Below are 116,637 nucleotides of genomic sequence, written 5' to 3'. Positions count from 1 at the left end.
TACAGAAGAATGCATGTTAAAGTACTCTGTGACTTACCCCAACCCTCTTTAATATATAATTGCAAGATGGAGGGGGAAAGAATACCTGAGGGGCTAATGCACATGGGGGATGCACTTGGAGACTGGAGGGACCTTTTGTAGCTAGAGGGGAACCCCATGATGATGTCATGGTGACCTCACTGGGGTTCCTATATTTCTTTTTACACGTTATTATTCTTAGTCTCCTTATATACAATACCTGGGGGGGGGGTCTATATGCATGAATACGCTTGATACAGAATGGCACAGGATAAAACAATAACAAATGGGAGGGAAAAAGTATGAAAATAGAAATATTACCATAATATGCTTGAAGAATTAAAATCCGTTAAAGTAAAAATAACTAGAATGCTGTGATAAAGTGCCAGCGCTCACATGGCTTGAATTAACCAATCAATGATGACTAGAGAGCTTTCTGAGAGCACCAAAAACTCTATTATCACCCAATTTAAGAATTCTAAAGGGCACAAAACCATCTGCTATGACATCAGCATCCCAGTTTCAACAGTTCACAATATTAGTTTGCTTTTCACGGAACTGTCTAGAACGGTCTAGAACCTCCTGGGACGTGGTGCCAAGAAGAAAATGGAACAGAGAAGTCTTCGAAGGTTGGTGTGAACTGTGGAGAAAACACCGGGTGAGACATCCACACAGCTTAATGCTGACCGGGAGCGATGGTTTCAACCTGTACCGTACACCACACACTAAACCAAGAGGGGCTTTACGGGCAGAGGACCCCACTGCTGAAAACAAAACGTAAAGGCATCACTGATCTCTGCCGAGACCTACCCAGTGAAACCACAATAAGATATTCTAGATCAACCTCAAAAGAGCTCTTTGGCAATGTAGACCAAAAATATGTTAATACGTGATGAAGCTGGGCATTCTCATTTACTTTTATAAAATACATGGGAGGTTATATTGACAAATGATTGGGATGCCAATTCTGAATAGTGTTCTTATCACCATAGCAACCAATTAAATCTCCCTGCTGGTTGGACCATTCCATTGTTTTTTTTGCTTTATTTCACCACAAGCATTTTCAATCTAAAATGCCCCGTATGTATGATATCTACATCTATAGAGAAAAGGTCACTAACCCCGTTAGCTCAATGGATAGTCAGAAATCGGACCGTGCTCGGAACACTCGCCATCTATTGAGCTTCTTCTTGTCACGTATGCTAACACCAAAAGGCACTCACCACAGGAGATCTTCAGAACAGGAACCTTCAGGTAACTCAGGATGATCCCAACTGTGAAGAAGCCGCAGTGATAGGAGAGAAAGGTAGATACTGAGCTGAAGCAACGAGGTGCAGCAAGCAGCAGATGATAGGAACAGCCAGGGGTCAGGTACACGATGCAGGTAGTCAGACGAGCCAAGGATCAGGTACACGATGCAGGTAGTCAGACGAGCCAGGGGTCAGGTACACTAAGCGGGTAGTCAGACGAGCCAGGGATCAGGTACACGAAGCGGGTAGTCAAACGAGCCAGGGGTCAGGTACACTAAGTGGGTAGTCGGACGAGCCAGGGGTCGGTAACAAGAGTCTCAGGCAGAGGTACAAAATCAGCAGGCAAGAGGGTAGTCAGGAAAGCCAATGGTCAACCAAAAAGTAACAGAATAAACTCAAACGCAGACTCAGGAAATAGACCACAACAGGGTGACTGTGAGGAGTACTGCAGGGTTTTTAAAACTGGCGCCACCTAAAGCCACGCCCCAAACAGTGCGTCAGGGGCGTGCCCTAAGACGTCCTTCTGACTCACGGCTCCAGCCGTGAGAATTAGCTGCGCCCCCAGTGGAGACCGGCGAAACGGTAAGTAAACCTCTCTGGGGATTCCTAATTTTATTCTGATCGCTGCCGAATCCCCAGACCTGTCATCCTGCTTCCTGCACCGGCGATCGGGTTCCCGATTGCCAGTGCAGGGAGATTGGGGACGCCCGCCCGCTGGAGACGGAGCCCAAGCTCTCTTGCTCGGGTCTCCGTGACCCGCGAGCGGATCGCCGTACACGAGATCCCGGGACCGCGACCAGACCCAGGACCGCGACATTACCCCCTCCTTGAGGGCCGGCCAACGGCTGCAACGTCCCAGGCTTGGTGGGATATTTGAGGTGAAAGGACCGAAGTAACGCAGGAGCATGTACATCTTTGGACTGCACCCAAGACCTTTCCTCCGGACCGTAACCCTTCCAGTGAACCAAATAAAATACAGAGTTTCTGACTTTCTTGGAATCCAAGATGGATTGAACCTCATACTCAACATGGGAATCAATTATAACCGAGCGAGGGCGAGGAATAAATCTGGTGAAACGGTTGCAGGTGAGAGGCTTAAGTAGGGAAACATGAAAGACGCGGGGCATTCTGAGGGAGGAGGGAAGGTTAAGTTCATAGGCTACTGGATTAATTTTACGCAGAATTCGAAAAGGACCAATGTAACGAGGGGCAAGTTTCATGGAGGGAACTTTAAGTTTAATATTTTTCGTGGATAACCACACACGATCGTTAGGCATGTAGGACGGACCCAAACGACGACGACGATCAGAATGCCGTTTGTATCTGAGGGTCACTGCGGACAAGGCGTCACGGACTATGTTCCATACGGATGGTAATTGTTTAACATAAGAATCTACCGCTGGGACCTGGGAGTCATTAAATGAATCAGGCAGAGAGGAGGGATGATAACCATAATTACAAAACAAGGAGTAAATAATGATGATTCATGAATGGTGTTATTTCTAGTGAATTCTGCCCAGGGCAAAAGCTGGGTCCAATTGTCTTGATATTCATTTATGAATAAACGTAAAAACTGTTCTAAAGTCTGATTTGTTCTTTCTGAAATGCTATTGGTCTGGGGGTGATATGCTGAGGAATAGGCCAAGGATATCCCTAATGAGGAACAAAAGGTTTTCCAGAATAACGCCGTAAATTGCACCCCCCTATCTGAAACTATTTGCATAGGAATACCATGTAGACGTATCACGTTATCAACAAATATAGGAACCAAATCAGGAGCCGAAGGCAGTTTAGGGAGCGGAACAAAGTGCGCCATTTTAGAAAAACGATCAACCACAACCCATATAACCGTATTACCTTCAGAGGGAGGGAGGTCAACGATAAAATCCATTGCTAAATGAGTCCAAGGACGAAAGGGAACAGGTAAAGGTAAAAGCAACCCAGAAGGCTTAGAATGAGACGCTTTAGCTGTGGCACAGGGGTGACAAGAAGAAACATAATCGACACAATCCGCCTTTATCTCAGGCCACCAAAACTGTCTGCCTAAAATCTCCAGAGTACGCCGAGCACTAGGGTGACCTGCCGGAAGGGCCGAATGAGCCCAGGATAGAACCCTAAGCCGTTCTGAAGCCGGAACAAACAGAGTACCTATAGGCCATTTACTATGGATGAGTACCTTGCTTTGGGCTTTAAGAATATGTGTATACATCGGCGAATACACATGAGTAGAAACTGACGCAATAATCTGAGATGGGGAGATAATAGGTTCAGGTTCAGACGTATTGTCAGTATCGGATGCTAACTGTCTAGACAAGGCATCGGCCTTAATATTCTTAGACCCGGGACGGTAAGAGATGAGAAAATTGAATCTAGAGAGGAACAAGGACCATCTAGCCTGTCTGGCATTAAGCCTCTTGGCGTGACTGAGGTATTCTAGATTTTTATGATCAGTCAAAATAGTGACGGTATTCCTTGCCCCTTCTAAAAGATGTCTCCATTCTTGGAGTGCTAACACGATACCCAAGAGTTCACGGTTGCCCACATCATAGTTCATTTCAGCAGGAGAAATAAGCACACGGATGAAGTTTCGCATTAAAGTCTTTCCTTTGAGAAAGCACAGCCCCCACCCCAATCTCTGAGGCATCCACTTCAACGACAAAAGGCTTAGTGACATCAGGATGTCGTAACACTGGAGCAGATGCGAAAGCTTTTTTAAGGAGGGTAAATGCCCGAAGGGATCCATCCGACCAGTTTTTACAGTCGGCCCCCTTCTTCATCATGGCGGTAAGGGGGTGTACGATTTTAGAGAAATCTTTAATGAACTTCCTATAGTAGTTAGCAAACCTTAAAAATCTTTGCAGGGGACGTAAAGCTTGAGGTTGAGGCCAATCGGAGATGGCCGACAACTTGGTGGGATCCATCTCAAATCCTGCCGCAGAAATTATGAATCCCAGAAACGGAACACAGGAAGCTTCAAACAAACATTTTTCAAGTTTAGCATACAGTCTGTTATGACGAAGGCGCTGTAGAACAACCCGGACATGGGTTCGGTGTGATTGAAGATCCGGCGAGTGAATCAGGATGTCGTCAAGGTACACAATGACAAATTGAAGAGAAATATCGCGAAATATATCATTGATGAATTCTTGAAACACAGCCGGAGCGTTACACAGTCCGAAGTGTCCCATTCTAGTATTGAAGGCAGTCTTCCACTCATCACCTTCCCAAATATGTATCAAGTTATATGCCCCACGAAGGTCCAATTTCGTAGAAACAGTGGAGCCACGTAAGCGGTCAAAAAGCTCAGGAATGAGGGGACCTCTATAGTCAATGCATGGCCGTAATCCCCCATCTTTCTTAGTAATGAAAAAAAAACCTGCTCCGGCAGGGGAGGTAGATTTACGTATGAATCCCCTATTCAAATTGTCCTTAATATATTCTTCTAACGCCTGCGACTCAGGTAAAGACAAGGCATAGATACGTCCCCGTGGAGGCATAGTGCCCGGAAGCAATTCAACAGGACAATCGTACAGTCTATGAGGAGGCAACACTTCGGCCTGTTTTTTATCAAATACATCCTGGTATTCCTGATAAAACCAAGGCACCGCTGTAGACGATATAGATTGAATGGAGGTCTTCCTAGAAACAACTCTGGAAAGACATGGAGTTGAACATTTCTGGTCCCATCCAAGAATATCCCCGGAACGCCAGTTGAATGAAGGATTGTGAAGCCGAAGCCAAGGAAGGCCTAAAATAACCGGACATGCAGGAGACGAAATTATGTGGAACGATATGGTTTCTTGATGAAATAATCCCACGGAGAGCAGTATGGTAGAAGTTTGTTGTGTAATGAACGAAGGTTGCAACGGTCGACCATCGATGGCAGAAATGGCGATGGGAGGAAATACATTGACGAGCGGAATCTTATGAAGGAGAGCAAAATTATTATCAAAAAAGGAGCCAGCAGCTCCAGAGTCTATCATCGCTGATGAAGAAATCTTCGTCCCACCCCATTCCAGGGAAACGGGAACATGAAAGCAATCTTTAAATTTAGGGGCTGAAGCATGCTCACCCAGACAAGGCCCCTTTACTTGGACTGGGCAAGGTAGTTTCCTGGCTTGTTGGGGCACCGCGACACTTCTGGCTTCCATGCATTGTTGCAAGTTAAGCCTCACATTGATTTTGAAGCCAGTTGGAGTGGTGAGTTCTCTCTGTGAGAAGAGTTAAATTGGCCCTTTTATGCTCTAGGTGGATATGATAGAACTTTAAATGAACATAGAAGGATTCATCGTAATCCCCAGTATGTATCTGCAATAGTACCCCTCCTTGGGTTGAAGGCGTTCATCCGAACACCGTCTGTACCAGTGCGCTCCCACAGTATACTCATCGGCAGCCAGCTCTGGCGCTTGGCTATGCGAGGTTTCAAGGGGCGTAACGAGACGCTCCCATTGGTCCCGTCGGTAACTGACAGCAGCCAAAACTTGGGCAGAGTTGGGGGCAGAAAATAAGTTCTTCATTATAATTACTTTTTTCTCAAAAGTATAAAATGTATAATAAAGCACTTATTACTTTAATAATGCATTCTTTGATGGTGGGACTACTCCATAAGACATTATACTGGCCTTTAAGAATAGGTTTTGAATATCCCATGAACTTTTCTGTACAAACATTTTTTATGAATTACCGAATTAAATTTTTTTCCATTCATGTGAGGTAAATGTTTTAGTAAGTTTTTTTTGTATAAAACTTTAAAACTACCTACAAGTTTTCACAGGTGATTTTTAACAATAATACTATTATATTTTCCCATATTTTGTGACAACCCCTCTCCTGCCAGGGACATAGCTTTCCAAAAAAATATCCTCAGGATACAAGTGCTAGATAACTCCTTCTTTTACAAAACCTTAATCTAAGATCCAGACATAAGGAGCTGGGACATTTTATATTAGGTCCAAAGACATTAAACTGTCTTTAACGGTGTAGGAAACTATCCACTGACCATGAACTTAAGCATAATAAATACAGAATATGCTTTTTCATATAAAAATTGGCAAGAATATTTTCTCTCTGTGTACCGTTTTTGTGTTCTGAGTTTCCCTACGTCTTAGAAGAGAAGGGATCTAACTCAGGTATGAAACATTTAATTTTTTTGGTCTGATTTTTGGCTATTAATATAATGTTAATTTGCCATCAGGCATTACTTTAGTTTATGAATAGATCAACGAAACTCTATGTATATTTTTTTCCCAATAGTACACCAGATTTTAACATAATTTAAAGGGAGAGTCCAGCCATCATTTGGATAATGCGTATGATAGCTGCGTCGTCCCTTTAAATTTTCATAGAGTCCCATGGCAGGGATCCCTCCATACGCAATGGCCCCTTTTCCCCACCCCCCAGCTATTTTCCATGAAAGAGATGTGGATCAGATCCACGAGAAGACGTTCTGTTCATTTATCATACATTGCTAAGTGCTGGGATCTGGAGACCCTCAACAACATACAGTATTAAATATGTAAAAAAATGGTATTTCACCAAAGAAAGAAATAGTCAAAAATGGTTTATGAGCCAAATTATGAATTGTTACTAAATCAGGTGGACAAACTTTTAGCATAATAAGAAAAAAACTAAGAAAAAAAACTCAACACAACATTAAATGGGAAATTTTGAATCATGGTGGGTTAAGCCAAACCTCTTGAGAATATTGCTCAGGAAGTTTTGGGCGATTCTCCGGCGCATGCGTTCATACATCTTCACTTATAAAATGGCCGCTCTATCTACCAGCTAGATTGCTAAAATAGTTCTATGTTTTTCCTGGTCTGTTGTGCTCTGGGGATATATATATATATATATATATATATATATATATATATACACAGTATATACCAAATATAGTAAGCAGGTATAAGTGGATAGGAGATGGAGATACTCCCAATAGGAGAATACGCTCAGATTTATTTTTCTGTAGGGTTTAAAGTATCAGATTTTAAGGGCCAGATGTTACATATTTAGCACATATGCTTAATGAATAACACTAGAACAGGAGATGATTCTCTCACTGCAAGCTATATTAAGATCCATACTTAAAACCTAACCTTAAAGCTATTAAGGTACCTGCCGTCCAAACATATATGAATGCATTCAAGCAAACTGCAGCTTTGATCTATACTTTGTACTATACAAATTGCTATTAAATGTATGTATCAAATAATATTTTGCTAGATTTTTTTTAATGTCCTCTTTAAAGCATGATTGACAATGGGTGCCTTGGGCAAATGCCATACTGCACACATGGTCAAATAGACCTGGATTAAAGATGCTGTTCCACCTACTCTAATAATTTCCTAGCACACTCGAATGCCTAAGCCCTTACTAGAAATAGTTATTATGTTTTACCACATTCATTATTTTTGTCCCCAAAATCTTATCACGTGACACTAAAGCTAAGGCTCATAGGCTGTTGCCACATAAGCTAAAAAAAAAAAATGGAACAGCAGCTTTAACTTTAATTTCCTTTGAGAACTTTCTTTTTAAAGGGGTTATGGAAAATGTGCTGCTGTCCTGCCGGATACATTCGTGGTGACTCACCACTTAAAGGGGGCATGTGGTCACCCTGCTATATTTGACACCGCCGGGACAACGTATCAAGATATGTCAACGTTAAGTAGGGAAACATATTTCTAACATGCGGCGTAATGCGATGTGTATTATCTCCCACTTACCTCCGCACCGAGCCATTATTCCATTTTAAAATAGATCGTTGCCAAAGGGATCAGTAGGACATGCCGTTTAGGGTGAACGGGAGGTCAGAGTTTTTAGGTCTATTAAAAACAGCCCTTTTTAACTGAAATTTGTAAATAACAGATAAGGGTTTTTTTTAAGTAAAATTCCTAGGTGTCTGCTCTTTGAAAAGCTCTTCTTTTTGTCAGTGACCCTGGAGGATAGAATTTAGGAGCCTCCCATGCAAATGCAGATGTCTTGTTTACATTTACGGTCTTACATCCAAGCGTACAGTTGATTCCAATGTTTACCTTAAACCGTGTGATAGGGATCTGTCCAAACACCCCTGGCTTGGAATCGGGGTTTGATGGCTCTGCTCCCTGTTGGAATGCAGGTAAATATACGTAGACGTGGCTTGTTTGTTGCAATTAGAAATCTACATGAAAAACCAGGCTATTCGCAAATAGTTTGTTGTCGACTAAGATATGGGGAATAATGAGATCGAGTCCTAGTCCAACCTGAAAAGGCTGAAGAAAGAAAAACCCCATCAACATCGCCACCCCATGCATAGTCAACCTTTGGCTAGATGTGGAAGTCATCTGGATTACAATGATGAGAGTAAACTGTCTGGAGTTGTACCCTGTTAGCCCTTGATAGAAAAAAGGCAAATAGGGTAAAGATGATACCTTTGTTGGCTAACTTAAATGTAAAGGATTGCAAGCTTTCAAGACTATCTAGGTCTCTTCTTTAGGATAGTATGCCTAAAGAAGAGACCTAGATAGTCTCGAGAGCTTGCAATCTATTATAATTCAGTAAGCCAATAAATGTGTCATCTTTACCAACGATGAGGGTTGATGTCCAAGAAGAAATAGAGGGCCATGGGTTGCAGATGCTTCCTTAAGGCCAGGGAAAGAGGGAAATTGCCTACTTTACATACCTACATATATGCGATGGAGAGACCGCACATGGGGCATGAGTCTTTTACATGTTAAAGGTGCAAACAGCCTTCAATGAAATATTAATCACCCTCTGTAAAGAAATAAATATGAATAAATATTTATTTCGTGGAAGGGTTTTGGGGAGTCCACAGTGCTAGGAGATGATGGCTGTGATAGATGGAATGATATATAAGTTTTTCTACTATAGATATACATGACCAGCACATATAAAATGGTACCCTGGGGCATGTGGGATGTATAACAGAATGTATATTGGAAAGTAATGCTATGTATAAAAAAAGTGATATTTAAGTGAATATATATATATATATAAATAATTTTTTTGTCCACTATAAATATAAAATCCTGTGGATGACTTCGGAACCATTGGAATGGTTTCCCCGCTATTATTACGCAATGCGAATATCCCTAGTATTAAGACGAGTATGTTTTGTCCTGTGGCAGGTAATGCATACTGGGAATAAGCTCATCCCAAAGCTTATCCCTGGGAAAGATAAACGCGTGTCTTGCTATCCTTTTCATTCTCATGGCTGCTGGTATCAAGAGCCCGCTTGACTCACCCTGGAATCCCGAGCGGGGAAGGAAATTGGATTGTCAGATAAACATTCCGTGCTGTGATCTTCTGCAAGCTGAGTCAATATCACAGAAAAGACACACACCTTGCAGTTTATTTGCCTTGGGATAGAATTTCAGGAGAATCCATTCAATTGCCACTGATTACTTTACCAGGGTGGCTTTAGGACATCTCCTTACTAAATGCAGCTCAATGGGTATTGAAAGCCTGAGATCCGTCTATCCAAAGACAAAACCACTGTCTTATACATGTAGAGTGTTAGGACAATAAAAATGCTTGGTGTTTGTGCAAGATAAACAACTCTATTTGCATACTAAACCTGAATAAAATAATTGGAAGGTGATTGTGAAACAGAAACAAAGTGTCAAAAAATAAAACAATTCTGATAGGAGTGTCTTTTTGCATCTGTTCTTACAAGGAAGCAAAGGGTCGCCAGATGGTTTGGCCCAACTCAATGGCATTGGAGAGGTGAGTCTTGCTCTTCCAGCAGTAGGTCCTCACAGTGTTGTTGGGGACAGGCCGGGGCTGGCCATCGGGCACACCAGGCAAATGCCAAGTGGGCCACTGGCGGACAGTACTCCATACACACTCAATATGACGCTCCTGTGTAACGTAACACACGGCTTCTCATATCCAGCCGTCGGCTGCACTTATGTTACTCGGCGGCCGCTGGCAATTAAGTGTCAGGGCCGTCTCACCAGCCCCAATCTTGCCCTTCTTGGGTACGTGTGCAGGGCAGGTACCACTGTGCACCCCAATGAGTGAGTGCATGTATGGGGAGCGCACAGGGGCCCCGTCTACTGCCCCACAGTAAAAACGTCACCCGACAGCTAGTAAAAATAATCTATACTCCTGCGAAGCATTTCGTGACACCGTTTCTAGGTATTCCTTTATTTATTTATTTCCTTATTTTTCTTGCTTGAATAGAAGTAGTTTCTGTTCCATCAGCAAATCTTTGCCCAGGTAAAGCTCCCTATTTTCTTTCCCTCTTATCCCTATTAAGCCCGTCACAGAGACCGGCACATTAAAAGAACGGCTTGATTGATGGGCTCGACCTCATTCATGGATACAAATGAAAGCAAGATCTCTGCTAATTCCCAAAGAAACCAAAACAGCCATTTGTTTGCTTTGGGGAAAGAGGACATTTACTGGAAGCAGCATTCCCCTAGTCGCCAAATAAACATTTTAGATGAGTGGCCTGGTATGGGTACATTTTCCCTCATTAGGGTGAAATCATGAAATTCCAGTCACATGTCCGTCAATAGAACGGTTAAGAAAATATAGAAATATTATAATTATTTAAAAATAATGGTAATAATAATAATTATTATTATTATTAATATGTAGAAAAAATACATTGGCTTGTTGCAAGCTTATCTAATGGTCATAGTCTGTGTCAGGTAAGTGATTTTAGGGGTTACTTGCGGAATATTTTAATATGCAATATTCTAAGTATGGGTGTCAAGGACATTATGCTGTCCCTTTAAGTATATGTCTTGAATTTATCAGCATTAAATTACGGTTGGCACACCCGTCCCAATTCATCGAAATCATTTGTACTTCCCACTTCAGATCTTTGGGTTTTTACTCAACATAATAAAGCGAGTTTCTCTTGCAGGAATGGCCGGGTTTGCTTTTAAAACGCACACAGTTAACGCCATTGATTGGCTAATTACAATTCAATTGAACTTCCTTCCCCGCCAATTTATCCTGTTCAACCTTTAATCCTTGGATGTAAAGTGGATCAGTCATTTTTTTTTTTAAATCCTGCATTGTACAGATCACGACACTAAACACATCTACATAATGATTTTATAGAATAAAATACCAGGAAAAATAAATCTATATGTATCAGGAACCCACCTTTTTCGTATTCCACGAGAAGAGCCAGCTTCCTATTATCTAGTATCTTATTGTTGAATGGCTTGGTACGAAAAGCCATCATTACCTACAAACTATGGGTAATCTTCATAAGTTCATTTATCTATATTCATGGCCGGGCTAGTGATGATGGGGTGTCCCCGGCACTTTAAGGCTGGTGGCCGCCTGATAACATAAGCTCGGCCGAAGGCTGGCCTTGCCCAGCCGCCCTGCATCTTAATCCTCATGTAGCGACTGAAGAAATGCTCCTCAGTGAATCAGGCCCGTAGGTTCTAACTTAGGACTTGCAGACTTGTTTCGGTCCTTAAACCAACAGCTCTTCTGTTGGGTAATGTGAGAGTTAAGGAAGACGGAGAGACTGATAATATGGCGCAGCCCATGTTTCCCTTTTTACAATAAAGTACAACACACATTGGTTTCTAGAAAAGTCTCACTTTATCAAAACTCAGCACATCTTTAAGGTAATAGTCTGCACTTTTGTGTTTAGATTTACATTTTTGTGGTTCCCAGCTATAGTTTGAATAAATGTTACTAAGAACCCTTAAATAAATAACTTGAGAATTCTGGGAAAGTCTGCATTCCAGGGAGATATGATCCGCAAAGCACAAGTTTCCAGATATAGGTGCTTTGTAGTTAAGCTCGTTTGAGCAGGGCCCTCCTCACCTGTTGTCTCTGTAAGTCAAATTGTTATGTTACATACTACTTGTTATGTCCTGTCCACCCATTGTACAGCGCTACGGAATTTGATGGCGCTAAATAAAACAATAAGTAATAATATAAGTCATTTTGAGTTTATACGTGTAGTGCTAGATCACTCACATGGTGAAATTATCCCATCTCAATCGGGAAAAGGCACTCTCTACAGCTGCCTCTAGGTCTTGTAGATTGTCATGGGTTTGTATGGCTCATTGCAATGTGAGTGTGTACCTACAACCCAATGTAACAATACCCACTCTGTAACCGACTCATTTAAAGGCCTCAGTCTGAGGATAGAGCCGAGAGACTTATAGTGACCCCAAATGATCCCAAACGCAGCAATGCTTCAAAACGAGAGCGATGCCAGGTGCAACGATGCATCAAACCGGGAGTGAGACCTTGTTAGGTCTCACGTGGGTCATAGCCGGGCAGAGTAGTAGTAATTACAGGAGCGAAGTCAGAATGATCAGGAAACAAGCCGGGATCAAAGGACTGGATTATAGCAGGACGGTCTGCCAACAACCAGAATTCAGGAACACCACAAGGCAAATCCTAAAATACAAGGCAGCTAGCAAAATGGACGGGGTTTATATGAGCCAGGGCTTCGTAAAGCAATAACCAGCACCCGAGGGGGGAGAGAGAGTGAGGGAGTCATCATTTTCTAAGGCGTTATAAGCCCTAGGTCTTCAACAAAGAAGGGATGATGCTAGATGTTTATTTCAAAAAAAGTGCAGAAACATGTTTTACAAGCACAAGTCTAATACTTTATGTAAATTTTGGATGTATGTTGCAATATATGCCTCCTTACACACCTAGAAAATAGCCACCACCTATACGCACGCCTCTCACAACAACAACGGAAACATCATCGCCCACCAAACATGACCCAGCCATTTGTAGAGTCCTGCCACATGAAGGACATGAAACTTCCATTTCCACTGGTTTGTTCACTATGACCCACAAGAACTTCGCTTGTGTCAAATAGACTTTTACTATATGAATAAATATGTTTTTTTGTTTACTTGTTTGCATTTCTATATATGATATTAGTGTCCGTTCTGCTATCTTCTCACTCGTTCCAGTTAGCAAGAATGTTTGATGAACTTCATGACTCCATACAATAATAGGTTTATGTAAAAATAAAGTGCAGGGTGAGGAGGGAGCACTTATTTTTTCCGTGATTTTATCTCTTCTCTCTTAAGCTGCTGATTGTAGAGGATTGGTTCAGGTAGCCTTTGTAAGGGATATTTAGGAAAAAAAGAGTTAACAAACATCTTAACTTAAAGTAGTCCTGGCTTAGCTGTAGCCACCAAACTGGGTCAAGTGGCTGCCTAGGGTACTTAGCTGGATGGTGAGGCCACCTTCAGAATTCCCTTCTATATTAATGAGGACGGGCACACTGGAAGGGAAAACCAGAGAAATGGTCTGCCCAAGTAAATGCAGGTCTTTTGGCAGCTATTTATCTTTTAAAACATCTAGGCTCGGTTGTGAGTGTATAATATATCAAAATTCCCTACCACGTTCCATCAGACTTTCTCCCTCTTCTTCTAACTTCAAACGCTCATTAAAAACCGACCTATTCTGAGAAGCATACAACCTTCCCTCCTAATACCGACCAGCATGCCAAAGAAACCATCTGCCATGTCCACCTGGAAGATCACCAAAGTTCTCCATATTGGCCTCACTATAATCAACTCATCCTCACTCAATGAGTTGTCTCCTATTGCCTCTCTTCCCTCTCAACGACCCTCTTCTCCTTCTGTACACATATGTTTATCATCTGTTAATGATATTTTTATCATATTATCTTTGACTGTACCCTATTATAACAGTGCTATATAAATAATTGTAACATTTATATATATATATATATATATATATATATATTATATGTTATTTGTATAAATATGATTTCAAAGGAAATAAAACATAGTTGTACAAGCATAAAAAAAGTTTTGGTCTTTGGGATAAAAAAATACCCTTGGCCAAGAAAGGGTTACTAATAGGATCACCGACAACCAAGGTGTATATTCCAACAAGAGATGCAAACCACAAGTGTAAAATATTATTGTTTCCACGGGCTTATCACTCCCGGAGCTTTATTCGCAGACAATAGTAATGATCTGGAATAGTTACAGCCATTTGTCGGTGCCCGTGGCACGACGCCATAGAAAACAGGAAGCAGAACGAAACTCTACAGGATCACAGGTCCATAACCAGACAGGTTCACGCTTGTCAACAGGTCCATGAAAGCTCATAATAATCCCCCGGGAAACCAAGGCGCCACTCTCTTTCATTATCCTCAGATGCCATTTGTTTTATTGCACAGTTAGAACACTAGCGTATAGGGACATTACTGCGGGTCAACATCCTGAACGGAATAAAATGTATTTATTCCCCGTGAATACCCCCCCCCCCCCGATTTATTGTATCTACACTTTCGCTTTCACGTAGTTTGTTTATGAGATAAAATCCGTTCTGTAATTTTTGCTTTCTATTTCATTTCTACGTCGTGAGGAGCTGTAGTTATTAATCAAAATGCCATAGCCAGGCAACAGAATGACAAAACACCTCTGTTGTTGGGTCACCAATAAATATTTAGTTATACATTTGCGGCATTTGGACTAACGGGACACACTGACATGTTCACGTAAGATCGTGTTGTTTTGTTGAGTTACTCATCCTACGTTCGGCAAGTGTTGGTGTTACGTGCGCATGAACGTATATAAATCACTTAACCAGATAGGGGGCATGAGAAGAAGACATCTAAAGGGCACATGGGCAACCAATGGAATCAAGCATTATCTGCACCAAATACCTAGAAAGGTGTCGATGGCAGATTAGAACCATTCATGCCACCCCATTGAATATGAGGCCGCTATATAACTAAAAAAAAGAATAGCAAACTAGTGTGATTGTTTTTTTCTTTGCTATAAAAATGTAAAACCTTTATTCACATAAGTTTCTGAGACCTGAAAAAAAATCATTACCTTACTTCATTTACCAGTTTTGGGCTATAACTAATTCGGAAACACTCCTACTATCTTAATTACGGGGTAAAACGAACCAAATAAGAAATCTCTCCAGAGAGCGGGCTATCTCGCTGTAAGCTGCCTTAATTGGATGTTTTTCGTTGGGATAGGTCACAGTTATCTTATAATCTATGGGCCCTGAAGGCACAGTTACTGTCTACCTACCATTTGAAAGGGCTAGTCATTCACTCATTTGGCCACCCATGCTGATGAGACTATTCACTGTAACTTACTCTGTTATTTTCTTTAAGCAGACCGGCAATTCAGCGCAGGAGAACCTTGCCTTGGGCAGAAGGGACATGAATAAAGAGCCACGCATCAGGGCACAATAAGGAAGAGAAATACACGTAAGAAACAATTCTGCGGCATTATTTCACAAGTTATGGCTTCTTTGTGCAAATAAACTTCGCATTATCCAGGCCGGTGATTCAAAGGGCAATATACAGGTTTGTTATTTGTTAGGCTAGAGTGATTCAAAGTAGAAAATGAAAGTTTGATACTTTGTCTTGGCTGGAATTATTTATTTTTAATTTGTTCGGAAAGCTTGGGCTTGATTCAGTGAACCGACTAATCTTTAATTAGTTTCAACTCAATACGTGGTCAGAGATTAAAGGACTACGCAGTTCTAAATTCTAGTCTGCATTTTTTTTGGGGTGTGCAAAAAAAGCTAAATTAAACCAAATTAAAAAAAAACATGAACTTCAACGTAGTGACATATCCTGGCCTAGGCTGACTAGGTCTATGGCGGTAGTCCAACTACTGCCAAACCGGGGGAGAGATTGCCCTCTTGGGCACTCAGTCCTGACGGTATCCCACCACTCAATGGGCCAGTTACACGGGAGGATTTTGATCTCCCCAATCCGGCCCAAATGTGCTGAGTCGGCACAGCCTCCATAGACTACATTAGAAGGTTTTGTGCACCCTTAAAGACACAGAGGGCTGGGATATGATGTAATATCCCAGCACTTCGTGTCATTTCCCAGCACTCCATATCTTAAAGACACAGCGCACCTTTTAATGTGGTGCAGATGCCAACGAGACATAAATATGTCGCTGGTGCAGAGTATTCGCAAATCCACAATAGATACATTTTACCTGTACATTCTAGACCAGACGATTTTAGCAAAGGTGTTTGAATTGATCCCCTTGTGTAGCTCTGCTATTTAACTTTAGCTATATTATAATATACTTTCTATTGATCTGACCAATTAATGCTTCTACATTCAAGAACAAGCTTTCTCCGTGGAATCTGAATTTACATGAACAGATGTTGTGCTGATAAATACTATAATCTACCCAGAAAAATGTTATTCCATGGAAACTGACTATTTAAACATTTAATGTTACAATGTTAAATGATAGGTTTTTTTATTGTTAACAAAACAAATAACTAAATACGTATACCCCCACCCTGAAAGAAGAAACACTGGGATCTATGCATTTGTTCACCAATGTTTCTCTATGGAATGTGAAGGACCATCCATATCCCAGTTCTAGATGATTCACTTTGAAGGACCACCGAAGCCGTAACCTGCACATTATGTTCCAATGACGAGCTCTGGTGTTGATAGTAATATTTATTAATGTGTATTTGTCATCTTGCAGAACCCTTTGCCTGTGGACATCAACCATGAATGGATTTGGATGAGTATTTTTTTTAATGCAGAGATCACAGGGAACATAACTAATGGATGGCTTTGTGGACAAAAATAGAAAGGTTCTCCAAAAAGACGGTCTTTACAATATTTACTAGTCAAGTGGTGCATGCCGATACTGGTAGAGCTAGTAATAAACACATTTGCAGTTCAGATGCCTCACAAAGTGCTCAAGATTTCCTTAATAATAGGCTACGTCTGGTTCTCCAGCTGCTTTGGAGCCGCGAGGCAGTTCTGAATGCAGAGTTACATGAGCAGTTGGAGCAGCGACTTCTCCGTTGTGATTTTACAAATAAGAAAAATAATCCTTTTTTTATTTTATTTTTTGGAAAAATATTTCCATAATTTATAAGTGGATTTTTGCGTTTCTACATGAATCCTGCAGGGAATCTTCTTGCCACCAGAACTTATAAAAATATGTATAAAAAAAAAATACGGTTTGGTGCGGCACATCATTCTTTGTGAATCTCAGCAAAGCTAAATCACTTGTTATGATGAAACATGAAACACAGTTTTACATAAAAGTTCTCACATCAGGGTCCCAATGCGAGTTATGGCCTCAAAAGGCTCCAGCACCAAAACAATGGTACAGCACATTAATGTGGCGTTTCAATGGGTCCACAATTAAATACGCAAATGTCTGCTCGTGACGCCTGACTGATGGATAGTACATTCCGTTTTCATCCTAAGAAGAAAAAAAAAGGAAATTAATATTACGTTTTTTGTTGTTTGTGCAACTTCATAGCCCGATAACTTTAAAGCCTCCTAACTAAGTGCATCAACACCTTTCCTAATTTGCTGCCCCAGACACATCCCCCCCACTGAATGCAGGAGTTGGAAGGGGCAGAGGGAGGTGAAAGGAGGCAGGGCTAGCTGACTGTGGGTGGGGTTACCATTAATGAGGGTGGGGTTTTCAGAACAGGACGTGCCACCCCACCCACCTACAAATAGAGTCTCAAAAATCAGCAGCGCTCACCCGGCAAACTCCGGGTCAAACCCGGAGAGTTCCCAGGTATGATCATACACCTTAAATATTTGTATTGTATGAAGTGCTGAGTAAATTATTGGCGCTATATAAATAAAAGATAATAATAATAATATTAATAATAACACACATCCATCATACATTCTGGTTTACTGGAGAAAAGACTGGGGAAGGTGGCGAGTAAGCCATTAGCCCATATTTAAAGGGAAACTATAATAAAAAAAACTAAATCTAAATTTTATATATATGTATATCATAGATGACCTTAAAAATATATAATTTCCGTCAGTTTGATAAACTATATGGATTTTGATGAGGCTAGGCAATGGATACTGTCTAAGACTGCACTTTATGACATCCCATCTCTCTATTGCTAGACAGCTTCTCAAAAATATAAAGCTCAGTCAGTATTCAGTGACTTTCCATCTGTCGCTATAAGAAAAGATTGTCCATTTTTAGCAGCTAGCGTGATATCACCCAACTGCGCTACACCTTTAAGGAGGAGCCCCCACCTGCGTTCTTACACGCGCCGCCAGACAGAACGTACTCAAACACGACACGATATATCTCATTTGACATCACAATACAACAAAGTTACGGAAGCGTTCTAATAAGTTGCGTAATTAGGGTTTATTCATAGAATTCACACAACCAAATAAAAAAAATCAGAACAGCGTTAAAGCCAAGTTCCCATAACCCAGGAGGGTATTTATACTTACATAGGCAGTCACTTTGAAGACAGTAGATATAATATTGATCTTTTTGCTCTCAGGATCTTTTTGAACACTAAAAAAAACCACATGAAATAATATAACTCAGTGTGGAAAAGCAATCGATGAATAAAAACGATATTTAAAAGAGTAGTGGACGTGTGTCTCCTCCTCCCCTCGCTGGTAGGTATTTGGTCTGCGCATGCACACATACAGGGCATCATTCCCTCATACTACAGAAGTGTGGCAGAGGGTATCATCCGTGTTACAGAACAATGGCACCACACGGTAATATAGACTCAAGCTAAGGAGGGCCCTGATCAAACCAGCTTACTTTAAGGAAAAGACATGAAAAACCCAGATTTTGGCTACTTCAAATTGGTTGTTTCCAGGGATAGATGAAGTGTCCGTGGCAAGGTTTGTGAAGGCCCATCATTAAATGTCCACCACGAGCCATATAGGTGCCTACACCTGGTTGAGTCGCTGTACGGTGGTTTGTCTGGGTGACATACATTGACTACTTTTTCCCCAAATTACACAAACATTTTCCATGTTACTGATCAGTAATGCCCTGCAGTATGTGGGGGGAATAAATAGCTTAAAAATAATATATATCTATATTTATACTGTATAAATATATATATATAAATGCGTGTGTGTTTGTGTCCTGGAAAAATTGGGCGTTGTAATTTCCATATCGTTGGCAAATATTGATGGTGTCACCGAAAACACGTTTTTAATAGTATGCAAGCAAAATGATTAGAGCGACGGCAGCGGGTTCAAATCCCATCCCAACCGGCTAGTGAATGGGAGGTAGCGATGAAGGACGGTTGTGTGGGAAATAACCAGTTAACACTTCATAAAAATAAGATTAAGGTTTACAGCCGGCCACGTATAGGAACAGAAGGTGCTTTTAAGCGGAGCTGTTCTTCCAGGCCGACACGCAGAGCAGATCCATGTCTGTTCTTAATCTATTAAATGAGGTCAGTATGGATGCACATGTGTTAGAAAGCACCTGGATCGCCGAGGGAAATCATATCCGAAAACAAGAGCCGCTTTAATAGCCTGGAAAGAACATTTTTAGACTTTTTTTTTGGTCTGTCTCCATTATTTCTGTTGTACAAAGAATGGAATCTTTCGATATGTGTTATCCTAAGGTGACCTGACGCGTGTTACGATGGGCATTACACACACAGAAAGCACATTGTCTGCAACATGGATGTCTGTAAGTACACGGAAAGTGAGACTACACCCCAGCAGCAAGGTCTCAGCCGGGCCAAACTTAAATGGTGGGGGTGGAATCACGGACAGCATGGGGTATTTGCTTGGCTTTTGGACAAACTGGAAGCAAGAATACACTTCTCGAGCAACACGTGGACAGATACCGTAAACCACTGCTTGAATAACCCTAGAAGCAGGACCGGACTGGCAATGATGGGGCGGCCCTGGCACAATATGGCCAGCGGCCACCTGAGGACGTAAGTGTGGCCAACAGCTGTATGTGTGCGGTTGCACGCTAGGCTTTCATGCTCACGTAGCCTAGGGTTGGGCATATCCAGCCTCTGGCGGCACGCTGGTGCAGCAGATCGGATGAGTGTGCAGCCCTGTTGGCCAGCATGTTGTCAGATGGCCAGTGCGGACTTGCCCAATTAGTTAAGAACCTTACGTACGTTACATCTGAATATGAAACCTGTCATATATCTTGACCTAAATTTTTTGAAATTGTAGACATTCAGTGAATTAAATAGTATGTTAAAGGGTGGGCTAGTCAACCACCATTAAAGCGTATTTTTCTAGATCGCATAATTATTGTCTTCGTTGTTGGCCATAGATCTTTAGCTAGTTACGGAGACCTACTCTCTAAAAACAAGAAACCATTGAAAGCATCAAAAAACACCTGGGCGATAATAAATGCACTCCTCCCATAAAATAGTGCCGGTGTGTTTAATTGTCCATATAAAAGAGTCGGACCCCACAATGACATCTCTAGAAAACCTGCAAACTTCGGCAGCAGATCCACTCCAGTTACTACTTTTGAACTCGATGTTCAGGTTTACAAAGTGCAAAATCCCATCCAAGCTTCTTCCGCTCTGTTCTTAATACGATTTTTTACAACACAATTACAATACTAGAATGAGGAGATGGATACCTACAAAGATGACTCCTACCAAATCCACCTGGGGCAGGCAAAAGGTCAGTTTTTAATGTAAATATCTTCTTAAAGATGCTTAAAAACATTAAAAGCAAGAGTGCTAGTATCCTTCCCAAAAAAGAATACGAAAAAGTACATAAAGGTACATCTTGTTCCAAAGAACTTTCTTTATCTGCAGAACTTGAGCCAGCCATCTTTGTCAGTCATGTGACAAGTTGGTTGACTTCCTCTGCTCAATCACCACACTGAGCTGATTCTTTATGGCAGCGCTAATGAAGTCCTTTGCTCCATAGACTTTCAGTAAACTGGGGATGGTTACTTAAGACTGAGGCATTCTATTGTTTGCCCCAGGCAGTATGATAAGGACTCAGGGTGTTTGTCTAGTAGACTGGGCTAAAACAAAACAGGGTTAGAACATGCACACATGAATATTTTTGAAAATGAATTTGTGATAAAAATCCCCTTTAATCACGTAAATCATTTAATCATTGATAAAATTAATAAAAGTATATTTTTTGCAGTGAACTGCGGAGTGCAGTTTTGTCGAAGTAGCACAGCACCTTTAATTCTTTAGAGCAGATATGGAAATGGATATGTATAAAAGGAATTAAATAATATGAAAGATGCAATTTTCTGTAAAAGGAGGTGTAGCTGGACAAATATCTAATTGCGTGAACAGAGCCCTACTATGATTCAACAAATTATATATCAATAAAGATGGTTTTACTGGGTTTCAGGTGATAAATCAGGAAAGTTAAAGCGTAATTCCTGAGAGCCACAGTGATCAACATCCCAGGATAAATAAATGATGTCACAAACAAGAAAACTGGTGACTGGTTCCGAGAATGTGACATCACCCTGATTGTGTTTCAACGGAATGTGGACCAACTAAGGGCTTTATTCACTAAAGCAGCTTATTCACTTCTCACCTCCGTGGCAAGAAGGGCTGAGCGGGCCCTACATAAGGCATAGTTCATCTAGCGAGATGGCCACATTGGAGATGGAATGGAGGTCTGTGCTGATCTCCATTCATTTTACAGCTTCCTGGGCCAGTCAGGGCCGATGAGAGGATCTCCCAAACTTACCTATGATCTCCCACTGCCTGCAAAACCAGGACAGGGAGTGCCCCAAAATCACTGGTCTCTAGCGAAGAACCAGGACTGTTGGGAGGTATGAGACAGAGAAGGCCAGTACACAACCTCCAAAGTTCCTACAATGTTTCCAGGGGAAGGAAGAAACAAGAGATATCTGGACCAAAAGGGCTGCAAGTTTTCTTGACAGATTTTTGTTGCCATCCCTCTTTATTGCATTAAATGTGTCTATAAGGGAATAATCAGCACGGCCGAACCCTGAAACCGGCAGATATTTTCAGAGCCTGGTATGAGCCGCACAAAAAGAGGCTTTTTACACAAATATGAAATTGTCTCCCCAGATCCAAAACGCGGAGAACAAGCCATGCTTTGTGTCTTTTGCTGAGCGGATCTCGTGTAATGGGAATATCCTGTGTTATGCGGGTTATAAAAAAGGCATTTCAAGCCACAACTGGGATACGAGAAGCCTGAAAAACATAATAAAGCAAGACAGGCGGACAAAGTAAAGGAACGGCATATCCCGCTGCACATTACGGGAGAAGAAATTAACCATTCGGAGCTCAGGGAGGGTGTTGGGAGGGCCGGGCCGTTTATTTTAGGATTTTTTTCGGTGGTGTTATATACAGCCTACATGTACATTGTATATAAACGTATAGGTAGTGAGTTCGTATAAAACGGTGTTCCTGTAATTCTGCAGAACCCCCCTCCTGCATGCATTTGCCTCTCCGTTCCATTGAATATAATGGGATCGCTCCCCTGCTGCTCCCGTCTGGAGCTGCAGCTTCTCCTAAAGTTTAATGCTTTATTTAATTTGTCCCATACCGATAGAGGAAACCATCTTAATTCGTGGGCCTACATGGGGGTGTATCCCTAATTTTATCGGTATGAAATAAATCAGAGTCTAGTCCCTAAACTTCTATTTGAATGCATCCTGGGAGTCGTTGAAATTCATTTTACTGCAGGAAAATTTGTCCACAAATTAATGTTTTTTTTGTTAGAAAATTAGACGTTTGCCTTAATAAACTCTTCACTGGCTGCTTCTACTGAAACCAGGAAGAAAGAAGCAGCCAATCACGTGCCTGCTACCAAAACGTTGGCGTTCAGTTTGCATGCATGTGATTGGCTGAGCATGTGCGAGAAATGTATAGCGTTAAATGAGAGGGAAGTCTTATTTTGTAACTTTAATAAATAAAAAGTTCATACCATAAAATACCTCTTTGGAGCCCATTCAGAAAGGACTCCGATACGCGTTTAATACAAAAACACGGCTGAGCTGCACCTATGAATGCATTCATCTTTAAATTAAATATTCCTAGGCAGCCGGTATTATCTACTTTATTAAATAATTCCCAGTATTATGTATTTTAACATTTAATTACCCTGTAATTAACCCAACGGCGAGGCAAGGCCTTTTTCTGCTCTTGAAAGAGGAAAAACAAATGAATGGTGGCTTTGGCTGAGGGTGTGTGAGTGTTATCAAACGGGAAAGAGAATTAAAAGCGAGGCCCCGGCCCGGTTTCTTGCTGGGTGAGCCAAACCAGTACTTTCCACACACCCAAGACACACGCAGCAGGGTATCACCACGCCATCCGGGCGTATAAATAACCGCCTGACCGGACCACACACCTCTCCGTGTGCATCATAAATCGGTTATACACCACAAGCATGGCGTCAGCATATACCTGGTAGGCCAGACAGCCCATGGCTGGGGTAGAAACACGAAGATTAGGACAGCTTTTCACATTTTTATTAGATTATTCAAATATATAGGAGGGAGGAATGTTCTACCCGAGTCTGCGGGTGTGTGTGGGTGTGCAGTATGCACATAATAGACCTAGTGGCACATGTTACGAGAGAAGTTTCTGCGCATACGGAAGGGGGTCTCGTAAGGTCACCCTGGATATGTTACGCAAACCAGCATGGAAGGTAACTGGCTGAGGGCCAGGGGTCCTGCTCCGGTGTTACTTATACATTTGCCTTCAGCTAAGGGCTGACCAATGCTTGGTGTGCTGGGTATCGTAGGAGCCTAGAAAGGGGACCGCTTGGTGCACGAGATCCAACATGCACCATAGGGTCTATTGCTGGAGTATGATTGGTAATGGTAGCTTCCTACTTCCTGCCACGTGACAGAATCAGCCAATAAAGAAGCTCCTTACGTAGTCACATGCTGTATTCAGTAAGAATTGCATGGTTCCCTGCTTGAAAGGAAAAGCCGAGGCTCAGAGTTACTGAGTTACTGGATTACGGGCTTCGCAGCCGCAGGAGCAGAGATATCCAACCCCAGGCTCGTGTGCGTGTAAAAAAATAATAAAACTTCCAGAATGGTAGAAAGAGAACATGGCTGTCTTGCTGAGCAGCCCGTTTGTTGGTTTTGCACACGGGATCTTCACCCTCCCCCGCTCTCAGCGACATCGTTCTATATTTAGATGTAATATAAAGAAGTAAAATGTCTTTACATTAAACTGAAACCTCTGGCCCACTAGTTTTCTGGTACTCAGCTATATAGCTGGCACATCCAACCTTTACTTTAACTCTCTGAGTACCATCATATGAACACCTTGCACACCGCTTACAGTCTGGGGAAATCCATATAGTGTGTTTTCAAGACAAATGAAGCTAATTATAGATATCAATCCGTAAAAATACAAACGTACACAAAATAATAATCCTAAAATCCCTCGCCCCCTTAGGAAATTTATCCAAATACATCTGCCGGCAAGTATGCCAACCTCTATGTGCCCCTGGCGCTTTTGTTGTCCTGAATGCCAGAGCCGCCATGTTGCTGCTGCTTAAATATAAGTGATAGTTTGTTTGCAGCCTTGGATTCAATGACAGTTGCCTGTAATAATTATATATATTTTTAATAACTTTTTATTGATTACATATATATATATATATATATATTTAAAGGGTCAGTCTAGTCCCCTCATTTTTGGACTCCATGGCTTTTTACTGCATGCAAATTGGTAAGTGAATGTTTTAGTTATTGAAGTCACTGCGTCACTTAATTCCTCCCCTGGCCGGCTTGACTCAAAGCAGAAAATGTAAGCAAAAAGAATACTTAAGTACACTTCCTGCACACACTCACTCCATTGAAATCAGTGGGAGCAGAAGCAGCCAATCATATGTACGAGTCGGACATCAATGCTCAGCAAGCATCCATACAATTGGCTGCCGCTACTCAACCGAGAAGAGAATGTACAGGAAGCATACTTAAGTATGCTTTCTGCTTTCAGCGCAGAGGATGAAGGAGAAGCTGAATTCTTTTCTAATTCCGATAAATAGATAATACATGCACCTGTTTGCATGCAGTAAATTGCATTTGGCATGAAAATAGAGCTAGCAGTCCTTACACATTTATTATTTAGCATGTTTATTTCTTAGAACGTATAATCCTTCTTGATTAGGCGAGTACGGGGCTATGCTACATTAATGCAAATTGAGGAAAGGCATGTCATCAATGACCTGCAAACACAGAGCAATTGTCCTGCGGTTTACTTTGCTTGATGTGTTTTCAATTTGCAGCAGACTACACGGGTCCGGGTGCGTATCGGCCAACTGAGAGCTGTTTCAGGAGGCTTATGGAGTGCAGATGCCCTGCGAGTCTGGGAAAAATTCTAGCTGAAAGGAGGCTATTATGCGTAAGACTGCGTGTGAATGTGCACAGGGCCGACGCGGGATAATAGACAGCATACAAAACCTGCATTGATTGTTTCCTTTTCCTCTTTTAATAAAGTTACGGGGGAAAAAAAATTATTTCTCTTTCAGGGAATTTATTATTTAAAAAAATAAAATGGATTTAAGGGTCTTAAATGAGCCTTTTGGAGTAAAAATAAACATAAAAAAATATATGTTTTATTTTTTTTGTGCAGCTATAACTTGTAGCACGGATTGCCACAGAGGAGATCTTAGGGATATAATGACAAGGTGTCAGCCGCCAGGAACTCGCTTGCCTGGCTTTGCAGGACGTATTAAGTTACACGGTAATGAAGGTTAATTTAGGCTGTAAAGTGACGCATGTCAATCATGTTTAACCCTGCGATTGGTGCAGAAGTGTCACAAAGTGTCAGGGTCATACACAAGGCAACCAAGCCTAGGGCCCCGAGGAGCTTGTGGGGACCCGGCCATGTAAACAGTAATTGCCCACTATGTAAGGGTAATGGGAAGGGCCACACACTGGTACCTTAGGACCCCATAGAGTGTTTCTCTGGCTCTGATGGTATACTGTAAGGGTGGGGAATCCGATTACATCGATCCCACCGCGACACTGATAACACAATACATACAGAATACAAAAGCCCCCCGCCGTACAAACATCGCTACACTCCGCACTCAACATACAGCGTCATGTGATCTTCAGTCCAAAATACCCTTAACATCACTCCAGCAGTTTTCCATTCTGTTCTGTATCTGGGTATCCTACACTCCCACTCTCAGGCTCCCATCTTCCCGATTTGCACTGGACAGTCCTGATTTTGTCTCTCTATTCCAATGTCCCACGGAGCTGTATCTCTGGCCCGCTTTTTGGGGACAGAGGTAGAGCTCGACAGGACAGTGGGATTTAGTGACCGATTTCATTCTCTGGTGTCTGGGAGAAGAGTTGTGACACTTTTATGGATTTCCTATAAAATTGCCTTTTGTTGAGTCTTTTGGACAGGATTGGGTTGTACACATTAACCCCTTAAGGACCAAGGCTATTTTACACTACAAGAGCAGAGCAATTTTTGTGGTTTTTCTATTTCCTTCTTTCTCCCTCGCTGCCTTTGTCATCTGACTGTATCCACGCATGTGATTGGCTGTAGAAGTGATCACGTGGGGTCACCTGCAGACTAGGAGTGGCTCCCCCTGAGATCTCGGCATAGAGGGAGGGCTTTTAACCGATGGCATACCAGGTACATCATGGGTCCTGTTTGGAGATCTTTTCGTGAAGTCATTGGTCGTGAAGGGGTTAAGCATGTTTTTTTTGACAAATATCTTTTGGGCTGCGTTATTACCCGGAGCATTTGGATGGATTCCCCTCCTATCATTCAATGATCACTACAGCTTTTATGCTGACACGGTAATATATATCATCTTATACCATCATCAGTACCAGAAGAATGTTTCTATACACTGTTGGAGCTTTTTTTGGGCTGTTGCAGGTTTTTGAGTAAAGTAAAATATTTAAGTCTCACCTCAGAAGGTCTTTATAAATACATTTTGTTGTTTCTAGGTAAGGTTCAATCATATCTTCAAACTGGCACAGCGCTCCTCCGAGGCACAGATGCTTAAAAAGCAGGAAAAGGAACTCTCCTCGATCCGATCGGCTAAAAATGTCATATTTATCAAAGTCTTCCAGCAAAAGGACCTTAAAGAGACAAAAAAACCCACCAATGGGTATAAAAACTAACGCGTGCTAAAAACGTTCCATATAACTGTGGACTGACAACAAACATGACAATTCCACGGATCCATTGGAAATATGAGCCGACATACAAAATGATGAAATGTATTAAGAGTCTGATTCATGTATTAATTATGAATGAGGTCACGGCACATATAGTACGCATCACGTAATCCATGTTAACTACCTGCTTAACACATCATTCACATCATTGGGATAGTTTTACACAATTATAAAGTAGATGATGCGCTTACTTTTCCAAAATGTAATTTTTTATTTTGATGCTTTTTTTTTTTAACAAAGCCATTTAATAGGCCCCATTTCCAGAAATTCATGTCTTCCTGGTCCTACTATGATCTGCAACTCATCATGCTAATGTGCCATTATGCCGGACAGGTGACTGCTGGGTCCATTTCCGTAAGTGACACCCCAGTTTACTTTAAATATGTATTCTGCTTAAGTGGGGCTGTCCCATTAACTCTAAAGGTCTTATATATATATATATATATATATATATATATATATATTAAATAGGCTGATTACCTTTCTTAGCTCATCAGATATAGTAAAGTCATCAACGAATTCATCAAGGCATTTCGAAATGTGCCCGCTTTCTCTTACGGTTCCTTCCGCGTACAGAGGATCGAATAACGCCATCGAGAGCTGGTGGCAAGGAATTTCTTCGGCTTCAACTTTCTTCACTTCTGCGTCTAAAAATTTTAAAATAAGATTAGAACCGAGGTCTAGTTTGATGAAGTCTCCATTTTTTAAATATACTCTTAAAATCGAAGCCACAATTTCTCGCCTATTGTTTTTCAGGCTAATGACGGGGTGGTCATTGAGCCACAGAAACACCTTCTACATCCACCACCCAACTTGGCTTGGACGCCACTTTACATACAATAACAATATACCGTACTAAATCCATAACTATCAGTAAAATCCTGAAAAAAGAATGATTTAAGAATAGAAATGATGACTGCAGCAGAACATAATAGAACGACTTTAGCAGTTACTTCTAACTAAAGCCTACAAGATCTGATAACCAGAGGCGGCGGGATTATCATTTTATAGATCCCTTCATAACCCAAAACGGCCTGCTTATTCTAGAATCTAACATGCACGGAACGATATTCAAAGCCTGAAATGCTCTCAAATAAGAAAAACATGGTAAATGCCAATTAAAACATTGGAGAAAAATATATGTTTCCCAGAGGCCTTTTGAAAGCATTTTTGCCCAGACTTTGGCAGATGGAATATTCAGATTGTTGGCTAAAACTTAAAAAAGAAATAAAAAAAAGTAAGAGGCTGTTATAATGAGCTCTAAACTATTTGTTTAAAGTTTTTGAATCAACTGACAATGATTCAAAAATAAAATAAGTTGGTGTTTTTTTCCAAATAACAAACAGGTCCGCTCTTCTCTCTGCCACGAGTTATAGCCAAGTGACAACAGGTTTCCCAGCCCCAATATGGAGAGAAAAACATATATATATATATATATATACACACACACGCTTAAGTGCATTAAGTATACCAACACAATATTAAAAAAATATATTAATATTTTATGAAAAAATATTCTGCATGCTTCCTTTATTTCTCATGGCTTTAAACCAAAAATGCATATATTTATATGTATGTATGTATATATATATATATATATTTACTCACAGAGTCCATTGCACACCATTCCAAATATTCCAAGCCCGGTGCTAGTAACCAGCAGTTTCCATATAAAACACTTTCAAAAAGATGGTCAGCACTCTAGGTCTTTAAATTGACAATTTCATTTTATTCAAAGTCAAGTCGACGTTTCAGTCATTACTGACTTTCATCATGTCCTGATGAAAGTCAGTAATGACTGAAACGTCGACTTGACTTTGAATAAAATGAAATTGTCAATTTAAAGACCTAGAGTGCTGACCATCTTTTTGAAAGTGTTTTTTATATATATATATATATATATATATATATATATATAATTACCCATATGTTGCATAGACACTAACAAATGTATCTTTACAGAAAAACCCCATGAAGTTAAAGTTCATGAATTAAAATCACCTTTAGCTTCTGATTTTTTAATTCAGAAGAATCCGTTTTGGAAATATTTCATTTCCATGGTAACTTAATGGAAGCTGAGATCTGTTACCTTATGTTCTCTCCCTTCTCCTTCCCCAACCCTTCCAAAGGCTGTCTGAACCAATCAACACCGACGAGCAATGTATTTCGCAATATGTATCGCTTGGAGGAAAGAAGAGAGAGGGGAGATGTGACCGAGGAAGAGAAATGTTAGAATAAGGGTCCGTAATCTGAAACAGAGGCTTTGATGAAATCTAAGTAAGTTTTACTTTACTGAATGGAACAGGCGTCCAGCAGAAGTATTAGAGTGACTGAATTTAATCTTGCACAGGATAGGCACGTGGTTATCCTAAATCTAAGAGGAAACAAATGACAGACTAAGGTCAGAGTCTTTAAAGAAAAAACAAAAACAGGCAGACTAGATGGGCAGAATGGGTGTTCGTATGAGCAATAAGAGCCATTCTAACGCAAAGTGATAAATGTGGTACAGTTGTCACAGCAACCAATGGAGCATTCCCACCGATTACTCATCTTTTATCACTTTGTTGCCCCGTTACTCATACATACCCCTCAGGGTATTTTTTAGGACACATCGATTTTGAAAGCATGTGAGCAATGTATCTCAAAATGAAAGAATATTGGGTGAACCCTTCTAATACCGGTAACATGTACCGGTAACATGTACATGGTGCTAACAGAACAACCAGAAGGTGGCACTTTGTTGAACTTTGCAGAAGCATCTGTAGGACATCAGAGAAGCTCGCTGGGGTATTTCCCATGGCAATTGATTTCCTTAGTGAATAGAGTGACTCAGTGGACCCAGACACTGCGTTTGAAAAAACTTCCCAATGCAATAAATGAAACTGATCCAAAGAGCGCACATGCGGCGCGGCAAACGTTCTGACAGTCTAATAAGACAGACGAGTTCACATAAATACACGTGGAAGCACACCTGGCAAAATGACAGCATGAGACCTTGAGAAAGTTTACTTGTAAAGAGGCGACAATTTAATGATAGACAGAAACTTGGCTGATAATCCTTATCTATTGTCTCAGATGGGAGGGTATGGCCTTAGGGTTCCTAGCACTCGAGAGCACAATTGCGACATCAGGGTGGAGATCTTGTCAACGTGAGTCATCAATCACTTAGGAGGCAGGAGACCAAAAGGTGTGGAGCTCAGCTGATTTATAAGCAGGGAACTGAAGTCACAGGGTACCCCAAAATATGAAGCGGGTTACATTGTCATGAATCATGGGAAATAGATGAAGGAATCGATGAATGCCCAGAACAGTATTAGAACGAGGTCATAGTCTAAAACTAGACGCTCAGAGGTTTAGATGTTATGTAAGGAAGTTAACTATGATGAGACCAAGGACTGAGTAACGTACGAGTCTTTACATCAGGAAGAAAGGCCAGACTAGATGGGCCGAAAGCTTTCTTTAATCGTGTAATACTATGTAGTGGAGTGTGATGGCACGCAGACTGCTATTGGCCAATGCATAGCAAGTAGGACCTTTTTTACTCCATATGACCGAATGCCCTGTGATTGAAGATAGTAACCCAGAGCCCCGGGTAAGCAGTACTTCATCCAGAGACCTCGGGTAAAGCTGGGGAAGTTCCCAGGTATGATAATAAGAATTAGATGCCAATGAATGGGGTAATGCGTGGCATCTGTACATTCTGCTACGGACTTCTGCTATTGATGAAACGCTATGTTGCCCAAGAGATTTCACGACTGATCTTTATGCTGTCCGTTCCTGATATAACAAGAGAGTTAAATCCATAGATACAGCTGCTGGAAGAGTTGTGTGCCCCCACTGTCCTCTTCATGTGGTCCCACAACACTATGCACAACATCATGTGAAAGAATGAACAGTATTAAAGAGAACACCAACCAATGGCAAGAACTGTCATTTTTATTAATGCATAGGCTACGATTTATTCTCAAACAATGCAAACTTTATGGATCTAGCTCCTGGGAATGAAGGCCTCAGCTCATCATATTAAGCAGTATTATTACATGACATTTTTAAGTGACCCCATTATTTATGATCTCGGACCGTTTGTGCTGATTATGCAAAATATATTAAAAAAAGAACATACTTAAGTGTCCAGAGAAGAAAAAAAAAAAAGTGTTGCGGAATTAATACAACACGCATTCGCTACAAGCGCCAACAGATATTTACCCAACGTCCTCCATTGTCCTGAGGAGTCTGAGATTAACTTCAGCTGGGAAACTACATTTGGATCTTGGAAGAAGGCCTGCAAGTAAAAACATAAATGAGCAGGAAAATGTAATATTAAATAATCAGTATACTGAAGAGCTGGCACTCATTTAGGGGTTAGAAGGGGAAAGAAGCATCCAGTTTTGTTTAGTTCCTACCCAACGCAACAAAACGCTGGCTTCCAGCCTAAAGTCTAGTTAGGTTTTCTACACCAGAACACCACTTACCCCTAGACTACATTAATATCCTTAATTCTTATAAAGCAGTGTATCGCCTTCAAAATCCTACTGCTCACTTATAAGGCTTTCCAGGTCTCATCCTCATCCAACATGTCATATCTACCATCCGCCATATTCCATGCCCCATACATATCACACATCTCTCTCCTTTGCCCCTCCATGTCTCCGGAACTCCGTAACACTGGGCACTACCAAGCTTCAACTCGCCAGGACTTCAAAGGCAAACTAAAGGAACACTTTATAGTTGTAGCATTACAGCAACGTACAAATCCAAAATGAACATACATCTCTCTGAGCAATCCCTATTACTAGGGTCTACAAAAGGACCTCTTTTCCCCCAACGTATTGCACTACTTACATGATGACCCAAGAGTGGTACTAAAGCTACAGATAGGGTGGGTTACTTTCACGTGTGCAGCTGGATGAGCCGACACGGGCTTCAGCCCAAATGCTCGTCTCCAAAAGGCGTAATCTTTGTTCCATACAATGTGCTAGCCTATGAAATCACAATCTCTCAAATAGGAATTATATTGCACTGTTCACTGAAAGGCTGGTCCAGACAGTGCCACATTGCATATCCGGAAAAGGTATTAACATACGTAATGTCTGCTGGACGCAAACTGCTTTTCACTGGCATTGGATAAATGGATTGGCATCCAATTTCAGGTTTACAAGTAGTAAGCGTGCCACTAATGGCATCGGCAGGTTTCACTGCAAAAAATTAAATTTAAAAAAAATCAAGCAATCATTTAAGTGCCAGGTTTTGGGTTTTTTTCTTAGAATTTTTATCTTATGTTCATACCCGAGTTCTGTGTCTTTTAAAGACTTTGGGTCTTTCCAGAATATACGTGCTTAAAGATAGTACTTTTTCAATGTGAATGTGGGTTTTACAAACAGAAAGTTTAACAGCGGGCTGATGTTTCTGTTACTAGCACTTTGGGCCAAATCCACATCCGGAGCGCTTTGCCCCAGAGATGTCACGTCTGGTTCTTAAAGGACATAATATCATTCCAGTTTTGGGATTTCTTTGACAGCTATATAATTAGCTTCTAAAGCGCATTTGAATTATGCTAATTCACAAAATTATTATGCTGAAAATAGAGCCCCTCCACCCAGAGATCGCAATGCAAGCCACTAAGATATATATATATATATATATATATATATATATATATATATATGAAATAAAACATCAGTAGCAAAACAAAGAAAAGCGGGAGTGTATGGATATTTAAAGAACACGTGTGTACAGAACTTACCAGAAGAAAATCATCTTTTTGATAGGGCTGGAAATACTGGTCATATCGGAAGGCTTGGGCTAATAGTCTACCGTTCATGGACCTAATAGAACAAAATGATACCAACGTGATACAAAGTAAACTGTTTCCCCCAAGATGATCCATTTCACAAAACTAGAGGTTTCATTAAATCAATAATTCCATCTCCATAATGCCAATTCTCATTGGAATATCAGATCACACTCGCTGGTCAACATAGTCATATAGCCAGAAAGCTACATCCATATGACTTTTAATTGAACAATTGAAGATGGTTTTCAGATTTTTTCTGATCCAATTTTGGCATTTTTTGCAATTACACAAAATAATATCAGCGCAAGTGAACTTCAGCGGTTTGCGTTGTGGTAGAAATTCTTCCTTCTACCCAAGACAGTATAATAATGACATATTAGTTACCAATGTAAAAAAATCTAAAAATATTAATTAAATTAATAAAAACATTTTATTAATGTGTGTGGGTTTTATTTTTTTACCTTATTATCTGGATGACCAGAAATTCTGGTCTATGAAAAAAAACGGGTTCATGGAGAAGGAAAAGGCGAACATGCAATTGTGGACTACATTTCCCATAACACTAGCTGGCTGAGCATTACTTTATTTGCAATTCTTCCCCCTAAATTCAGTAGGAATTGCCTGGGAAGTCTCAGGGTCTCAGTGTGAAGGGGCAGATTCTTGGGGTGACAGTCCGGAGCGGACTCCTTCTTCTACCCCGCTGTCATCATATATAAGACTCCCAATTGGTGATTTTGCTACCGGTATTTTATGGTTGGTATCCCTGCTTGAATGCAGGTGACTCAAATACATGTATCTTTAAATAATGGCAAGTCAAGCAATTGATATTTTCCATGTTTATGAGCCTCTGCGGATGAATCGGAAAGTTCGTTGTCCCTAAATCATTTGTTCCCGGTAGATTATCCTGATTTTTATCGCATTAATCATACCGGGTTTTTAGTATAAACATTTACAGCTCTGCGCATTCTTACCATAGCGAACCATAACGCAAGCTTTAACATATCATATACAGATAATCAAGCGGAAATCTAACATAAATGTACCTGCGGCCTTTCGAAACGACCTGACCACGAGACTTTTAATATATTAACCCTTTGATCAGTCATGCAGACCCTATGTAGTGACTCATCGAGTGTCTTAACCGAAATGACTCATGGAAACCTTGACTTTTTTTAAAGGTATACTTTATTGAGTCACCTGCATTCAAGCAGGGATATCAAGCATAACATACTGGTCGCAAAAGCACCAACTGCGTATCTTATATATGATCTCAGCCAGGAGAGTAGGAAGGACTCTGCTCCAGTCTGCGCGACCCTGAGAATCTGCCCCTTCGCCCTGAGATTGGGGCAAAAACCCTGAGACTTCCCAGGTGTGAACATAAACATAACACTAAAGAGTGTGGCTGGGCAGTATCGAAGGCCCATGTGTTACATGATAAAGTTTCCCCCACACCGCAGTTATTTACCATTTGAGCAGCAGCTCCCGGGTGTCTCTGTTCTCCAGTGAATTAAATGTCCTGTTTGGCAGGTGACTAAATGTGAATTTAGGTGCCCCGGTCTCCGAATTCCCCAGCGACATCCTGATCAGTTACACAGTCAATGTCTCCCTGTTGTAGAAGCGTCGTCCGTTTCCTAGGTAACGAGTGAGCTTTCTAAAAGCTTCCTGACTCATCTAAGGAGGGCGGTGACCCCCAGAAAGGTTCCGTCTGTAAAACTTGTTTCTGTCCCAGAGCTTACATGCTTTTTATGGTAAATAATGAAAACACGTGAAATTGTGATCAAGGAGTAAATTAATGTAACTAACATGTTTTTAACAACTAGCTATAGTAAAATCATCCAGCATCTGGCTTGGCTGAGCATTCTGAGTATTGTAGTCCACATCTGCCTCACTACTACACATTGCCTGTTGATGTTATGGTCATTGTCACCCTGTGAGGATTTGCTTATGTTTCCATAGTTACTAATAGTTGTTATTACTATGTCCTTACAAAAGAGGGTTACACTTCTTTGATTTATTTTCTATACAGTCCCCACAGACACACAACTCATTCAAATACAGACACAAATAGGCAAGAACACAACTCAAAGACACACACAACTTACAGGCATCACTCACAGGCATCACACAGACACACAACTCCGAGATCTAACAGTAATCTAATAACTCACACAATTCGCACATACAGCTCACTGCACTCGCAGACACAGAACTCAGATTTAACAGTAATCTAATCACTCACACAACTCACAGACACACAACTCTGAGATCTAACAGTAATCTAATCACTCACACAACTCACAGACACACAACTCTGAGATCTAACAGTAATCTAATCACTCACAGGCATCACACAGACACACAACTCAGATTTAACAGTAATCTAATCACTCACACAACTCGCAGACACATGTATCACTCACTGCACTCACAGACACACAACTCACAACACTCAGAGCCAGGCATGCAGACAGGGCTCAGACACTAACCCAACAGCAGCACAAACACAGCACCCTCAGTGACGCACACACTCCACACACACACACACACACACACTACACTCATAAAAAACACACACCATCATATAATCAAGTTTTCTAGGATGTAGGATACTGCCACTCTCACATCTTATCCCATGGCGCTGTTATAAAAAGTGGCATCACTCCCAGGCGCCGCCATAACTGAGGTGCTCAGCGGCAATAGAGTGGCAGCTCCCATGCAAGTTGTGTACAAGATAAGCGTGTGTGCGTGTGTGTTAGCGTTTGGTATGAAGCGTGTGTGTTAACGTATGGTGTTAGTGATTTTAGAGTGAGTTTGCATGGTAGTATGTATGTTAGTTATATGGGGCACCAAAGGAATCCTGCAGGCCCTGGCATCACTGCCGCTTTAAGCGATACCTTGCCCGCCACGGCTCTCATGCCTTCATTGGAGATGCCCGAGCACAAACTGAGTGGAATAAAAAAAAAAACAAGTAAAACTAATTTCTATCATTTCTATTAATACTAAACTCTTTAATTTATGATTTAGCATTTCTTAAAGCAAGGATTATTTACTACGAAACATTAGTGACTAAATTAAGTGAGGGAAAAAAAACAATAATTCCTATTTTCATCATAAATAAAGCATAATATAATGTTACACAGTCGCTAATTACAGTGACAGATTTGGAGTGCCATTGCCAAGAAGAATAGGCATATATTGCCATGCCAAGATGTGCCATGCTAATAGACTCCTACCCCAAAAAGACTGATTGCTATAATAAAATCAAAAGGTGCTTCAGCAAAGTACTAGTTTAAGGGTGTGCTCACTTATGCAACCAGGTTATTGTGAGTTTTTTTCCCCCTCAGTTTTTTTTTCCAGTTTGTTTTGCAATTGAATTGTTCACGTTATAGGTCACATTAAAGGTGGGAAAAGTTCTGACATGATTTATCTTTGTCTCATGCTTCAACATCACAAGAACTGGGCATTTCAACAGGGGTGTGTAGACTTTTTATATCCACTGTAGCTATAAAAGTTAAAAAAGAGCGGGAGCGGCGTGCCGCTATGTGACTACCACATGGGGGAAGAGGCAAGTACATATGTAGGAATTTTAAAAGAACCCCCTCCCTGCATTTACACTGGGGACCTACGAAAACTCATAAAATATGCATTAAAGTGGGCTATTTCTTACATTTATTTTACCTTTAGGTTTAAGATGATTAGCCAAAGGGGACAGGAACCTCTTTTGGTCACCCTATCCTACCATGCCGAGGGTGACTCTAAAAAGTGCTCTTCTCGTGGCATTTACTGGTGGAAAAGCCTCGTCAGTGTGGGGTCAAGTGCACCACCCCCCAATCCAGATGGACCCTCTTACTAATCCTTGACAGTATTAGTACGTCATATAAACTCTACACACATCCGGAGTATCAATTCACCTGTATCCCCATTAAATACGCCTACACAAGTTGTCTTTCCAGTAACGCCTGGAGTCACCCTGTGAAAACTTTCCCTTTCAAAAGCTCCCGTGAATGATTTAGATCATTGGGTTGGTTTTAATAACTCACTTATTCTTTAGTCAGCATCCTTTAATGGATGTAGAATGTTTTTTTTAACATAGTAACAACAAGTCAAACAGGAATATCTTGAATATTTCTCAGAGCTTCCTGTACTGGTTTCCTGAGGTGGCCTCGGGGGTTTATTGAAACATATTTATTACACAAAATGTAACAAAAAACAAAGATAACTCCAGCTCACCATTTAGATGTTTTGCAGAGACGCTTCAAATTGCAGGGAGCACGGGATAGAAGGCCGAGCCATATCCTCGGTTAATCCAAATGACAGTTTAGATAGAAGATCCAGCTCCACAAATAAGGGTTAAAAATTCAAAATTTAATTAGACCAGTTAAAACATGATAGACAAAAAAAGAGAAAAAAAGAGAGATGTGCTCAAGTGATTGAGAAAAAATACGCCAACGCGTTTCAAACCTTACGGTTCTTAATCATGATTAAGAACCGTAAGGTTTGAAACGCGTTGGCGTATTTTTTCTCAATCACTTGAGCACATCTCTCTTTTTTTCTCTTTTTTTGTCTATCATGTTTTAACTGGTCTAATTAAATTTTGAATTTTTAACCCTTATTTGTGGAGCTGGATCTTCTATCTATATTTATTACACAGGTGAACAAAGTCAGCGATGGGACAAGTTCAACTTATTATAAGATTTCACGGGACTTTTCATTGAGCCCAATTGCCTTCTTATAATTCAAGGTCTCCCTGCCAGGTGGATACTCTACTGACGTTGGATGCACATTTACTGTACAGCTTAAGGGTACTGCTCTCTGCCACCAAATGACTAAGGATGTTTCCATTGATATATATATATATATATATATATATATATATATATATATATATATGATGTGGTAAGGCTAATCGGTGGTCTAGACAGTATGGTGGTCAAGGGTTATAGTAGATAGGACATAGTCAGAATAGATGGTGTTCAGGATTCAAGATGGGAGGCACGACTGTGGTTGAGGTAGGAGAGATTTGTAGTATTCAGGATAAGTGAGGACAAGCAGATTATAGTCGAGGTAGCCAAAGGTCTAACTAGACTAAAAAGTGGTCAAGATAGCCTACACAAGTTGTCTTTCCAGTAATGCCTGAAGTCACCCTGTGAAAACTTTCCCTTTCAAAACCTCCCATATATGATTTAGGCAGGTAGGAACTGCATCCAAAGCTCAAAATGTACACTATTTTAAATGACCCTTGAAAAACGTTAATGTCTGTTTCGAGATGTTGTCATTGAGCATAAGGACACATATTGTATGTTTGTGGCAGTATCTGCATTGCCCGGAGAGGATGACTGAATTCCTGAAGAGACTCTCCTTGGATAGGCAATAATTCACATGATGTCTCCCATATCTTTCATTGTTTTTGGTAGTGCTCAGTGGTCTTTATCCACGGATGAGTGACGGATGAGTGGAATGCTAACAGATTGATGGATCTTGAATTGGTACACACCTGAAAGAATTACATGCAATTGTGAAATGTCATCATCAACAGAATTACATTAAAGCTGTCTCTAGGTATTGCAGACACATGATACTGACACCGTATTGATTTTGTCTCCCACTTCTCCTTAATAAAATTAGGATAACCCGTGCTTGGTAATATGACCCCAAATGTGGTTTGTTCAAACTTACTGAAACCTAAGCATCCCAGCTTTTTGACTTCCTTCTAGAACCAGGCATTTCAAGCCCTATTTCATATGGGTTAATTCAGATGATTGAAAAATATCTTCATCACAGATAGGACTCTGGACAAATGTCTTCAAGAATCTTTTATGAAGTCTCTTTCTCTGAAAATACATTATGGATGCTTATATATTTGTTATAAGTGATTTCTCGCCTGTCCGCTTTGCTTACCAACCCCGTAATGGGGCTTCTCCTCTGTAGAGCCTTCAACATTGGAATTAAACTTGAGACTTGCTACGGATCTTGCATGTTGAGTCTCCATTGACATAAAGCACAAGTCGTGAGTCTAAATCCTATTCAATTGCTATTTATTTTGTATACAAGAAAACCGCAATCTGTAGTTTCCATAGGACCCATTATCTCTTTATCAGGGCAAAACATGGATATACAGTAGAGAAGTATATGCGATCCTAATACTTGGATGTAGGTTTGAGAAAAAGCTGAAATAATGGAAATAGAGTCTGATGCTTACCTTAAAATTAATGACATAAATAAGGAAATGTTCCTGATCTAATCTGATACCCTGTAAAATGAGGACTTTCTCCAGTTTTACTCCCTCTGATATGGTTAAATAGTGTTTGGCTCTCTGTATTATGTTGGATTATAGAGCAGATCAATGCAGCCAAACCAAATTCTCCATCCAACCCCAAGTTTACTCTCTATGATTTAGCTGATTAGGGCATGAGCTCTGTTTGGAAACTCAAGAAACAATGAAAGTTGTGTCTTTACTTCATAAGTGGCTACAAGTATAATTCTAAGTCAAAATTAACTATTAAATCCTTCAGGAGTGTGGTTACATTAATCTGTTTCATTGGGTTCCAAATGTAAGACTGTCCAGGACCGTTTTGTTGCCAATGAAATGTCGACATAACAAATTGATTAACCTGTTTCATATTTAAAGTTACATAAGAATATCTCCATTTAAGTATTTCCAAAACTAAAGACAAAGCATGAAGAGATAAATTTGATCTTCTTCCATTATTGTTTTCTAGAGAATGAGCTGGAGCTTACTTCTTCTGCTAAGGTAATTATAAGAAAGTTTGTGTCACCATTGCTAATTTCTGGAGAAATGCGTATAAACCCTTTAACGTATCCTGTGGTAACTGAAGAAAATCCTGGAAAACATTGTGCTACCTACGCAAACCTGGATCTAGAGGATTGCATCGGACGAGGGCCTTTTTTTGGGTGTTGCAGGCGGGAGAAGAGATGCTGTGTGCGAACAACGCAAAGGCAGCCTTTGCGGAAGTGCGCGTGAAATCTGCAGGTAAGGGGGGTAGGGTAGTTTGTATGAATGAGTATGTGTGATTGAGGGAATGAATGAGTATCTGAATGATTAGTATCTGTGAATGAGGGAATGAATGAGTATATGAGTGAGTGAATGAATGTTTGTGAATGATGTTTGCGAGAGCAGGCGGGAGTGGAACACACACGTTGCGGGAGCGGGCGGTAATGGTCAGAAAGTCAGTGGGAGCGGGTGGGAGCAGGATTAAGAAAACAGTCCCGTGTCGGGCACAACCTGCAGCTATAACAGCTTCCACTCTTCTGAGAAGGCTTTCCACAAGATTTTGTAGTTTCTGTGGGAATTTTTGCCCATTTATCCAGTAGAGCATTTGTGAGGTCCGGCACTGATGTTGGATGAGAAAGCCTGTTGCAATCTCTGTTCCAGTTCATCCCAAAGGTGTTTGATGGGGTTGAGGTCAGGGCTCTGTGCGGCTGGTCAAGTTCTTCCACACCAAACTCATCCAACCGTGTCTTTATGGACCTCTTGCTTTGATTGCCAGGGCGCAGTCCTGCTGGAATAGAAAAGGGCCTTCCTCAAACTGTTTTCACAAAGCATTGTCCAAAATGTCTCGATATGCTAAAGGTGACATAACCTTCATACCCATACTTTGTGTGAACAATATCAAACAAAAAGAGAGATATATCGACATAGTTGTTCATATAGAAACATTATCCAGAGACATAGTAAACTAATAAAATAAAAATAAAAAAGATGTCCTGTAAAGCCCAAAGGTCAAACTTCTATTCCTTTGTCTTATAGGTCTGCTTCTTGACATTATAATGCAATGCCTTATTATTACAGACCGTTTCTGAAAATTTATAGCAACGAGAAAAATGTGATTGCTTACTGGTCTCATCCACAGTATTAATATTAAAAATAAAAGCCGTACATTTCTGATTTTCAGAATTGTTTTTGTCCTGATACTGTTTGGACCTCATCGTTGGATGACCCATCATTGGATGATGTTAGACACATATAATTGCACGTACTGTCGGAAGATTGCAGCTTGCAACATCAGGCATGTCGTAACTGCAGCCCTCGACCGCCCGTTATTCTGTCTGGAACTAGTTAGAAATGTCATCTGCTGATGCAAACCAAGCGGGATGTTTACAAACTCCTTGTTGGCTCTCATCCATTGGAACAGCTGGCCGCAGCAGGCTTCTCGGATACTGAAGCACTTCCACTGGAACTATAGCTGTACTGTACACTTCTAGAACACCCTGATATTCTTTATTGAAGGGCTTCTCAACCTTCCGCTTGCTACGCTCCCCTATTATGTTCTTATCAACTATTCTAGATGCTCGGAATGTTTGGTACAGATCATGGGAAGGCATGCAGCTTTCATTTCAGGGACAAGCCTAGCCAAATGCCCCAGCAATGAACAACGTCTGAAACACTTTTTCCAGTCAATGTATCTAATAGACACTATTCAGACCTGTCCAACACCAAAAGGTATCTAGTTAGGTATAAATACTGCCGTATTCCTCTGCTACCCTGTACATTCCATGGCATGAAAAAAACAAGCACAAAATCTTAGACATATGGCAAGCACAGGGGGAAATTGCTCGTCCGTCAGCTAGATCCCCTGTCGTATTCTAGTTTTGGTGGACTAAGAAGGTGGCATTGTTTTTCCCTCTGTCCCTCTAGGTTGACCATCCTCTCTGGTGGGTTGCGGCTCAGTGAACCAGTTGGAATCTCCTTTGTAACCAGCAACGTTACACTGCGGACAGTGGATGTGCGTGCTTTTGCTGACAAAAACCTCTATAAAAGGATAATTAAGCAAATATCTATACTGAGCAGGACCTCAAACCACGTTTTGAAGGTTGTGCTTGCACTTCATGTAACATCATAAAAAGGGACGTCTGCTGTGGAGGAATCCTTTAGGAACTTGGACTGGGGGCCGGGAAAACATGTTAAATTAATATAGAGGGTCCTGGGGATTTGACTTCATGACCATTTCCTTTCACGCCGCAACGATTAAAGCACATACACAATTGGTGAAGAAAATGTAAAAAATTATCCGAGAGTAGTCCATGAAGACTAATGATCCTTGCAGGAGAAGAAAGCAATGAGGAAGAAGCCCTTCACAATACAAAGGACAAATTCTACCATATATACAACCAACGGTGATGCAGATGATGGAACTCATGCCACCAACATAAGGCGAGAGACACTCAATTGTAGAAGGGTGATCTACCCAGAACTGGTTAAATTTGTGGACACCTTAACCCCTTAAGGACAATGGGCGGTCCCTAAACCCATTGAAAACAATGCATTTTGAGCCCGTACATGTACGGGCTTTGTTATTAAGGGGTTAAAAAACTGTTTTTTTTAGTATTTACAATTATATCGCAGTTTTTAACATCTGTTATGGTTCCATAAGAAATATTCACATTTAGCATAGGCTTTAAGGTCTTTATTTTGAAGATTTTGCACCCTCAGACCCCGAAATTCATCCATATTTTATATATTGTGTTTTAAAGGACAGGTGAGTGTAGTTGAACGTACCAAGAGGAGGACCTGCGTGACAACACAAGCCCAACTTAAGTTGATGTCAGCTTAAACCTAACTATAACAATTGAAATGAAGTAATGTTATAAAATGGTTTATTTGTTCATCTCTGTGATGTGTATATGAGTCACGGTGAATAATGTACGAGAGATCTGCTGGTTACCACGCTTTTGCAGCAAAGACACTGAAAATAGAATAAACTTTCAATTGGCAAAAGATGATTATGATATCCGAAGCCAAGAATAACATTGAGTCAGTAAAATGACAATTGGTTTATTTGAAACACAAATAAGTTTAGTTTATTTAAGTGTATAATCATGAGTTTACAGATTTTTACCACAATCATAGGGTCTCGCGGTGAATGCGCAGATTCTCAGAGTCGCACACTCCACCGCGGTCTCCTTCTGATTTAATGATATCTGAGCGTCTCAGTTGGTGCTCTGCTCACAGGTATATTACTTCTTAAAATCTCTACTTGAATACAGGTGATAATTTAGAATACCTTTACCTCATGACAAGTAATGGCCTTCATAGGGACTATTATTATAACCAAATATAGATGACTCAATGAGTGTAGTATTGCTGCCTGGGCAGATTGAGGAATTGAGGAGTTATGGTTAGGTTTTTGGGTCCTTATGTCCTGTACAGAAGGATGTGAACTCAGTGGTGGGTGAACCCATGTTCTAAAATGTGGACCCACTGCCACACCTTGTCAGTCCACCTATACATGTAGATAGTCCAGTGGTTGCTCTCGCCTGGGGTCTGGTCAATGTACAAGTCGTCCTCCAATGGCACAGACCTCTCATATGTTGCCCCCTGCTGCCCCCCTCATGTAGAAAGGCAGGGCTATGACATCAAACTTCTGCTCCACAAGTACCTCCTAGCATGGAGAATAGCAAGTGAGCAGAATAGCCATCTGTGCTAAAGGAGCCACAGATCTTCCTGCTGACCAACTAGGTTCCTTCCAACCTCTACGTCATATATAGTTTCTCACTGACAATAATCCTCCAATACAGGATCCTACAACCCTAGGATTAAGTATCCCCAAAAGACAAACAGTCAACAGATTATGACCCCCCCCCCACCGCAAGCTCTTTTTAAATTGTTTTATTAAGGGGTGAAAAAATTTTACCGGCACTTTAACGTCACTGGGCATTGTGTGGGGGGAAAATTACTCTGGAGGAATAAATTGCTGCAGCATAAAAAATGAGGGTAACAATAAACATACATAAAGGCAAAAATATAACGCTTTTATTATTTTATTTTTTAATAACAAAATAATAATATTTTATTTTTTTTTGGTAGATTCACTCAAAAAAAAAGGAACAAGATGAGGTATTTTAAGAAGTAAAAAAATAGAAAAATCTAATAATAAAGTGCATTCCAGTTGTTACAAGGGCCAAATTAAAATTATTATACTTTCACAAAGTTGAAGTAGCTTTTTCATGCGATGATAATATAAATACTATTTAAATATGTAGAGAAATAAACAAAAACAAATGTGAAATAAAAAGTGAAAACCGCACTAGAGGCTCCAGAAAGTCTCCGTTGCAGCTTTAGATGTTTAAACGTCACACTGCCCTCTAGTGGTAAATAGAGTTACTACCGCAGGACTTAAAACAGTGCTAAACACACTTTTATCTAAAAAAAACAAATTACATTAGCTATTTTTTACACAAATGTACATGTACTGATACAGTTATATTAAATGGATACAAAATAACAACAAAGGATTAATATAATACAAACCGGGTATACTTTGCTTGTAATCAATAGTATAAATTGGCTCAAACATGTAAATTATGATAAGGTAAAGTTGCGAAACTGCAGAATGAAAGATTCTGCCGTTATCCGAACTCGGCGCTAAAATGTGTTTCTAAGAAAAAGCCATCAATATTGCACCGTAATCTCAGGACTGGGAGATAAATGATGATGCAGTATTAAAAAAACTGAATAAAAAATGTTTCATTGTGACAAATGCAGAACCCTGAACCAAAGTGTTCAATGACCCCTTTCTGAAAATGAAACTGCGGTCATGAAAATATAACGACGTCCGCTAAATTATTATCTTATGCATGTCTACCTGGAGGCGTTCTATACAAAATTGTACTTATTATCATAATGGCAGATATTAAGGACGGAGATGATTCTGCGGGGTCAGTATCTTCTTGCCAGTCGCGTGCGAGGGTCCGCAGAGAAGCTGCGGAATCGCTGTGACGCTGTCGAGTTCTCTGCAGGCTGTGATGACGTTTGCTGAGTATTCTGCAAGATGTTGAAGGTTAAGCATATGATTATCTGCATCCGGAGAGCTCTCATTTATGATCTTTTTATACTCTGGCTATAGGCTCCTATAGACTACTGTATGCCAACCAAATCAATGTGTAAGCGTGTAACGTAGTCTGTGGGTGGTGTAAGTGTCTTAGGCATGTGTTTGACATTGGGGGTTTATTTACTAAGGGGAGAGTACACAGGAGAGTTGTGATTTCAGCTCGTTGACTTCACATTACATTATGAAAAGCCAATACCAGTGAGCTTCTGCTGCAGGAAGAGCTTGGCTGGCCCCGTATAATGTATATTTAAATTAGTGAGTCTCCTCACTCATTGAATTATGCATTGTTCAGGGCCGCCTCACTAGAGAGACCTGCCAGTGTTGATCCTTCATAATGAAAAGTGAAGTGGCAGAGTTACAGTTCTCACACACACTCTCCTTTTAGTGAATAAATTGGACTATTTCATTTATTTTGCCAGAAAATGCATGAGCAAAAGCATAGAATTTAACAGGGATTCCAAGTGCTTGAAGACCCACATTTTAACATTCTGCATCCTTGTATAAAAGTGCCGGAATGGGTTAATGTGACATTTAACACAGGTCTCAATCATACTGCAGCTTAACTTATTATTTTTGTTCTTACCAGAGGTGAATTCAGTGGAAATCCATATGCAGCGCTTGGGGTTTTCACGCCTTCGTGCACATCTAGAACATTCACACAAGAAACTAAATTCAATTCTTATTTAATGCAGTATCTTTAACGAGTGTCTAGGGTGTCCATGCCAGCCATTTCCCCCAAAGCCACGTATTATTTTCGCCTGCTGCTGGCCAGGAGCTGGGCTGCCCCCTGTGTAGTATGTGTGATGTATAAGTGGATAACCCATCCTCTCCTGTGAGTCTATACATCATACATACTGCAGGGGGCAGCACTTTAACCACAGGGAGATGCCAGGCAAACACAAGCTGGCTTTACATCCTCGAAGATTTGGATGATGAGACTCTCTGCTGAGTGTTCTAGTTCCATCAGACTGAATATTTTCACAGTGGTGATCATCTCTTTTTATAATACATCTCACAAAAGTTATGGCGGTAAAGGTGAAGGAAACCCTTCCACTTAAAATTAACCCCTTCAATCCCAGGGGTTTTTGGTACCTCAAAGCCCAGAGCAATTTTGCCATTTTTGGGGTATGTCGGTGTAGCGATTATTCTCTGTTCCTGTGAATAGTGTACCCATGTAAATTATATATTGTTTTTTTAAGGAGAGATAGAGCTTTCGTTTGATACCACAGTTGGATGATTCGCTGAAAATTTAGAATGAGAAATTTAGTAAAAACTAGGGAAGATTAGAAAATTAAACAAATTTTTTTTTACATTTTCCCTCTGAATCCTCACAAAATTAGGTAAAGTGAAGGAAAATCCCCTCCAAGTTTATCAATTCAGGTGTCCTGATTTCAGAAATACCTAATTTATATAGATTTTCCAGACTTTCCCAGCACCAGGGAGCATACTATAAGGTGTACAATTTTGTATAATTTTTATGCCTATGGCTTAACGGGTTTGGGGGTTGTGAACGGGGGCAGGAGGGTTATACTGGCTAGATGTTATGCTAGGGCAATGGGAAGTAAGGTTTTTAAATAATTTTTTTATTATCTTTTTTTATATATTTTTTTTACATTTTTTTTTTATTTTAATTTTTTTACATTTTTTTTTATTTTTTATATATTATTTTTACACAGAAATGGTTAGAGGTCCTCCTAGGGATCTCCTGAACATGCCAGTGATGTCACAATAACATCACAGCTCACATTATAATTTTTTTTTGTATTATATATATATTATTATTTTAATAATTTATTTAATATTATTTTTTAAATGAATTCACTTTTTTTTTTCTGCTTTTCTCTTTCAGGACGGGAGGGGGGAGTGAGAGAGATGGTTTCTCACTCCCCTCCCCGCGATCCCCCTCCTCACAGACCTGCATAGAGATCGCAGCGTCTCTGTGCCTCATCGGAGGGCAGGATATCCCCGCAGGGGATATTCCGGGTGACCTTCCGGGTTACGTCAGCAGTGACGTAACCCGGAAGGGAATTCCCGATCGAGCAGTTGCAGTTGCAAACCGTAACAGCTTACCGGCTTTCATGCCGGAAGCTGTTACGGGAGATCGGGCAGCAGAAAGCCGGCGATGCCGGCTTCTGCTGCCAGGGGGGATTCCAGGCTGTGTCCCTGAAGCTGCACGAAGGGCTGGACGTACCGGGACGTCCATAGGGGTTTCTTTGTGGGCGTTTTTTGGACGTCCCAGTACGTCTATAGGGGAATGAAGGGTTTAAGGGGGTAGTAGAAGTATTATTAAACACTCATCTACAGACACCAGACACGCCAGAAGGCTTGTCTTTCCCTCAGAAATCTCATGGTGCTGCCACAACCACAAGGGATTCTGGGTAGGCGCATGCAAATAAGGTAACAATTATCACCTTTTGCCTCTATATCCACTTCATACACGGATCCCTTGAAAGTAATTACCTGCTGTACAGGACAGCCTTTAGACAAAACTCGGGTAAGAGGTGCAATAGCCAGATCACCACTCATGCTGAAGCTGGGGGTAGCCAAGAAATACCATTACATGCGTTATGGGGGTAAAGGTGATGGAAAACCCTTCCACTTAAAATTAAGGGGGAAGTAGAAGGATTATTAAACACGCATCTACAGACACCTTATACTTGGATTCTACTGAAAATGTGACAGAACTCCCAAAAACACAGATTTTGTCATAATAAACTACCCTTTCTCTTTTTTCCTCCATTAACATAATTGCTGGCAAAAGGTGGCAAAACTAGCCAATGGGAGAAGCTACTTAATAGTGGAGGGAAAACTCCATGGGAAAGGATGCCGTCTCCATCGCCTGCGACCCCGGCGTCCTTACTCTGCAGTCTTTGATTGAGACGATCCAGCGACTGAAGAAGCCTCTGCTCTTCCAGAGAGAGCGCGCTGGGACTTGGGTTCAGGGATTTGTGCTTGTTGGTTTGGATCGCTTGCATGGCAGTGAGGATCTCTCTATCCGAAGCAGACGTCTCCACCAGATTCTCCGCCAACATAAACTGCACTGTGCTCTCTGAAACTGGAGATACCGAAACATGAACTGTCGTGACCGTTAGCAATCCATCACTTGGAATCATAATGCGGACTCCGTGTTCTGCCTCCCGTGGAGCGCACACGTTAAGGGCCACATCAACCAACAGGGTTCAGTAACACATATAGCAATCTAACAGGGCAGGGGTGTCCAACCTGCGGCCCTCCAGCTGCTGCAGGACTACATCTCCCATAATGCTCTTTCCGCTAAGGGGCTGACATCTGTTCACCTTCCCAGAAACCTTGTCTTTGTCACATGGGTGTGTGATTTTCCTCGCGTGGCCCTGATAATACCGCGGTGACAGGTGTCTTAACAAAACTACAAACAGAACTACAAACAGAACTACAAACTCGTCCAACTGACTGCTGGAAGCCGCAAAGCTCCGGAGTCCGCAAACTCTATCCATATCCCGACAGAATTGTAGGGCAGCGGCGATCGAAGAGCACGCAAAGTGGCGCACTCCGCGCATGTCCGGGTTACACATGTGACGCTGACATATGTCGCTTACCTTCGCTGGCGGCTGGCGCGGAAAGTGTCTGCCCCGGCCCGTGAGCGCTCGGATATGGTCTTATCTGTAGAGTATGCAGGTTCTGTTGGATACAGAGAACACGAAACATGTTAAAACAGATCATCGGCTTTGTGGAGAGATAACGCGTTCGTTCATCCGTCCTGGTAGGTGGGATGAGAATCGATTGAATTGACCAATTCTAGTACTTCTATATAATTCTTCTAGGTGATCAGTAGCGCTACACCGTAAAGTTACTTGGTTTATTCATTAAAATGATATGAGCCATTTTTTTCCCCAGAGCATATACCGTATGCATTCTATGTGTTATTGTACAGCGCTACGGAATATGACGGCGCTATATAAAACAATAAATAATACCCTGAAGTATGTGGAATGTATAAGCTCACGGGAGAGAATCAGGTGCTGAGCTATACATCCCTACTACCGCAGGGGACTGCGCTGGTCACTAACATCTTAAATGTATACCAAAAAAAAGCTGATATGGCAACCATGGTTGTCGATAAGTTGCACTGGGACACATTTGATGTCGCCCTATGAACTATACATTACAAAGGGCCAAGCCTGATAAGCTTCACCTGGATAAGGTCCATGAATACCTCGTATAATGCATATTTAACGTTACCGATGTAACTGGCCACTATGTGGTTAAACCCTCTAGATTGTAAGCTCCTGTGAGCAGGGCCCTCCTCACCTGTTGTCTCTGTAAGTCAGAATGTTATGTTATCTACTACTTGTAGCAACAATGTCTACCCATTGAACAGCGCTACGGAATATGATGGCGCTATATAAAACAATAAATAATAATTATGACTCAAGAGATTTGGGTAAGGATTATGAAATTCGGTGGCATAAAGCAGAAATAACGAGAAATTCTATCATTCTCGTGCGAAATCAGGTAGAACTACAACAGCAAGACACGTTGTGTAACTTCTTTCTTTCAGACATCTGCATAGGAATGAGGTCATTCTGGGCTGAAAAGCGCGTTTTAATCTCTTTATAGCTCGTCTTTTGCCTTATTTACACAACGATGAAAAGGGGGTGATGATGAGCCAAGAGGCTTGTGTTCTGAGTAAACAGGAGTGTGAGCGGGCCGCACCGCAGCTGGATCGAGTTCGCGATGACTTCACTTTCACCCGGTTTATGACATAACACCCCACTCCTCGCCAGCAGTCACTCAGGGGCCAGCCATTCATCTCAGAAACAGACTTCGATGGCAGATAAGACCCATTCGGCCCCCGTCGGGTCTGCTTGTTTTTCCTGCTCTAAAGACGCAATCAGTCCATGGTCTCGTCTTAAGATTTAGGACAGCTTTATACCCATCCCATATACTGTATTAACCTCTACCACTTCTGCTGGGAGGCTGTTGCACTTATCTACCATAATCAGAATCTGGTTAATTAAGTGACTTTCATTTGGTTTATTACACAAATCGCAAATCTCGTTATTTTTTATTGGAATTTCATTTAGGAAATGTGAGGAAATACATAGATAACATGAACAGCAAAATAAAAGAGGTGAACAGGTTCAGTTGAGTTATCATCTTACAGGCATCTCGCTTAGACCAGGGCCGGCCAATGCATACTCAGACCAATGTCGGCCAATGCTCACTCAGACCTGGGTCAGCCAATGCTCACTCAGACCAGGGTCGGCCAATGCTCACTCAGACTAGGGTCGGCCAATGCTCACTCAGACCAGGGTCGGCCAATGCTCACTCAGACCAGGGTCGGCCAATGCTCACTCAGACCTGGGTCGGCCAATGCTCACTCAGACCTGGGTCGGCCAATGCTCACTCAGACCTGGGTCGGCCAATGCTCACTCAGACCTGGGTCGGCCAATGCTCACTCAGACCTGGGTCGGCCAATGCTCACTCAGACCTGGGTCGGCCAATGCTCACTCAGACCTGGGTCGGCCAATGCTCACTCAGACCTGGGTCGGCCAATGCTCACTCAGACCTGGGTCGGCCAATGCTCACTCAGACCAGGGTCGGCCAATGCCCACTCAGACCAGGGTCGCTCAATGCTCTGTTGCGGCGCACGTCTCACTTCCTGCCCGCTTCCCCTCCAACAACGGCTTCTTCCTGCCTGTGGGGCCTCGGTCAGTGGGAATGGGTAGCCGGAGCCAGAAAGTTCCCCTGGGTGTGGGTAGGGGCCACCTTGATCCTTTACCCCAAGTATCAAACCCAGATACTGGTTCTGGAAGACAAGCTATGGGCGGAATGATACAGGACCCCCCGTCCGCGATCTCATACCTGTACGTGCTGGGTTCTGAAGCCCGCGGGGTTTATGTTGCCTCTTCGCTGCTCCAGTAGTCCTCTGCGTTTATTTTCATTGCTGTCCGACATCTGTTTCCTTCTTGCCAGAGTAATATAACCTTTAAAGAGAACGGCACAGAAATAAGGTCTGCTGGAAGACATAACACAAACAAACCTCATGATTTCAGTCTACAATTTGGGGGAAAAAAAGATGTTTTCATGGAACATTTTAAACTTTAGAACCGTGGCGTGCGTGAGATGCAGCGAAGCTCGGGCTTCTAGAATAACATTCAATCTGCTCTCCTTCCTCCATAGAGGAGAGAAATCTTGTAAAGATAGAATGAGGCGGCTGGGACGGGACACCAAGTGGGCCGAGAAGTAGAAGTTTTTTTTGTTTTTTTTATAACTTTCTATTCGGGCTTATTCACCCAATTTTAAGTACACCGTAAAAGCCATTTGATCACCTTTTAAGAGTCATGGGGGGGGGGCATTCAAATATGTAAGAGGATTAATTAAAGTCCAAAGGGAGGCATTTTAATTAAAATTAAAAAAAAGTGCAAGAAGTAGAAGTCTTTATTTAGATTTAGAAAAAATCTACTTTACAGAAAGTGTAGTCGATGGAAACATAGAATCCGATGGCAGGTAAGAACCATTCATCCCATCTAGTCCCTTGTCCTGATGTAAGTCTCTGACGTTAATCAGCCCTTGTTAATCAGTCCATGTTTAAATCTTCTTCTTGTAGTAACATCTACAGCTTCTGCTGGAAGGCTGTTCCCCTTATCTACCACCCTCTTAGTGAACAAAAACCTCCTTGTATTTCCTTTGGAATCAACTATTCTCTTGTACTTGAATGATAGCATGTATTTAAATATTTCTGCCCCCTCTCTCCTTTATCATCCACCTTTCAAAATACTGATCAGTCGCCCAGTGGAGGTGGTACGCCGAATTCTAGAAAGCTTGTGTATAAAGCTAAATGATTACGGTAAATGAGAAAGTGCAGCCAACCGGCTCTATTCTTCACACCTTTTTCTAGGGGTGATAAATTTTACTTTGTTACATTATTTGCAAACCCAGAAGCAGCCATTGTTGTCGGTCATGTGATATTTTGGATGGCTTTCCCAGCACATTCACCACACTGAGCTGATGCTTTATGGCAATGCTAATGAAGTCCTGCCCCTGTACAATGAAGGGTTTTCCTGCACAGACTTTCCTCCATCACAGTGTCAGGATGGTTCTATTGCTAACTAAAGGCAACAAGGTTCTTTAAGGCAATGCTAATGAAGTCTGTTCCTCCATAAACTTACATTAGACAGGCTGTCCAGCTGGGCGATTAAGACTGAGCCATTCTAGTGTTTACCACAAGGCAGTTTGATAAGGAGTCGTGTAGTTGTCTAGTAGATTGGGCTTTTGACCAGGAAGAGTAATTTACCAGAAATGTGTAAGTTCTTACCGCTGTTGGGGGGAGTAAAAACCCCATTTATCCTAGATAGGGGTTTCCAGTTGGTCAGCAGCATCCCTCCATCAATGAGAACTTGGGACAGGTTATTCCGCACAGGCTCAGACGGCAGGTCACCGGGGCGGAAATCCTCTAAAAAAATGCCGTCTCATACGTTATTTCATCGGTTCTGGTAACTGAAACTGCTGCCCTTAGCTGATTTATACATTGTGGACCACTACCCAACATCCAAACGTTTCCCATGTATCCACCAAGGGGCACAAAGACTTTAGTGGCAGCATTTAAATTCCGACTGGATCATTTCTATGCTCCTTTTATTCACTTTCCATGCATTCCCTGTCGGAGAGCGCACACTGAGCCCGTTGACTGACAGATCCGCCCGGGGGCTGCTTTATTTCTGGGTCACTTGGCTAGATACCCTGGGGCTGAATACTGACAGTCCTCCCTTTGGCCTTTAATATCCATTAAAATGATGGAGTAGGAGACTTTAAGGCCTGGAGGAACAGATCATCTCCAAACACGCAGAGAGCCGAAGAGCAGCAGGGGCCACGTGTGTGGACACGCACGGATAAAACATTAAACACAGCTAACATGTTCTGAATGCCTCGTTAACTCGAACGGACGCATGACCGGTCTCACCGCTCGAAAATAAATTCATTATAGAATCTTCCAAATAAATATCTGTCGGATGGTGAGAAGAAGGTGACCCCAGAAATTACCCCCCCCCGTATTCATTATTCTGTACATTCTGACTCTCACCTGTATTTTTGTGAGTTAAGGCACTACGCACTCCTTGCCACAGAAAAGCTATTTCTTCATCGGTCGGAGTGTGGTCCAGCCGCAGCCCGTTCTGTCCGTATATTGGATATCTCTTTCTGGAAGCGAGCGAAGGTTCTTGCGAAGCAATGGACTGCTCGTCGGTTGGCGTCTCGGAGACACTGTAAGGCCGGACGGTCATGACGTTACCTTTGGAGTTGGATGAACTCTGCGTTGATGCGGTGTCTGCCGCGGACATTTGGTTGGATGGCGGTGGGGCATTGCTGGAGTTACTGGGGTAAGCATTAGCCCGGCTCGCAGCCTGAGGCTTGGCATCTGGTTGACCATTAACCGTGTCCAACGCTGGTCTTGGCGGAGGAGGACGCGGCATCATAAGCTTCCCCTGATATTTCAGAACCCTGCTGGCTTCTGTGGCTGACTGGGGTCGGATAATTGCCCCTTTTCTGTTTCTGTGCATAACAGCATACTGACTTTTAGCCGATTTGGGTCTCCTTACTAGTTTTGTCTTTGCTTTAGGTACATTTTGGCTGTTTTGGTTGTGATCTACAGGGCTGGCTTCTACTCCTTTGGAGGTCACCCAAGCTTGCTTAGTGAAATGGTAACCAGTGGAAAACATAGACTTTTGCGCTCCAGCAGAAGGTTCTGATCGGTCGTCTAACAGATTCTGTTCTAAGACATCCCTTGGATGGTCGATCCGCTCAGTGGAAGCCATTTGTACCCCAGTTAAATGGTTGTTTAGAACATCCGTTCCCCCCACTGGCTTGTCCGTCTCATCTAGCCATCTTATTTTTTTACTGCCTGTTCTTTTATTTTCTTTTTGTTTGGCGAGTTCAATGCTGTCCCTGAGACCGGCTGTACCGGTGTCCTCAAAACGCAAGACTTTACTGACCCCGCCACCCCGGATGTATCCATTCTCATACTTGGAGCATTTCTTTAAGATGCTTTTCAGCAACCTGCTTTCTTCCCTTCCACAAACATTATTCCGTGGCCTTCTGCACTGTGCGGAGTATCCGGGATCGGGGTGAGTAAGTGCATTACTCGTAAGGGAATGATTTTGCCTACTTGAAACAAAATCCTTACTGGAAATAATGGACCTTAAAGGTGAATTTTCACGCAACAGCAGCTCCTGGTTATTACCGTCTGGGCAAGTAATACGGCCATTGTTGGACTCATAAAGTTCTCCATTGTGCGTATCCGTCACCGTCTCCATACCAGCTAATGAAAGTGCTGTATTTATATCTTTTTTTGAGCTTACCCCATGATGACAGTTACTGGCAGAAGGTTCCCATTCTATAAACAGACGGACTGGCGGGGCTGCCAGGGGCTGACTCACGGGGTGTTGTATTGTTTCTTTGTTTTCCGGTGGCACCGAGCTCGGCCGGGCTTCTCTCGGGGTTGGGTCAGGTGTGGTCCAGGCTCTGGATGGCTTAGAAGTTGAACTCTCTTTATAACCCGGTTCAGGATGTGCCGCTTTGTTCTCAGCAGTACTTTCTCCCAACGGGACAGGGTCCGGATTTGGGGTAGAGGTCGTCTGCGTATTATCTGAATCGCCTTTGTCCCCGGTAACGCCATTCAGCACCGTTTGTTTTGCCGTATGGCCAAGTGACTGCTCTTGGTCACCGTCACGTGAATGCTTGGCTGTTGGTACCTGAACCGATAAAAACCGATGGGGCGAAAGAGAACTTCGACCATTTTCAGTCTCCTGATAAATGAACGCTGTGTCCGCTTCAGACCTGTTCACGGGATAACCGGATGTTTCCGAAAGGTCTGTGTACGGAGTTCTAGACGCAAATTCTTCCAGTATATCAATATCTTCTTTTTTCTCTAATTCATCTTCCAGACTATCTAAACTTAACACACTTTCTGAATGCGCAAGCTGCTCCACTTTCTGGTGAAAATTCTGAAACACACAATAAGGTAAACATTTTATGCCATAAATCTAACAAAATATCCACCCATAACTATTTTTGCCACTTTATTGCTAAATTCAATCAAATACAGCAAGAGAGTATGTTTTATCAGCATGGATTTAAGGATAAGATTATGACTGAGAATATTAAAGAGCCGTTCAGACATGATCTGTGCTGCTTTGAAATATTTTTGATAAGAAAAACTGTATAGTCTTAGTGGACCCTTTATTGGACCAACACAGAAAAAGATTCTGAGACCTCAGCGGTATCAACTTCAAGGAATATATTTTTGACAACCAATTCACATCTACAGATGAGGTCTTTTTATTTCTGCAAAATGTGAAATGAAAAGTGGGACATCAGCGGCATCTCGTCTCCCGCAGGACCTGCGATCACTTGTATGTGAAACACTCTGCAGAGCTCTTCCTCGTTTGGCTTCACGACTAATTTGCCCGTTTACAGAGCAGCTGCACGGATGGGTGCTGGCAGGGCTCAAACTTGCTGCTAGAGAAGAAAGCCTGAGAAGGTTGGCAGGGGAACGTGAACAGGCAACGTCTGTGAATGAAATGCTATTGTTTTCCTAATAGGCAGGGATCGGTGAGGCTTTGTATCGTTACACCAAGAGATGTGGTCGCTTCTACCAAGAACACATAACAGATCTGTACATGGGTGGGCAGGAAAAAAGGGCACCATAACTAAGTCATCATCATGCACCGACTAAACGATTGCTAGCTTACCTATACACTTTAGCAGTGAAACCGACTTTGTTATATAAACTGGACTTGACGGCTCATAGTAAAGATATAGAAGGCCACGTGGTTTGCTCAGACAGTAATACTGTTAAAGCCTCAGCTTGTTCCACTTTGTCTAGACTTGTAGTGTCACCTGTCACTTGCCTGGGTGCGTTTGCTTTGTAATGGGGAGGAACAAAAGTTTTCTGTGGATTTTAACAATCTGAGGTTTAGAGTCGCAGAGTATTTGTTTGCTAACGGCTAATATAGAAGGAATAAAATAAGAATAGGTAACCGCAGCTCAAAAAAAGGCAAATAATCCGAGCCGGCAAATAGCAGGAGTTTCAACGCCTTGAGATCGAGTGGCCGCTACGGAGATAGAAATCCTAATAGCTTCTGTCAAGGAAACAAGACATTAGCACCCCCTACTGGCAGATCAAGAGACCATTTATAGTGATTGTATGAAGTAAACTATTTAGAGAAATAAAATACCCTGTTCAATTTAACATTTTCACAGCTAAATGAATTATTAGAAACATCACTCCTAGGCCTTCCCAGAAACCATCTTTTAATAATGTGATCTTCAGCTCATTCATCACTTTTGCCAGGAACACTTTATTGTAACAAAAAAAGTTTTGTTTACCGTTTTTTTTTTGTTGTTGTTTTTTTTACATTTTACAGCCTATCAGTTCCTGATTTGGTGTCACATGTTCCGGTCGAATATTTTGTGAATGAGGCACATCATTCTTTCATCGTACGTTTTTGTCTCATTCAGAGTTTTTCAGGGAAAGCTGAATTTCCATGTGACATAAAAGCAGGCAAACCATTGAAGGATCATATGGTTCCTGTAACTATTACTTGAGACTCTGTGGGTGATTAGTATAGGACTCACGATCAACAGAAGATAGCAACAGCATGAAGGAGACAGTATTCACTCAATGTGTGACTTATACCATCATATGTAAGTGGTGAGTATGTACACACCAATATTTTTGGATTAACGTTACCCCCTAATGCCAATGTTCCACACAAATGTATAGGCTACTTTACGTCAGGTTGACCATATACTCCACAGCTGCATTAAAATATGCCCGCATTATATGCTCCAATATATGGATATGAATATATTGGATATGCCGAGTACGGTTTTACCTGCAGGCTGCTGAGGTGCTGCTCTTCTAGACGTCGTTGGGCCTCCTCAAGCTTGTGCTGGAAGTAAAGCTGCTGACTGTCGAACCGATTCTTTGACTCCTGAAATACCCTTTCGTATTCCGACGTCGCTGATGGTTGTTGCTTTTTATTCCAAGTCCCATTTACAGACAAGACGCTTGAGGATGTGCCTGCGCTCCTAAAAAAAAAGAGATCAAATGTTTACAGTATTAGCGTGAAGTTATCCTTCTTATTTCAATAGAGTCCGAATAAAAATTAGAAATATAACTTTTGAACATTAGTTTTTTTTTTGTTAAAAGAGGTACGAGAACACTGCATTTTCTTAATATTTAGTTAAATGTCAGCAAAATGCATATCCGTTGTCCCATTGCCTACCATACGTTTCAAAGTATTCCATGGGATTCCAGATGTTGGCTTTCATTAGACAAAGATTTCTTGGTCAGAGTCCTTGGCTTTATGTCTTGGTGACATCTCGACACATAGGAGTAGTGGGTAGTTTCCCACTATTTTATCGGTTTATACAATTTAGGAACGGCCCATTTGAAGCTCTTGTGCAAAAATGTCCTTAGTCCAGAAGATGGAGGAGTTACTACGGTCCTCTGCCGCGGACCCTCTCTTCAGGACATGGTGCTTGGTTGTCCGCAATATCGAGAAAACGGGGCAACTTTCCCGATATTGTGGACAACCATGCGCCATGTCCAAGTATCTGCTGCTAAAGTGTAAGCCTTCTTCCCTGGCAGATACTTAACCCCTTAAGGACAATGGGCGGTCCCTAAACCCATTGAAAACAATGCATTTTGAGCCTGTACATGTACGGGCTTTGTCATTAAGGGGTTAAAGTGGAGTTAGATACAATGTTTGTCTCTGAGGTGGGTTTAAAAGGACCTGAGATTTACGCTGAACATGTAAATTCACTCATTACACTGTTCTTTATCATCCAAAATGTTTAATAACATCTGAAATTGGAAGTAATAATAATAAATATATAAAAACCATACCTTGTGTTATCGAAGCTTCTGTTATTGGGTAAGTAATAAATCGAGGATGAAACAGTTCCTCGTATTTGGTTAAGCGCATCTTCTAACTTCGGGGTCGGCTTTCTTTGCGCATCATAAGCTGCAACAAACAAATATCCAGAGAATAAAATCGATTTTGCCATGCGGGTCCCCCCCAAAAAACCAGACACCGTTCAGTATTTAGTGATACATTAGACTGGATAATTCAGGAAACCAGGATATCATTATATTAATAACGGTTACTTAGCTTGGGTTACTAGAAAATGCAAATATGGGACATTTAGGCACAGATTACAAAAGAAAGATCGCTAAATGTATGGGTTTCCGGTACATTTCTGACGTGCGACCTGTTGTCTATACCAGCTGACTTACCCCAAGGGAGTGTTGCACTGATGATGTTTCAATGAAATAATAATAATAATAATAATATTATTATCAACACAGAGGCTTCCAAGTGAAACTATAGGAGATACGTCTATATCACATATATATATATTGAACCGGCACGAGGAGACAAGAAGGGGTCTTAGGGGTCGCACCGGACCCCCTAAAAGCACGTAGTGACGCAATGCATGTAGGGCTGAGTTGAACTGGATGCGCTCAAGATGTGATAGTTGTAAGGTAAGGACACATCATTTATTTTCTGGTCCTATAGGGTCCAGTTCTGAGGAAACACTCACCACATTAAAAACAGCACATCCGCAGATGGCCTAAACAACAACGATGGTCATGAAAAGTGTTGAGGGGCAAGTAGGTCACCTCTTTATTTTACATAAATTGAAAAGAAAAATACATTATTTTGATATTATAGCACAAACATTTGTCTTATTGACTGCTTTTTCTTCAGTTTGTCAGCGTGGCATGGTATAGTCCCACAGAATGAAGTGGCTTCCACAACCATCATTCATGAAGATCTGATTGAGGAACCAAACCCACCCATTACTCCTCCGAGGAGCGGAGTGCACACTAACCTTCTCTCCTGCGCTGCGAAGAAGCGAGATGCGCTCGTTGGAACTTTTCGGTTGCTTCCTGAAGCTTTAACTTTCTTTGTTGGAGAACCTCCTCTCTGAATTTCTGCTCCTTTTCCTCCTCTTCTCTCTGTTTTTCCTCTAAAGCTCTATCCAGAAATAAATAAATGTCAATACTAAGACTTGATCTCCATAAAAGCATAAAAACCAAAATATGCTGAAATCCCATGGAATCACAGGAACGGACCATTCAAGCTGTGGAAAAATCACAATCAAACATTAAGAGAATTGAATGGTGAAATAAACGCACGTGACAACGTGTATGTAATGGTTATAGTAGCTTAGGTTGAGAAAAGACTTGCGTCCATCATGCGCAACCCTTTTCCTATTCCTTGTTTACCGCTGTTGATCCAAAAGAAGGCAAAAAAACCCTTATGTCAGCTTTCGATGGGGGAAAAATTCCTTCTTGACTTCAAGTTTCTCCACTAAATAAATATGAATTCCCATTCTATCAAACATAGCCCTCTATGATCTGCTTCATTACAAAAGTATCCAGGCCCCTTTTAAAGGCATCTAATTTATTTAATGGAAAAAAGAAAATACAGCGCTAAAAGTGACCTAGAATATATATAAAAATAACCAACACCACTGTGAAAAAGGTAATAATATATATCAAAATTATTTACCAATCCTATATTCATACACAGAAATAATGAATGAAAGAAACCTATTATAGCAGCTAGTCTTGACAAATATATAATCTCCACCAGGTAGAGAAAACCTATGAAGATAAAAACAAAATAAAAAAAGACAGCGCTCAAATAATTATATAAAAAAAATATACAAATCTTTAATAAATACATAAAACATATATCAAAAAAAACATAAAATACGCAAAATACAAAAAAATAAGAGATGAATATACTATATCTCAGCAAACCCACAATGGGTTAAGGGATGCCAGAAATGAAATATATATAAATAATGGTTACATACATCAAATCAAACAAACCTAAACAACCAAAAAATAAATCTAAGATAAAATAAAACCCATTGTGGGATGGGAAGCCTTTTCTGAGATATAGTATATATTCATCTCTTATTTTTTTGTATTTTGTGTTTTTTATGTTTTTTTTTGATATATGTTTTATGTATTTATTAAAGATTTGTATATTTTTTATAAAATTATTTGAGCGCTGTCTTTTTTGAGTTTGTTCTTATCTAATGTATTTGCTTTGGCCACCTCTTCAGGCAGCGAATTCCGTACTTTTATTGTCCTCGCTGTAAGAAAATCCCCTCCGCTGTCGAAGACTAAATGTCCTTTCTTCAGGTCTTAGCGGGTGGCCTCTTGTCCTCTGTAATGTTCTGTTAATGAACAGGCCCTTCGTATGGGCCCTGCACATATTTATATAACATTATCATATCCCCTCTAAGACGCCATTTCTCTAATGTGTACAAATTTAACTTTTCTAGCCTTTCTTCATAACTTAAACTTCCCATTCCCCTTATTGGTTTTGTGGCCCTCCTCTGAACTTTCAAGTGTTGAAGTCGCATTGCAATACCAAAAAAATTAGAATGGTTTAACAAGTTTTGGGTGGAGAGCAAAATTCGGTGAAAGGCGATATTAAAGGAAGAAAGAAAAAGGAGCGTATCCTATAGAATGAACAGGTGAAAAGCAGTTCATAAAGATCGAACAATATCGCCCACTTTTTCCCACCATCACTATCTCAATAGAATACCGTCCATTATCAGAGGAACTGATTAAAAATGTAGAAACCGTATATCACATCGCCGACTAGTTTATCAAATATACGGCCATGAAACGAACCGTGACTTCATCAAAGGGCTTGCATGAAAGCCAAAGTCTACCAGCAGACAGAAAACCACAAATATACTCAGCGTTGGGGGGCAGAGTTTGCAGAGAACCGAACTGGAAACACCAGTATAAGCCCCAAACCTTCCCGATGGAATGGGAAAGACATACCTTTAATTCACGCTAATCCTCTCGGTGTTACATGCATTAAAAAATATTTGGCGGAATTCCTTGCTGGTCGCATGGATGTGGACGAGTGGAAACATTGCTGCTATAGCCAAGAGGTTGACCTCCGTCTGGAACGCTGCTCTATGGACTGACGCGAGATATGGAGAATCGTCCCTCTTTATTCCTGGTTATATTTTTACCGTATTATCGCACATGTTATATTATTAGTCCATAGGAGGACGTCTCAGGCACATTACGTAATCAGGCAACAGACTCGGCCCATGACTCACAAGGAGCGGCGCAACTGAATTAGAAAAGGAATGCGAGGGGACGGGGAAAAGAGTTTGTTAAAATATTAATTATCCAGATTAATTAGCGTAGTGTATTATTCCACTAACGGAAATGACAGCCTCAAAAGGAAAGCCCTCCCCAAAATGTCAGAAAAATACGTAGTGTAGTATAGAAAAGAACCGACTTTAAACATTTCTGTTGAAAGAAGCCATAAGATGAACCACCGACCCATTCTAACGCAAACAAAAGTTACTCAGACTCCGAGATGCCATTTATTAGACAGCGTAAATATTAAAAGCCGTGACGGCTCACAGGAGATTAATTTAAGCTCCCAAATACTGTCCCATGAACAAACACATGACGTGCCGCGCTCTGTTATTGTACACAGATACTCCGTAACCTAGCAGAGGAGCTCTGTGCTGCTACGTCACATTTATTTATATAGCACCAGCAGATACTGTAGCGCTGTTACAATCAGTGGGGTAATTTAAAGTCACGCACGATAACAAACTGGTACAAAAGGAGGAGAGCGCCCTGCTCTTGTGAGCTTGCAATCTAGTCGGCGGCTGAGGGGGAAGTGAGATGGTAGGAGAGGACAGCTTGGATAGAGATGAGTGGATAAGGTCAGGATGATCTGTTGAGGTCGTTGAGATGGCTTGGTGAGGGTGATGGCTGAGAGTGTTAGGAGTGTGAGGTGGGTTTTCAGAGAGCTTTTGAAAGTTGCGTACGAGGGAGAAAATCTGACGGAACGGGAATGCCTGGGAAGCGGGAGCGAGAGGAGGTTATGAGGGTAGAAGAGAGACGCAGATCATGAGAGGAACGGAGAGGGCGGTTAGGGGTGCATTTGGAGATATAACGGGTGCGGAGTTGTTAAGGGCTCTGCAGGTCAGGGTACGAAGTTTGATTTTGGAGGGTATGGGGAGCCAGTGAAGAGATTGGCACAGAGGAGCGGCGGATGAGGAACGGTGACCAAGAAAGATGAATCTAGCTGCAGTGTTGAGGACGGATTGGAGCGATGAAAGGCGAGAGAGAATATATAGTTATAGTGAAGAAGACAAACAGACTGGGCTACAATAGGCTCTGGCTCTTTAAGGCCAACTACAAATAAATCCTATAATTATGGCCCACTAAAGGACTGGATCGGCCACACAAGCAGCACTGAAGTACATGGAAGGCTCCATCGGCCACCGGCCTTGAGGATTTGCCCGGTTTCTCCAACTGCTTTCTAGGTAAAGTGAAGGTTTGGGCAATATATATATTATCAGGTCAGTGCCATATATTTAAGAACTTATCACAGTTAAGTAGATGAGGACCTTTATCAAGCTTGCTCTGGAGCACAGAGGCGGACGGAGAAGGAGCAGGCAGAATAATATCTTTGGAAGTGACAAGGCAAGCGGAGACCAAGCAATTAAACTCGTCAGAACGTTAGGTTAGTCACAATAAATCAGATAGCAACCATAGAAAACTAAACAGCAACCACTGTTATACAAACTAATATACAGAAGTGGAAACATCTTGATATATTCCAGCTAAAGGAAATGAACTTTGCTTTAAAAAAGAATCCAAATCCCCGTAAGAATATTAACGAGCCGGACGGCTTGCTGTGATTAACTGTCTGCGGATGCAACAGCCGAGTAACCACTATAAATGTCTAATTACTAAAAAAAAAACACTATTAATTAATTATGTTCTCTCCACCTAATGTATCGGTTTGTCTTAGCCCGTCAATTCTCATCTTGTCATACCCCTTGAATATATGTATTAAGCGCTGTGTAGATTGTGGGCGCTATATATATAAAATAATAATTAATAATAATAATTGCTTGGCTATGCTTCCTGGCAACATCTGTGATCCTGTTCCTTTAAACCTAGACAATGGATTGGTCCTGCAATGGTGATTACTGTATTTTGGTCCACGTCCAAATGTTATTACGCTGCGGCGGTTAACCAATCCGAACGTTTGTGATGCATATCGGAGCCGTATTTAGAAATTCTCATAAATCAAAATTGCGAGGATCACGCCGCACATGTAATCCCTACTCATTTAAATAACCTGTTGGACAAGCGAGAAAAATGTTTTAATTAGGCAGCGAGTTTTGCTTTCCTTATTTACTGTGTTCTATGCGAAGAAGATTGTGCACGTGGCCAGGCGCGCTTACAAACATGTTAGAAACATATTAAAAGCACGGCAGGTCATGTTTTTGTCCTATACGCACAATTGTAGACTATAACCAAACGTACATTAATTTATATAAAAATCAGCCGATATCGATGTATATATCCTAATTTGGCACCCAATTACTGCTTCGTTCAATGTACCAATAATGTCTGAATTTGTCACCATCGCTGCATTTACCATAACTACATTTATTAAAACTACCTAGTGGATTTAATATTATTTTTTACATTTTTAATTATTTATTTTGTTACAAACAGTTTAAAAGTACACGTCATGGTAGTAAAGATTGGTGGCAGCTTGTGGCAGGGCCAGGATTATATAACCATTTTCCTGTTCCTCATGAAATCCTACATTTTTACCTTCAGAACGTTTACTTATTAAAATAAGCCATATATATATATAAATATATATATTAAAATCCAATGTTGTGTCATAACTTCCTGTGTGCAGGAATAATCTGCATGATTATTCCTCCCCGTTTAATTATATCCTCCTATTGTAAAGTTAGTGATTGACGTTACATCCTGTAGGTAATAAATCCCAAAATTTTAAATTATAGAGAAACAAAAGCTCTGTTAAGCTGACATTTGACCTTTAAAAGAAATCTAGAGTATATATTGGCAGTAGGACGCGCAGGTCATGCGTTGTTGTGTCATGCGTTGTTGTGTACGCGTATACGTACTAATGTACATGTGGGTGAACTATTACAGAGTATACAAAACGCAGCGCACAGTCGCCATCACATAACATTTCTCAACCGGTTTCCATGCCTGTCAACGAGTTTCCACAGAGAGAACAAGGGGTTAATAATGAGTGAATTATCCGGATCATCATTACATTCACGGCAAATTAGTAACCAGAATGGATTAACAGGCGAGTGTCAGGAATGAAAGGTTTATACTTTAAAAGTACCAGTGTAACAAAATCCCGCACACGACACTTTATCTTTTAATAGGCCATGTATAAAGTCACCCCCGACACCTACAAATGCCCCGGGGGAACGTTCGGCGTGGCCCCTGTAGGCAGGGGGTTACTCTATGTAATGTACAGACATAAATGTACAGACATCTGCACACAGCAGAGATTAAGCCTCAAGAAGTATCGAGGTGCGAATGAATGAGATTCTGAATGCGAACGCATTATGCTAATTAGTAAACATTACCCAATCCGAGGTCAGGGCGACAGGCAGGCAAGCGACGCACATAAATCGATCCGAGATCATAATAGCTATGTTACGAACTAGTTTTGCGTTGGATCAAGGCATTGGCAACCGCATATATGAAGCAGGGTATTCACCTACCACAGTCCCCTTCTCCTCCGAGATTGAGCCTCAAGTGACCAGTGGATATTTATAGGGTTTGCACACAATTGATTAGAAACACAGGGTTATTCACTAGCGGAATGGTTGGCAGGACAGTTTTAACTTCGCTATTCATTCTGAATGGATAACACTAGCAAGTGTGAAGTACAGAGCGGGCCCTACTTTTTTCCGCTGCCTGGTAAAACTTGGTGATATTTTTCCTTAAAAGATTTAAATTGTTCATCTATGTTTATATTGGAATTACCCGAAAATATAAACCAGACAACAGAGAAGAAGAAGGAAGACATCATGAATCCAGCAGTAACCATATTTTGTTACATTATATGACATCATTATTAATCTACTACTTATGGTAGAAAACCTGTGCGGATACGCAGTTCCCCATTATCACAAATAGACAATAAACACGGACGTACGCGCTGCGGCTGATACGGCGAGAACAAACATAATAACCTGTAGACTGTACGAGGCATGGAAGCATGGTTATTTATTTTGGCTATGAACACGGCGCATAAGTGTCCCGCTGCAAAGTCTTAAGGAACAAGTAAGCAGATCAGGCATCACAAAAGCGAATGAATGAACTGCAGTCACATGCGGTCAAGGACAAAAGCTTTGGGATGGTCCTGACCTGCTGAGAACATCCACATGGTAACCATGAAAAGCCATTTACAGCAGCCAAACACAAGAGGGCCGAATCAGCCCAAATCAATAGCTGAATTTACCACTGCTTTTATAAACCTTGAAACATTGCTGCCAACAGTCCTGAATTTGCCAGGACATTCCTGATTATCATGCTTATGGCCCAGCTGTTGGCTTTTCTGGCCTGACTCTCAGGACTGCTGGCACATTCATAGTGGCTGAAAAAAGAGGCAGATACAGTGGCCCCCCTGGCTTGGTTCCTCAAAATACAAAAACAAAACCGCCTAAAAATATTAATATCCCTGAAAAAAGGCCGTCCAAATTGGGATTGTTTTCTCTGGGAAAAAAAAACATCTTCGTAGGGATGAAAGACCTTTACTTTATTTTCAAGGTCAATACAAAGATCGTTTTGGAGATCTCTTTATGAATCGTACCTAAACATGTGGGCATCCATTACGATTGGACATTAAGTCTTTACAGTGAGGGTGGTTAAACTGTGGAATACACTGCCTGGAATTTTGGCCAAATTGATTTATTTTCTGCATTCAAAGAACGTTTGGATGTTTCTCTAGATATGTAACGCTTCCGAGGTTATCACGAGTAAAGATTAGGTTGATCCGGGGCGAGAAGAAGAAACTGATATGGGTTGTAGAATGGTTGAACTTGACGGATTATACTATATGTCTTCTTCCAACCCAATTAACTATGTAAATTCCAACAGGGAATTAATGGTGAGTTTGGCTTCTGTCAGAGAAGGCACTGCCTCTTTAATTTCTGCAAATGGAACCGACACATCGCGATGCTATGTAAGAAAGCATGCGCGCCTTTTATACCGACATGTGCCAGCCTCCCTTGCACATATCAATAACATATCATCATCATGCAGAGTGTGATATTATATTGCGTGATATTTCAAGTAAGGGCGTCACTGAAACCATTATCGAGCATTAAGGCTGCCGTCCCACCTGCTCTGAGGAATTTAACGCTACGATGACTTGGGGGGGTGTTGTTGCCTGCAGTGCCATTTGGTCTAGAATGGTCCCTGAAAGCATGGCGTCGGATAGCGACGTCTCTTCTGTACGCCGGCAGGAACCCGTTGAAGGTAGCTGATGGGGAAATAATCTGATGACTTACTTTCTCCGGCGATTTGTCTCCACTGATAATTTTTGAGCGCGCCTTCGATGTATCTTTTGCTCGGCTAGCAGAACCCGCCGTGCTTCCTCAAAGTCTGTTCCCTGAGGTGCTTTCAAACGTCTTGTAAAACGGTCAAGGTTAAGGTTACTTCTGGATACAGTTTGACGGCAGTCGTGACATCTGAACTGAGACGTTACACTTCTGATCATACAAATATACTGAACAGGTTAATATAACACACAGGAACAATGAATTAAAACTCAAAGCTTGTTAACCCATTGTTAGAGCGTCACACGGAGTAGTGCTAACTAGTGCACACACACTCAAAAGTTTGGGGTCGCCTTCATTGTGCATTTAAAAAACATGAAAAGGATCAGTATATATATATATATATACATATATATACACACACACATACATACATGTACACACACACTTATACACTACCTTTCAAAAGTTTGGGGTCGCTTCCTTCATTGTGCATTAAAAAAACATGAAAAGGATCAGTATATATATATATATATATATATATACACACACACACATACATACATGTACACACACTTATACACTACCGTTCAAAAGTTTGGGGTCGATTTCTTCATTGTGCATTAAAAAAACATGAAAAGGATCAGTATATATATATATATATACACACACACACATACATACATGTACACACACTTATACACTACCGTTCAAAAGTTTGGGGTGGATTTCTTTGGTTTTGAAAGAAAAGCACATTTTTTCCATTTTAATATAAAAAGGAACAGAAATACAGTATATATATATATATATATATATATATATATATATATATATACACACAGATACGTATACATACGCACACTACCGTTCAAAAGTTTGGGGTCACTTAAAAACCTCTTTGTTTTAAAAGAAAAGCTAATTTTGTCCATTAAAATAACATGAAATGGATCAGAAATCCAGCGCAGATGGGGTTAATGACTATTGTAGCTGGAAACGGCTGATTTTTAATGGAATATCTTTGTAGACGTACAGAGGCCTTTATCACTCCCAACACTCCAGTGTTCCAATGGCCCTTTATCACTCCCATCACTCCTGTGTTCCAATGGCCCTTTATCACTCCCATCACTCCTGTGTTCCAATGGCCCTTTATCACTCCCAATGGCACGTTGTGTACGCTGATCCAAGTTAAGTTTAAAAGGCTAATTGATCGTTAGAAAACCTTTTTGCTAATTATGTTACAGCCAGAAATGTCTTTGTTTACCATGAAAACAGCTGAGTGACCCCAAACTTTTGAATGGCGGTGTACATGCAAAATAACACGCAGCTGTATGTAAAGTGTTCCTCCGGATGTAACATGCATATTGTACATGTGAAAGAACTATATTCAATGTTCCTTCTGTGCAATTTGAAAAGTATTATAGGGGTTTTAGGGCCATGTCTGCTCTATGCTGATATTATACACGGCGTCCCCTTGCGTTTGGAAGGATACGAGTACGACGTTGTGTGTTGGTTCCGCATGCTTCTTCTCGGTCCGGTTTCAGATGATGTTTGGCCGGTTGGTAGCAGAGCTCATCGCAGGCAGGGGGGCACGATGTATAAAGAAACGGGGCTCAATGTGAGGGTCTGCGAGGAACGCAAGTGCCTTGTGTAAATCTCCAGGAGACAACAGAGTCCTTAATGTGTCAACCAGGTGACAATGTTATGGAGTCCAGGTGACTACGACTTGGCAAGTGTCAGCGACAGGTGAAAAGCCAACATGGCCACATACAGGGCACTCGGTGACATTCAGGGGGCAGCGCAGAGGGGGCAGATGGGTGCTGCTGGGGATACGGCTCTGTGTTCTGTCTATTAAATGAGAGCAGTGATGGGGGGAAGTTCAGTGTTTGAGGGGAGATCAGTGTTGGGGGAGAGAGGTTCAGTGATGGGGGGAGTGGAGAGCAGTGATGGGGGGAGAGAGGTTCAGTGATGGGGGAGTGGAGAGCAGTGATGGGGGAAGAGAGGTTCAGTGATGGGGGGAGTGGAGAGCAGTGATGGGGGGAGAGAGGTTCAGTGATGGGGGGAGTGGAGAGCAGTGATGGGGGAGAGAGGTTCAGTGATGGGGGGAGTGGAGAGCAGTGATGGGGGGAGAGGTTCAGTGATGGGGGGAGTGGAGAGCAGTGATGGGGGGAGAGAGGTTCAGCGATGGGGGGAGTGGAGAGCAGTGATGGGGGGAGAGGTTCAGGGATGGGGGAGAGGTTCAGTGATGGGGAGAGGTTCAGTGACGGGAGGGGGCAGTGTGTGGGGGGGATCGGTGTCTCTGTTGTCTGGGGTGTATGAGGGTCAGTATAGGTTGAGGGGGCTGCGGGTCATCAGTTGACGGGATGATTCTCCCCGTTTCACCGGCTCCCTCACCGTCAGTGACACCGGACACGGGCAGCAAGACCCCCTCACACCGGACACGGCGCCCGGCTGCCGGTAACGAAGCTCTGGTCCCGGTTTTCGGAGCAGGAGACGCTTCGGGCGGCGGCTGCTCGGGTCTTTGTCCGGTCAGAGCTGGGAAGTGTGTCTGGGATGCAGTAGGAGCGCACACTGACCGGGCCCCGCCATCTTAACAACCAGACGCTGCTTCCTTCACAACGGAAACCAGGGAAACGGGACTGGCAGCCGGGGGAGGAGGAGAGAGGGTGGGGATAGAGGATACAGACATAGAGGAGGAGAGAGGGTGGTGCGGGGGGGGGGGAGAGAGGGTGGTGCGGGGGGGGGAGAGAGGGTGGTGCGGGGGGGGGGAGAGAGGGTGGTGCGGGGGGGGGAGAGGGTGGTACAGCGAGACAGAGGAGTGGGAGAGAGGGAGGGAGACAGCAAGAGAGAGGCTGGTAAGGGGAAGAGGAGAGAGGCTGGTACAGGGGGAGGGGAGAGAGGCTGGCACAGAGGGAGAGGAGAGATGCTGGCACAGAGGAAGAGGAGAGATGCTGGCACAGAGGGAGAGGAAAGAGGCTGCTACAGAGGGGGAGGAGAGAGGGTGGCACAGAGGGAGAGGAGAGAGGATGGCATAGGAGGAGAGGAGAGAGGCTGGCACAGAGGGAGAGGAGAGAGGCTGGTACTGGGGGAGATAAGAGAGAGGCTGGCACAGGGGGAGAGGAGAGAGGCTGGCACAGGGGGAGAGAGGCTGGTACAGGGGAGAGGACAGAGGCTGGCACAGGGGGAGAGGGGAGAGAGGCTGGCACAGGGGGAGAGAGGCTGGTACAGGGGAGAGGACAGAGGCTGGCACAGAGGGAGAGGACAGAGGCTGGCACAGGGGGGGGGAGAGACTGGTACGGGGGGGGGGAGTTATGAATCACAGAGGACAGAGGTTGGGAATGAAGGGCACCAATGTTTAGAAGAGTCAGGTAGACAGAGGTTGGGGAGAGGAGAGTGGAACCTAGGGGGCTGTTTCGTGTCCATGTCTCTAAGTCCCCTGTGTCCTTGTTGCAGACCAGTAACTATGGATCTTGTCACATGGGGGAAGGGTCACAAGTTGTGCCCAGGGCTGGTGTCACATCAGCTTCCAAAATTGAAGAGAAGATTAAGGGGCATCACTTGGGGCAGTTGTCCCTTTTACCCAATAGCGGTTACGGCCTTGCCATGTTCTCTGTGTCCTTTATCTAATAAATATCATCAGTCTAGCAATGAGCAACATTCATTATTCTTACTTTTACTAAAGACCAAGCCCCAATTAATATTTTTTTGCCTGGGACCCTCAAACCACTGGAGCCATTCAGTACTGTCCTGGCAAGGCTTTCCGGTATGCCACAGTGTAAGTGCTGACAGCAGCTGAGGTTACCAGACAGGAGAATCCAGGTCCCCTGCAGCGCTGCGGGGGATCTGGATCTTAGTCTCATAGTCAGACCTCATCTGATTAGAAGACGACCCCGATTATAAGACGAGGAGTATTTTTCTCTGAAAAAACCTTGTCTTATAATCGAGCAAATACGGTAATTGTGTTATAATTTTTTGTTGTTGTAGTTATTGTTTTCTGCCACTAGAGACAGTTATCTGTGAGATTCTGTATACATAGCTGTGGAGGATTTGGGGGTCAAGTCAATAAGTTGGTGGTGTACTTGTGTTGGTCTCTGTGTTAATTATATGTCTAGCAGCAAACAGAGAGATCTTTAGAGTTCCCAAACCAAGAATAGCGGCCACTAGAGGCAGCAAGTGATAATAGCATAATACATACACTATATGGACAAAAGTATTGGGACACGCCTCTTAATTATTGAATTCAGGTGTTTCAACCAGGCCCATTGCCACAGGTGTATAAAATCACGCACCTAGCCGTGTAGTCTGCATTGTGGATAATTATGGAGCCCCCTAGTGCCTCCTACCCCTCAGTTACCAAAAACGTAATGTGCTTTTTTAGTATTAAAAAAATCCACAAGTAAGAACAGCTGATTAGTAGCAATTTTGCTTTTATGGGGCATGATTGCAATTTGTGAAAACAATGTCAATATTTGACGAGCAATAAATTAGTTGAACTTGTTATATGCCAAAAAAAAATTCACAGTGCTACTCCAAAGACAACACATTGACATCTTCGGAATTGAATGCCAAGGATCACAATACATATACAAACACACAAAACACTTCTAATTTAATTGCATGTGACTGTCCAATAGCCGAACGTTACGACCCCACCACAACAATTAAGAGCAAACCGATGCAATTCAGATTTCAGTGTAGCTGTGAGCTTGGTAAATGAGAACTTTTCTTTATTGAATCCAGCCGGTAGAAAGCCGCTGTAATAGTTTTTCTAAGTCTTTACTTCTTCCAAGAAGTATTTATGCACGGATCTGCAGTCTGTTTTTCTTTCGGAAGAAACCTGACGGTTGTGGAACTATTTGTATCTCTCCGATTTAAAGATGAGGCATTTTTGGACAACTGTATTCATTTTTGCTCATATTTTGTTTTACACACTAGCCACTACTAAGGTAAGTATTGATTTTTTTCTGTCCTCTCCTACACAATAAAAGATTCATTTTTTTAATTATTTATTATTATTATTATATTAATGCAACGTTTTTTTTATTACATATTTGTTTTATTGAAAAGCATGTGTGGGGTTTCTTTTTCTTTTTGCAATTCTTTTATATTTATTTTTAGATTATTTATTTTGCGTATCGCTATACACACACACACCGATATTATATTTAGATCTGCTAATAAGTATTTGTCATTTTAAATTGAACGGATAATTCAGACATATGGTTGATATATATATATATATATATATATATATATATATATATATGGGTGCATTGTAGCTTGTAAATGTATGGCATGTTACACCATTTCTAAAAGTCTTGCCATTAGCTACACCGACCAGTTATTCCATTAGCTCAGTGATGGAAACATTTGTTTTTCAGCCAGTGGAGAGATTTGTAATATGGGTACAAGAATTCTGTTTAAGTTTGCCCGATATTATTCTTGTGCAAGAAATAGTCACCGAATGAAGGTAACGGATAACGAGTAACATAGACTCTTCTTGGGATGAAAAAGGGAAGTTCTTGTGACACAAATGACCAGTTGGAGCATTTAGACCTGATTGTTTTTTGCAGACAGAACCTGGCACATTTGCTTTGCTTATACCCAACACTGGGGGTTATGTATAAAGACTGACTTTGAAACAACATATAAAAGGCGTCAACATAAAAAACCAATGGAATGGTCCAACCAGCAGCATCGCTGAACTTGTTGACCCATTGGATCGAGTATTTGAGCGTATACACATAGGCTGGTACTTCATCTTGCTATTCAGTTATGTCAGGTTTATTGTTTTTTTTTTTTAGTATTATACATGTAAGAAATCCCCAGTTGTTCAACCAGGAAGAAAATTCCTTCACTGCTTTGTCTTTGTCCAGTTAGTGCATCTCTTTGTTTCCCCTTAATGTCTGCTGGCATCGCTCCCAATTATCCCGGTATGACCTGCTGGTCTAATCGGTGTTCCGTCATGTAGAGCATCACGTGTAGATCTGTCTGTGTTTTTCTTCTGCCTCCCTTTCAGGCTCCTTTTTGGAAGCGTTGCCAATCTTATTACCTTGTGCTTCCATTGCATTAATATTTTATCCTTTCACCTTGCATATTTATTTAAATGGACACGTATTTATCTATATTTTTGTATATAAATATAGATGAATATATCTGTATCTATGTATAGGTATTTACTTATTTATATGTATTTATGATATGTATTTATCCTGTATGTTTACCATTTTCTCAGTATATGACTTTTCTCTTAAAATTTTCTGGAAACTTCACAAAAAGGACTAGTTTACCTGTCGGAATGCTTACCGTGTTTAATCGTGTGATATTTGTTTGGATTTTATATGAAAATATGTAATTATGTAATATATGCTGTCATTAGAAAGATATACTAAAGATAATCAGTGCCTCATTCACTATATAGGTGGCTGCCTTGGGTGTTGAGGTGGTAGGTGCATAAAGGCTGGTCTTGGGCAGGGGCAAGCCCGGTATCTGCCCCCAGCCCCGCAGTATCGCCGGTTAGTGCTTTCTCCATCACACTTGTGGTAGTCGCATCACTGGCTGAAGCGGCATGGGAAGTTTTGTCCCTGGCCCCACGAATTTGAGGGAAGCCATGGGAGCACAACCTTCAAGCGGCCACCAATGTTATCAAGCAAGCAGGAGGGCGCTACAAACACTAGATCCAGAGATATTAGTTTTGATATTTCAGCTGTTTAATATGGTCCATAGGGGGGCTAATTCCAAATTAACAAGAAGAGTGAAGCGAATGATTATTTAGTGATCACCTAGATCCCTCTGAAGAGCCACATTCCTTCACCGCTTCTACTATGTTACTTTGTATCTTATACGTGTTGAACTTTAAATCCAGAAAAACAAGAAAAGCAGTAGCCTGGTTTGCCCGGGAAGCCCCTTTCTATTGACTATAGCCTCTGCCCACTGCAGCCACATGGAGAGGCAGATTGGGTGAGTATATGGTGGTATGTGGTATAAGATGTCAGCCAGCACACCACCGGGCATTTGCCTGGTGTTCTAGATGACCAGTCCAGGCTTGGCCCTAAGTCAAAAAAGCCTTCTCGATCTTGAGCCCTGATGCTAGGAAAAAGCAATGTTTGCTTCAATGATCCTTGAGGGACAAAAGCCTGGTCACCACTTCTGGGTATGAGGATATCGTGTATCCACCACATAATCATAGACCTCATTGCCATTCTGATAAAGATGTTCAAGGACAAGTATATTATCTCTCACTCTTTCTGGTACTAGAATCCTTGCATAAGATGATTAGATAAACACACATCTGGCTTTAGTTCTGTTTTGCATGTTAACATTGTAGAATACCAATTCTTCCCAAAATAATTGTGCTTTTTTATAGTTCCAAAATGAGTGAGGTGCAAGTCGTGTTTTAGTTCTTGTTCTCTGGAGAAGAATGTTAATTTAACACCATCAAGATTCTTTAAGGGTACAACTATTTTTGTATGGAAACGGTGAAATATGATGGGATAAGCATGCCTGTTTTTTCCCTAAAGAATGTGGGAGAGAAGTTTGCTGATTAAAATAGTTTTACACACAGATATTGATTTAGAACTGAATTAGCATTGCCTTCAGTTACATTGTAGATGGCGCATACTAAGAACTCTAGGTTAACATTGGCCAAACATTATTAAATTTAAACATTGCAGCCATCGGTTGTGCTTCTGCAGCTTGGGCTTTCCTGGTGACCCACCAGCTGAAGTATGCGATGGATTAATATGCATTTTTATTTGATAAAAACACTTTTGTAGACATTATTGATTGATCATCTGACCTGATAGTGCTGGCTGGTGGCTGTTACCTCGCCGGCGGATCCGCGGTGTCCTCGTGCGGGGGAGCCGAGACGCAGCTCGCGCCGGCAGCTCCCGGCTCGTCCCGCTCGCGGGAAACGCGGCGAGGTCCGTCCTGCTGCGGGACGCGTTCCCCTTGTGTGGATCGAGTGATCTAGACGCATGCACGAACGGCTATCTCATGAATATTCATTAGGGGGATTAAAGGGACCTTTTATCTTTTTTCCTCCTCCCCCTTAATTAGGTGGGTAGGAGGATCTAGGGATGGAGGGATATTTAAACCCTCAGTTTAGAGCTATACCTTGCCTGTGATAGAGCCTTTATTGCCTACACTAGCGTTCCTGTATCTTATTTGCCTTTTTGTTGCCTGAACTCTGCTTGAACCTGACTACCCGTTGTTTGCCGCCTGCCTTTACCTGAACTCAGTTTGTACCTGACTATCCGTTGTTTGCTGCCTGCCCTGACCTCTGCTCGTGACTCCGACTATCCGTGTTTGCTGCCAGTCCTGATCTCTGCTCGTGACCCCGACTATCCGATTGTCTGCTCCTAATACCATCTGTTCCTGCATTGCTCGTCATCACCGCTTGGGGCGCCTTTTCTTGTACTGCAGCGAGGAGTGGTATTGGACAATGGATGACTGATTGGTGTCCAACCCCATCGATAGCTTTCCTGACATAGTCATCTAAAAAAGCAGCAATGTTTTATAATACGTGTCTCTATAACCTCACCCGGCCTTGAAAGTTGATGAATTTGAGCTGGGAATGAAGGGTCCCGTATGGAGCTAAATCCATTAGGGTCTTACATCTAGCTATTCTCAGTGCATCTCCAACACTAATTTTTTACACCTATTTTTTAGGCGTCAGAGTTTAGAATCCAAGCCTAGAGTTTATCTGGCGACTTGAATCACCAACCATTCATTTTCAACTGCCATAAACACCGGTTAAAGTTTAGATGGGTTATTGTAATTTAAACCCATGTTTTATATGTTATAAGCGGACATAGCTGCATTATAGCTGCCCTGTTTATCCTGTAGACAATAATGTCTTCTGGCCGTCCTGGCTACATGCTGCCAGCCTCTACTCTTCCATGATATCAATAATTAAGGTAAAAAGCTATTGCTCTTTCAAAGAAACTTTTTTGCCTGTATAATCCCATCCTTTGCCCAGCATGATAGTTTTTTAAGATTTGCCACGTATCCTCTAGGCATCAGTGTTTAGTGTATAGCAACTCACATCACTGCTCGTTAGCAGGTATTTAGATTCTGTTTTCACATATGCTAATATGCGGGTGGTGTGAAAACGTAAATCCGATGCTGGTGTTATTGAATCACCACGTTCACATCACACCTTCACTATCTAGACCCTGGAGGTCCTGATCGTAAATGGCCCACCAACAAAGATCATACATTGATACTATTACAATTATTTGTTTTGGGTCTTTTCCAAGTCCATCTGGCTACAAACAGGCTTTTATAGTTCCAACTTGCAAAAAGATGAATTTTCAGTTCAATCACTGTCTATACATTAAACGATTCTGTTTTGGGGAAAAAAGGTATTCCGTCTTTTGGCTGAACTCAGGTTTATTGTGTAGGATGCATATATATGATTGCAGTTTCTTTCTTGAAAAATCTTGTTGGCTTACTTCCTGACATTTACTTTAAACAGATTCAAACTGGAATACAAAGAGCATCTTATAATCACTATAAGCATTGGCAATAAGCCCTAGACCGTCTGTCAGCAGACACAGCATTAGATAGAGCCGGAGGACCCTCGGGACACCCCACCCGGATATTTCATATATTTTGGTAATAGGTAAACATATGAAAGATTGGTCTTTTACCCATTTATTAAAAGGACACTCCTGCCATCATATGTACTTTGATGGATATGATAGCCCCTCTAAATTTACACAGTGCCCCCTTGAAATGCATGGGGAGTCAGTGGACACTCTTGGGCGGGGGAGTAACTAGACCCCCGTGCACCTTCACGCATTGTTTAAGGAGCGCCCTGTTATTCTGGTAAAGTTAGGACACTAACATAGACAAAGACCCTAGGTACTTACATTAGTTATTACATGTCTTCTTATTAAATAAGTGGCATTGTTAGTTTTATGCGCCAACCTCTACTTGTATGGCTGGAGGTCTTGGTGTCCATGGTGGGCTGAGCTTATCCTCATCTCTGAGTTGAATGACTCTTTATTGTCGCTGACGGTGCACCTCCAAAATGTTATTGGCTAAGTAGAAAGCGGAAAGAACAATAAGATTAAGATTGCTGTTTCAGAAGGACCAAAAAGGTCTTGCATGAGCGCCCACCACATTCCGTGCTGGTGACGAATATATACAAACATGATTAAAAATATAAACTTTGTTTTAGAATAATTGAGGGGTTTAAGACTTTTTTAATTATATGAAACAATCAACAGTTACTGATCTCTATTATTACTGAACTAAGTTAAAGATTAAGGGGAGATGGTGACTTAAGCATGGGATGCATGTTCCAGAAGTCTGCGCCAATGATTTTATTGTCTGTGTGTAGCCGTTGTTAAAAATCAGTTTGGAAGTAGAAGTCATTATTATTTTTGTTTGTTTCCGTGTATTTATCATGTTTTAGCAATATCATACCAAGACATTCAAAGCCTAGCCAGTAGTTGTCACGCGGCAAAGGTGTTGTCTACTACTTGCTTTTAGGTTTCCTTTACTCGCATAAGTTTGGTGTACAACCTTTATGAAAGTGTTGATCACCACCTTATGATACATGAAACTATACGTTTATTAACTATAATGCTGCAGAATATTTTTTTTTAGACAGCGGGCCATTCACAATGAAAATCAATCACTGCCCCTCAATCCTACATTTTACTGTTCTATGCAATAAATGATTTAAATGCCCCAAGATAGTCATAGGAATTCAAGCATTAATTGTTAGATTATCTAAAGATATTTCTAACTTTTTTTAAGGTGAGTGGTGCTGCCGCCTTCAGTGTGGAAGAAACTCTTAAAAATGTAACCTCCCCGATGAAAAAGAAAAGCAGCGCAAGAAGTCCTCTCAGTTCTTACGATAAATGTTTCCAACAGTGCAAAGAGACATCTTCAGACGTGAGAGAGAAGAAACATTATATATGCAGTAAGTATATTTTAGTGCAAGGCACCGACGTCCTGATGTGCGCTGTGGTCCTCACAATGCGGTATATGTTGTAGCGGAACTACTATAATAGATGTAGGGTTATCATTGCCCTAACCTATGACGTGTACTTGTGTGTGTGTGTGTGTAGTAACAGTATCTGATGATCTCAGGTTCTTATAAAAGCAAGCTAGGGGGCAAGGCTACTAGAAGGTCAGGACACAGGACTCCTTACCACTTGGCTACTCTACTTGTGTGCACTTCTGAATTAATCGACAGCCTGGGTATTTTCACTATTGCTGGTCCCAGCTACTAGTTACTCCCGGTCATATCATTTATTGCTCCATCATTTTCTGTTGTAAGCATCCTGTGGGACCAATGGCCATTTCAGGTGTAAATCTAGGACATCCGAGAACCTGTATGTAAAGATCACCTTCCCCGTTCGAATGAAACCGAGGGGGAGCAGAACGTGGGGATTAAATCCCTAAAACTGTGTTAGACAAAACCAAAGACCTAAAATTATAATTTTATTAATCAAGTTCGAAATCAATATAGCCCTTGCACAGCCTTGGTACAGCAGTTGTATGGGATATCATCCCTATCCCCTTGTACAGCGTGTTACAGAATATGACGGCGCTATATAAAATGATAAATAATAATAGTAAATAAATAGGTAGTTAACGGGAATTACTAGCCCCCTATTGCTAAATAGGTTTTGGAGTTGATGCCTAAAGTCTCTCCCTTTCCATGATATAGAGGATACATCCAAATAGTTCAAGCTATGCTCCTCTCTATCTCCCTATCTAACTACATCCGTTCTGTGGGTCCTCCCTAGGTGTGGGAGATCAATAAAACAAAGAAAGGAACAAAATAAGAAATAAGCCGACGTGCGTTTCGCTGAGGTTAGACTCAGCTTCGTCAGGGTAATCAGTAGACTTGGGCACCAGGGGGCTCTTCGTGTTCGTCTTCGTGCTCGTCTTCGTAAAAAAAAAAATCTTCGTATTCCGTGAATATTCGCCCGTTCCTGTCTTCTCTTCGGGCGAATATTCGTTTTTTCTTCGTTTTTTCCGGTTAAGGTGTTAATACGGGGTTAACACGTACCGCAGCAGCTCTGGCGCCAGTAGTTTAAATGTGCGTATCAGCAACTCTATTGGTCGCCAGCAGGGGGCCTCCTGCTGGGGACCAATGAGGTCACTACCATATATATAGCTAATATATTCTCTGGCAGAATATTATGCTACTCAGTGTAAAACCAACAGAGGGCAGCATTCTGTCTGAAGATACATTAGCCATATGTGGCAGTGTGTTCATTTTCATTTATTAATTATTTAAATAAAATATATCCCCATGATCCGCTGGTCTCCCCGCTGCAACAGTTAAATGTCCGCACTCGCAGACATTAATTCTGTCGAACTTGCAAACTCTTTTTTTCTATTTATTTTGGGGTTTTTTTTGTATTAAACCATTACACGAAAGCATCATGGGAATGTATTTTATTTGAATAAATGCAAATGAGCTCACTGCCACATATGGCTAATATATGTTCGGACAGAATGCTGCCCTCTGTTGGTTTTACATTAAGTAGCATAATAAATAACTGGATTTCAAGCATATGGAACAATGCTACTTAATGTAAAACTACATTTTTTCCGAAGTTATAGTAAGTTATTTACGCTAAGTTAAATGTCCGTACCGGCGACTTTGTTGCTCGCTGGCACTGACATTTAACTGACACAGCGGGGAGACCACTGGTGTCCCTGCTGTGTCAGTTAAATGTCCGTACCAGCGACTTTGTTGGTCGCTGGCACGGACTTTTAACTGTTGCAGCAGGGTCCCAGGTTGATTTTTTTTTCTGCCTAGCAACTAGTGGTAAGGGGCCGTGCGAGTGAGCCTATTGGTCGCTTGCACAGCCCTTTACCCTACGGATTTCTGGTCCCGTTATCCAACGCAGCATCGCAGGGGTTAACGGGAGCGGAAATCAGGAGTTAAAAAGGCCGTGCGAGTGAGCCCTATTGGTCACCTGCAGGGTCTTCCTCTGGCATCAACCAATTGGTTGATGCCAGAGGAAGACCCTGCAGGTGACCAATAGGCTCACTCACACTGCCCTGTAACCCCTGACGACGAACCTGCGGATTTCCACTTCAGTCAACTCCCGCGATGCTGTGAAGATGAGGTAAGTTAGATGGGGAAGGGACCGGGGAGAATAGTAGACGAAGGCGAAGATTCTTCGTGTGTGAGTCTTCGTCTTCGCCTACGTTTTACCGGCACTGTCTTCTCTTCTTCATGTCTTCGGAACGAACACGAAAACTCACTCTTCGTGTTCGTTTTCATGTTCGCCCGAAGACGAATGCACAAGTCTAGTAATCAGCGTGTTGGGTTATTTGTTATTTTTAGTTTCTTTGTTTTACTTGTACCGAGGTTGTGCGCGGTCTATATAGATTACACCACTAAGATTCTTTAACTTGATTAATAAAATTATAATGTTAGATCCAACATATTAACTTTTTCATTATATATATATATATATATATACATATATACACATTATGTACAATTGAAAAGGTTGTGCAGTCCATGGATGACCAGGCAGGCTCTATTTTTCTCCATTAGTTTCAGGGATATCTTTATTATCTGCTTATCGTCATAAAGTCTCCCAAACCAAACAGAAAACATACACTATGATTAATAATATCCCCCTCTACTACAGTAAGTGAATGTATTGATGGCATGTTTTCTTTCAGAAAATTTACAAAACTCCCTTATTGCTTACGCAAGAAGCACCAAGGCAATGTTGAAGAACATGTTAGAAGAACAACAAAGGTCGCTGGATTTCCTCTCCAATAAGGTACAAGTTTCGTGGCATTTAATAATAACATTCTTTCAAGGGAAACTCCAATCATCACATGCACTTTAATGCATACGATGGCCGAGTGTCCCCATTCAATAACACCGTCAGCCAGGTCCAGTGCTGGGTCTCACAAGACTTCCAGAGAGTCCGACGAGACCCTACATGCGCATGCACAGAAAAATATTGCTCGTGTTGAACAACAAATTCGGATGATGGAACAATCCTTTTTGCAAGCTTATATGACTATACAGCATATTAGTGATGTGTTTAATCCCTCTTTTATTAACCCTACAGGTGAGCGAACTAACCGATAAGGTTCTTGTTCTGAACGCAGAAGTCTCAAAACAGAGAATGGATCCCTTTCCCCTCAGACCAGTTCAAACACACGGTAAGATCACGGTTACGTGTATACTGTATGTCTATATACAATTTTCAAAGATTCTTGCATTTCTAGCTTCAATTAATTCACAATTTTTATTTATATTTCTTCTTTCCATAACCTCTACATACACTAAATTCTGTCTACAGAGACTTCATAAATCTAACAGGTACACCAGGCTGTAGAACCATGGAATATTTCAAAGCCAGCACAGCACTCGACCGCACGGTTTATTTTCCACAATAAACATCTCGCTTCCGATCTTCTGTTTAATCCAGATGCTAATCACGTTACTATTCACCGGAGTACTGGTAGCTAAAGCAGCACAGAGAATGTGATTGCTCGACAGACAATCTCACGCTTCATTTATCGCCCGTCATGGTCTTTAAAACCCAACAATGCAATCATCAAGCTAATTTTCTTATTTCACCAAAACAGGTCTTTTATATCACAGTCATAGATGATAAACACATGTTTTTTTTTCTTAAAATTTGCATTTCCGTATGTAATTGTATATACAACTTCATAGTATAGTCAAAAGACAGATATGGCTCCTGGTTTTTAATATTTTTTGCCCACTTGCCTCCAACCTCTTAAAGCTCACAAATGTTTTTTTTCTCCCCTGAAATTACAATGACACTTTGCTGTTTGGTGTGAGCTTTCCTTTAAGGGTTAAACGAAAGCCCTGCCAACTTATGCTAAAAAAAAATACTGTTTGTAGTTAGTACTAAAGCCTCATATTACGGTAGATCAAGGTATACATTTGTAGGTTTGGGTTTGAGCACCGATTATTTATCAATTGCTCATTATAGTTGTATTGGCTACTTTTTACAGAACAGGCATTAGAAAAATGTGTATTTTATGTTTTGGGATGGAAAAACACCCTTTATTTAAGAGGATGTTGCATTTTGTTCTCTGTTCACACCCTTTTTTTGCTTTTAAAGCATGATTACACTTTCAATAAATTTGTTTTGGTGTTATGTGTTTTATTTAGGGTACGATTGCACAGATATTAAGGATACTTTTGGCCCTGTCTCCAAAACTCCAAGTGGAACATATATAATCCAGCCCAAAGGCACTCATTTTCCATTTGAGGTAATGAAGAAAGAAGTCATCACATGACTCCAATATCAATATAAATACACATTCCGGGGAACTCTCTGGGTTTGTTCTGGGGTCTCTGTGTGAAGCACTGCTTCCCCGGCTCTCCAGGACACTTTCCACTCTCTCTGGGAAGGGGAGGGGCATTTGGCCACATCCACTCTCCGCCCACTTCCCTTCCTCCTCCCAGCCCATTTAAGGCTCTCTGGTGCTAACTCCGCCTCCCTGCACAGCTAGCCCTGCCCCTCCAGTCACTAAGCGTAACTTGTGGGCAGTAGGGTGGAATAAAAGAACGTTATAAGAAGGAAATGGGGAATTTAAATTTTTTTACATTTTTTTTACATTTTGCCAACCATTATCAGGTATTTTGTGATATGGATTACAGAGGCGGAGGATGGACGGTTATTCAAAGGAGGATCGACGGCACCGTTAACTTCCAAAGGCCCTGGCTTGATTACGCAGATGGATTTGGAGACATTTCCGGTATATTTCACTATCCACGAATCTTTATTCTGTATCAAAAATAAGGTTCATTTATTGAAATAAATTTTAGCAATATAGTTGTTACGTTGTTTTTGTGCTATTGGAGGAGAAAAATAAATATATCCAAATGATTTCATACAAGGTCGCCCAATTTCCCTTACTTAAGTATGCGAAGAAGTCTGGCACTTTAATACTGATGTTATTACACTAAGAATTTGGAATATTCTAGAAGTTTCCATTGGAAAAATATAAAATGTGACCCCGATATATACATCTCAGTCTACATTTCTGTTCTTAGAACAATAGCTGGGTATGGTTGTAATATTATTATTATTATTATTATTATTATTAATATTAATAGAATTATTGTTTTGCAAGCAGTAGTACATGTAAATGGCACTGGCCAGTCGGCATTAGCCCAGTTTGCTAATTGACCGGTTCTGGCTTACTTTGTAGGTTTGTCCTATTGAAATATTGCCAATTCGTACACATTTAACAAAAAAACGGGCACAAATTCTGCTAAATATACTGACACTCTGTGCACAGATTGTAATATAACAATGATATTATATATAGAGAGTAACAGTGTTGTATCTCTGGATTTAGGCAATCGCTCCCCATTTCACTGTATCTTTAGGGCAGACACCTTCATGCGCAGTAGAAAGTTTCTTTTACACTCTTTTTGGCGAGACATTTCATCACCGGTTTATTAGGAACAATGACTCACGGTTGTTCCATGCAGATGATTTAAAAGCCACATGCAAGAATAACTTTCTCAAAAAGTAACATTTTCAAGGCGTTATTTTGCATAGAAATTTACACAGGTTAAATATATGTTGTTCCAATAATAAATGTCATTGTGCAAAACTGCTACCAAATGTGTGTGTGTGTATATATATATATATATATATATATATATATATATGTGAAGTAATATTATTATATATTCTAAATAAATATTATGTTTTACCGAAAATCTACTGGTGTTGGTTCGCGGGGACTTTCAATAAGGGTGCAATGGTACTGCGTCATTTTTTAATGTCATTCTAATGGTATGTGATCGTTGATCGCTTTCTAAGCTTGTTTAATGACATGACGTGTCAGGCATGTCATAGGTCGTTAAGTGACCGTCTTCCATGACGTGCCTGACCCATCAATGGACGTTAAGGGGTTAAGTGTTACATTTTATGAAAATCCAACCTATAATATAGAGGTAATTGTGATTAATGTATTCAGTAATATCCTTTAGGTTACAGAGGCACTACTCTCTGATGGACCACCAGGCAAACAGGTCACAGAGGGTGCAGTGTTTCAAGCTGCAGCTTCATTTTAAATGGCCGCGTGACACATCCACTTGAATTGAACAGTACACATATATTTGTATAAAATGTTTCTTTAATGAGGGGAAAACTATTATGCCAGACTGCATTTTCTTTACATTCACGCGTAAATGTTTTGACATCCTCAGGGGAATTTTGGCTGGGTTTACGGAAGGCGTTCTGCATTTTAAATCAGAAAAACACCAGCTTCATGCTGAATATAGCCTTAGAAGCTGAAGACGGTACGTTTGCTTATGCTTCATACGATAACTTCTGGCTTGAAGATGAAAAGACTTCTTTTAAAATACATGTTGGCCGATATTTTGGAACTGCGGGTAAGAATATTTATATTTACAGTATAATGTAGTACAGCACAATTTAAAGTTTTAGATTTTTATTGAGTTTTATATAATTATGCGTTTGATTTCCGTGTTGTCAAAATCCATTTTTTTTCATTCCATGAGATTGGACTGGTAATTTAAAGGGATATCTGGTCCAAGGATTCTGGAAAACTGGAATCCTATGCAGATAGGCAGTACCTGGCGCTGCCTACTATTAAGTCGCAAGTTCAGTTTACGCCAGGGCCAAACCAAGAGATAATCTAGCACCTTGGGCAAACTAGAAGTCTGTAGAGAAGAATCAGGCTGGGAGTACAGGGCAAGGCTTTGGGCAGTAGTAGGGCCAATGATCAGGGAAGGGCAGGTCAGGGTGCAGGTATGGGGACAGGATCCGATCCGATATAGGGTAGATATCAGATGTCAAGTTGAAGCTTGGAACTCAAAACATAAATTACAGGACTCTTAATTAAGACTCTTGTCTGCCCACAAATGCTCGACACACGTGTCAGGCTTCCTGCAGGCAGCTCAGAAAACAGTCTTCAAACAGCTGGTGCACCGCCGACTGCTGCCCAGGTATGTTAGGTGCCTTAGCTCCATGACCAGTATTTTTGGTTGCAAAAACACAGTTTCCTGAGACTTTGACTGTAGCAACAGATAAACGAACAATAGGCGGATTTTGTTGCCACAGTGATTGTTGACTTCACCCGGGACGGCTCTACAGTTGATCTCCGTAGGATCCGTACCTTGTTTGCTCTCCATCGATCTGTACATAGGCTATGGTTTTCCACTGTATATGCCCTTTATACAACTTCCAGTTCTGCTTCCTTTATACAAACTTTATTCTGTGCTTCTGCAAACAGAGAGCCCTATAAAACACAAGGATTCACTGCCATCCTCATTAAGGCGACTGTGACATTTTGGGTCAGGACTTGGGTTAGACTATAAGAGACATCAAGATGACACAGGAAGCCACAGCAGAGTATTTTTTTTTTATTATTATGTATTATTATGTTTTATTAGTAAGCGAAATACGTTAAATTAGTATTTATTGAATATGCAACAAATTAAGTTGTGTTTCTGAATTTTTTTTTTTTTATTGATTCAGGCGATGCTATACGCGGTCACAAGAAAGAAGAAAACCAAAATGCAATGCCCTTCAGTACTTTTGACGTTGACAATGATGGCTGTTATCCTTCATGTGCCGCCGACAACAAAACTGTGAACAGCTGCAGCATCTCTAACAGCAGGAGCGGCTGGTGGTTTAACCGCTGTGGTTTAGCCAACCTGAATGGCGTTCATCGAGTCACAAGAGGCGTGGAGGTATCGGGCATTCGCTGGAAAACATGGACAGAAAATAACGCAACCGTTAGAATTAAATCAGTTTCAATGAAGATTAGGAGAAGTTATCATCCATATTATAAATGATTGTCCTCGTTCGCCCATAACGCCGGAACACTTGGTAACCGTTCGTTAGAAATTAAGAACTAAATGATGTCATAGAATTTTAAGAATCATATCATTCCAAAAATGTGTATTGCCCGAGAATCTTGACAAATACAGATAAAGAACAGTTCTGATGCCAATAGGTAAGAGTGAGGCAGTGAGTTAGACCATTCCTCAGGTTGCTATGGTGACTGCATCACTTTTACTACTTTACATCACAAGTGCTCTTCATTCATAACCCTTTGTATGTTTTATTGTTATAATGAAATTCAATATGCTTTAATGATCAAGTTATTGTATTCAATTTTAAAGAGATTGGTGGACAAAGAGTGAAATGGACTTGGTGAAAGTATAATGAACATAGTTAAGGACACAGGGACAGGGCCATGAGGGATAGGATAAATCTGTGTTTTAGAGGACACAAATCCACTTATCTATAGATATAGAGAAAAGAGGGGCAAAAGCATACCCAGTTTCACTTTTCTGCTCCCACCATCTGGTCAAGTACAGGAGACGGGACCAGCCACGCGAAGGGGGCAGCCCAGACTATAAAATATTTAAAAGAGCTGAGGAGCGAGCGGATTTCGAGAGATGAACATAGCAGGAGCTGGTGAAATAGATGGATGTGGTGGAAAGGAATGGAAAGGAACAGGTAACTAAATAGGACAGTGAATTGAAAAAAGGGTCTTGGGGCTGATGGGAACTTACAAAAAGTAAGTCCTCTGATGACTGCCGTGGTTCAAATCATATACCTGTATTATACTTACTAATGTTTTCTTATTTATTTTTGCTGATGTCAAAAATAGCTTCCATTTTGTTCTTTATATAGTGAGTATGAAGGTCGTCCAGTATATAGAGTTTGCTGAATAAGGTAAAAGGTTTTTTTGACAAAAAAATGCAAGTTTGAAGCATGAGAATTGAGTTGACAATGACTTAATAACAATGACTTAATAACAAGTAGCAAATGCGAGGCTTACCCTGAATAGAAGTCTGAAATAAATAAAACAAACACGTTGTCAGCTCACATGAGCAAGTCCCTTCTCTTCTGTACCAGTATATCTAATGTTATGATATATTTGCTATACTGTTTTAATGTTATGGTTACTTCTCCATCTCCCCCTATATGTAATTATGCTAAAGAATCTGCTGGTGGTCTTTAAATGTGAACCCCCAATTAATATAAAAAATATAGGCGGCACAGACCCCATATTGTACTTCACACCCCACCCAGTGCCCAGCGGGATGAGGGGTTAAAAACAATGGTTGTACTTAACTCCTAGGGTCCCATTCAGCGGCCCAGAGAAAAAAAGCCACTCCAAAAATAAAAAAATAACCCCCCCAAATGAAAAAAGACGTCATAAAGTATAGTCCAAAATGTATAAGCCGCATTGAGCTACTTGATTAATTTGTTTCTATAGTCTTATCTATATTTCCAAATGATTTATACGGTACAAATATCTTGATTATTGATAATAGAGAGAAGGATTTAAGGAGAGAACAAAGACATTATGAGAAACGAGAACCATGTGCAAAGAGAAACTTGGGTGCTAAGTGATGATATTACTTTGGAAATCAATGGAATGTTTGGGCCGATAGCATAACTTTTGCCATTTTCAACAAAACTTATATAACTTCCTCTTAAACCTGGGGACTCACAGAGATTATACACTACTTAATACATTTTCTCCAAATGGATCTACAGACCAAAGCCCCTATAATTCAACTCATGGTACATTGTCTATAAGTGGATTCGTCTATCGTCTGTCTCGATTAAGATTTCTTTGGGTTCACTCTTGTAGAGCTTCATCAAATGCTATTCTTTCCATTACACAACAATGTACAAATAAAATGTTTTATTCCAAATATTAAGTATGCTTTAATAATAAATGTGATATCCCTAAAAATTTATAATGAGGGTTAAGGCATATATATAAAGTATGTGGCTGGACATCCACCAAGTATCGCATGGCTTCCAAAAGTTTAATTTCAATGAGGACTAAATTCACAAAAGCAATGATTAGGTCACTTGTGGTGCCAGGGTTACCCGTAGTTGCTTTAGTTACTGAAAAAGTTTTAATTAACTTAAAATAGGATTGTGAGTTACTATCTCTGATGTTCCAACCTACCATTTCCAGTATCATGGGCCGGACTGGAACTTTAAATAAGTTTTTAAGGTCAGTGGCTGATGTGTGGCCATCTGGTGGGATACACATGGCCACACGCTATGCCAGAGATTCTCCCAGACTACTAGCGCACACCGACTGGTGGAATGGATGGCACAGCAGCATCTATATCCCAAGAGCTTTGGAATTTCTATACATCTGACCCACTAACATGTTCATTCTTACACATACGCCATCATTTTGCCTGAACGTCACTGGTTGAGCCAGATGATTTTGCGCCTTTGTGTTTCATTTCTTTCCCTTCTCCATCACTTCAGTGAGGATTTAACCGGCGAAACCCGCTAATGCACTATTTCTGCAACAAAAACAGAAACATATGTGTTTTTGCTCAAGCTTTCCTGTTGATGTATAACCGGAACACACATGAGTGTTGGAGCAGAATATCTTCTCACATTAGTATTGAACACTTGCACTGTATAAAACATGAAAAAAATTCTCAATCATAAGTTTAATTAAAAAAAATAGTTTACATATTTTACATGAATTACATATTTTGGGGGGTCATCTTATAATCAGGGTCGACTTATAATCGAGCAAATACAGTAGTTAATAAAAAAAATAATAATAACACAGGTGATAGATTATTCTCAGTTCCGGATTCAATTAGGATTTTATCTCTTAAAAACATATTTTGTTCTAGAGATGAAAGAGCTATCCATGCAAAGAGATAACAGATTCATATATTATCCCAGCAGAATAAAAACCCTTCAGTATACACAAGATAAATCACGTTAGATTACTCATAGAAGAGCATGTAGTTATCAATATGACCAGCAGGTGGCAGAAGAGCTGTAGTCTTTTTAATAAGATTGAGAATGAAGCACATGGGCTGAGATGGCATTAAATGAATCAACGCCTTAAATAACAAAGATAACATTGTGAATATTTACCAAATAGTGTTACAATTAATGAACTGCTGTCGTGGCATTTCCCTTGTTATCTCTAGATTACAGATGCCCCACAGTGCCCTGTATTTAAGGGTAATTTCTTGATTCCAAGAAATTCTACAATGAATGTATTTTTTTTACCATTCCTCTCTGACATTGTTTTTTTAAACTGTTTTATAACACCCAATACCGTCAGAGATGTCGCGTATAGAGTAAATTGAAAGTACCTTCTGGCATGCTTTCATGTAAATAACCTTGTGACATGTCAAGGCAGTTTATGTTAAAGCATTTATGGAGATTTTGTGTAGATGTCAGTATGAATGAATGAGACAAAGGAATTGAGTAAACTCCCACTGGGATCTTCCTAAATATACTCTTGTGTGGAAAAGCATTTGTAATCAAACCCTTCCGGTTGTAACTGATTAGTCTCTCATAGCATCATGGAGCTACACATCTTCACACAGAAATGCTTTAACTTAGAAATGCTTTAATTTGTGGATTTTCAGGCATGCGCGGCACTGTAGGGTCCTGTCACAGCATTCCATGGGGTCTAAGCAAATTACCTCCTAGAGAACATGGTTCCTTCAATGATGGGATGTCGTCTAGGTACTGATACAGCAAAGTACCTTGAAACATGACCTTGCCACAACTATGCTTCACTGTTGGTATGAGGTTCTTCAAGTGAAATACATATCACCTGGGGCCATGTTCCCTATTTGACTTATCCATCCAAAGCACATTTCTCCAGAACCCATGAGGAGTATCCACCTGCTTATGTAGACAAGTACTTCTGACATGTATTCATGTTTTTCCTGGGTGGGTTTTCCACTTTGAAACCTTTAGAGGGGTTTTAACAAGATGGCAAATCCTGGGAATATTCACTACTTTTCCCATAACATTTGGCTTTAATGGTGGTTCTTTGAAGCCCGGAGCCTCAGAATTGGCTGTGTAGTCCTTTCTGTTCTGATGTTCATTAACAGCCGTAACTCAGATGTGTCCGGGAATGTCTTTTGCAAGTGGCCCAGTGTGGCCCTGGAACCTTGTGTGCTTACAACTGAAATGTGAAAGCAAGGGCCAGTGAGAATTATATTTATATTTGACAAAAGTAGCCCAAATAACACTTGATTGCATACCGACATCTTCCGTTACCTGACCCTAATACTCTGTTTCATTGGTTTGGATTTACTAGGGGAAAAATAACATGCTGAGGGTCGAGTTGCCCCAATTCACTTGACATGAGATTCCTAGGCTTTGTGTAATTTGCAGAAATGCTCTTATTGGTTTTCTGGAACTTTCTTGGGTCCGAGGTAACAAGAGATGCTGACAAGTTCCCCACGTGATGGGCTGACCTGTCCCCCTGAACCTGTTAGTGAATAGCTATCTCTTGGAGCTATGATTGAGCTTTGGTGACTATGTTCCCTTTCAGTAGCCTGCTTGCCTGGATTCAACTGAAATACCCAGATTTCCTGCGTTAGAACATTACAGCAAGCACTCGTTCCTCTCATGCCTTTGTGATCCCATTTGTTCTGCGTAACATTTCCCAGTTCTATTTCTCTCCTCTAATCCTTTACCTACACCCACTCGTATCCAATTTATTATATACTCGTATCCAATTTATTATATATACTTACCTATACTTCTCTTTGCTTGGCTAAAGAACAAGAACTCAGCTTCCGACAGTCCTTGCCAAAATGTGTACATTTTTTTTATATCCTTCTTTATTTTTTCCCCTTACTTTGTTGAACTATTTTTTTTGTTTCGTTTTGTAAAGTCTTAAAAATGTTATTCATTAAAAAACATTGACATTGAGACAAATCTCACCAATTCCATTTACAATGTAACTCTCTGCTCTTTATATGGGACCATCCATCTAAGTGATGTCTCCTTTAATCCGGACCCCAGTAGTTCCTTGTGCTACGGCATCTACAAGATTAGAAAGGTCAAGATGGATGGGGTGATTCATAGACGAATTTCTTCTCTGGACGTCTCTGTCTTTAACATTCGCCAGTGTTTTTCCCCCGTAATGGATACAGCCGGCGCGTGTTTCCCACTGAATATTATGTTTGTTTCCTAATGTAAAGCATATCTTCTTCGCATGATCTTTTATTACACAGGGGAGATGTTTAAATGATGGAAGCTTTGAAATGCAATATGTTATGGCAATGTAAAGACGTGATAAGGTAGGTCAGGGAAAGCCTTTAAATCAGATAGAGTATGTAGCAAAAGTATGAATGCACTTACAATGTATCTTTTATGTTATATCAGCTATAATGCGATATGGAAAAATATTATATCGCAATGATTTAAGGCTTTAGGAAGCATGAAAGCACAGAACTTGATGGCAGACAAGAACCATTTGGCCCAGCATATATGGGAACTTTCTTAATGAGCTGACACGGAGGCTCTTTAAGTATTAACCCTTTAATAGCCCATCAAGAAGATTCTATGTAGTGACTCGCCAATGGCGTTACTCAAATGGCTCTAATACTGGTTCTTATGGAAACCGTGGCTTGTCATTATTTAAAGATATACTTAATTGGGCCACCTGCATTCAAGCAGGGATATCAATCGTAACATCCTGGGAGCAAAAGCACCAATGGAAGTATTATATATGATATATGATATAAATGCATGCCAATACAAACTTAATTTATGGCTAGAAATACATATATTAATATATAATGGATGTATAGCGTAACATTCTATTTGGCTACAATGGGTGAGCAGGACATAAGTAGTACGTCACATAACTTGGAAACAAAAAAGTGACGAGGATCTTGTTTCAACAAACTATCATTCTAGAAAAGCTTGCTTTATTTATTCCGGCTCGCTAATGGTGAAATGTATAAATTTCATTAAAAAAGTGGCTAATGTGGCCAACCTACCCTCCACAGACTCCACCAGCAGAGGCAAAATGGAACATACGTGTTAATTCCAAAAAACTTAGATTTAATACAATGATGACGGTTACAATATGAGGATATACGATTAAGTGATTAACAGAGTAAATGGTAATTATAGAAGATAAAAAAGAGGTAAGAGGGGCGAGGTAACGATGTAAGCAATAAAGGCAGAATGGTTAGTGTCCAGATTTTCTGCATATCTACTAATTTGCCCCATATTAATGTATTATTAGGCAATTTTAGGAAGCAAAGTGAACTTCTGAATGTTGTCTAAAAACAAGCAAGCTTTAACTTTCTAAAGCGATTAGAACATATGTTACTGGATTGTGATCCTGCTACCGAAACAACATGAAATAAATTACATTCTTGATCATTCTACACAGTTTCTATACAATGACGAACCTTTCCATCAGCCATAAAACCCCACTCACATTCCCATGAATCAGACCTTATTTTATTAGCGGTGTAGTAGATGTGGGCTTATTAGTATTTATCCATAATTACATTTTACGCTATTGACATCACTCCTCCGCGTGTCAGTGTGGGCTGGTGATTGCTGCACATTGTGGGACCCGATCGGATCGACGCTCGGTGTAGGAGATGCAGGCCACGAGAGGGAAGTGGAGGATGTGTATATACGTGTGTATATATATATATATATATATATATATATATATATATATATATATGTGTGTATATGCATATGTATACTCTATTTATATATATATATATTATATGTATATATATATGTGTATATGTATATATATATATGTATATATATACCATATATATACTGTATATACATGTGTGTGTATACATGTGTACACACAGTATAAGTATGTGTGTGTATGTGTGAATATGTACAGTATGTATGTGTGTGTGTGTGGGGGGCAGAATAGAAGTTTGAAATAGGATGAAAAATGGCAGACAAAGGCAAGATAAAAGAAAAAAGAGAAAGAATATAGAAAACACCAAGTGATATTGCATAAGAAATTGCCAAAGAGGGAGGAAAGAACTGAACCGAAAAAAGACAAGAAGCAGAAAAAAAGGGGGAAAAGAGCTTGCTAAAGGCAGGTAATCCAGAGAAGGGACCCCTCCTGTATAATTGCCCCAGGCCTCAAAACTCCTTAATCTGGCCTTGCCTATAATTCACAGATCTGCTTTTTGGCATGAACATATTGCTGCAAAACTGTTCACACATATGTAATCACAATTATTATTTGTATTCTTTATTTATTAAGTGTTAACGTGTTCCGCAGCACTGTACAATTTAAATATGGGGCTGTTGACATTTACATACAAAATATATACTTACACATTCAGATACAACAAGAGTTGAGGACTTGCTCAGACCTAAATATATTTAATCACAGAATTTCATTTTCAAGCCAGCCTCGATGAACTTTCCACATATGAACATATCTATAATATATTTCACTTTTAAAATTGAAGTGGTTGACATTTTATAACTAGCAACCCTTCTGATTTCCCCCTAGATAGCATTTCCATTTTATGTAAAGAAAATACATCCTTCTTCATTGGCATTACTACCCAAGAGAGTAGCCAGAATGATTGAATATATACAAAGCAGTACATGATACCAATGTATAGATGGGTAATGGAGGTCAGGTTAAGCTATACGATCGGATATCTTTTTTTAACTCGCAATGCATAGACAATGTATATTTAATAAACCCATCTTGCTGATGTACAGATATAAAAGAACTATTTGATCATAAACGAACACATGATGCATTATGTACAAGTGGCTTTGACATAACAGTAGTCTAGACATTATCTGAGTTTTATCATTAAGCACATTGTTGCACTTGAAGACTACCCTTATCCTTACCTTTACTGGAAGAAGTGTCCATTGATGGTAAGAAATGGCTCATCCATAAAACCCATTATGTGTTATACATGGCATACGGGAAAAAAAGCAAACTGACCATAGGAATCGCCATTGGAATTGCAAGACTTGTCATAGATAAACTGCATTGTACAACTGTTAAAAGACATAGTAAAGAGATTGATATAAAAGGTTTAAGCTGTATTGTAGAAGGGGGGGCTAAGCTTTGTTGGTGTTTTTTAGTGTACCTGTGTGTTTATATTTATTTCATACATTCAGTATTATGTTCTATCCTGATCACGAAGGTAACTAAAGATTTAACATTTTAGTCAGCAGTTAGTCTGTCTTGAGAACAATGGTGTCCTGAAGGGTCCATTTTGGAGAACAATTTACACCAAAGCTCTACCAGAAGTGGGGAGGTGAGGAGCTGTCAGATCAAGTTGTGTGCATGGGGGAGGACAGGGCTGCAAAATGGAGAAAGAACAAAGCAGACCGCTCACACTCACAAAGTGGATCTGCAGAGTTCTGGAGTGTGTAGTGCTTAAAACATCATCTGTCCTCACTATATGTGTGTTGAACACTACAGAGTTTCAGACAGCCTTTGGAAGCAACATCAGCACAATCCCTGTGTGTCAAGAGCTTCATAAAATGGGCTTCCAGCAGCTGCACACAAGCCAAAGATCACTAAATGCAATGCCAAGCGTTGGTTGGAGTGATGTAAAGTACTGGTCCCGATACTGGCCCTGGAGCAGTGGAAACATTCTGTCGTGTGATGAATCACGTTTCGTTATCTGGAAGTCCGATGGACGAATCTGGGTTTGACAGATGCCAGGAGAATGCAATCTACCGGAATGCATAGTGACTGCTGTAAAGTTCAGTGGAGGGTAATGTTAATGCACAGGCAGACACATCCAGCCACTTGGTGCAGGACTCAATTTCCCCAACGTCTGAAAAATTAAAAGAACTGATCCCCAGAGTAAGGAAGGAGACAGAGGAGCAGCAGTTGTAAGGCATGGGGCTTGGACAGGCACTGGCACGAGCAGAAGCGCTAGATACTCACTCACTGTGAATACTGAGTGCTGGGTACATTACATTTATTTATATAGCGCCAGCAGATTCCATTACAATCAGTGGAACAATTTAAAATCCTTCACAATAACAAACTGGCACAAAAGGAAAAAAATGGCCCTGCTCTTGCAAGGTTACAATCTAGTTGGTAAATTAGTGTAAAATTAGGGTGAGCTAATTTGGCCAGATTGACATTAGAATCTACTCCACCCGGTGTGGAGGGAGCTGTGTTCTCTGGCGGTTGAGTATGTCGCTTGTCATATAGGAAACCTCTTGCTTTGGACACTGGTGAGTGAGCATAAAAGCAGCTGCTGGGCTACTAAAGTGAGGACGAGCCAGACAGCAGCTTTCCGGTCCCAATAACCTAGTTCTTCAAGATAGGCATTCATCATTTCAGAGGTACTATTTTGACTTTGAGGAGCTTGGGTGGTACCCACCAAAGTATCAAGTGCTTCCGCCCAAACGGCTGATGGATCGATCACTGCAGCTCTGCACGGGTGCGAAGGATTGGGAATTGGACATATGAGTGGTGCTACCGCTACTGGGAGTTTCCATTTCCAGTGCCTGCATCTACTTTGCATGCCCCTATTCTGCCCCGTCTCCATAACCATCAGTGAACCCCCCCCCCCCCACCGATTTTGGATACTTTTACCTTTCAGTCATTTATATGTCATCCTACATACAGTCCCTTCCAACAATCCCTCTAGATTGTAAGCTTGTTTGAGCAGGGCCCTCCTCACCTGTTGTCTCTGTTAGTCAATTTATGTTACATGCTACTTGTTATGTCCTGCCTAACCGTTGTACTGCGCTACGGAATTTGACGGCGCTATATAAAACAATAAAATAACAATAAAAATTTTACCTCATCAAAGAGTGCCAAAATTGTGGCAAAATCTGGCAAACAAATAAACACATTTTAACAAAATTGTTCGTTTTCATTTGTTTCATTGGGGACCCTCAAAATTGGCAAATTTTGTTAAAAATAAAGTACTAATCCGAACGCACAAGTCTAGTGTGCTTTAATATAATAATTGCCCACTTGACACATTCTATCCAGTTGCTTCGTGTTAATTCTTCCTATTGACAGGATGCAGACTCCAGATGTCTCTGTTTTCATTAAACATTAAATCAGTCCTTTAAATAGACACATATATCGCTATGAGAACATATAACACATGGATACATCACAGATCAAGCTATAGTTCATTCTGTAAACAATAAATATGATGTCAACGCTTTTAATACACAAAAACCCTACAAAACATAGAAAAACAGACATTCTCATATTAAAAACCATAGCTGGTAATTAGCTTCTTCCTAATTACATTTTTTTTATTAAATTTTTAACTACAAAATCTCTAGAGGATGTCTGCAGCATTTACGTCATTTCAGTTTGCGGACCCAGTTGAGTGACATTTCCAATATTTTATTGATTTCGAAATATTTATGCATTATCAGTCAAAACTGAGATAAGTAAAAAAAAAAAATATCTATATCTTTGATCTATTTCATTTGAATCAAAATGTTAGCGTAGGATGTGCAATTTTCATGAGTTGGACCGAGATTTTAAAAACGTACCAATCAGAAGCAAGGGCCTGGGATGAATATTAATTTAAAACTGGCTGCATATGACCATTTGGAGAACAGATCTCCAATTGTATCCTGCATTTCCAACAATTATTTTCTTTTAAATTGGCAATCAAATTTAAAAATGCATTTAAAAAAAACCCAAAAACTTGAATCCAAGATCTGTGTGTTGAGCAATCTGCGTAGAATTCTTCAATTACCACAACTTATTACTTGTTATTCCACAAACATATTACTTGTTATAATGTATACTGGAAACCAGGCAAACCAGTAAATAGCAGCATGACATGTTGTATCCTGAACTGGCATGAGTCGAATTGTCTGAGTCGGTTCGTAATGTTTTAATGGTTCTTTATTTATTTATTTTTTTTAAATTAATTAAGTATATATGATTGATAGAAAGTTACTTTTTTTCAATTATATACACCATGTGCTATGTTCTTTATGTCAGTAGGAGATAACCTATGCACTATTGTTGTTATATTTTTAACTAATGTATACATTAAAATATTTTAAACTGTATTGTGTGTTTTACTTCCTTCAGTTGTATTCATATTTCTTTCTAGCGCAATTTGGTTGCCACAATCTGTAGATCAAATATTTCAAATTCACCTTAACTGGGGATATTAATCTCTGACACAAGTGGAATGCTGATGGATTATTACAGTTACTGTAGGCGATGTTATCAAATAAATCAACCTGTGTGTTGCTGAGTACTGCGGAATCTGTTTTTGCAAACGTCTTGCTATGTGTAACCCTTTTGGTAGTAAAGCCAAAGTGGTCCCTTCTGCCCCTGCCCTCCTTCTCTGTACATATGTACAAACACTCACATACTCACTCACTCTTACCTGGAGATTGACTCCAAGCTGCTGCTTTACTATTACTGAGCTTCCCCTTCTCATAGTGGACTGGCCCAAGTTGGAGCAGCTGTTTGGAGAATTTAGATTAGCCCCCACCTCTAACCTTGAGCAGATCCATCGTTTTTCCCAAATTCCACATTTTACACCTCTATACACAAAATGACATCTTTCCCCTCTAGTAGCATTCCTGAAACATCCAATGCCCTCCACAAACCACCATCTGAAACCATCTGAAGAGAGGCCCTTGCAAGAATCCAAAAGGTATTCAGCTCATTCAGACTTTGCCAGATCTGCAAGCGAGTTTACTAATTCATATTTTGTATAATTATGCATGTTTTCCTGTATATGTACCCAATATGTATTTGGGGACATTGTTTCTATTTTGGCCAAAATGTTATCTCTCTAGACTGGAAGCTCGTTTGAGCAGGGCCCTCCTCACCTGTTGTCTCTGTTAGTCAATTTGTTATGTTACATACTACTTGTTATGTTCTATCTACCCATTGTACAGCGCTACAGAATTTGATGGTGCTATATAAAACAATAAATAATAATAATAATAATAATAATAATAATGATCTCCTCTGGCCTCCTACAGCCATAATCCTGCACCCTTTTCTAACCTAAAACTCCCCTTATTCATCTTTCTCTTTCCCCTCTTGTAGCTTTCCTGAAACTTCCCAAGCCTCTGCACAACATCACCTGAAGCCAAACACTTGGCACTTAATAGATAAAAAGTAACAATAATAAAAATAATACCCATGTAACTCACTTTATGTGTATACAATGAGAACAGTCAGATAAACTTCCTCGATCCTGAGCCTTGGCAAACCTTCCAAGTGAAAACTGGTTCGGGAGGAGTTAATAAAGCACATTTTTGGCAAGTTTACTTAGGATTTATTCTACAAGTTAGGTTCCTTTAATCATTGTAGAATAATATGGATAACTTTTTTAATATATAAGGGGACAAAATGCTCCCTAACATACTACACAATTTGATTGGGGGTGCAAAAGGGTTATTTTAACCCCTTGATGACAATTGCCGGTCCGGGCACGTCACGAAAAAACATGTCGTTAACGACAAATGACGTGCCAGGACCGTCATTTGTTAAAACGGGTAAAAAAAATCGATCCGTGATCGATTTTTTACCCAAACGGCGTTGCTGTAATGCCTCGACCTGGCCCCTCCCCGGGGCGTCAACATCCGCCATACAATGTATGGGGGCGGACGCCCGTTTTAAAAGCGTTTAGGAGGCGATCAACGATCACCTCCTAAACTTAAATGGCGACACCAAACACTTACCTCTTGATGCCGCAGCTGCCGGTGATCTTCGCCATCAGCAAGATGGCGGCGACCCGGGAAAAAAAATAATAAAGACGAAAAAGTTCGCTAGACGGTCTCCTGACCCTCTAGAGAACTCTGGCTCCACTTGCAGGTTGAATACAGGTACTGCATTCAACCATGCAAGTCAATGGAGCTCAGCTTTCTAATCACAGTGTGATTAGAAAAAAATAAATTAAAAATAAACTAAAATTAATAATCATTAGAAAAAAAATAGTAAAAAACCAGTAAAATGTAAAAATAATTTCCCTCTGATGTCACTATCAGGGGAACCTTCAAGTTGAAAGAAAATCTTAAAAATGTTTTAAAAAAGGCAAAAAAATATTAAAATATATATATATAAAAAATATATTTTTATGAGCAAGTCCTAAAATTAGCACATTAGCTTAAAACAATTCTCGCATGGAAAGAGTTAAAATACTGGCATATTAAATGCCCATGGGGTGTCTACTTTAAAAAAATGTATGATTTGATGGGGTAAATGGAATTGGCCGGATTCAACAATGTCCCAAATAACACGGGGGGAAGGATGGCCACACATCTAATTTCCAATGAGAAAAATGCACACGTACCAAATGTGGCCTTTTAGTTCCCCCCAAAAATGACAAACCCATGCATGTGGAGTATCACTGTACTCAGGAGATGTTGCTGAACACATATTGGGGTGTCGTGTGACAGCGGCATATACCAGGAGCTGTAAATTCATACATAAAGTAGGTGTGTGTGGGAAAAATACACACACAAAAATACTACTGCAAACTTTGAAAAAATGCTGGTGGTAAAATGTGTGCATGCAAAGAGTTAAAATACCAGCATTTAAAATACCCTGTGGTGTCTAGTTTTCAAAAATATATGGCTTTATTGGGCATACTGAAATGGCCCGGCTCAAAGATGTACCAAATAGGGCATGGGCAGTGGATCCCCAAATGCCAAAGTTCCACATTGAAAAATGTGCACGCTCCAAATGTGGCCCTTTTGCCCCCAAACAGCCAGGCAAAATCATTCATGTGGGGTATCGCTGTACTCAGGAGATGTTGCTGAACACATATTGGGGTGTTTTGTGATAGTGACATATACGAGAACTTTTTAATTCATACCTGAAGTAAAATGTGTGTGACAAAACAAATGCAAAAAAATGACTACCACAAAGTTTGACAAAGACTGGTGGTAGATATGGTGCATGGAAAGAGTTAAAATACTAGCATTTGAAATACCCTGGGGTGTCTAGTTTTCAAAAATATATGGCTTTATTGGGCACACTGAAATGGCCTGGCTCAAAGATGTGCCAAATAGGGCATGGGCAGTGGATCCCCAAATGCCAAAGTTCAACATTGAAAATGCGCATGCCCCAAATGTGGCCCTTTTGCCCCCAAACACCCAGGCAAAGTCATTCATGTTGCTAAACACATATTGGGGTGTTTTATGATAGTGACATATACCAGAACCTGTTTATTCATACCTAAAGTAAAGTGTGTGAAAAAACAAATGCAAAAAAATGACTACCATAAAGTTTGACAAAGGCTGATGGTAGAATTAGTGCTTGGAAAGGGTTAAAATACTAGCACTTGGAATACCCTGGGCTGTCTAGTTTTCAAAAATATATGACTTGATGGGGTAAATTGCATTGGCCGGCTTCAAAGATACCCGAAATGGCACATGGGGGGAAGAATTACCAGATTTGGAAAAAATGGCTTTGAAATAGCAAAACGCTACCTGTACTTTTTGCCCCATAATGTGTAGAAAAAAGCAAAAAAACATGAAAACATTTCTATTTCTAAACTCAGGACAAATAGTAGAATCTATTTAGCAGGTTTTTTCATTACCTTTTATAGATGAGTAAAAGATTTTTCAACTAAAAGTTAGAAACAGTCATTTTTTTCTAAATTTTTCACCATATTTTATACTTTTTTTAATAGTAAATAATATGATACAATCAAAACAATGTCATCTAAAGAAAGCCCTTCTTGTCCTGAAAAAAACAATATCTAATGTGTGTGGGTTCAGTAAACGGGAAAGAAGAAAATTACAACTAAACACGAGCAGCGCAGAAATGTTAAAACGGCCATTGTCACGAAGGGTACAAAAAGTAAAATCAGCCTTTGTCACGAAGGGGTTAAAAATGTTCTTTTAAGGTATATTTGTAATGGGAGGGGTATGTGGTGTTTTTAAAAAAATCTTTCATTATAATTTTTTTGCACTTTACACTTTTTTTACTGGAGGTCTCAAAGGGACCTCTTTTAAAACTGGACAGTACCCCTTATAATGCCAAGGTGACATTTTGTTTAATATTTAAACTTCTGTTATTCTATTATAACCAAGGCTCTTGCCGTGCACCGTTACACTGGACAGGTCAGCGGTATTGATGTTGGCTCCTGCTGACAGGGGAACCTTAGGCTGATAACCTGATCTCCCGTGTACTGGCAGGAAAATGTCCCCACTAGTGCAAAAACCATAAGATGTACTATTATCTCATCTGTCATCTAGAGCATGTGTTAGAGGACGTAATAGTACAGCCTGTGTCACAAAGGGGTTAAAACAGAAACATTGCTAGGTTCCCAGGATCTGGGGCTAAACTGCATATCACATTGGATCATAGGATGTCTCATCACAGAACAAACTGACCCTGAGATGAGAAGATCTTCGTTATGCCAGCTGAAAAGAGAACAGCCTGGCAACTCCAGAGACTCGGGTCTAAATAATTTTAACCCCACAGCTCCATTCACGGCTGCCTACCAAGACAATTTGGGCTTTATCCCCATTATTGACGGTCTTGAAATGTGTTTTAGAGGTTAAAATTATTTGTATAAATCTGCAAATAGGCACCTATTCATGCAAAATTACTTTTATATCAAACCAATTAAGGAATTTTAAAATCTTAGAACCTAAGCATAAAACGTTTCCAGTTGTGCTTTCTTGGAACATACTGCATGCTGTCTACAAAAAATACAATCCTTGTAAAGCTCATTTGTACCCCCTCATAACAATTATTACTGAACGTGATTAAATCAAAGCTGTTTATAGATTTATTCTTAAAATATGTTTGTACAAGATTGCACTTTTTTTTTTAAACAAAAATGCCACTTTTTAAAAGGCACAGTCCTGTTAATTTTACATGTCTAATGCTTTAACATCAAACACTCCTATAATTTTGCTCTGGTTTGCAGAGCATTCGGGGGGGGTGCAAAGGTATTGCCCCCACCAGTGCTAATGCAGCACCTGCTTGTTAAGTAAATAAATGTTGTTTTGGCGTGGAAAACGACTTATTTATTGGAAAGAGGTAGAACGCTGATAAATGAAGGCGAAATACCCATCTACTGGACACTGGATTTCTAGAAAACCGACAATATCAATGCTCATCATTCAAGAACAATCTTCCTCTTTGGTATTTTGTGATTCCCAGCCAGTCATTTATTTGTAATAATGACTTAATAGTTACCCCTTTCTGTATCTTTTCACAAAGCTACAGGGGGTTCGGTGCAGCAGCTGGGAGAGTGAAGCCTATTTTATTTTTATTTACAGCTAATGTATGACATTGATGGCTCCTTTAACAAATAGTTTTTATTGAATTCTTTAAACTTGACAATAAAGACCTTGGTCACATTAAATCTAATCCATACTTGGTTGGTTTTTATGACTACAGCAGTGTAGTCGGCACAGACATTAATTACTAGACTTGGGCACCAGGGGGCTCTTCGTGTTCGTCTTCGTGCTCGTCTTCGGCAAAAAAAAACCCTTCGTATTCCGCGAATATTCACCTGGTCCTGTCTTCTCTTCGGGCGAATATTCGCGGACATTCTTCGTGCTCGGGTTTTCTTCGTTTTCCCCGGTTAAGGGGTTAAAACGGGGTTAAAGCCGCTCTGGCGCCAGGAGTTTAAATGTCCGTATGAGCAACTCTATTGGTCGTCAGCAGGGGGAGCCCCCTGCTGGCGACCAATAGGGTCGCTCGTACAGACTGTTATACTCCTGGTGCCGTAATTGTTCGGCAGATCCCACTGGTCTCCCTGTTCTATGAGTTAAATGTCCGTACGAGCGACCAATAGAGTCGCTCGTACGGACATTTAACTGATAGAACAGGGAGACCAGTGGGATGTGCCGGGTAAGTTACAGCATTGGGGTTTTAAAAGTCTGCACGAGCGACTCTGTTGGTCGCTCGTGCAGACTTTTACAACCCCAATGCTACAACTTACCCGGCACATCCCACTGGTCTCCCTCCCTGTTCAATTAATTAAATGTCCGTACGAGCGAACAATAAAGTCGCTCGTACGGACATTTAACTCTGTACAGGGAGGGAGACCAGTGGCATCGGCAGGGTAAGTTGCAGCATTGGGGTTTTAAAACCCCAATGCTGCAACTTGCCCTGCTGATGCCACTGGTCTTTAACTAATTGAACAGGGAGGGAGACCGATGCCACTGGTCTCCCTCCCTGTTCAATTAGTTAGTCTGTGCCGGGTTAAATGTCCGTACGAGCGACCAATAAAGTCGCTCGTACGGACATTTAACTAATTGAACAGGGAGGGAGACCAGTGGCATCGGCACTGCCGATGCCACTGGTCTCCCTCCCTGTTCAATTAGTTAGGGGTTAACTTTTTTTTAAAGGGTTAAGGGGCCGTGCAAGTGAGCCTATTGGTCGCTTGCACGGCCCTTTAACCTATGGATTTCTGCTCCCGTTAACCCCTTCGATGCTGTGTTAACGCAGCATCGAAGGGGTTAACGGGAGCGGAAATCCATAGGTTCGCTGTCAGGGGCTACAAAGACCGTGCGAGTGAGCCTATTGGTCACCTGCAGGGTCTTTCTCTGGCATCAACCAATTGGTTGATGCCAGAGGAGGTCCCTGTAGGCGACCAATAGGCTCATTCGCACTGCCCTGTAACCCGTGACGGCGAACCTGCGGATTTCCACTTCCGGGAACTGCCGCGATGCCGCGAAGACAAGGTAAGATGAAGGGGGGGAATGGTAGACGAAGACGAAGACAATCACGAAGATCTTCGTGGTGTGTGTCTTCGTCTTCGCCTACGTTTTACCGCCGCCGTCTTCTCTTCGGCGTGTCTTCGGAACGAACACGAAAACGCACTCTTCGTGTTCGTTTCCATGTTCGCCCGAAGACGAATGCACAAGTCTATTAATTACTTCCACTTCCATTTAGTGGCGGTTGCTGAGCCCTGGCCCAGTGTCCTGTGGGATGAAGAGGCAAACCGGTTTATGGTGGAAGCATAAAAAGTCATTTCACGGAATGTGAGAAGAAGAGAGATACATCGTAGCCAACTGTCCCGTTTGTCCCGAGAAAGCTGCAGTTCCGGGTGTCTGGCCCAAAATCAAGTGATTGATGCTGAGCGCCGGGATATGACATAACCTACAGGGTTTGGTTGAGATTATCTGCAGAATCTGGAATATGAAACAGAATATGCTTTACATGAAATAAAAGAACAGTCTAGATGAGCCATATACTTCGTTTGCATATATTTTTCACAGAAGGTGTTAAAAAGTCACTGTGTAATCCTTGATGCTTTGGGGTTAGCAGGTACAGAATGTATCCAGGAGATGACGTATATTGTATTTAATCTCTTTGACATTCTGTTCCTATTCCAGGTCCTAAATGTCCATACGTGTATAATTACATATATATACAGTTACCTAAAAGAGGACAATGGATATCCCTGAGGCGGAAACATATCATGATATGAGTCATTTTTTAATTTCTAATTAATATTATTTATTTTCAGTAGCTTTTTTCTTCTTTGCAGTTATTAACAACTTCTTGATCTAGTCCTAGCCAAATGTATCCATTAAATAATAATTCAGTACAATATTTTTGAGATGAACCTCATGTTCATCTACCCACCTCCCCAATATGACAAAAATGTAAAAAATATAGAGTGACAATTAAATATATATTTGTGGTTGGGGCTTACAGTGTAGGAGAATAATTAGAATCATGGCTTTTACACCCCTGGCTGGATTGTGAACCCCCTTGTTAAGTGGCACCCAAGGTGACCCCCCCCCTGAGTATACCACGGGAGGCTAGTAATTTATTATGGTAGGTATTTTTGAGAGCTAATTGCTCTGGAGAAGGCTTTGTAGCCGCTGCAGCAAATGGGAAGTAAACAGCCAGTGCTATAGGAATTGCTTTGGGATGCAAAGTAAGCAAGTTGACCAAGAAAGCATGGGTCTATCCAATTTAACTTGGGGGAGCAGAGGGGGAAGTGAAGGTTACTATTGAGGAACATCAGTTGGAGGAATGGAGAGGGAGATATTGAAGCATAACAGCAGAGACCTACAATACCCGATACCCATGGTGTCTGTTAGTAGCAGCTAGAGAGGAATGATGGCTTCATCTGTATGTTTCTATTACACTTAATGAATAATATGGAAAATAATATAACCACGTCATTCTCGCTGTTGCCTCTTGAAGGTCCCTGGTGAGTAATTCACCTATGAAAATATCCAGAGTCTAACGAATGTCACAGAATGTCATGTGGAGAAGTATCACCCTTAGTAAATCCGTCTGCAGATAAATTAGCTGTAAATCGAAAAGTCGTAATGAATGAAATAAAGAATTGCATCTTCTTTGCCCGGAGTTTCAATAAAACCCAAGAGCCAAGTGGCTTTCAAATCGTAAATGATCAGATTGAATTAAGCCATTATGTGGGCCTTAATCCCACAGGTAAATCGAGACGTGCTCGGTATAAATGTCAATAGCATACGTCAGGAGCAGGAAATATAATGCCGGTCATTAAGAGAATTATGAAGTCAATAACAATTTCATGAAGAAGATTAGAGACTTGACCTTCATGACTGTTCTGATAAACATGAACACACATGAATATCGACCCTAGTCATGGGTTTAAACAAACATTTATAAATATTTATAAAATAGTTCTCTAGAAATGCATATTTACTACAGGTCCATCTATTAAAAGAGTGTTGGGTGATATGAATATTATAGCTGTGTATAGCTTCTTAACCCCTTAAGGACAATGGGCGGTCCCTAATCCCATTGAAAACAATGCATTTTGAGGCCGTACATGTACGGGCTTTGTCATTAAGGAGTTAAAAGGACAGAGCCAGAGAAACCAATGTTGATGTTCTTATCAACAATATATAAATATATATATATATATATATATATATATATATATATATATAATCCAAATAGTACAATTGCATACCAACCTTAATAGCTCTGCCCGGTGCCTGGTTACTGAAGCAATGATGTATATAAATTCCAAAAGTAGTAGCCGGCACTCGTGGGACTTATTTTCAAATAAATTCAAGAGACTCTGTGTTGTAAGTCAACGTTTCAGTCTTTTATTTTCAGACTTTCATCAGGTAATGGGTATGTATCCTTTTCACAAAATGTCTAAAATGTATCTATGGGACCCAAAACAAAGAGCTGCCCCATTATTATTAAACACTAATGTGGGAATCGATTTCCCTCTGGTTTTCACTTATCTTAGAAATCACAAAGTCATTTCTTCAATTCCACTCCACAACAAAAATGAATCCAACAAGTCTCTTGCCCATTTCTTAGAGAATCACAACATATCCATATGATTGGTTATCACACTGATTACAAAGAAATTTACCACCATGACTTGCTGTAAGCCAACATTCAACAAATAATGGATCCATTTCTAACATAAAAGAACCAGGCATTTGTTGGACTGATTTCATCAATAAATATCTAGTGTTATCAATAATTGTCCAGCAACTGCATCAATTAATCCCTCATCCATAACCAACCTTGTCAATCAGCTCAGGATTAAGGGTGTCAATGATAATCAATAATGCAATAAAGTATGTTTGTAATAAATGTTACTTTAAAGCAGTGGCTTAAATGTCACATTAAATACACATGGGTCTGCACACTCTTTGGCAAGGACCATTTATGACCCACAGCTACTTCATTACTCCAGTAGATAATTCTATATCTCACACATATATCCATCTATGATGATATTATAGGGGTCTGTCTTAATTAAACCAACAATAAAGTATGTGGATTTATCAATAAATGTGTTTAGAAATTAGTTTGTATACCAAAAATCCAGTAACGCATGTAGCTATGGATAGGTCATGTAGTCTCTTTGTAAGTCTCAGCAAAGCTTTGCCTCCAGCCACACACCTTGAAATAAATATGTCCATTCTCACACATGTAGACCATTGGTACAGTCTCATCACAAATATACTTTATTCCAGTCATACAATACTGAAGTAACAACTTTATTATCAACTTGTAATGCATTTATTTGCAGTTATATTATGGAGAAACAAAAACATGCAAGAAATATTCACAGAAGTCATAGGGACCCCTGAAAACCTGGTCTCCTCTACACTACAGTGATGCTGGGGCCATTATTACATCCCTAGGATTGTAAGTAATCAAACTCTCGCTAAATGTTTTGCAGTTAAGCTAAATTTATATTAAATGTAAGGTTTGTACAATAATTGTCTTCAGAGATTTAAAGTAATTATTTTCCTTACCTGCCCGGGCTCACTTCTGTGAGTCTTCTCCATTACGTTCAGCTGGTCTCCAACTGTACGGGAGCCTCAAGGTCCGTGCTACGCAATGGGACCCTCACTTTTTTGGGCACAGCTGGGTCCTATATGGTCGGAAACAGGCCGAAGAGTAAAGAAACTATAATCTTATACTCTTTAAATTTTAGCGAGGAGCTGTTTGCATTAATTTTATGTTAATTATTGTAAATTCTATTTTGTGTGTTAAAATGGAGCTATGATTTTGAAAGCTCTCTTGCTATAATGTTATTAAACTATATATACTACTAAAACACCTCAATATTATATAATTATCAAAAGACCTTTTGGGTGCTGTAGAAGCTGGGAGATACAAGGTGGTTACTTGGGTGTTGTACGTCCAATAACCATAACATTCGATAGCTGGACCTCAGTGAAGCTGAACAATGACATAAACAGCCAAACGACGCCACCTACTAATAATTCTACCTCGTTTTAATCATGACATTGAAACGCAGATGTTTGGTGGGATTGATTTCAGAGAGGTTATTCGGGTTTAAGGTCACTTTGTTCGCAAACAGGAAACGACCGAGAACTGTGGGAAAGGAGGATCGTGAATACAAAGCATGACTTATGTTAGCAGCAGCGAAAATAGCTACAAAACATCAGCACCAGGAACATTTGTATATAGAAAGTAGCATGTCGGAGAAGAGTTTGTTCAGAAATAGAATTCAAAGTGGTCAACATTACTTTCAGCCATCTGGTAGCCGTTCCCCCAATCTGCTTGTTTCTCCATTGACCGAATTTGTGAGTTTCTTAGATATCCTGGGAAAATCCTGGGAAATTTTGTAAATTTTGCCTAAAAAGCTTAAAATTATGTAAACATGCACATTGTAGTCAAATCCTTATTCGTTTAGCACCTGCAGTGGGGAATGCTGACAAAAGTGTTTACTTTGCCTTATATAAAACTCAACATTCCCAGTGACCAAACATGAATTCATTGGCGAATTCACAAGCTAATAATAACCATATAATTGGATAGCAAAAAGAAAATATTTTCACAAACCATTTTATATGTATATATATATATATATATATATATATATATATATATATATATACACGCATTGCTTTTATCGTCAAACAGAAGGATAGAGGGATTTCAGAAAAAAGGTTGCTTGGAAGTAGACCGTTACTAATAATTCCAGTCTCTGAAGCATACAATCTGGGAATTTGTGAATATAGTTTTCTGATAATCATACTTGAGAACTTCTCAAATATGCTTCCTACTTGGAGATCCCTCTCTATAGGGTGTACCTGGATTGAATAGAATTCTGTAGGGGATAAGTGGAGTTCCCTACATATAGATTAAAAGGAAACGGAGTAATTAGCCGCCACACTGGGAGTTTCTGAGTTAGATACGTAAAGCTTGTATGTAAATATGTTGTTTACTTTCTGTTTACAAACATATATAATGGAAAACATAAATAAGATAGCTTCCACCTTCCTACTTCCTGACGTTCCTGGACATATTATATATGATGCTGCGTAAATCATGTATGGGTCCCTGAGGTGGGACATTTGGAGAGTAGGGTGTGCCAACGCTTCAACTCCAGTTTTGCATCATGCATGATCCAGTCTAGGATTTTCCTGAAGAACTTTTATTTTAGGAATTGGTTTTGGGATATTTGTTGTGTTCACCATAATATTGGCGTTCCTGAGCCTTATTGCCTTAGAGTACCGTGCTTTAAGATCCGAAAAGTGACTTAGTGGCCCTGTTTATGTTTCATCCAGAGTGCTTGACAGTAAATAAATAACAAAAAGCGTCCTTGTCCTGACAATAATTTTAAGAGTTTGTCACTTCTAGTTCTGGAGGATAAAGTTGTACAATTTATTTTGTGCAGCTAACTTTTCAACAATAACAATTCACGGTATAAGAAAACCAGCTGAATGTGTAGATTTGTAGAATGAGGGTAATGTAGCATATTCACCAATTGGAGCATTTGCTGACATAATTTATTTAATTTATTTAATTTATTTAATTTGCTTATCCCCACTACCCTCATCTTCGAAAAAAAATGCTTTAACTTAACTTTAATTATGTCTTCTTTTGATTTAAGTTTCAAACTCACTGTAGAGTCTATTAAATCAGGTTAACCCTTCACTAGACTGACCACTTGACTTTTTAGTGACCAAACCTCTACTAAACGAATAAGCTACAAAAATGAAACACACAAATTATATCCTCTCATTTTATTCTTCCCCATTTTCCAAACTGGGGGGCAATGCCGGTGACGTTTGCCTCTAGTGGCCATCTATTTATTGGATATGATTTCCTGCTCCGTGTCCTTCAGATATTTCAAATTGCTTTTTTAATTTCTGTTTTGCTGACTTCATATAAACCCTTTGCAGATATAAATCTAATACTGAAATGCTGAATTCCACAAACGTATTTTTCTTAGCCTTGGCTCGTCCTCTTATTACGTTGGTAAAACAGGATCGAAGCAAAAAACGAAGTTAGACTAGGTTAGTAATCAGCTCTATCTGGTATTTTTCCGTTCTTATGAGGACTAATGAACATCTTGTAGATTTTTCAGCTATATATTTATCACACACTAGTCATCATATCAGTAGGGAACTTCATATAATAACTGCTAGCGTATTAATCCTTTTAAATTACATTTTAATTCCAAGAGCACCAGAAGATTCCATAGCCCTACGTCAAGAGGACAGAATACCAAATTACCAATGACAATTAAACTGACTTATATAAGACTTAACAACGAACACGTCTTAAGACACATACTTGTACAAAGGCAGCCCTACTCCTGCAAGCTTACTCCATATTGCTAAGTGTGGTGCAAAGTGTCACTTATAGAGTCTTATATTCTTCTGGTTACAAATGGTTCAGGGTCACATAAAAAGCCTTGCTAGGTGCTTTCAAGCAATTTGCAATTATAATATCTGTATCAGTTCAGTAGATAACAAGCATCCATAACTACTAGCCTACACCGGAACTATAGCTAGCACCACGCACAACATTTACAGGTAATGAAAAATACTAGACTTGGGCGCCGGCCAACTCTTCGTGTTTGTGTTCGTGGGGAAAAAAATCTTACCCTAAAATATTCCACGAATATTCGCCCGTTCCTGTGTTCGGTTCCGGCGAACATTCGTGTACATTCTTCGTGTTTGTTTTTTTTCTTCGTTTTTTGTAGAAGGGGTTAATACGGGGTTAACGTGGTATGCACTACGCAGCAGTTTTGGCGCCAGGATTTTAAAGGTCCGTACAAGCAACTCTATTGGTCGCGGACAGGGGCATCCTCTGCCATCAACCAATGAAGTGCACCTTCCCATATGATGTCCTCCATGGATTTGTCCGCACCTTTAATGTGTTCATAAATGGTTTTGTGATACAATTCTGGACCCAATAATCTGTATGTGGCATATGGTGTGTTGAACATACACAATTTTGAGTTGGCTTCATCCAATTGCCAAAATCCAGAGGAAGTGTCTACTGAATTTAGGATTTTCAAATTGGGACACAGTCTCTTAACCAGTAGGTAATTTAAACTTTTTTCTTTTTTTATTGCTTTATTTAAACTATGAGGATCCAGACAAATCTATCATTTTCTTTTCCACTATTACCTGAGAATTCACCCACTCTGTTTGTTCATCTCTTTTTGGAGCTTTGCATTCTATCGAGCTCTGCATTCAATGGCACTTATACCCCAAATTTGCCTTTTACTGTAACTTTTATATTAGTCTCCTGCAGTACTGGTCTTGGCTTCAATAGGTTGAACTCAGTCTCCCATATCACATTAAATCCGGTAATTAACTTGAATGGTATTTAGATATCTTGCACCTGCGGTGTGAGGATCCAGTCCTTTTGTGGCTGCTCATTCTGTAGTAATGTATCTATCTTTTTCATTTTGCTGATTGCATCTTTTTTTTCTCCATATTTTCTCTCGTTTGCTCACAGATTCTCAGCTAGTCTACAGCACAAATGTCATTAATGATCATCTGATATAACAATTTCAGGCTCAGGCCTTTCCTAGGTCTACATCTTACATCCTAAGCAGTCTCTCCGTACGTTATTTGGTATACCACATACAATTCTGTCCTTTATCGAGGGATTTGTTACACCTCCAAGCTCACATGCTTTGCTGCAGTTCCTGAGCTTTGTCACATATTGATACATTTATTCTCCAGGGTTCTACAGAGGGTATGTTGGCGTTAATTTAAGGATCCTTTCATCTGCAAACACAAAGTTAACGCACACGTCCAGTGCTTCCTTACCTATCACAAAAACAGTGATATTTGTATTTTTTACTTTTCCTGTTAGCATTAATAGGTCAGAGATATCAATTGCCTCCAGTTGATGGTGGTGCCAGGCCTTCTCATGACTGTTGGAACTTTCAGCACAGCAAACTCTGGAGTAGATTCTGACTTATTCTGACACCATGTTATGCTTTGTGGTTTCTAATACCACACTTAAGGCAAATACACAAATCCTTCTATATCGAGCTTTACTTGTTGTCATATAGCAGACCTCCAAGAGCAACTAGCCTGAAGTTGTCACACGACATGCTCAGTCTTATAAAGCAACATAACATAATACATATTATACATATATCATTACAGCTACAACATTATTTGCTTAAAACCCTGTGTCTCGGCCTCAGATATTTATGATAATACATTTACAGAAGAATAGCAAACTTATTCTTAATGCATAATAAGTGTCGGAAGCATGTGTGCAGTTTGCTAACACAATGCGTCGGCCATGTTTTACATATTGATGACCAGCACAGATGAAGTGCTGTCCTGCAGTATGCGGGATGTATAGACTCATGGAAGGGAACCAATTAGTCAGTTATACATCCGCCATACTGCAGGGCAGCATTTTATCTGGGCTGGTCAGCAATATGAAAAAATTATATGTGTCCTGGAAAACATGTCTGATGTGGTCACCCTAATGTAGAGTCCTGGAAATGTGTTCCTACCTGGGCTCACAGTAGTATTATTAAGTACATACGTTACTGTAGGCTTGCAGATAATTATTGTTAGAACAAATAGAGTATCTTTGTCTTTAATACAGTTGGCTACTTTAACGACTTAATTCTGAGTGGAAATAAAGTGAAAAGAGAATTGTCCCTGTTTTGGAATCTTGACAAGGATCCCTGTGATAAATGTACCATATCTTCTTACACATTTAACTGTTAAAACTCATTTTTAAGAAAAGTGCTGGGTCAGCACTATGACTTTGTATCGTAGAATTGTATCGGACACAATTATTAATGTCTTACAATTTCAATCATTGTAAATTGTATATTAGATAACTTACCACTCTTTTCTCTAGGTTGAACTGTCTAACGAGGAAAGGTTGCCAAGTCCAAAAGGCTAACCTTCTGTGTCCTAGGCTTCTGATGAAGTCAAACGTTGAACAAGATAGGGTTCTCCACCTGTGGAAGACAGAGAAATCCTAAAGCCTGGCACCTAAAGGGTGCTTGGATGAATTGGGGCGGTAGATAGAGTTCATCGAGTTCATCTCTTTTTAATGGATACTATCCCCTCCACCCTACAGAACATGGACAGAGCTTGTGGGAGAGTTACTGGATGGAGTCCATGTACCTCCAAAGGGTTTTTTAAACACTTTAAGACTGCTCACCTCAATGTTTTGGGGGACAGGCGTATTAAATAGGGGTTGAGGAGGTGGCATGGGTTTAGACATTAACCCACAATCCCCCTGAGAAGGACATAGGGGCTTGGAGAGTATATTTGGGTCCTATAACCCGAGGTTTATTTTGTTTAAATATTTATTTTTTAACTTTAATTTTTATGTTTTCACAAGTCATCTCGCATCCCATTGGGGATTGGTCGGGAAATTTGTAGATTTAGTTCCAATTTAATTAATTATTTTTCAACCTGCATTTACTCAACTGTCCTGCAGTCAGGTGTATGCGAGTTAGCTTTACTTAATTTGTTAGTTAGACTTTTGTAACTCACTTAAAGAATAGATCTGCTTGTTTTAATTTTGCATTTTTTTTTTATGATGCGGAGTATAAAATGCCAAAAAGGTTAAAGAAATGTCTATTTTTTTTCTATGACAAGCAATGACAGTGATTGATATACGCTCCAGGATAAACCTGTTTCCAGCTGGGATTGCTTGTCGATGTAAACAAAGATTGCTACTGCTTGAGAAGACACGTAAAAACAACCTACAAATTTTAAAATAGTACCTATAAATAGTATTTGACAGATGGGTAATTTATTATCGTAAAAAAAAACTAATCTTCCAGTGGCCTCTGATGCCATCTTCACCCCTAAAATGGAGCAAATGGAATGTTATTGGGTTAAACTTTAAATTTAATTTAACTGTACCCATGATTTAAACCTTCATCACTAGATGAAAACTGGGAGGATTTAACCTCTGATATGCCGGGACAGTTGTTTATGTCTAAATAGCTAAATGTTTACTCATTGGAAATATCTAAGTCGTTGGGCATAGTTGATTCTGTACACATAGACAACACATTAAGACTGCTTGTAAAGCAAAGAAACGTAAGCAGGTTCGGTTATTTTCTTCATCCCATAAAAGACAATATTCTTCACCTTTTCTGCAATATTTTTGGCGTATTACAACGGACTAGAAATGCTTTTTGTATTGTATTCTGTATGGCTGGTATTTGGTATTCAGTTGTGATGGGATTGTTTCCCGTGTTATATTAGGTTATAAAACATGAGTTTTCTGTTCAGCAGAGTAGATTAAATAGTATTTTTAAGAACTGCCAAGCACGTTATACCACAACCAAGAAATATTAGACAAAACGTCAGCATTAGAAACAATACCAAACATTTTTTTCCCCAAAATGTTGTTTTTGCCATGTTTTTAAAAGTCTTAAAGTTTAAACTGAATATTTGGTATTATGAAAACCGTCTTGAGTGCCTGGGGAATATATTTAAGTATATCTGTCATTTTTTTATATGAATATAAGCAATATGTATATATTCAAAGCCTTTTGTGTACATCATTGGGATACCCACCTTACTATTAAAAGGTCCTGTTCGTAAACTATCACCAGATGCTGGATCGTGTAAAGAGAAGCAAAAGAAGCCTATCCGCCATTTTATTTTTCTCCTCAAAACTCCATTAAAAGGTTTATTGAAATAATAGAGATACGTCCTGTCATTCCTAAAACGTCCTCCTCTATGTGTGATATCACAACAGTCTCTATCCCAGTCCCCTGATGTCTGCAAAGTGGTTCAAATCCGGGTAATTTTCGATAACTTAATGACTGATGACCATCGGTGGGCTAGTTGTGGTTTCTAATAATGTATGAACCCGTTCCATACTACCTGAAAGTCTGATATTTTGTACTATTACTAATCTAATTGCACCAGTTTCCCACTCATCCTCTGGTTATGAATGGAATGCTCATTCCAACATCAAAAAAAAGTTTAAAAAAATAAAACATTACATAGGAAACAAATATTTGGCTTCGGCGTAATGGCTCCAAACTTGGCTGAAAACAACACCATAGGAGATTTTTTTAATTCTATTTTCGACTTCTCAGCAGTTGGCCACAGAATAATAAAAAAAGTATGTCTTTCTTCTACGATTCTGTGTGGTCTGTGTCAAGTAATTAATGTCCATTATTTTATATGATTTAATAAATTACTATAAACCATAACTCCACATTATATAAATATTTGCATCTCTGTAATATGCCATTTTAGAAAGCATTGAATTGCAACTCTTATATACTGTATACCTTATCACACAATAATTCTAAGGCACAAGGAAGGCTTATGTAAAAAGCATGGATACTTTTATATTACCTGATAAAGACAAGAAGATAATGAGTTGTGTTTATTCTAGCAGGCTAACGCATTGGCCAACACACGGTGGTTTTGGCAGGATAAGTTCACGGATTGTTGCCTTAAATGGGATTAGTTTTTAAATCATAGTTTACAAGAGAGAGGCTTTAGTTAGATGGAACTGGATGAAAACACAGAATATTCATTATAACCGGTAAATTAGGCTACGGCTCAGCCGATGCCTTGTCTATAAATATGTATGTTGCAATCTGCTGATAAGCCTTCAGATGCAGCCACCCAGAATGCCCATCTTCAAACAAATATTATATCAAAGTTTATTTCTTAAAACCTGTATCCATGACATTAATCCACTTGGACATTACTCTTTTAATTTTAATGCTTGTTATCGTTGACCATTTATTTAATAGCTCTCCGTTGGTTCAACGATGGCTTCTTTGGCTTATGGTAATGACGGATCTCAGGAACTTATTTTACAGGGTGATCTACGTCATCCTAAGAATGCACTATGACACAAAAAAAGCAGTTATAACATATAGTCTTCCTATATATTAACTGTGTATATGTTATGTAACGTTATGTCTGTTATGTTTTATATGATCAAGAAACACTCAACAGAAGAGCTGTTTCCTGGAGAAGTCGGTTCTTCTGCTAGTGTATGCATGGTAGTAAACTCATATCTGTATGTTGGACAGCTTGTCATGTAATAGTGAGAGACAACGAGTGGCACCTTGCTGGTTCCTGTTCTTACAGACGGAGATTGAGTGTCTTCTAAGCTGATCCTGATGCAAGCATCCTCGGCTAAGAACCTATTGAGGAGCAAGCTGTCCTTTTATATTTTTAATTCCTACTTGTTTTTAATATCGGTCAATAATGGTCGATGAGAGTGGATTCGTGTCATTGATTAGTTTCTTTAAACAGCCAATCAGTGGTGAAAAAATGTAATCGCGGAGGAAAGGGCGGCTCTGAAACTGCAGCTTCTCCTAAAGGAAAATCCTTTATTTTTTAAGCTAAATAATAAAATAAATAAAAATAATAAAAATTAAGTTTCCTTAATAGTGTAAAGCGAAGTCCTGATTTTCTAACATGAGAAAATCTTCCATAGAAATTTGGTAAAATGGATTTGCACTAGCCAGGTAAAATCATGTTTACTATCTATGTTCATCATAATCATTTAGTAATCAGATCAGACATATTTTATTTTGTTTTCATACCTATAACATATGTAGAGTTGGTTTAAATCCTATAACTTGAATAAAGTTTCCTCGAGAAGTGCTAATGAAAGATGACCTTAGACATGTTCTTAGTTTATCGTAGATTTTTCTTTCATTAGGGACATTGCCATGAAATGACATCTTATCTGAAGAACATCTTGTGATGTTGAACAAACTAAGAAACTGGGCTAAATCTTTACAAAATTGTGACGCTAGAATCACTTGTCAAGTGGATCGGAAGTTGATGAAGTACAGGTACACATAAATGTCAAGCCCAGAATCATAAGAAGTGCACCCAGGTTCCTAGCAGAATTGAGGAGAAAACTCTAATTACAATGAAAAGCATTTATCACCAAAGTTTTCAAGGATATTGGATTTATTGGCCTGGGAATATCATAGTTCATGTTCTGATTACTAAACTGTAGAAAATATTTTTACACCAAATTGAACCTAAGGAGAATCCATGTAAACACTTAAAACTGCATAAAAAGGGGTCAACTTTCTTACACACTGTATTAATTGTTAAAGTACAAAACATACAATTTTGGGGCATATTATTACATGATTTAGCATGATATAATACAATGCGCATGTTAAAATGATGAGAAAACCATCAGAAGATCTATATTTTTTTTTTCTAAAATAAAACATATAATAAAATTGAATGCACTAATAAACTCATGAATAACAAACTAAATAATGAACTCAACTGTTGCCAGAGCTGTGACCCCCCCCTCTACTGCAGGGTGAAATACTGTGATAATTGCCCCTGAAAATAAAATGTGTTAAGACTTTCCCTTTAAAGCCACGGACGGCCAAGACACTGTATCCAATCCAATCCGATACTGGTTATACTAGTGAAGGATGATAGTAAATTGTATCAAAAGGCCTAGACGGAAGCTAGAAACCTAATTAAGTTACCTCTACAAAACAAGTACTTGTAGAGCCCCGCAGTACAGCAGGGCTTTAACTCCTTTCAAGCTCTGTTACTTTAGAGAATATGATAGGTACATTCACTGGAAGTAAACCCGAGGTTTGGGGACTATCTATATTGGATGAATCATTGATTTAATCCCTTAATCACATAATAATGTAAGATTATGAGTTAGTACAGAAACGAAGCAAATACTTTCTTTGGAGGATGAGCGTACTGGTTGGGTACTAAATAACACTATTTTCCTAGGCACCCTTTTAGACAAAGAATGCATATAATGATACTTTATTGTATTTTAATATGCATTCATTAAAGCTTAAAAAATGTCTGCTGTCAAATGATATGTTTCACTATATTACCTTTAGTAGAAGCTCCAGCTCCAGAGCTCCAGCACCCAGCCTCCTCAGTGGTCTGACATTTCATGCCACTCATTGATTGGAT

General features: G+C 40.4%; 3 protein-coding genes across 3 annotated transcripts; 1 reads left to right on the top strand and 2 right to left on the bottom strand.

Moving 5' to 3' along the window:
• Positions 1-17,344: 17,344 nt before the first annotated feature.
• Positions 17,345-34,541, bottom strand: LOC149288814 (cilia- and flagella-associated protein 300-like). Its single transcript, XM_089491164.1, has 7 exons — positions 34,429-34,541; positions 32,913-32,994; positions 31,376-31,451; positions 27,650-27,816; positions 26,898-27,070; positions 18,490-18,556; positions 17,345-17,470 (listed from the first exon to the last, which is right to left on the bottom strand). Exons 1-7 carry the CDS (start codon positions 34,539-34,541, stop codon positions 17,345-17,347), a joined length of 804 nt encoding a protein of 267 aa, XP_089347290.1.
• Positions 34,542-41,544: 7,003 nt separating this feature from the next.
• On the bottom strand, positions 41,545-74,609 carry LOC149288813 (centrosomal protein of 126 kDa-like). Its single transcript, XM_089491162.1, has 11 exons — positions 74,497-74,609; positions 66,233-66,433; positions 58,691-58,836; positions 57,702-57,819; positions 56,686-56,881; positions 52,875-54,792; positions 50,657-50,778; positions 48,388-48,469; positions 47,673-47,867; positions 45,396-45,457; positions 41,545-41,733 (listed from the first exon to the last, which is right to left on the bottom strand). The coding sequence occupies exons 1-11, from the start codon at positions 74,607-74,609 to the stop codon at positions 41,545-41,547; spliced, it is 3,342 nt and encodes a 1,113-aa protein (XP_089347288.1).
• Positions 74,610-77,044: 2,435 nt separating this feature from the next.
• LOC149288812 (angiopoietin-related protein 5-like) lies at positions 77,045-85,043 on the top strand. Its single transcript, XM_089491161.1, has 7 exons — positions 77,045-77,153; positions 79,892-79,995; positions 80,293-80,386; positions 81,372-81,472; positions 81,841-81,961; positions 83,430-83,615; positions 84,724-85,043. Exons 1-7 carry the CDS (start codon positions 77,045-77,047, stop codon positions 85,041-85,043), a joined length of 1,035 nt encoding a protein of 344 aa, XP_089347287.1.
• Positions 85,044-116,637: the final 31,594 nt, after the last annotated feature.

This window comes from Sceloporus occidentalis, unplaced genomic scaffold (genome assembly GCF_023333645.1).
Source record: "Sceloporus occidentalis isolate IW3139 unplaced genomic scaffold, rSceOcc1.0.p SCAF_49, whole genome shotgun sequence".
Taxonomy (NCBI): domain Eukaryota; kingdom Metazoa; phylum Chordata; class Lepidosauria; order Squamata; family Phrynosomatidae; genus Sceloporus; species Sceloporus occidentalis.
This window is presented reverse-complemented; position numbering and strand designations above follow the sequence as displayed.

Bases quoted from the DNA above. Each gene is read 5' to 3' on its own strand.
- LOC149288812 (XM_089491161.1), top strand. From the start codon at position 77,045: ATGAAAAAGAAAAGCAGCGCAAGAAGTCCTCTCAGTTCTTACGATAAA. The intron at 77,154-79,891 runs GTAAGTATATTT...GTTTTCTTTCAG, and splicing joins GAAGAAACATTATATATGCA to AAAATTTACAAAACTCCCTT. The intron at 83,616-84,723 runs GTAAGAATATTT...TTATTGATTCAG, and splicing joins CCGATATTTTGGAACTGCGG to GCGATGCTATACGCGGTCAC.
- LOC149288814 (XM_089491164.1), bottom strand. From the start codon at position 34,541: ATGTCGCTGGGGAATTCGGAGACCGGGGCACCTAAATTCACATTTAGT. The intron at 27,071-27,649 runs GTAATCAGCCTA...TGTCTCTTTAAG, and splicing joins TATCTGATGAGCTAAGAAAG to GTCCTTTTGCTGGAAGACTT. The intron at 18,557-26,897 runs GTGAGACTTAAA...GGTTTTTTTTAG, and splicing joins ATTTATAAAGACCTTCTGAG to TGTTCAAAAAGATCCTGAGA.
- LOC149288813 (XM_089491162.1), bottom strand. From the start codon at position 74,609: ATGACGAGCAATGCAGGAACAGATGGTATTAGGAGCAGACAATCGGAT. The intron at 56,882-57,701 runs GTATGGTTTTTA...CTTTTTTTTTAG, and splicing joins AGAAGCTTCGATAACACAAG to GAGCGCAGGCACATCCTCAA. The intron at 45,458-47,672 runs GTAAGGACGCCG...TGAATGTTCTAG, and splicing joins TCTCAATCAAAGACTGCAGA to ATGTGCACGAAGGCGTGAAA.